The sequence below is a fragment of the Phoenix dactylifera genome, chromosome 11, assembly GCF_051530095.1.
Source record: "Phoenix dactylifera cultivar Ajwa chromosome 11, Ajwa_hap1_PhDact_Kaust_v1.1, whole genome shotgun sequence".
NCBI lineage: Eukaryota > Viridiplantae > Streptophyta > Magnoliopsida > Arecales > Arecaceae > Phoenix > Phoenix dactylifera.
In genome coordinates, this window is record NC_143200.1 from 24122266 (window position 1) to 24232500 (window position 110235).

A 110235-nucleotide genomic window follows, 5' to 3' on the forward strand; every position below is an offset into this window, starting at 1 on the left:
GTTCGTGGTGGTGATTAGATATTTGCACATAGTGACAGAATGATCTTGCAAAATAGGAACACATTCATTTTGACTTATCCTATTTCAACAAACTGGGTGCCATCAAACTGAAGATGGAAACTGCTTGCATTTCTGCTGTTGTGAAGCATCTGCTTTTGATTTGATCATGCCTGATTAGGTTTATAAGAAGGTTGATTTCAAAAATATTACTCTACATTAGGCAGTCCAATTAACTGCTTGGTGGGCTTCAGAAGCCATGGGAGAGATCGTTTGCAATAATTTGGCAGGCTAAGATTTAAAGCCGTATTTTTCTTATCCTCTTTTAAGTAGATTGAAATGAACTCACCCTGAATTTATGCCACATTTTTCTTATCATCTTTCAAGTAGTTATAGACTTGAACTTGCAAGTTATTAAATTTGTTCCTTTGTACGTTCAGTCATGTTGTGGAATGAATCTTGTTTCACTGTTGGAAAACGAATGGATGCTCAAAGTTTGTTAATGTTGTGGAAAAGCCTTGTGCCAGGGCATGTAGCTATGCAAAGAGAATACTTGCTTTAAAATCCTATAAACACTTGCATATAATTTCTTTTATCTATGGCTTGGGTGATAGGATGATTTGGGTTAGTATTCCCAGTGTCGTTGAGGTTGCCCGAATTTCCATCACCTTCACATTGCCTGTGCAACCTGTAAAAGTAAATTTAAAATCCAATCAAGAATGTTTGCATGAAAAACAAAGCCATATTGCAAAAAAAAATAAAATATTCATGACCTTAAAAGGTTTTCTTTTGTGGGAAATCTCTGAAATCAAGCTTTACAATTGTTTACACTATGTTGGAATTTAAGATAATAGATGACTAATAAGGTTTGTATTCGGAAAGAAGTGCATGTAATTTTGCATGAAATTGTTGGATGAGATTCAACGGGAGAACTGAATGTTACATTCGGTTTTTATCCTTTTAAATTTCTTGGAAAATTTTTAAAAAGGTTAATATTTTTTATGAAAGCAATAAGTTTTTATGCAAAGCTTAAAACATTTCTGTTTTTTTTTTTCTTTCAATTTTAGTGATTAAAGTAGCACACTTAGCCCTTAGATGAGAAGGCACGGGAGCATTGCTGACAGGTGGTTTAAGAACTTGAGTTTTAGCAAGGGCAGAAAGCCCATAAACATACAATTTAACAACTCATTCTTTTACCTACCGGATTGCCCCAAGCAGTTATATAATACAGCAGTTAATAAAAATATCATAGTGAGGAAAAATTTCAGCTTGAGTTCCATAAATGATAATTCCTTCAATTCATTTTATGATTGAAATATAATTAGATAGCTATTGTTACTTCAATCATGATCGTCATAATTATATGATTATAAAAAGGTAACATGCAAACTTCTTGGTGTTTTGCCGATAGCATACGATATTTACCGTTCCAGTAAGCCTTTTCATGAAGCTTGTACTTCAAATTGACATTGGAAGCAAAGCCAACTAGTTTGGGTTGGTGCAATTGCTAAATATGAATTTCCATCTCCATTGGCTTCCCAGTGTAGAGGGTAACATGAAGAACTGCATGGTGTAAGGCTGAAGAATTATTGCTAAATTACATAGCAGTTCCATAATAGCCACATCCCCAATAAGAAGCATAACAAATTGAACGTAAAAGACCAAATATGGTTCTCAAGTTTTCTATAGGATGTATAGCTTTCGGGCCATGCTATTTCTATCATTTCTGTCATTTCCCATTTTCATTCCGATTCTTAGTCTCCCAAATATTCAAATCCAGTTCCGGTCGTGTCGGAGGATATAGCTATTCCAATTTTTATTTTAATTTATTCTGATTTCAGTCGCAAGCCAAACGCATTAAGTAAATCCATAAGGGCCATCACACGAGTATTTGGGAAAAAAAAAAAGGACAGAAAGGTAAACATAGGTTCAAGGAAAGTGGGCACAAAAAAAAATATATTCAGAGTAGAGTAGAAATATAGCATATCTCAATAGAAACACAAAGGAAGATGACCTAGTTTGCCTGGTTGACGTCAGAGCAGCAGAACACATGGAAGCCCATCTTGCAACGGTTCACCCATCCCTCTGGTGATACTCAGAAACGGTAGTAGGAGAAGAGTCAAAAATAGAAAAAGAAGGAAGGAGAACAAATTAGACAATTTGAAACGAATGGGCTTTACACACACCTGATATTTGAACCCACTATATAACCGGCGTGAAGAAATTTTTTATCTAATCTTGTGATGGGACAACAGGGAAACTATTGCTCATCAGATTATCTGATCGTCTCGTGCAGCACATGCCACCTCATGCATCAACATGTGTGAGATGTGCATTCACATTTGTGCTCATGTGATGGTAGCCATACACACAAACACACACACACACACACATATGGGTAAACGTAATGGTAGTCATGTATCTCAGGCAAGTTACAGTGAAATTTGTGGCCAGTCTCATTGGACGATGAAATAGCCCGACGACTATTTGTGCCATCACCTACGAGACACGAGAGCCCCAAGCATTTGGGTCATTTCAAGCACGAGTGTCGCCTACGAGACGTGCCGGCTTATACTACAGGAACTCATGCCCACTTTTCAAAGACACAACGCACCGTCCCTAAGAAAAACTACTAAAATTAAAATCTCACATCTCTTAAGAAAAGGACCTCTCGTATTTACACTTCAATGGTTTAAATCATCCATTTTATCAAAAAAAAAAAAGATCTTTCGAACTTGCTCGTTCCAACTAAATTCAAAAACCATTCTGAAATCAATATCCACTAAAAGATTTTTTAAAAAATATGCCTTCGAGTTCGTGATGACCGCAACTTGAAGAACTTTCTATGCATCTATCATGTTTGTTGCCCATGTTGCTTAATTGACATTGCCTTGTCTGCTCTTATACGACATTAAGTTCAAGAAAATTTTCTTCAAAAAAAAAGTTCAAAGAAATTGACACTTGGGTGCAAAGATATATACAAGCAAAATGAGATGCTCCAAGAGCGAAGTTGATGATAGATCGTGCCGCACAATAGAAACTTTATCCATATCTACCACAAACTTTGAAGTGATGTGCTACAATCATTTGGTGGTAAGCATTGCATGCCGAATAAAGAGCTTTTTTTATGATTTGAGATAGCAATTGGGTGGACAAACTCAAGACAATTAAGATATCGAAAGGCTGTTGACTAATCCATGTGTAAACAGTCAATGGCTTATCCATGGATGCTTTTGTGTATATTTAACATATAAATTGGTTGCTCTCATATCCATATGTAAATAGTCATAGTGCTCCATATGTAAATATTTCAATATTTAACGTTTTCGTTTAATGTATTTTTTGTACCAAGTTCTTTCAATTCTTTTGGTACTTCTTACGATTTCTACTTTCCCTAACAAATTCAAACTTGCAGCTATGAGTCACCACAAATTGAATCTTCATTACTAAGGATTCGAATTTTGTCACATTTAATGGTACTAGTTATAGTATATCTGCAGATGCAAATGACTGTTATGAGTTTTATATATAGGATAACTTAAATAAAATTTTAATTTTAAAAGCTAAAATAATCCATTAATATTTTTTTTTCTTCTAATGCATCTTATCACAAGTTCGATTCTTGGTCTAGAAAGATCCCTCTTGGTTCCTTTGAAAGTTCTTAGAGATCAAATACATTAAGAATTTCTAGAAGTTTTCGAATTCCTTCTTTCTTCTAGATTGAAGTTTATGTCGAATTCTATCGATGTTAGAATCCTTTTTCTTCCACAAAAATCTACCATATTTTAAACCATTTAAAAGAGAAATCTAACTAGAGTGCCATAGAAACGTTTTAAATCCTCAGCAGAGTAATCTGATTAGAGTTATTTTCCAAGTCAGACACGTAATATATCCCGTATCCAAGTCAGACAATATTAGCTTCACAAAAACGGAACATGCTTCCAAATCCATCCATACGGGTAAAAAATAATGATGTAGATGCTTTGCCTCATGACCCTGTCAAAAAGATAAAACCATGGGCGCAGAGATCCATCCTCTTTTTTTTTTTTTTTGGTCAAAACGGCAAATTATATAGCTCTAAAGTGAGTACATCCTGCCAGATCACGATAAAGTAAAGAGTACAGATCTGAAGAAATATCTCCTATAGATGTCCAAAGAAACTCCCCAGAGTGCCGTGCGACGAAAGAGGCGACCCAGTCTGCTGCCCTGTTCGCCTCCCGAAATACGTACAGAGATCCATCCTTTCTTGTCGCGTTGGAATCAGAAAAAAAGCTAATGGGGACCATGAGAAAGGTCGTATGTTAGAATGGTGGTACGTGGTCCAGTCCCCATCCTTGAATTGGAGAAACATGGGGCTGCAAACAGGCATGAGCAAAGCTTGGAAGAAAACAGACACAAGCAAAAAGTAAACGCAATGTCATTGATATTATAATTATCATGATTAACATTCTATTTCAGTGTATATCGAGAACAGAGGGTTCTGAAATTTCTTAGAGGATGAGGATGATAACCAATTTTCTTAGTTCTTTGCACTATTAAAATAAGGCAAAGCTCGAAACCTCTCAATAATGTTGGGTCAAATAAATTTTGAGGGTCTGATTACATACTGGGCTAAATTTATATCGATAAATATCCATTAGTAGCTTTGGAGTACATCACTTTATTGTAGAAAAAAACAAGCATACAAAACTTTCAATCTATGATGAATGGGATGCATCGGCGTTATAATTATAGGTGGTGCATCTATTTAATTATAAAAGATCACACTGCAGGATTTTTAAAGGAGTCGTATACTATATAATGCAACAAATAAAACTTTTGCCTTTTTGTCATCCATGATCTGTGTGGTAACCCCAAATAAACTTTGTATCCTATATAAACTTTTTGCAATAAATAAATATTTTGAATTAAGAAACGAGAAGAAGCTAATTATAGGAGGAGAGGAGATCGAAGATGACAAATATGGGGAGAAAGAGAAAGTTACTAATTGGAGGACTAGGGAGGAAGTATGAGTATTTAGTTTTCTAATAAAAAATTGCAAGCATGAGATGAGAAATTAAACTGATAGTGACGAAGGAAATTATATAAAAAAAATATTATAGCTAGAATTAGTGAAATTTTGTCGTTTCTATTTTCTAAGCAAAAAGAAGTCCAACTCTCTACATGAACCACATCCTTCCAAATGGCTTTTCCTCAAGTTCCATCTTATCTTTGTTTTGAACTTTTGATTTAATTATTTAAATAGCTATTTAAATAAGGGTTCTATTTGCTTTATTTTTGTAGTTGTCGGTCTATAGAAGCTTGAATTTGTCTTTCCTAAGATTGCTTTTTTTTTTTTTGTTAATGAGATGTCTGAACCAAAATTATCAATCAATACATTCTGCTTAAAATTTATATCTCATTCTTATTTCTGAGAAACTACTTATTCTTCTATTACATAAATTCACTACTGGAAAGACAGGTTTTCTCTAAAGCTTGCGCAGATTGCACATGGAGATTTTGCTGGAGTCTTTTGAAGAAAATTGGATGACTGTAGTGATAAGTTTGGGGGAAGATGGGAAAGAGAGGTGGAGTGGGCGGTTTCAAAGCAATATGTAAAAGAAAACGAGGAAATGCACGTAGAGAAATGTATAGTAAATCAACGTATGATCTAGAGAAAATCAAAGCTTTTTCTTTATTTTATTTTATTTTTTTGATGCAAGTGGAGGAAGGAAAACCATCCCCCAGCTTTCATTAAGGGATGGAAAAGAAGATCATGTTACAAGAGAGATACAGAGGATAAATAGAGGATGATGCAGAAAACAGAGACAATCTCAAAGATTGAGCGGCGTGTCAATGTTCCTCTCTATGATTTGGCGTCCTACTTTTCCCTTCTCAGAACAGAGTTTCATTGGAACTTCCATAGTTTATTGGGGATTTCTTCTCGAAGAACAGCATAGAGTTTCTTTCCAACTAAATTTGCCAACAAAATGCAAGTACGATTTGATCCCATGCTCTACAACAAGAGGAGTGGATCCTCTTACGTTTCCAAGTTGTCCGCAATGTCTCCTTTAGAATAGGAGGTTAACTATGAGGACCCGTGCGGGCTTGTGTTTAGTCCCACATCGATTATTCGCTGGATAGATCTTGGATACTTATACAGGATTAAGGAATCCAAATAATACCTTCCGGCTAGCCATTTTGGGTGAGGTCCCGGGTTGTTACAAATGGTATCAGAGCGGACCCGGCCCATTACCTATGTGGACTAGGGACACTGCAGCACGGATCCATTGGGGCTGATCACGAGTCAATCGTGGTGTTTGTGATTTGATTTGAATAGATATGAACCCTTAGCCTGACGAGGACGTCATGACTTGAACGGGGGAGTATGTGAGGATCCGTGCGGGCGTGTGTTTAGTCCCACTTCGTTGGATAGATTTTGGGTACTTATACAGAATCAAGCAATCCAAATAATACCTTCCGGCTAGCCAATCTTAGATGGTGTCGATAACTACTATTCCGTGAAGCCTCCCACCCCTTTTGTGTGCTAGGATTATAGCAGAGGTTGCAAACTTTGCCATCTCATGCAAAGACAGCACCTTAGTTATTGGAAAAGTTACATCGCTAGAGAAAAAATAATTTCACCAAATTTCAAATATTTAACTCCCTACCCATTTCTGCAAATCATTATTATTAAACATATCTATATCTATATATCTATATCTATATATATATTTTAAAAAAAGTTAGATAAATATAACATTTTCTAAAAATTATTGATAAATATAATATTTTACTACCGGTCTGTATTCAGCCATATCTAAAAGCTAAGTGGTGAATCGTCATACCCAGACTCAGGATCAGTGCATCATTATCTTCCTTCAAAGGTTTCCTTTTCAAGTTTTCTTGATTCTTTTTTGCCACCTTTTTCTTTCTTTTTTTTGCCTCCTTTTTCTTTCTTTCTTTCTTCGTCTTCGGCTCCACTGTTAATGAAAACATCTAGAAATATGCTATGCTCTCTCACTGTTTTCTAACTTATCTTTCGGATGTACATACGTTCATGTTTTTTTGGGTTTCTTAAGATAGCAGTTTCTAATATAAATTGCAAGTGTCAGCGCTCATTATTGTGATGCAAACTCTTAGGACCATTTGATTGGTGGTAATCTGGCATGTAGAAAAATAAATTCAGTGCCAGATTACTACGTTTGATATGAAAGACATATAAAAGAGATGATAAAATAAATGACAGATTCTATGCCTATTATTCTAAGAAAGAAGGTAAAATAAATATCATCAGGAGGGGTGCTATTTGTCTTTCCATGCCAGATTACCGAACAGGTGTAATCTAAAGATATCATTTTTGACGAAAATATCCTCACTTATATTATATTAATTAAATTCTATCATTAATATTAGTTATATTAATATCATATATATATACATATTAATATATTGATTAATAATTTATGTAAAATATTATACTTTACATATTAATATATTTATTTATAAATATTAGTTATTAATATATATTAGTTATTAATAACTTCTACTGCATGAAAGCTTCAGGTCATGTGTAAATTCTTGAGTCAACCGTCACATTATCATATATACACCGGCCACCGGCAAATGCTTGCTATTTGATGCTGATCAATCCGAGAAAAACGACTTTATCCTCTCCCCCATAATTTTAGTAATAATTTTATACATAGTGGTTCCATGGCCTCCTACTTTTTGGGAATTAAAGCAATGAACATCTTCTTCCGCTTTTCATCCATGACTACAGTGCTAAAAAACTATTAGATAGCTGCAACCACCTTCTTTCGAATAATCATCCAATATCTTCTAAAACATAGAGGAGAAAAATCTGCATGGGCCGGGACCTTTGTCTTCTACCATCTGACTTTTAATCGCTCTGATTTCATTTTTAGTCACCTGGCTTAGCAGAGAGGTATTTTCTGCTCCAGAAACTTTGCTACCAGGCTCCGGAAAGGATGACAATAAGACTCTGGTTGCATCCGCCATCTAGCTTATCTCGAAAAAAAGAAAAATTTTCTTTCTAATGCTATCCATACTATCTGTAATCTACCAATTACTATACTTTAGCCGCCGAATACAATTCCTGTGCCTTCAGATTAACGCGGATTGATAAAAAAGTTTTTATGTTTTGAGCCCCTTTTGTGACCTAGACTGCCTTGGACTTGTCTCCAAAATATTTCTTGTTGCCACAGAAAAAAAATAATGGATGAAAAGATATGGATGAAGAGCAAACAATTCCTCTGGTGATAACTCTATATTTTGAATTTTTTTCCTGCAAATTTGCAATTGATGCCTCTACACCTCCAACCTTCTAAAAATGTTATCATCTCCAAAATATTTCTTGTTACTACAGTAAAAAAATAATGGATGGAAAGATAAGGATGAAGAGCAAACAATTTCTCTGGTGATAACTCTTTGTTTTGAATTTTTTTCTGCAAATTTGTAATGACACCGCTGCCACCTCCAACCTTCTAAAAATGTTACTGTCTCCAAAGTATTTCTTGTTACCATGGCAAAAAAATAATGGATGGAAAGATAAGGATGAAGAGCAAACAATTCCTCTCGTGATAACTCTCTATTTTGAAATTTTTTCTGCAAATTTACAATTGATGCCTCTACCACCTCCAACCTTCTAAAAATATTACTGTCTCTAAAATATTTCTTGTTAGCACAATAAAAAAATAATGGATGGAAAGATAAGAATGGAGAGCAAACAATTCCTCCAGTGAAAACTCTCTATTTTGATTTTTTTTTCTGCAAATTTACAATTGACACCTCTACCACCTCCAACCTTCTAAAAATGTTGCCCGTGCATTCATGGTTCCATCCGCGCAATGTCCTCTTTCTAAGTTCTAAGTTTTTGTGTTACACAGTGCATTGCATCACCCCTAATAGGAATCCTCCAAGCTTCTCCTACTATATTCAAAGATTGAGGATAAGATATCCATATTTTTTCAAAACAAAACGAAGTAATCCAGGGAGCAGCAGCATCTATATAAATTAATAAGGGGCAATGATTAGAAGGAATTCTAAAAAGGTGATAAACCTAGTAAGCAGGGAATCTCTGGATTCAATTAAGATTTGCCACGATTCTATCAATCCGCTTCTGAATTCTCGTCTGAACTAGTAAAATGCGGCTAAACGAAATTATGGTCATATTGAAAAATGTCATCAGCAAATGACCTTGTCCATGGATTTATTAACGGTCTTGCCCTTATCTCCCCCGCCTCTATAAATACCAGCCCTGCCACCGGATCGGAGCGCAGAGGTAAAAAAATAATCACAGAGTTCGTTTTCCTCACAGATTCACTACTGAGCGGAGGGCAGAGACCTGAGCAATTAAGACCATGGCGATGGCACGAAGGCTTACGTCCTCTCTCCTCTCCCGCTCCTTCTCCACTTCTCCTCGCTCTCTCATCTCAATTTTTCATGGAGGTGATCCCCTGTTCTATCCTGATCCTTTTCGATTCGTGTTGTTTCCATCGCTTTCCTCATTTTTCTTCTCCACCTTTTCCGTTGCTTTCTTTGATCATGCGCAGCCAAAATTTGCTCTTTGGGATGTCGCTACTTGCACCTGCCGACTTGTCTCACCTGTTTTCAAGTTATTTGGAGAAAGACCTATAGTTAACGACTGGCTTTTTGACATGATTTCGACTTTTGTTTCTGGATTGTGAATTTTCGGATCGATTAATTACGGTATGTAGAAAAAAAATTAGTCTTTTAGTGTCAATCTGTCACTTTGTGAGGGGAGATAGATACGTTCCTCTGTTTTAGCTTTTAAGGAAGGTTGCCTTTTTGTTTTCAATTCCAGCGATCCTGGAAAGTTACAAAATTTAATACGTGCTAGTAGTTCCGTGCAAGCCAATGCTGATTGGATGGCAAAATTCGTGGCCTGTTATTGCCATTCCATATCCCCTGCATCCGGCATGGTTCTGTTTGAATGACTGTAATGGGAAATTGGAACATCGGCATGATTCGATGTTTGATCGTCGCATTTTCTATCTAGATCCGAACCGTCTCATTTCAATAGATGCTTCAATCAAATGGATTTTGTTTTACAAGATTTTCTTCATGCCAGCAGATGCAAATTGGAAGGCAAAATCAGTTGTTATTGCCACTTATCCTCTGCATCTAGTTTGGCTCTGTTTTTGATTGACCTTGAGTGGATTTTAAACATATGGATCATTCCATGTTTGTTCATGATTATTCCTATTTGGAGATAAGCCATATCAGTTTTTAAGATGGCAAGTTTCATTCTTTTGCTTGTTTTTCATTGCTTGCCCTGTTTAGATGGATATACTCTTTTAATAAAAAGAATAAAAGGAAAATCCCTTTCTAATCTATTCTCAGAAAAAAAAAAAAGAGAAAACGCCTTTCTAATCAACAATTCTTCCATTTATCCTATCTGTGATGCGCATTCTGAGAACCAGCTAAAATTTCTTTGTTCTTTTGGTCTACTGCTTGCCCCACTCGAGGATGCTCTGTTTTATTTCAGAATACATCATAAGTACTTTCCTGTTTCCCGACTGAATCTGATTGCATTTTGCGAAACTCAACTTCAGACCAATCGCGTGCCCCTGCATCGGAGGTTCTTCGAAGGTTTAGCACTGCCGTTGCAGTTGAAGAACCGATCGCGCCGCCAGTTCAAGTCCAGTGCACACAGCTTCTGATCAACGGGCAATTTGTGGATGCAGCATCAGGTTCATCGCCCTGTTATGATACAAACTGCTGCTTTTTTTTTTTTGTCAAACTAAATGAAGGACCTTCTGGTCATTGGCATATTCCAATCTCCTGCGATCGCTTTGTTCCTCGGTACGTTGCATGACAAGCTAATTTTCGGGAATTCCATTGCTCCCAGGTAAGACATTTCCAACATTAGATCCTAGGACCGGGGAGGTGATTGCCCATGTCGCTGAAGGAGACGCCGAAGACGTCAACCGTGCCGTCGCTGCTGCTCGCGAGGCATTCGATGAAGGACCGTGGCCCAAGATGACTGCTTATGTAATGCTCTGAAACTTTTGTCTCCTTTTTTAAGCACTTTAAGGCTTCACCAATCTCATACAACCTCGTCAAAGATACGTTCGATAAGATGAGTCAAATTGTCGTGTTCCGTTAAAATTCTCTGGTTCAGGAAAGGTCGCGCATACTTCTGCGGTTCGCGGATTTGATTGAAAAGCATAACGATGAGATCGCGGCACTTGAGACTTGGGACAATGGGAAGCCTTATGAACAAGCTGCCAATTTAGAAGTTCCAATGCTGACCCGTCTGATGCGATATTATGGGGGTAAGGAATAAAAAACCTGACGGTAAAATAGGAACAAAAGCTGTCTGCTTGATGTAGCCGAAACTTTTAAGGTTTAGAGAGCTTCTGCAACCCACTGTGTTGAAATCTCCACTTATCTCAAAAGCTTAAGTTTATAGGACGAGATAGATTTATTTATATATTTTTATATTTTCTTACACTCTTCCGGCCGGACTTTTCTTGAATGGGTGAGCCCAACATGTCAAATTTTTAATAATAAGATTAAAAATTGCGATGACAAGGTTTGAACTTAGGACCTCTGCTCTGATACCAAGTTGAAATCATCACTTCTCCCAAAAACTTTAATTTATAGGATGAGATAGATTTATTTATATATTTTTATATTTTCTTATATTGAAACTACCACTTGTCCCAAAAGTTTAAGCTTATAGGATAAGATAGATTTATTTATATATTTTTATATTTTCTTACACACAGTAACCCCTTGTTCTTTCTCTCTTTTTGTACGATCTTCTTCAATTATATATTCTTCTTCTGAATAATTTTAGGTGACAATTGCTTCCTTCTACCTTCAACAACAACAAAAAAAAAGGGAGAATGATTTGTTGTGTCTAACCTCGTTAGTTTTCCCAATCATGCAACTTGCCAATTGTCTTTGATATCCTGCAGGTTGGGCAGACAAGATACATGGACTCGTTGTGCCAGCTGATGGTCCACATCATGTGCAAGTTCTGCATGAGCCAATTGGTGTTGCAGGTCAGATTATCCCTTGGAATTTTCCACTCCTAATGTTTGGTTGGAAGATTGGCCCGGCATTAGCATGCGGGAACACCGTCGTATTGAAGACTGCAGAGCAAACTCCTCTATCTGCTCTTTATGTGTCTAAACTATTGCATGAGGTTGGTGCAGTAACTGCATCTTACTTTCATTGGATAGATAGAATTGGGTATTTTTGATATCTTCTTTTTGATATTTAGCTCTCTTCTTCAAAAATTTGCTGATTATAGTTTTAGGATGGCCGATTCCTTATCTTCTTGAGGTCATAAATTCAGCCTCTAACATATGGACGTAGATATGAGAATATTTTGCTATAACTAGGAGTCTTGATGTTGGACTATGGCATATAGGTCTACAGTCAAAAAGTTGGCGAGATGGAGGCATCTTTTGGTGGATCTGTTTTGCTGATCAGTGATGCATCTTGTCCCTATATCTGCAAAGTATTCAAATGAAGGGCATCCGTAGTAATTCTTAGAGAGAGGAAGTAAGAAAATTCCTTAGTTAAGAGCATGTATGAGGAATCCAATGCTAACCCTTCTTATGCAGTCGTATTATGTGTATGGATTAGTGATGGACTTTTTCATAGTGTTGAAAAGATGTTGTGCTGGAAATGCTTGCGATGTTATACGGAAAATGATGCAGTCCTGCCGAGCTCGAAAAGCTTTTCTCATGATGTCGCTGAATTTATCATGAGAACTAATTCCAACCTCTGATGTATACTGTCTGTGACTTGTGTACATGGTGTTGTTGCCTGCCAGTTGACAGCTATCCAGTATAGCTATCTGATTCCATTTTGCATTTCTCATGCTTGCCTTCTTCTTCCCTCACAACTTTGTTGTCTATCGATGTCTTATACGTTTGACATTAGTTGCAGAAACAAAAAAGGAAACAGGAACTTGGTGTTGTTCTTTGAGAGCACAGAATCAATAAATCCTTCTTCTTTTCAAATTTTTCACTTCCTTGGGATTTTAATGAATTTGTCTGTAAATGTTTTAGGCTGGGCTTCCTGAGGGTGTTCTAAATATAGTGTCTGGATTTGGTCAAACTGCTGGTGCAGCTCTTGCTAGTCACATGGAAGTTGACAAGGTATTTCAAAAACTTATTCTTCTTACCATCATCTAGAATTTGTCAGCAATGTGAAATTATAGTATAGTATTTATTCATAGTGATTTTTTTCATCTTTTGTATGCCACATGTTGCTAATTTCCCCATGATGTTTGGTGTGAGATGTATAGCCTCTTATGTCATGCTCCACTCCTTAATAGCTATTACAATTTTTTCCTTCCACTTCTAATCAAAATACTCTGCATATTGTTGCATATGCTCCACTCCTGCATACTATAAAACTTGTATGCTCTCAAGCTCCTTATAATAAAATACTACTTTATCCATGATAAGTCTCGCAGGCATTTGCTTATAGATTAGATCTAAAATTGAAAGTTAGAAATTGGAAAATGCTAATCAGGCATCGACTTTCTAATAATAGTGCGCTATTCATGCCATATTCAAGAGTATGGTATATTTCTTCTAACTATTATAATTTATATAGAATTTGGCTTATGGCAAACAATTGACTCTGTCGGTGCCCTAAGGTGACCCCAATGGCTTCTTACAGGTTTCCAGGTATTTCCACCAGAAATGCATGAGGATAATCCTTTTCTTTCTTTTAGGGAAATTCGAAACCAACCATTTCGAGTGACTTGTAGCTGAAAATTTTCTTAAATGAGGCCAAGTTACCTCAAATGCCCATATGAGCCAGTTAGCACCTTTCTATAGAAATAATATAGGGACTATCTAAATTTTCCAATCGAGCTAAGAATTGGTTAAGAGGGACTTTACAAATAAATGATGCAATAACACATGGTGATTTGTAGAATTTTATGGATTTTAGTTTTTCTGAAATTTGATCGTAAACACTCAGAAAAGTTGGAACGAAAGAAGAAAGACATGATTCTTGGTAGCTGGAGGTTGATGGGCTGATTAAATGCTTATCATCTAGTGTTCATTCCCATTACAGCAAATAGCATGCAGTAGCCTATATAGTAAATGCATCAGTTTTTGATGATTCCAGTTGACGTGACAAAACTTGGTCCTTTTTCTAATCCACCTTATATCTTCTAATTTGATATTTTTCTTTTCTTTTATTTTCAGATTGCTTTTACTGGATCAACTGCTACTGGCAAGACTATTCTTGAATTGGCTGCAAAAAGCAACCTCAAGTCAGTGGCATTAGAGCTTGGAGGCAAGTCCCCCATGATCATAATGGATGATGCCGATGTGGATCAGGCTGTAGAGCTTGCACATTTTGCTTTGTTCTTTAATCAGGTCTGTTCAATCAATTGTATTTGATTATTGCACCTAAAAAGCACAGAAACATTATTGGAGAATGATGTTATTAAAGTACAATTGGATGCTATTGTACAGGGACAGTGCTGCTGTTCTGGGTCTCGTACATTTGTGCATGAAAGGGTGTATGATGAGTTTGTTGAGAAAGCAAAGGCTCGTGCTTTGAAGCGTATTGTTGGTGATCCTTTCAAACATGGTGTTGAACAAGGTCCTCAGGTGTGTATATAAATCTCTCTCCTTTTCCGGCGTTAGGATTTGCTTTTTATTATCTGCAAACATTTAAGAAATTTTCTTCTCATTCTATCGGCTATAACTCGAATCCTTTGAGGAGCTTATAGTGATCGTAAATTTCAAAAAAAGTTTTATCATCAAAGGATTAATAACTAGCAATTAGCATCATGCTAGAGTTGAAGTAGACTGAACCAAATATTCTGCTTCTTTTGGTTATTGAAGTCTGCAGAAAGGACAAGAATTTATGTCAGAAAAATTTGGTCTGCCTTGCTAAACAAAATTATTAATGATATGTTATATTTTAGCTTGAAGAAAACCATATGGACCGAAGTTTAAACACTATACGTAGAACCCCATCAGAGGAACAGTAGACAACTTGATGTTTACAGAAATCCATATGGACCGAAGTTTAGACACTATACGTAGAACGCCTTCAGAAGAACAGTAGACCATATGGACCGAAGTTTAGACACTACAGTAGAACGCCTTGCTTTTGATCAAGCTTAACTGCTTCAAAGAAACAAATGTTCATCTAGGGAAGCCTGTTCTTTAGAAAGGTGATAGTGATGTTATTTCGTGATCTTTTAAACATCACAGATTGATGAGAAGCAATTTGACAAGATCTTGGGCTACATCAAATCTGGCATCGACAGTGGTGCCACCCTTATAGCAGGGGGTGACAGATTCGGTAGCAAAGGTTACTTCATTCAACCTACCGTCTTTGCAGATGTGAAGGTATATATATATGGTTCGTTTGTCGCACTAGAACTTCCAGGATAATGTACATTCATGCCTCACCTAATCCATTGTACGATGATTTTCTAGGATGGAATGAAGATAGCTCAGAATGAGATATTTGGGCCAGTTCAATCAATCTTAAAATTCAGGTAACAGTTCTCCAAACATGCCTTCAACTTGTGATTTCAGAGTTTTTTTTTTCCTTTTTCTTTTTTTCTTGTCTTTTTTTTTTCTTCTGATGACTGTTTGCTTCAATTATGAACACTGCATTTTTAGTGGATGAGTGTAAGTAAGTTGAATCTATTGTCCTGTGCTTCCTTTTCTGCATAATAAATACCTTATTTTTTTTTTGCTCTATACTGGATAGACAGGCCCTAAGGTAAAAGGGCTCAGAACATCTCAGAATAACCATTTATATATTTTAGTAATGAGGAAATGAATTTTAAGTAGTCATGGAGCAGGCCTGCTGCTTTATTGCCCTTTCGTGGGTACTGAATACTGATCATATTTCATGTTTGATGACAGCGATATTAACGAGGTCATACGTAGGGCAAATGCCACTCCCTACGGGCTGGCTGCTGGAGTTTTCAGCAACAACATGGACGCTGTCAGCACATTGATGCGTGCACTGAGAGTTGGATCAGTATTTGTCAATTGCTTTAATGTCTTAGATGCTGCAATTCCTTTCGGTGGCTACAAGATGAGCGGGCACGGAAGAGACAAGGGCGTCCATAGCCTCCAGAACTACTTACAGACCAAGGCAGTCGTGACCGCATTGAAGAACCCTGCATGGCTGTAATCTTCTAACGTTACGGTCTTGCTATTTGTTTTCCGAGTGTACAAAAATATAAAATACATAAATAAATCTATCTCATCCTATCAATTTAAGTTTTTGGGATAAGTGATGATTTTAACATAGCATGAGAGCAGAGGTCCTGAGTTCTAACCTTGTCTCCGGCCCACATGTGACGAAAAGTATAAAAAAATATAAAATATATTAATATATCTACCTCATCCTATCAGCTTATGCTTTTAGAAAAATAGTGATTTCAACACTGAGACACCATCCAGGAAGATGTTGTTTGAACTCCAATATTAAGCTTTACTGTAATCCGAGTGTTTACGGCTTTGGCCATTTGTCATAGAAATCTCAAACTAGTTTCTGATATGAGGTGCTGAAGTCTGCCTGCTAATGGAGTAGAGGGACTTCTCATTTGACCCAGTGACTGGTATGGCGAGCTTAATTATTATTTTATGGTTTCACTTAATCGTGACATCAATAAATCCTGTACAACTCTTCTTTTAAAGAAGATGGGGGCAACACAGAATATGTCTGAAATTCCAGCCAGTCATCATTCTAAAGTAATCAACATTTGGTTATCCTCTCATTCTGGTGGTACCTTTGAGGACCGTGCGGGCATGTGTTTAGTTCCATTATTCGCCGAAAAGATTTTGAGTACTTATATAAACTAAGAAACCTCAAAAATATCTTTTTCTAGCAATTTTGGGTGAGATCCTGGGTCCACATCTTCTGCTGCTTTGACACCTTTATGAGCTCCATTTTAGTGTGGTTTGATGAACAACCTTCCATTTTAGGATGCAATCTAGCACGATCCATAACCAAGCTAGGATTCTTTTGGCTTCATGGTTTAGATCTAAACCCAACCCATTTACTAATAGTTCACAATATGACTGACGTTCCATCCGGACCCAACATCTAGCCAGCCACCAGATTCATGTTTGCGACCAAAACATGAACCACAGGTCTACTTTTGTCCTGCTCTAATCGAATTGGGTCTGATGACGTTATGCAATAACTCAACTTTTATGAACAACCCTCACGAACAACCCTGGAAAAAAAAAATTCAGAGCTTAAGACTCCTACGCTTCTGCCTCCAGCGGATTCACCACCTGGCACGTTATCCTTCATTCTTAGATGGTATTAATTACGTGTTAGGCTAATTAGTCAGGGTTGCAAGTGAGAGTACGTAATTCAAAAATAACAAAACAACAAAGAAATCTCATACAAATATGTTATATCTCTGACTAGCCTGGGTTGTATAGCTTTCCCTTTTTTTAATCTCACAAACAACTCGTATTAATTTTCTGCTGTTGGAAGTCTTAATCCAAACTTGGATACTGTCGAGAAGTCATAATCCAAACTTAGTTAGGGTGAGTTAGTATAAAAGTTGGAATTTTCTATATTTAGGATTAAGTAAAAGAGAGAACGCAACATTTATTTCTAAGTTCGTTGGATAGTGTTGGTATTTTAACTCGAGTGGGAACCTATAATGCCTGGATATGGACTTGCGCGGCATGTAGTATGTAGATAGGGGTTGCATCTTTGGCTTCAAAGAAGGATTCACCTTTCTTTGCATGAATCCACAGTTTGACGACACCTATACAGATCTTAAAGCACTCTGAATTGTGCCTCTCATCTATTTGCACGGATCTCTAGATGGTGATCCAATGGTGAATCCATGCAAAATATACAACCTCAGCCCAAGGTATCTAGTCTATGATCTTAACGTAAGCCCCTACAAATCCATGTGAGGTTATATATATAGATGGGTTCATGCACTCTAATATGTCAGAGAGAAAATTATTGAAAAAAGTTGTGTTACTTGTCCCCCTTCTCTGATATGTTTTCCCACCATGCTATCCATGTTGTCTTGGACCCAAGAGGTCGTCCAATGAAACCATTTCATATCAATTGCATAATATGTATGTGGGAGATTTTTTTGTTTACCCTAGCATTTCTCAGGCTTATCCACTTCTTCGGCACTTACCTTATCAACTTGGAGTGTACATTGTATCTCAGCAATTAGATCCTGTCATTTATTTTCATTTAATTATATTTAAAATTTCATATTTTGTTGTTTCATATGATAAACTTTTATTTACAATACCCTCAAGTTTATCAATATACTTTGTAAGCTTAAGAATGATCAATTATTTTCGTAAAATTAAAAACTTTTGAATGAAAATTTACATCTAGTTGTCTCTTTTTCGATTTATTTATTTTTTAAAAAATATGTATTTTAATTATAAAAAAATGATTAAATAGTTGACTCAAACTGAAAATCCAATCTGATCCAACCCGACCAAGTAACTGGCGTCGTCGCGGTGCACCCCATCGTGATCTGGAGCATCCCCACCAACTCCTCGATCCCCTTGCATTGCGTTAGCCCCAGGTCAACCAAGAGTCGGCGGTCGATGTTGGGGCTGAAATCGTCATCAAGGCTGCCGAATTGGGCGGTGTTGAAAAAGTGGTGTGCGGCGGCGGCAGTGGAAGGACGGGTGAGGGAGAAGAAAAGCTTCTCCACGGATGGAGCCTGATTCTCAACAGGGAAGGGCATTTCAAGGCGTGCAATGCTATCAACTGACAACCATATATTCAAGGATCTTGATGGAGATAGAAGATCGTGCCAAATTACATCTAAAAAATTATGTTTTTTTTGGATCTAATTGAAAAAATTAAAAATTTTAGTAGCGCATACGGATGCATGTTGAGTACAGATAGTATCTATTTGGAAGGTGACTCCGCCATGGTTATCAATTGGTTTCAGGACGGCACATCAATGGCGATCAGCATCCGCTGCTTCGAAACATATATAGAATTTCGGAAATCTTGATGCTTTCCATATTACTCATGTCGTTCGGAAAGCGAATAGCGTCGTCGACTAATTGCTTCATTTGCTGCCCATCACTCAGAAGAGCTCCTTCTAAAGAGCTTTTTGAGGCTGTTCCTCTCATTCTTCATGAACTTCTTTTGTCGGTATACAAAAAAATAAAAAAATATTGCTGTATTTTTTCTTATTTTTTTTATTATAATATTATTTTTAATATTAAAAAAATGAAATTTTGGAGCTGTACACTATGGACTCGTTTGGTTCGCAGGAAAAGGAGGGGGGAAAGTGTGGTCAACGGGAAAGTAATGAAATGCCTCTTGTTTGGTTGGAGTTTTCAAAGGAGAGAGATGGGAAAGTTGTATTCCCATGGGAATATGATTCCCACATTTCATGGGAAAGTCTTTCCCATGAAAAACATGGGAAAGTTACTTTCCCATGAGGTGGGAATTACTCCTTTTTTATTTTTTCCCAAAAAGACCCTTCAGCATTAAAGAAGCATTAAAGAGGCATTAAAGACCTAATTTTTATTAAGGGCATAATAGGAATTATACTTAACTTTTCTAGGAAAGTGGATGGTCAACCAAACATAAGCACTTTGGAAATTTGTCACTTTCCCATGGTTAACCAAACATGCCAAAAGTACTTTCCTAGGTATCCTCTTCCTAGGAATCTGATTCCCAGAAATCATATTCCTTGGAGGGAAAATACTTCCCACGAACCAAACGAGCCCGGTAAATAAATAACGGCCGTTACGCTCGTTGGAAGGGTTTCAGTAGTTCGATTATTGAAACCTTGCTGGCAAATATTACCCTCCCTAAAAAATGACAAGCCAGAATTAATCATAAGCTCCAAACGTACGGCTCTTTCGACTTATTAAGTACTTGGGTTGCCAACTGACAGTCTGCATGGTAAGGTAGCCTTACTTGAGCAAGAGCAGAGAATTACAGATATTCTTTTCCTTCTCCGCGCTGAAGTTGTTCTGCAGATCAAGGCCATGGCGATGGCAAGAAGACTTGCGTCTTCTCTCCTTTCCCACTCCTTTTACGCAGCTCGTTGCTCTTCCTCTCTGTTTCGAGGAGGTGATTTTGCTTTTTCCCCTCCATTTTTGTTCACTTTGTACTTCTCAGTTCTTATTTTTGCGCAGGCGCTTCCAATCTTTCTCCTCGGAGAGATCACTTCTTGGAACAGTCGTTTTTTGCTTTTGGTTTCTACTATTTTTTTGATTTATTTTTTACATTTTTTGTTAGAATTTGCTAATGTTTTTGAAAGAAGATCGTATGATTTCTCAAAAAGATTTTGATCGATGGAGTAGTCTGTGCTTTTAGACTTCGTTTTTACATTTTTTATTGCTACATTAATGTTTTTGAAAGAAGATTGTATGATTTCTGTAAAAGATTTTGATCGATCGAGCAGTCTGCTTGAAAAAAAAAAAAAACAGATGGATTAAACAAGTACCGCATATCTGATCTGAGTTTTTTTCTAGTATGATTAATTAAAAGTTGGGGAAATTTTTTAGCTTTTGTAGCTTATACAAGTTTTGCTCGCTGCTAGCCATTGAAAAATGGAAGCATGGCAAAATCTTTCGGCAATCATCACCAACTTCCCTGCATCTGGATTAACTCTGACACTAAATACTATTTAGAACATCAGGATCATTCTTTTCTCCCTTTTTTTTTTTGATGAAAAGGGGGCTAAAAGGAGCTTCTGATCAAAAAGAAAAAGAAAAAAGGAGGAGCCACCCTGCTTTTGTTGAATAAGACAAAATAATTACAAGTTAGATGAGAGAAAATGTTCAGTCACAAGGAAAACAGCAACGAGAATCATCCACTGAGAAGGATAGAATGGAGATTGGGGTTCACGTGCCTCTTCCAGGATGACTCCATTTCCAAAGGCTGCTGACAAAATTCTAGCCGTTCCAAAAGAAGCCAAGTCCAATATGAATTGAAACTCTGTTTCTCGTCATATCTGGATGATTCAATTATTGGTCACCACCTCATTGTAAAAATAGCGTACAACCATTATTTTCCCTTCACTTTATCAAATTCGGGAATTAACAAAGTGAAATAAAAATGATAATGTTAGCATAATTTTAGGGCCACGTAACAACCTCTATCAGTTCACATTATTTTTCTTTGCTAGCATGATCCTGCATCGGTCGGTATTATTTTTCTTTGTAGCATGATCTTGTGTCAGTTTGTATTATTTTTCTTTATTAGCATGATTTTGTTAGAGTAATTTTAGAGATCACATAATAACTTGTATTAACGAGTATTATTTTTTTTTATTAGCATGATCTTATATTAGCTTATATTATTTTTTTTGTATGGAATCAGTACATGAGTATATATAATTTCTGAGATGTATCGAATATGATGGATCAGAGATATAAAGTTTTTTTTTCTTTTGTCTTTTTCTTCTTTTGCAAATATTTTAACTGATAATTCACTGTATTTCTTTTGGGTTTTAAGCTTTTTCTTCCCATCGATAATAAAAACCATAACCTCAGTTCCATCAGCATATGGTTCCCCTACTTGAGAATATTTCATTTAAAGATGCATTCCAACTTGGTTCTAACCCTTTTTTTTCTTGTTTTCTTCTTTGATTGCTTCTGCTTCTAATCAATGAATTTTGTTTTCAGCTAGAACACATGACCGTGCATTAGGTGTTCTTCGAATGTTTAGCATTGCTGCTGAACCTATCACACCACCAGTTCAGGTACACCATACGCAGCTTCTAATCGATGGAAAATTTGTGGACTCAGCATCAGGTATCTAACGTTTTAACTGCTGCTTTGTTTTGAAAAAAAAAGTATGTCATGGTTTCTTCTGGTGATAAACTGACGTTTGGAAATTACCTTCGTCCCAGGTAGGACATTTCCAACCTTAGATCCTAGGACTGGGGAAGTGATTGCCCATGTTGCCGAAGGGGATCTTGAAGATATCAACCGTGCTGTCTCTGCTGCTCGCAAGGCATTTGATGAAGGACCATGGCCAAAGATGAGCGGCTATGTAATGCTCTGAAAGTTTTATTTTTGAGGCATAGTTTCCGTTCATCATCTCCAGAGTTCTGCTGCTGTGATAGTATGGGCACATTGTCATGCTCTTTGTGATTTTTTTTTTTTCAGGAAAGATCACACATACTTTATCGGTTCGCGGATTTGATTGAGAAACACAATGATGAGATTGCAGCACTTGAAACTTGGGATGGTGGGAAACCTTATGAACATACTGCACAAAAAGAAATTCCAATGGTGACACGCCTGATGCGATATTATGCTGGTAACGCTGAAAGCTGATATTGACCCAAGCCCTTTTTTTGCAACTATGTCATGTATTCTATACACCACCATAAATAGTTAAGTGACACAGGACAAACATATGGCATGTAACAGGGTCGTGCGGCATTCAATTTAGAAACTTAAAGATATAAAAAAAACATTTATATCATAGAAAATGAAAAGAGCTGTAATTTATAGATTGATCTGTTCAGCTATTTGGTAGTCTTGTATGAATTGGTTTGGGCAAAAAATTTGACACATACATGTATTTCATACAATATTATAAATGCAGACACATACAACAATCGTGTATGTAAATGTAAACACTAGTACCTGTCGATGTTTACATGTACACGTGCATGTTTACCAAATTATGTATTTTTAATATATGTACTTAAACATGCATGCATCGATGTGTCTCCCTATCTATGTATGTATATGCAAGTACTTGACATGCATCTCTATAATATGTAAGTCATCTATAATTTGGAAAGTTGATATCATATTAGTTTGTGTGTATGTCTGTAAGCATGTATATATATGCACTATCTTTGAAAGCAAACATTTTTATGTAAACATATTTTTTTTTGTAAAATCCACACTTGCCACTTTTTGATATTAGAAGTACTTTCTTTTTGAAAGTATCTTTGAATTATTAAGTATGTATATTTGGAAATATAAAATTATTCATACATAAATATACACTCATGTATATATCTAGATACATATAAAAATATCTGTATGTGAAATGGGAATTCCTATTTTTTTGAAATATTTTTTGATGATAGGATAACCTGCGTATAATCTTTCTTATAATCATGAAAGATTATAAAATATGACTTTTTGTTTGTTTAAATTTTGTATCGCTTGTGAATTGTTAGATCATCTCTTTGAATTTCTGCAGGTTGGGCAGACAAGATACACGGACTCGTCGTGCCAGCTGATGGTCCACATCATGTGCAAGTTCTGCATGAGCCAATTGGTGTTGCAGGTCAGATTATCCCTTGGAATTTTCCACTCCTAATGTTTGGTTGGAAGATTGGCCCGGCATTAGCATGCGGGAACACCGTCGTATTGAAGACTGCAGAGCAAACTCCTCTATCTGCTCTTTATGTATCTAAACTGTTGCATGAGGTTTGTCCGGCAATTGTATCTTTTACTTTCTTAGATAGCTAGAGTCTTGTATACTAGTATTATCTTCTTGATATTTCTTTTCCATGTTCAGAAATCTGCTGGTTATACAGCCTATAAAATAACCAATGCCAAATAAGTAGCAGGATATTTATCATTAGGATTCTAGCATTCGAATTTTGCATAAGGTTCTAGCATTGTTGCTTTGCATTATGGATACATATTGAGTCATGAGTGAATCTTAATGGTCCAATTAAACATAAACAAGAATAGAAGTAAACACTAAACTGAATACATTGCTTTCGTATTGGCAAGATATTCAAATGAAATGGCTCTTATTAATTCTTAGAAGAGAATAACAAAGAAATGTCTTTGAAGAGAGTCATCTATGAGATCTCCAACATTAACTTTTATCATATACTTCCAACAGACACTCGTTAGGTAATGACATGATACCAGCATGAATTTGGAGATAAGCCTATGACGACATGAGACCTCCTACATTAATTCTAGTATATAAAATGCAAGTATATGGATGAGCCTATTAGGAGCTTGTTATGGTCATGATACTATGAAATATCTACATCTGTGTTGACGTGTATAATAGCATACAATTTTTCTTTGGTGGGTACATATGAGCAAAATAGAGATACTAGAACTGAAAATTTGCATATAGTATTGGGCCTTAATATATGAAAATATGAGACAGAGATGGATGTACAGGCAAATAGCTGCCCTATTTGGAGTTTTTCAGCAATGTTGATTCAAGTATTTGATGCAAACCATTTTCCTTGTATTTTGTATAGAAAATGACTTAATATTGCCTTGCGGGGTGTAGCAGGATACAAGTCTACAGGAGCAGTTTTGTCTCCAATTTTTGAAGTATATGGGCTGCCAGCCTACCAATAGAGATATCTTTCCGATATTTCTATCCATTTACCTTTATGCTAATTTTTTGTTTTCTTTTACACTTTTCTATTTCTTTGAAATTTCAATATTTTTCATCTATTGCCATCAACAATGATTTATATAGTTGTATAAGTTTGCTTGTAGATCACATAAGTAAATATAGTCGATCTGCTATTGTTCCCCATCTTTTTTTGGAGAGAAATTTGGCATTGTTCCTAAAAAACAGAGAGCCTACCAATTTTCTTTCCTGTTTCTTGGGATTTATTAGATTTACATACAATTTTTTCAGGCTGGGCTTCCTGCTGGTGTTCTAAATGTGGTCTCTGGATTTGGTCCAACTGCTGGTGCAGCTATTGCTAGTCACATGGATGTTGACAAGGTATTTCAAAATTTCATTCTTGTGACTAATGTGGAATTATCATACGACATGAAATTGCGATCATATGTATGTCGATCTACATGCATAATTGAAATGTTCTTCTAGATGGCAGTGCCATTTTTTTCTTTTATAATCCTTTTTTATGCATACTAATTCCAAAAATTTACTTTCTTCTAGCTTGTTTTTACTGGATCAACTGATACTGGCAAGATTGTGCTTGAGTTGGCTGCAAGAAGCAACCTTAAGCGAGTGACCTTAGAGCTAGGAGGCAAGTCTCCTATGATTATAATGGATGATGCTGATGTTGATCAGGCTGTAGAGCTTGCACATTCTGCATTGTTCTTCAATCAGGTTCGTTCAATCAAGTTTATCAGAGAAGTGTTAGCTGAAAAAAAGAAAAGAATGTTTATGCGAGAGGCATGCCATGTCTCTTGGAGGATGATGTGTTGCAATGCACAATCTGATGCTGTCTTACAGGGACAATGCTGCTGTGCTGGATCACGTACATTTGTACATGAACGTGTTTATGATGAGTTTGTAGAGAAATCAAAGGCACGTGCTTTGAAACGTGTTGTCGGCGACCCTTTCAAGAATGGTGTCGAACAAGGTCCTCAGGTATGTGGATCTTGTGAACTTGCTGTCATTGTGTACGATAAGTACTTTTGTAAATCATCACAATGTCAGACGATGGATAGAAATTAGTGTCTACCAAAGTGGAGTATATATAAGACTGAATCAGAATCAATTCTGCTTCAGCTGAAACCGAGCATGTAAGAATGGAAAACGTTTTGGCAAATCTACTTTCTAAATTATCCCTAGAAGCTATGGTTCAGCCTGAAGATAACCAAATTGATAAGCAAGTTGAGACACTATACAGATAATGCAGAAAAGATGATAGAATTCAAAAATGAAGAAAAGAAAATATCATCCTAGTATAGAATTTTCTGAACCTTAGTAAAAAAAGCTGGTTCCCTCTCCATCTTTCATCAGCATGGCTGCTTCCAAGGATTAGATGTAGTTGATGGATAATCTATCCCTCAGAAAGCTTTGGTGATCATATTCTGTGGTTGTTCCAAATATACCAGGTTGACGAGAAGCAGTTCAAAAAGATCATGCACTACATCAAGTCTGGCATTGACAGCGGCGCCACCCTTGTAGCAGGAGGTGATAGAATAGGTGATAAGGGTTTCTACGTTCAGCCTACCGTATTCTCAGATGTGAAGGTATGGCTTTCCTGAGCCACCAACAGCTACAGGAAAGTCTACATTTATGCTTGCTTTATTTCCACCATAACATCATTGTTTTCTAGGATGAAATGGCGATTGCACGAGAGGATATCTTTGGGCCAGTTCAATCAATCTTGAAGTTTAAGTGAGTGACACTCTGCCAAAGAGGATGTCTTCTTCTTTTTTCAATATCCTCCCTGTCTATAGAAAATATTCATTGGGCAGTCTGGGTAATAATCATGTCTCATGTTGATGATGATAGGGACCTTCATGAGGTCATACAAAGAGCGAATGCTACTGAATACGGGCTGGCTGCAGGGGTTTTCACGAACGACATGAACACCGCCAATACCTTGATGCGTGCACTAAGAGTCGGAACCGTATGGTTCAACTGCTTCCATGTATTTGATGCTACAATTCCTTTTGGCGGCTACAAGATGAGCGGGCAAGGAAGAGAAAAGGGCATCGATAGCCTTAAGAACTACCTACAGGTAAAGGCAGTTGTGACTTCACTGAAGAACCCAGCATGGTTGTGATCACCTAGCAACCCTTCATTAAGGTCCAGCCATTTGTTTTCTGAAGCACCAGCTAGTTGATGTTTGACCACTGCAATCAGCTATACTGCATTGCGAATATTTGTCATAAATAATCAGCTATCCTTCAAAAAGAATGTTCAGTGTTTCTTCTAAAGAAAATAATATTTCAACTGCTTTGAGCCATTTCTCAGAAATGATCTCACGCTTCGGACAGGGTCATTTTTTTAGAAGCCCTTAATGTGCCATCATGGTAACAAAACAGGATGCATCACTTGATCTAGTGAATGAGAACTTCGAATCTGTTTGTAGTTAAGAGTGCATACTAGTTGCTCCGATAGCTTTGCGAATTCTTGCTCCTCAACTGGATCAAGGCTCGGACGACCATTCTGACCGTTATTGTAGTATCGAGGAGCCATGTTGGTTTGATTCCAAGTGTACCTTCCATTTCAAGATCTTTGAATGATGCAACAAAGGGTGCAAACTTGTAGTTAAACTGGTTTCTTTCTTCCATGCCCATTGCGATCCATCCCATATTGTAGCATAGACTGACATGGGCTTCCAGGGATACCCTAGTTTCACTCTCGTCTGCTTTTGATAAAACTCATTACATAAACTCATTACTTAACGCCACTGCATGCTCAAATCCAACAGCATCCCTTATATTATGATCAGGTTCTATTGCCGTGACAGGAATTTGTTAGTTAATATTTACCTTCCAAAATTAGATTCTACTACCCCATTCTCTTGCTAAAGAAATTAAAGTTGCAAAATTGAGTTTCTTTTTTTTTAGAGGAGGTGAAGGGTGGGATGGAAAATGTAATGTGAGCCTGGAATAACTGTCACGCCCCGAACCCGGGGCCCGGGGCGCGAGTAGACGCCGCGCACCTACAGGGCGGACCCCGCAGGCACGCAAGGCAGATAAATCAGATCAACTATTAATAACTAATTAAAAATAAATTCCAGTTTTCAGATCAAATGTCCATATATACATAAGTCAAAAGAGAAAGTCTATATCCACTAGCTAACTACATCATGATCACTCCGTCCCGTAATCCCCATAATCATATATCATCACCTGCAAAAATGTAAATAGTAGGAGTGAGCTAACAGCTCAGTAGGCGACATCATGCAATAAAGTCGTCATATAACATGTCATAATGCATATAAAAGCAGCTAAACACATAAATCCAAAAATCCACACAATAATCTGTAAACCCAATCCGAGACTCAAAATAACTCAACCGCATGACTACGGCCACATCACCCAGTGGCATGGTTACACCGAAGTGCCAATACAACTCTCCGAAGAGCCGCTCCACTGAGCCAACGCACCACTATGCCGCACCCCCTGGTGCCAAACTCACGCTCCACCGAGCCGCTCCGAAGAGCAAAACGCACCCCTGTGCCGCCACTATTCTATCACCGGTGGTCGCGGTGTCGGAACTAATTCCTCAGTACAAGTCGACAGGGCCAACGTATCATCCCATTGGCGGGGTCTAGACTATAGTCACGCGGATTTTGAAAATCAATAAATCAACTTTCTATATCAAAATCATAATCATACTCCCCACAGTAAAGCGCATAACAATTTATGAAATTAAATATTTAATTTTAAATCTAACACATAATGCCAATAATAAAACATAACATCAACATATGCAAGATACATGTTAAAATTCTACTTTAAAGCAATAGGTCACCTACCTGGGTTCGCTTAAGAATCCCTGTCACATATATCACGAACCCCTGTTTAAAACATAAACATTAATTATTTAATTAACTAAGAAACATAATTTTAAACTATTTCCAATTCCTTAAACTCCTAAGTTCATAGATCCAAGAATGGGCCCCTAAGATCAAACATAGACCCTAAAATCAGAACCCTTTAAACCCAAGTCAATTGTGGCCCAACATAGATTAGGCCCAATTGAACCAAACCAGATAACAGGTTCAGATCAGATTTCGGGCCCAACCCAAACCAGCCCACAGATCCAATCAGGCCCAACTCAGCCCAAGAACAGTTCCCTAGCCCAAACCAGATCTGATCAGACCAGATCAGATCAAATCTTAATGAACCAGATTATCCTCACATCAGGCTAACCCAAATTCCTGACTCAGATTTAGACCCTAATCAAAACCCATTCACTCAAACCCAGATCAAACCCAATTCACGGAGTAGGTGGAACCGGTTCACAGTTTAAACCCGGTTCAAGGTCTGGTTCACAAGTGAGGCACGGATCTCAAAGCAAGGAAAAACCCAGGCCGAATAAAGAAGAAGAAGAAGAAGAAAGAGAAGAAGAAGAAGGAAGAGAAGAAGAAGAAGAAGAAGAAGAAGAGGAAAGGAAGAAGGGAGGGGGGGGGGGGGTGGCTGGTGGTTTCGGTCGGCCCTCGGCGGCCGACCGTGGCCCTCGGCGGCGGCGCTCGGCCAGCCGCCGCCGGCTACCCCACCTTCACAGGCGGCGCCAGACGGGAAGAAGAAGAGAAGAAGGAGAAGAAGAAAAGGAAGAAAGAGAGGGAGGTCGGGGCTGGGAAGCCCAACCCCCGTTCGCCACCTCCGGCCGAACTCATCTCGGCCGGATTGACCCCGGCCGGCCGCCGTCGGCCGGCCGAATCTCACAAAGAAAATTCCCCAAAACAGGGGAAGTAAAACCCACTGATTTCCCATCGTTTCTCTCCTTTAAATTCATAAAAAAAATAGATCTATGTTGTCTTGCTCACCTCCGGTCTTCGACGAGTGGGTTCTCCGGCGGCGATGGCGGCTCCGGCGACGACAGTGGCTCCGGCGGAAGAGGAAAAAGCTTAAATTTTTAGAGGGGTGGGGAGGGATGGGGCTCCTCTGAGGGTTTCTCAACCCTTTTCACGAAGAGAGAGAGGAAGAGAGGGGGTTTGCGGGAGATTCGCGGGCCGTTCGGCCGGCGTGGTCGTCGTGGGGATGACCACGATGAACCAACTGAAGTCGGCACTCCTTGCCGACTTCAGTCGGATCTTCACACTCTAACCAACTAAAAAGAAATTTCGTCCTCGAAATTAAAACATACCTCAATCCGAGAACAAGGCAGGAAACTTCTCTCTCATCTCCTCTTCCAGCTCCCAGGTAGCTTCTCTCTCACTATGATTGCTCCATTGTACTTTTACATAAGGAATCGTGCGCCTCCTCAAAACTTGGTCCTTCCTATCCACTATACGGATAGGCTGCTCAACATAAGAAAGATCTGCACGGAGCTGTAAAGGTGCTACTTCAATCACATGACTTGGATCAGCAATATACCTTCTCAACATAGAGACATGGAAAACAGAATGGACCCCCGATAAAGCAGGTGGAAGTGCCAGCTTATAAGCAACAGCTCCAACTCTCTCGAGAACCTCGAATGGTCCCACATATCTCGGGCTGAGCTTACCCCGAACTCCAAATCGCATTACCCCTTTAGAAGGGGACACTCTGAGAAAAACATGATCTCCGATTTGGAATTCCAGATCCCGCCTCCTGATATCAGCATAACTCTTCTGTCTGCTCTGAGCTGCCCGAAGTCGTTCTCTGATCAGCTGAACCTTCTCCACTGTCTGCTGAATAATCTCTGGACCCAGAATTTTTCTCTCCCCCACATCATCCCAACAGATAGGTGATCTACACTTCCTACCATACAACGCCTCATAAGGAGCCATCTGAATACTTGCCTGGTAGCTATTGTTATAAGCAAACTCTACCAACGGCAGATGATGATCCCAAGAACCCCTCATGTCAATAGAACAGGCTCTCAGCATATCCTCCAGAATCTGAATGGTCCTCTCGGACTGCCCATCTGTCTGTGGATGAAAAGCTGTACTGAAGCTAAGAGTGGTCCCCAAAGCTTTGTGCAAACTGCCCCAGAAATGAGCCACAAATCGGGAGTCTCTGTCAGACACTATAGATACTGGAACTCCATGCAGCCGCACGATCTGCTCAATGTACAACTCTGCAAATCTCTCTAGTGTCATCCCAGTCTTAAATGCTAGGAAATGTGCTGATTTGGTCAATCTGTCTACAATCACCCAGACTGAATCATTACCTCTGAGGGTACGAGGTAACCCTGACACAAAATCCATAGTAATATGCTCCCACTTCCACTCTGGGATCGGCAGGGGCTGAAGCATACCAGCTGGTCTCTGATGCTCAATCTTAACTTGCTGACAAGTTAAGCATTGAGATACAAATTGGGCAATCTCTCTCTTCATATTGTTCCACCAGAACACAACTTTCAGATCCCTATACATTTTTGTACTACCAGGATGCACTGTATATCCCGTACTGTGAGCCTCCTCCATAATTTCCTTCTTCAGACTAGGATCATCTGGAACACAAACTCTGCCAATGAACCTCAATGAGCCATCCTCATGTATATGAAAATCAGGCTGAGATCCAGACTCAACATCTTTCTTGATCTTCTGGAGCCGAGAGTCATCCACTTGCGCTGCCTTAATTCTGTCAATGAGTGTAGGCTGGACTCGCAAGTTTGCCAACTTCAAGGTAACATCCTGCAGATATACCTCTATTTCTGCCCTTCTCAGATCCTCCAGGATATTTCTCTGAGTAGTAATCAAGGCTGCAACATTTCCTGAAGATTTTCTACTTAGAGCATCTGCTACCACATTTGCCTTCCCAGGGTGATAATGTATAGATAAATCATAATCCTTCAGTAATTCCAGCCACCTTCTCTGTCTCATGTTCAGCTCCTTCTGAGTGAAAAGATACTTCAAACTTTTATGATCAGTGAATACCTGGCATGTCTCTCCATACAGATAATGTCTCCAGATCTTTAAGGCAAAAACCACAGCTGCAAGCTCAAGATCATGAGTGGGATAATTCTCTTCATAGGGCTTAAGCTGTCGGGAGGCATAAGCAATAACCTTTCCATTTTGCATTAACACACAACCCAAACCCTTCTTGGAAGCATCACTGTAAATGGTAAAATCAGTACCGGTAACTGGTAGGGTCAGAATAGGTGCTGATACTAGACGGTGTTTCAATTCCTTGAAACTTTTCTCACACTGATCCGACCATTCAAACTTTACTCCTTTGCGAGTGAGTCGAGTCAGGGGTCCAGCAATACTAGAGAAGCCCTCCACAAACCTTCTGTAATAACCGGCTAGTCCAAGGAAGCTGCGAATCTCAGACACATTACTCGGTCTGCTCCAGTCAACCACAGCTTCAATCTTCTTTGGGTCAACCATAATTCCATCCTTAGAGATAACATGCCTCAAAAACATCACCCTGTCCAACCAAAATTCACATTTCTTTAATTTACCATACAACTGATTCTGCCTCAGAGTCTCCAAAACAATCTTCAAGTGATGCTCATGCTCTGCCTGACTCCTTGAATATATCAGAATATCATCAATAAATATTATGACAAATTTATCCAGAAAAGGCTTAAATACTCTGTTCATCAGGTCCATAAACGCTGCTGGTGCATTAGTCAAACCAAAAGGCATCACAAGGAACTCATAGTGTCCATACCTGGTACGGAAGGCAGTCTTGGCTATGTCAGACTCTTTTATCCTCAGCTGATGATATCCAGATCGAAGATCAATGTTGGAAAATACCTGAGCACCCTGAAGCTGGTCAAATAAATCATCAATCCGGGGTAGAGGGTACCTATTCTTAATAGTCACTTTATTAATTTTCCGGTAATCAATACACAGTCTCATGCTACCATCTTTCTTTCTGACAAATAATACTGGAGCACCCCAAGGAGAGACACTAGGTCGAATGAAACCTAGATCCAATAGCTCCTGTAATTGGTCCTTCAGCTCCTTTAGTTCAGCAGGGGCCATTCTATAAGGAGCTTTAGACAAAGGTGCAGTACCAGGAATTATATCAATAGCAAACTCGACATCTCTATCAGGAGGTAAGCCAGGCAGATCATCAGGAAAGACATCAGGGTACTCACTGACTACTGGTATATCCTCAATTCTCTGTTCAGACTGCTCAGAATCTGCAATTGCGGCCATAAAGATGGGAAACTCCTTTCTAAGAGATCTTATGCCCTGCATAGCAGACACTACCTGAGAAGAGACACCCCAGTCATCACCCATAAAACTGAACTCATCAGTACCCGGGATCCGGAAAGTCACCCTCTTCAGAAAACAGTCTATGGTAGCGTGGTATGCAGCCAACCAATCCATACCCAGGATTACATCAAAGTCACGTAAATTCATAACAATCAAATTAGCTCTCAAATCTCTATCCTCAACTAGTACTGGACAGGAAATGCAGATCTGACTAACTGTCATCGTAACCCCAGCTGGAGTACTAATACATAATTCCCTCTCTAAGGAAGAGTAGTGTAAATCGCACTTATGCACATATGAAGATGAGATAAAAGAATGCGTAGCACCAGAATCAAATAACACATAAGCATAAGTGGAAGATACTAACAGTGTACCTGTCACTACAGTGTTGGATGCCTGAGCATCCTGCTGGGTCAGTGCATAAACTCGTCCCTGGGTACGAGATCCTCCTCCCCTTTGCTGCCTGGGGACAGCTGACTGGGTAGCCTGTACTGGAGTGAAGGAAGTCTGTCGTTGAGGAGCTATAGAAGTCGGTGGCCTCTGCGCGGATCTGGTACGAGGACAACTGGAAATCCTGTGACCTGGCTGACCACACCCGAAACAAACTCCAGAAAAAGTCTGAGTCTGAGGGCACTCAGCTATCCGGTGGCCCTGCTGACCACACCTGAAACATGCTCCAATACCAGGTCGTGTCTGACGACACTCAACAGCTCTATGTCCAGTCTGGCCACACCTGAAGCACACTCCTGATATCCCCCTGCGATCCGGTGCAGTCCTCCCATATGGAACTCGCTGCCCTGCTCCTGGACGGAACTGCATAGGTCGGCGCAGATGCCGCTCACCGTCAGAATCAAAGTCCCTGGTCCTCTTCGACTTTCCTTTCTGAGCATCCTGTGTCTCCTTCCAGATGATCTCCATATTTTTAGCTCTGTCAACTAGGTCATCATAATCAGTCGAGTGAACAGCAGCTAAACCCTGACGCAGGCGAGGCCTCAGTCCTTCCTCAAATCTACTCATCCTAGATTTAGGGTCTTGGACAAGAGATGGTGCAAAACGGGACAACCGATCAAACTCAGCCTCATAGTCCTCCACAGTCATACTCCCCTGAGAGAGGCTCAGAAACTCCCTCTCCAGCTCCCTGATACGACTGGAAGGGAAATACTTGGAGTAGAAGGCCATGCGGAATCCCGGCCAGGTCACAGATCCTGCATCCTGCATCATGGTCCTCTCTACAGACTCCCACCAATGATGAGCCCGGTCTTGAAGCATATAGGTGGCAAATCTGATCTTCTCCTCCTCAGTACAACCCATGGCCCTGAAGGCCTTCTCCATCTCATCTATCCACCATTCGGCCTCTTGGGGATCGGTAGTTCCCTTGAAGGCCGGAGGAGCTAACTTCCTGAACTCTGCTATACTCCTCCCCTGATCTGAAGAACTAGCAGAGGGAAATAGCTGCTGTGGTCCCCTCTGCTGTCGGACTAACCCAACGACCTCTCTGATCAGCTCCATCACCTGGGTCGGACCTCCCATCCTGCTCTCCTGGCCATGATCTGGTCCATCCAGTACTGTCTGATCAGCCTCATCCTCCTGGACTCTCTCAGTCGGATGAGAAGTGGCTGGATCACTCCCGATAGTCTCGATCAGGCGGCGAGGTGCCCCACGTGCACGGCGGGGCGGCATGCTGATACATACACAAATAACACAACATCAGGGTTAGATCCATCCACTGTAAAATTTTCTACTCCACTATCATTTCTTCACATGTGTCCCTATATTCCCTTTTTTTTTCTTCTTTTTTTTTTTTTAATAACACATCATTAGTGTTGGATCCATCCACCCATAAGATTTTCTACCCCACTCTCATTTCTTTACATGTGTCCCTATATTCCTAAGTTTTTTTTTTTTTTTTTTTTTCCGAATACACATCATTAGTGTTAGATTCACCGACCCATAAGATTTTCTACCCCACTCTCATTTCTTCACATGTGTCCCTATATTCCTAAGTTTTTTTTTAATTATTATTATTTATTATTATATTTATTATGATTTTGTTTTAATGTCCCTAGTGATCTTTAACCTATGCTCTGATACCAATAAATCTATCACGCCCCGAACCCGGGGCCCGGGGCGCGAGTAGACGCCGCGCACCTACAGGGCGGACCCCGCAGGCACGCAAGGCAGATAATCAGATCAACTATTAATAACTAATTAAAAATAAATTCCAGTTTTCAGATCAAATGTCCATATATACATAAGTCAAAAGAGAAAGTCTATATCCACTAGCTAACTACATCATGATCACTCCGTCCCGTAATCCCCATAATCATATATCATCACCTGCAAAAATGTAAATGGTAGGAGTGAGCTAACAGCTCAGTAGGCGACATCATGCAATAAAGTCGTCATATAACATGTCATAATGCATATAAAAGCAGCTAAACACATAAATCCAAAAATCCACACAATAATCTGTAAACCCAATCCGAGACTCAAAATAACTCAACCGCATGACTACGGCCACATCACCCAGTGGCATGGTTACACCGAAGTGCCAATACAACTCTCCGAAGAGCCGCTCCACTGAGCCAACGCACCACTGTGCCGCACCCCCTGGTGCCAAACTCACGCTCCACCGAGCCGCTCCGAAGAGCAAAACGCACCCCTGTGCCGCCACTATTCTATCACCGGTGGTCGCGGTGTCGGAACTAGTTCCTCAGTACAAGTCGACAGGGCCAACGTATCATCCCATTGGCGGGGTCTAGACTATAGTCACGCGGATTTTGAAAATCAATAAATCAACTTTCTATATCAAAATCATAATCATACTCCCCACAGTAAAGCGCATAACAATTTATGAAATTAAATATTTAATTTTAAATCTAACACATAATGCCAATAATAAAACATAACATCAACATATGCAAGATACATGTTAAAATTCTACTTTAAAGCAATAGGTCACCTACCTGGGTTCGCTTAAGAATCCCTGTCACATATATCACGAACCCCTGTTTAAAACATAAACATTAATTATTTAATTAACTAAGAAACATAATTTTAAACTATTTCCAATTTCTTAAACTCCTAAGTTCATAGATCCAAGAATGGGCCCCTAAGATCAAACATAGACCCTAAAATCAGAACCCTTTAAACCCAAGTCAATTGTGGCCCAACACAGATTAGGCCCAATTGAACCAAACCAGATAACAGGTTCAGATCAGATTTCGGGCCCAACCCAAACCAGCCCACAGATCCAATCAGGCCCAACTCAGCCCAAGAACAGTTCCCTAGCCCAAACCAGATCTGATCAGACCAGATCAGATCAAATCTTAATGAACCAGATTATCCTCACATCAGGCTAACCCAAATTCCTGACTCAGATTTAGACCCTAATCAAAACCCATTCACTCAAACCCAGATCAAACCCAATTCACGGAGTAGGTGGAACCGGTTCACAGTTTAAACCCGGTTCAAGGTCTGGTTCACAAGTGAGGCACGGATCTCAAAGCAAGGAAAAACCCAGGCCGAATAAAGAAGAAGAAGAAGAAGAAAGAGAAGAAGAAGAAGGAAGAGAAGAAGAAGAAGAAGAAGAAGAAGAGGAAAGGAAGAAGGGAGGGGGGGGGGGGGTGGCTGGTGGTTTCGGTCGGCCCTCGGCGGCCGACCGTGGCCCTCGGCGGCGGCGCTCGGCCAGCCGCCGCCGGCTACCCCACCTTCACAGGCGGCGCCAGACGGGAAGAAGAAGAGAAGAAGGAGAAGAAGAAAAGGAAGAAAGAGAGGGAGGTCGGGGCTGGGAAGCCCAACCCCCGTTCGCCACCTCCGGCCGAACTCATCTCGGCCGGATTGACCCCGGCCGGCCGCCGTCGGCCGGCCGAATCTCACAAAGAAAATTCCCCAAAACAGGGGAAGTAAAACCCACTGATTTCCCATCGTTTCTCTCCTTTAAATTCATAAAAAAAATAGATCTATGTTGTCTTGCTCACCTCCGGTCTTCGACGAGTGGGTTCTCCGGCGGCGATGGCGGCTCCGGCGACGACAGTGGCTCCGGCGGAAGAGGAAAAAGCTTAAATTTTTAGAGGGGTGGGGAGGGATGGGGCTCGTCTGAGGGTTTCTCAACCCTTTTCACGAAGAGAGAGAGGAAGAGAGGGGGTTTGCGGGAGATTCGCGGGCCGTTCGGCCGGCGTGGTCGTCGTGGGGATGACCACGATGAACCAACTGAAGTCGGCACTCCTTGCCGACTTCAGTCGGATCTTCACAATAACATGATGTAGTATTTGCGAGTTGCACTTGTAATTAGAAAGTTGCCATCTAGCCTGCTGCTAAGTGACTCCACAATAATCTTCCTTGGATCTTAATCTAGCCAACCAGCTAGCTAGGCCTCCCACGTAAAGTATCCAGGCAGATATGCAGTCCAGTGCTTAGTTGGAAAATAGGCATTAGCTAGAATTGGTGTAATTCCAGTCTAGAGTTGAATCAATATTCATTCATGCTAAGACAACTTAATCCAACAGCTGAAAATAGCCGGGCTTAGTTTATCAATCCCATACCAATGGTTACACCTATCCATGGTAGGACCTCTCTTCTTGGCAAGCTTTCATGCCTTCTTTCTCTTTTCTCTGGTGTAGAAGCATCCTTGTGATCATCTAGTTTTGCACTTCTTGCTTTTCTAGCAGGGCCTCTTCCTTGGCCATCTCCTAGATATAGTTTAGTGTTGAGACCCCTCTAAGTCGACTGTTTTGCTAGCACCTATTTGGACCGACCTCAAAATGGAATCATGTAAGCAAAATTTCTAGCTATCTATCATCACTTCCTGCTAACGGTACCAAAAAAGGATCAGGTAAGCAAAATCTCTGGCTAAAAAGGAATCAGGTGAGCAAAATATCTAGCTATCCATCACCACTTCCTACTAATAGAATCATATTAAATTAGTTCAATAACAATACCGAAATTGATTATTATAATAGAATAGTAATGATGATAATCATATTATATTATGTATATATATTATTTGTACCATCAAAATTTTTATAAAGTGATATTAACTTATAAATTAATTTTTGAAAAAGTTCATTACGAGGACTTATACATGGGTCTCTCAAGAAAAAAAAAAACTTCTTACTACATCTCAAATAGAGCTTTTACCCAAAAGCTATAAATTAGAGCTTTTTCTCATCTTTAGTCTTCAAAAGAGTCGGAAAACTATTTTAAATTTTTGATCAAACATCTTAAAATCATTCGAAAGAGCTTCTACCCTCCAAGAAATGCTTGTTGGCCATCAAAAATAATGCCAAATAAGGTTGTAATGACTCGAGAAAAGGCTGAGGTGACTACAAGGCATGTATGGTGCAGGTCCGATCGAGTTCGATATTTTGTACAAAAAAACTTTCTTTTGCGCATGCATGTCTACGTAAAAACTGTTAGATGGAAAATGCAACGTTACTCAAACTCGAACTATAGTTTGAATTTAGCGATTAGTCTTGGACTTCATCTTCCTTCCGTCCTCACCACCCCTCTCCTCATCTTTTTCACAATCCCCGTCTTTGGTTATGCTCGCTGCACTCCTCCTTTATATTACTTGCCATGCATCGCTCTCTCCTATAAAATCTAGCCTATTCATTTTGATGCACAATACAAATTGTTACGGGGGGTTCCCCGAATTTAGTCCCACATCGGCTAATCAGCGGGAAGGTCTGTGCCATATAATGGGGGGCTCAATCACCCTTCCCTCAGGAGGCGCCTTTTGTGGGGCAAAACCGTGAGGCGCCGTGAGGAGGGCTCCGGGTACGCTCGACCCCCAAATCGGACCCAAAGCGGACAATACCTTCTGAGGGACACTCTCTCTTCCCCTGCTCGGCTGGTGTGTGGGCTCTGCTGGTGACGGGGTGCAAATCCCGCATCAGATGGCGCTAGAAGGAGGGCCTCGGCCCTCCGCCTATCCAGTAAGGAGCCGACCCGGGCACAGGACCTCCCCGCTGGGGGGGCTGTGTTACGGGGGGTTCCCCGAATTTAGTCCCACATCGGCTAATCAGCGGGAAGGTCTGTGCCATATAATGGGGGGCTCAATCACCCTTCCCTCAGGAGGCGCCTTTTGTGGGGCAAAACCGTGAGGCGCCGTGAGGAGGGCTCCGGGTACGCTCGACCCCCAAATCGGACCCAAAGCGGACAATACCTTCTGAGGGACACTCTCTCTTCCCCTGCTCAGCTGGTGTGTGGGCTCTGCTGGTGACGGGGTGCAAATCCCGCATCACAAATTAATAACGTCCGGCCCCATCCTAATTTTTGATAAGCTTTTAATGTGCTATTGGAATTTTATAAGACTCTTTCTTCCACCAATAGTGAGCTATGTCTCATTAAGACAACAACTTCGCGAGTTACTAGAGTACCAACCATTAGCTACAGTCAGGTTTCGATGAACAGTGTATAGAAATTCAAACTAGAAGAAATATTTCAAGTCACAACAAACAAATCTTTCCTACTTTCTTAAAGTAATTGAGCTTGCATTACCATTCATAGATCTGATGATACAAACTTCCAATGACCTATTACTAAACGAAATCGATAGGAATGTCAGAGATCAAGAGTGAATATATTCCACTTGGTTATAACAATGCTAATGATGAACCCAACAAGATCACCTACGACAACTCACCGGTGCTGATGCTGACAAGGAAGGCTACGAATTCCGGGAATCAAGACAACCCCAAAACTTTGCGCCAGTCTCAAGGAGCGTACCTTGTGGAATTTATTGGAAGCCTAGGACATCAAAGCCTCGTAGGCACCACCACAGGACCGATACCTGGAATCGGTGATGCAGAGGATAGCATTGCAAGCAATCTCTTTAGTTAGTTCAGCTTCCTTCATTTTTGTCCATGTGTATGCTATGATTAACAACATTTTTGGTGTAAATGTTGGTGTTTTGATCCTTCAGTTTCCTTTTGCGTTTTTTTTAAACAAATATTTTTTAAAATTTATGTTGTGATGAGAGTAGAGTACTTGATCGGTGGTGGCAGGCGGGTTGGACAGCGAGGAGAGCGGCAGCACAACTGAGCTCTGAAGAAGACGAGGATGGTAGCCGAGGGGATGGACGGGACGTCGTTGGAGAACAAGAAGTCCTCTCTCTCTCTTTCTCTCTCTCTCTCTCTCCTCTCGTTTGAAAGTGATGCACTCCAAAACTCCTCACTAACTTCAGATAAATTATAGTGTAAGTTTTTCGTCTTTCGCATCCACAGTTCTGACGTAAATCTCCATCTTCTGGAAGCAATCCAACGATGGCATGGGCAAGAAAGATGGCGATGGAGTTACGCACGAAAAACGTAATCCAGACCCATAGACAACGGTGCATGCTCCTCCACTTGGAGGGGCTGTCCTATCCTCCTCAAGTGGACGCGTCTCAAAGAGGGTGGCATTAAACAATCCTGAGTACGAGCAAACTTGGGCAGCTATTGAATTCTCCAACTGCCCAAGCACCTTCCCCTTCCCCTCATCCAACGACATCAAGTACAATGCTTTTGGTCGGCGAGATTTTTTTTTTTTCACCCTTACAGGTAGGAAATTAACCAGTCCAACGTAACGTGAAGTGCGAATCAAGCGTCGTGAGCTTGGAATAAGAGGCTAGTTTCAGCAGAGCTCTTGGGATGCTCCCTTCAGGTGGAATCAAGTCATTTTTAAACTGAAAGTGCTCATGTTTGTATTACCATGGAGCCAGACAAACTCACCGAATTCATCAGTCTCTCTCTCTCTCTCTCTCTCAGCCATTTTTTAGGTGGGTGGTGGTGTAGCACACTCTTGTGCCCAATGAATTCAAAGACAAGATTATTTTTTTTTGGATGAAAATATACCGACCGTGGTTAATTGGTTCCATGGATTTGCAGTAGTCTGCTAATTTTTTGGATTTTTTTTTTTCAAGTCATTCAGCTACTCAGAACAAGAAGCGAATAAAGAGTGCAATTCACATGCAGCCTTGCTAAATTTCTTTTCATAAAAAGTACTCGTCAACCGTTTCCCTGTCCATCTGGTGAGTTTTCTTCTTTTTAATGTAATTATCGACCTGGTAGTTGGGACACACTTGCATGCTTTATAAATGAGAAACGAGATTTTTTTTTTTTCTGAGGGAAGTGATTAAGAAAAGAGATTGATCCTTTGGGCTCTAGGGGACAAGTGTTCGATTATAAAATGATTGAGAAAAGAGAAAAGAGATTGATAGCACTCCTTTGGATTCTACAGGAGACATCTTTGATGACATAAATGACAGAGGTAGCAATATATGGCCTCGTTCACACCTAAGCTCAACATTGTATGAGAAAACTATTGCTGAAAGTGTTTTGTTTTACACCTTTACAAATTACAACATTCAACAAATTAAAATATTGCGAGGATAAGCATGATCACTTGGACAAGACTCATCTCATAAAAAAAATCAAAATTTTCTAGAATTGCGGAGAAAATAAATTAATATTTTTAAATTTCAAAATAAGTATTGAAGTAAGAAATCAAGGAATAACTAGAAATTCACTCGAACTATAATTAGAAGCAAAAAAATTAAAATGATAACACTAAAGTAAGATCAAAGTTAGGCAACTAGTTGGAGTCTCATCAATTGAATGTCTTGATCCAGCCAGAGTCACATGAATCTTCGCTTGAGCTTCTCATGTCTGCACGGACATCACACTAGCTTTGTGCAGGACCTTCTAAAGTTATACGTACAAGAAGAGGAATGAAATTCCAGTGATAAAACAAGTTGCCATAGTGTCACAGCACACAGAGAGAGAGAGAGAGAGAGAGAGAGAGAGAGAGAGAGAGAGAGAGAGAGAGAGAGAGAGAGAGAGAGAGAGTCACATCATCAACCACCCTCGTAAAGAGAACTTCAAACCTTCAACTTCAATCTACTATGATGCAAAGGAGGGGTTATAATTAGAGGGTGCAGTATTCTATCTCTTACAATAACTAGAACTCGTGGATACTCCTATAATTCAACCAAAACTTAAAGAATGACTCAATTAAGACTCTTAGAAACAAATCCTATATTGTAAGACACTTCTGGATACGAAAAATCATTCGTCAGTGACTTATATGTTACCCAATATGATCAGATAACATATTAATTGCCATCCAAAAACTCCAAGGTTGACTTGGACTCAAAAACCCAACCAACTGCATGTAGAGTTTTACCATCCAGACCATTACAATGACATATTTCTTACCATCAATATGATTCAATGATCAGATTATTATTTCATAATCTTGGAACATGCTAATATAGCTTTCATATTTTGTCCGAACTTTCTTGTCCAACCTCCAATTGACATGATTCAAGTTGCATTAGAAAGTTTACTTGATGAAGGACTCGATGAAGGTTGCAATGCAAAGTTGGTTGCTCCATGTTTTTTTTTTTTTTTGCTTTCCTTCTTATTTAAACTACAGTACCACCTTGCTTGCTGATTAACAAGGAAAGAAATATCTTATTTGAATAGCTTTTATCGCAAGATTTTAAACTTCCGTATCACCTCCAATTGTATAATGCGTAATAATTAGTAAAAAAGGCAAAGGACAAAACAAATTAACAACAGATCATTCTCTATGTCAGTTTTAAGTATAGTCAATCAATGATTATATTCTTTGAAGAATAAATAGATGATTCTTTTATATATATATATATATATATATATATATATATATATATATATATATATGGGGATTGATAACCTATTCTCTGTTATGGTAGGTTATCAATCTATCCTTTTTTCGTAGACAAAAAATACTCTTATTTTTTATATTTTTTTACAATTTCACATTAACTCACCCTCTCAACCTCCAATTAATATTTTTTCTCTCTCCTCGGTATGTATACATATATATATATATATATGTATATGTACATATATGTATATGTATGTATATGTACATATATGTATATGTACACACACACACATATATATATATATATATATATATATATCAATATACATTTTCAAAAGTGTTACACTCATCAATCAACATGAACTATTATTGCAAAATACTATGCATGTCCACCTTTGGCTGCCGAACTTTCTCCCAAACTCTTCTATTTTTGGAACTGAATGCGAAATCCCCAACAAGATATTTCTTTTTTTTTATTCTTATAAAATATGCTCAACTGGAGGTGCGAGGCTCTAGTCTGAAAAGCTAATCAACATAAAGTATTTTCTCCTAATGGTTTCAAATTCTGACGCCATAAGCCATAACCACGTCACAAACTACGAAAGAGAGATGCATGAAGCGAGAAATAAGACCAAAGGATTCAGAATATTTTACATATAGTGAACTGGCGCCGCACAGGCTGATAGCACGCATCATTGCGGGAGGCCACGATAAGCCTCACACGTATCCGCTGGCCCACACGCAATGCGACTGCGTGGCCTCGCGTGTAAGCCTGACCTTCCTCCTATGGAATTTATTAACAAGAAACAGCTAGCCTTGCAAACAGCAGTCTAAATCACCGTTCCAGCTTCTGCCACGTGCACGTAGATGAGCAGCAAATCAAAGGATAAGCGCACAATCATGCAAGCCGTGTAGACCCCACCGCCAAGTCCCTCCGCAGCTCCTGTCACGTGTCCCTTCTTATTGTACGAGCTTAATAGCTTAATTATTTAATAGCCCCTGTAATTTTCGCTTAAAGGCGACCTCGTCCGTAATTTTCGAAGGAAACAAACAAAGCCCAATTTGCCTCGTTCATTAAATGCGCTCCACGAACAGACGGCAGCTTCTCTAAAGTTTCACTCTCGGGACACGTTTCGTATTGCTTCCGTTGCGTAATCTAGTTCGCCGAAAAGCTGTCTGCTGTCTGGAGAGAAACAGCTTAGCGACTCAATGTCGGCCGCGCGGACCCCGCTGGCCCGGAGAAGTAGTCTTCCCCTTGACCCGAGACACTCACGAGCCATCAAGCAACAGCCCACCCTGTCGTCCTTATCGGACGACACGTGGCAAGGACGGTCAGTGGGCCCCACGTTGTCCTCCTCTTCCTCGTGGCACCGGTGCCGCTCAATCCTTCGATCTAATCCTATCCGGAAGCGCCCACCACCCTCGAAGCCTCCCTCCTCCCGATCTCAAATCGCTCCACGTGTCGTTGCTACACGTGTCGTTGCTTCCCTTTGTACTGCTTCAGCCTCCGGGGTTCTAAAGCTGACACGCGTCGTGTATCGAAGGACCCTACCCTCCGTTGCCTCTTATAAATATCCCCCGTAATTCCTCCCAACCGCCAACTCCCGGTAGAAGGCAAAATTTCGTTAGAATCTCTCCTCAATCCAAGCGCAACTCCCTCCTCTCTTCCTCCCTTCTTCTTCTACTCAATGTCTCATACACCCAGACGCCGGATTCTGACTCTTCCGGCAATCCCACCCTGCGAGGCCGTCTCCCCCGCCGCCCTCCTCCACGCCCTCATCGCTCTATGCCGCGATATCGCCGCCCATCGCTCCGACGCCTTCCCGATCCACCGGCGAAGCGCCCGCGAAACCATCCGGCAGGTCGGCGCCATCCTCGAATTCCTGGAGGATGTCCGTGACCGCGGAAACACCCTTTCTGGCTCCGTGGTCGTGAGCTTCTCCGAGCTCCATGTCACTCTCCAGAAGATCCGGCACCTCCTCCATGACTGCGCCCGGCGGGGCGCCCGCCTCTGGGTCCTAATGCGGTCCGAGCGGGTGTCATGCGAATTCCGGATCCTCATCCGGTCAATCGCCACCGTCCTTGACGTCCTCCCGCTGGAGTCGATCGATGCGGCGCCGGAAGTCAAGGAGTTGATCCGGCTTGTCAGGAGGCAAGCGTGGAAGGCGGCAATCAAAACCGACCCTGCCGACCACCGCGCGGTGCGGAGCGTGTGGTCGATGCTGACCCAATTCAAGAATGGTGTGGCTCCGGCTCGAAGCGATCTTAGGCGTCTATTGGATCGCTTGCACATTCGTACCTGGTCGGACTGCAACGAAGAGATCGCATTCTTGGAAGAGGAGATCTTTGCAAGCCCGGATGGTGACGGTGATGAAGTGGCCCTCCTCGGTAGCTTGATGGGATTGACGGTCTATTGCCGCGTGGTTCTGTTTGATGCCATGGACGGCAGAAGGAGCGATCACAAGGAATGCAAACTCCAGGAAGAAGCCATCGAACACCTGTACCTAGAAGATCTGCGGTGCCCAATCTCTCTCGAGCTCATGGCAGACCCTGTAACACTGGCTACAGGGCAGACCTACGACCGCGCATCGATAGCGAGATGGCTCAAAGCCGGGTATCTCACATGCCCGGTGACCGGCGAGAAGCTGGCCAGCACAGAATTAGTCCCCAACGTGACAATCCGGAAGCTTGTTCAGCAATTCCGCCACAGCAACATCGTACCAATCACCGAGCCAAGCATCAACCAGAAACGAGATCTCGCCAAGACCGTCTCACCCTTCAGCCGAGCAGCAGCAGCAGGAGCCATAAGAATGGCTGCTGCTTTCCTAGTCGACAAGCTCTCGAACGGAGCAAACCTGCTAGAGAAGTACAAAACAACTTATGAAATCCGAAAGCTTTCCAAATCCAACCTCTTCAACAGAGCTTGCTTGGTGGAAGCTGGTTCAATTCCATGTCTTCTCCATCTACTCTCCTCCACAGATCCTTCAATTCAGGAAAATGCAGTGGCTTGCCTCTTAAACCTTTCCAAGCATCCTGAAGGTCGGAAGGCTATCTGCGGAACTGGCGGCCTAAGTCTAATAGTTCATGCTATCAAAACGGGTTCAAGGATTGAGGCCAAGCAGAATGCAGCAGCAGTCCTCTTCTACCTCTCATCAGTTGCAGAGTACCGAGTAGCGATCGGAGAAATCCCGGAGGCAATTCCAACACTCACAGAGCTGTTAAGAGACGGCACATACCGAGGAAAGAAGAATGCCTTGGTTACTTTCTTTGGGCTGCTTCTGTATCATGGCAACCACCCAAAAGTATTGGCAGCGCGGGCAGTCCCAGCTCTCGCCGATCTTCTGCAATCCGAAAGGGAGGACCTTGTTACCGATTCCGCTGCAGTTCTTGCGAAAATAGCGGAAAGGCAGGAGGGGACAGATGCAATTTTGAGGTCTGCTGTCATTCCTCGTGTGGTGGAAGTTCTCCGGTCCACCCCATCCCGGTCTGGGAGGGAGTCCTGCGTCTCTATCTTGCTGTCCCTATGCAACAACGGTGGCTCAAAAGTGATCAGTCTACTAGAGAAAATGCCTTCGCTTATGCCATCACTATATTCCCTTGTCACAGAAGGCTCTCCTCATGCTGGTAAAAAGGCCAGGTCGCTGCTCAATCACATCCACAGCTTCCAAGAGCAAGGCTACCATGCCATTCTGACACGGCCAATCCGAAATGACATTGTTCGTGCACAATGATATAGTTCTCAATCCCTTATCGAGCACTCTTCGTTCATTCTCATCTGAGGTCTTTGAGCTACTTCCCAGTATATATACACCAGAGTCTCGATTTTTTTTTTTCTTTTTCCCACTTCTGAATTTTATCATGCTTTGATCTCAGCTCGGTTTTTAGAAGAGCTGAGATCATGATCAGTTTTTTAGAGCATTGATATCCTTTTTTTTTTTTTTTGCAATAATATGCCTTGGACCAGAAAATACCACTGTTCTCTTATTTCACGTTTATACCTTAATGAATGTAGAATGTGCTACAAAATTTGTTACTGTCATATGACGCTTGATTTATTTTATCTCACACATCAGAGTTATCATCTGGACTAAACGGTGTATGGGATCATGTAGTACTGACATGATAGGCCTCACTATCTCGAGTTGAAATTTCCAGTGCTTTCTCTAACCTTGTGACAACGTTCTCCATTGATGGTCGCTTCTGTTTATGGCCGGTGCATGACAAAGCTAGCTTGCGGACAATTTCGAAGGCCTCCGCTGAGTATTCCCCATTTAATCTTGGATCGGCGAATTCTGAAATATTTCCGTCCTTGGTGAGAAGTTTGGCCTGGCGAGTGTGAGTCCTTATCAGCATGGTGAGATCGGCTATGGAGAATAAATTCTATATAAATTATGGCTTACCATTTTATCCAGTGGCAATGGCTTTCTCACATTCAAATTGATAACTCGTTTTCCTGAAAGGATTTGTAGCAGTACTATTCCGAAGCTGTATACATCTCCAGCAGCATTCACACGGTGATTCTGTCGGTATTCTGGATCGACATAGCCGAAGGTTCCCCGCACTTCAGAGCTCATGTATGAAACACCTAGGTCCATAACTTTAGATAAACCAAAGTCTGATAGTCTGGCTTCAAAATCTTCATCAAGAAGAATGTTGGCTGGCTGAAAGAGATCCAAATATCCATGTTAAAAATATATTTAACTACAAAGGTACGAACAGGTAAATTTGATATTGCTGTTATAGAGATTTTAACTGTTCCAAGGTTTGAATTCTAACAAGTTAGATGCATAATTTAAGATTACCTCTCTCATATAGCTCAGCACATGAAAAGCTCGATATCTCATAGGATTCAAAAGGACAACAAAACTAAAATTCAAGAAAAGATGCTATCTCTCATCCCTCCTCCATATTATGTCATGTCCTTGCTTCTTACACCTCTCACCATTCTGTGAAATCAAAACGGGCATTCTTTTGGACTTCATGCGAAAAGCAAAAGGAACATCAAAAGCAATTAGCTTCCCTTAGAGTTCACCGTAGGCATTCCTGATTGCAATTAGTATCATCCGGAAACATCAGTTTCAGACAGCCTACCGTATATAATCTAATTGTCCAGTCATGCTATAGGTTTGTTTCAGGGTGTAATTGAGCTTAGTAACAATTCAAGGTGGCAATGCACTCCCTGAATTCTTTGATGGCATTCTAAAGTCCCAAGGACCCCTCAACAACACCATATTAATTAAAACTACAATGAGGGCATTTATCCAGACAAATCATCGGCCAAGCATAAACCACAGACACACAACAGAAGAGCTCCCAGCTGCAATATTCAAAGCAGGATTAGGCCTGGCTGGGTACTGATCAGATTACAAGGGCCACCATTTGGAAGATATAGCAAGAATCTTCAATTCCATACATCCAGTCCTCTTAACATATCTCGCTATATAAACCTTATGCTACAGGAATGCAAAGTAGCAACTTAAATTCGATTCATAATATTCTCAGAGGAAGATCCTTGCCACTACCTTTTCTTTGTCTAGAATATGCTAAACCACAAAAATCAGAATTCTCAGAACCCAGTGATCCATGACAAACATTACTAGCATATATCTCTGCTAACTTACAGGTTTAACGCGTGCTCGTTTTCAGAACCTGTATAAAAGCTACTTGAATGAATTCAGAGGATTGAATTGGCTGATCATGAAACTGGGGCTACCAGTCTTAAACGGTACTCTATTTTTTGTTTATGTGAACGAAATATATTTAGAATTTAACGAAATAAATCATGAATTAATATGTTTGACCAGGTTCGACAAAAATTGGTTGGGGGAAAGTAATTTATAATGATTCCCTGGCTAATCAATAGATAGATTAAAGTCTCTGAGACTTATAAGCAAAGGTTAGAATGATCATAATCTCAGAACTAAATAAAGCCCAAAATTATTTTCTTTTTCTCTTTCTTGACCAAGATTCAGCAAGCATCCTCAAGCTCTAATGATCGATAAAGTTGCTGCAACAGTTTTTGATAATTAACACCTGCACACTCAATCCTGTGTTGTTTATGGCTGAATATGAATAAACACAGAGTCTACTTTAGTCATCCATAAAATTATATTATCAAATATGAAAGCAAAACCATTCTTTGTGTATTTCAATAAAATCTTATTTAGCATCTCATAATATCAACCACTATTTGGTATGTTAGGTTTGCTTTGATATAAAACCAGATGAGAACAAGATGGAAAATACAATTTGAAATCAGCTTACAGACAAATAATGCATGGATGTTCGTATTCAGGATGGCCAAATCTCTGCGATGCCTGAGCATTTCATAATATCATGGCTAACTCATCCTAAAGGACCAATTAAACATGTCTGCAAGCAGCTGTAAGGTGATGCATTAAATGTGTGCAATTAGTATAATGTTGCTACCAACCTTAATATCACGATGAACAATGCAGCCTCCTGGATATGTATGAAGAAACCAAAGGCCACGGGCACTACCAATAGCAATCTTAAGTCTCTGAATCCATGAAAGTATTTTGTCCTTCCCTGTCATATGAAATTAAGCTTAGTATCTCATTAGAAATGACTCAAGACCTAAGCTTAATGGAGACCATACCGAATAGCCATTCTGATAGATTGCCTCTGGAGCACAGCTCGTATACAAGAAAACATTCATCTTCTTCTTCACAATAACCTCGCAAAGCCACAAGGTTTGGGTGCCTAACATGTGATAAGCTAGTAACTTCCCTCACAAATGTCTCTGCATATCCATCCTTGATAATATGCTTAACTGCAACATTCGAACCATTTGAAAGCACACCTTTGTACACTTTTCCTGATAACCAGATAAGATGAAGTCAGGTGAGAAATATAGAAAAATGATCAACTTCAGCTAGTATGTTTTACATTTCTTTAAAATTTTGCAAACATTAAGTTGCCCTAAGAATTCATCCATAGATAATGGCTATTACTTTTTCTTGTATATAACCTAGTAGATGCATATTTTAGAACGAGTTAGACAAGAATTACAAAAGCTTATTACCATGTGACTGCATACTTTTTGGGTACACATTATCAATTACAAGCTTACACTTGCTGATATTGCAGAATAACTGCTGTGTGATTGCTGTAACTGTCAATTATATATTTTATTTGACAAATATTAAGGAATTCCATGCAAATTTATCTAAGTATGCATCTGAATAGTGGATTGGCCAATAGCCCAGATGGTGCACCCCTACTCCACAGAGGAAAGATTCTAGGTTCAAATCAGGCTGGTGTTGTTTCCCATGTATTTGACCTAGGTAAATTCTAGTAGGTGATGCTCCTGCTAATTTTCTTCTTGTATTTCTTTTTTTTTCAAAAGAAAGTATATATCTGAATAGGAGGATGTAAACAATGAGAAAATGGCACATCAATTCTTTTCGATATTGCTATGCCTATTCTGTGACATGTATAAGTCCATTTACATGCATTTGTGAAACATCTATCTGTGAAAAAAAAAAGTTGTACATTTGAAACATTTATCTGTAGAAAAACATGAAGAATCTTTTTGCCACTCTAAATGTCACATTCATTAGTGCAGCATGTCCCAGTTTTTCTTGAAGCAAGTTCAAATAAATGCTCACCAGCAATGCCCTGGCCAATAAAGTTGAGATCATTCAAACTATTTGTGGCAGCATAGATCTCTTTAAGTGGAATTTTCTTACAAAGAGGCTCCTCAAATACCAACTCTTTGGAAGCTGCAAGGATCATACAGTAAGCATATTATGTAAAGGATCGACATCAGAAGTACAAATACTGAAGGCCATGTAGGTACTCAATACCAGAAAATGTAATAGTACAATCATCTTCTTGAGAGGAATTCAATATATATATTCTTTTCAACACATGCCATAATATGATGAGTATTATGACTGAAACTCCAACGAGGGACCCAATTAGCACCAATATGCCTGTATCCATATGAGAAGTTCTGAAAGACAAGAAGACAAATTTGAAGCATGGGTCAGAACCTGAACATGTTGAAGGAATAAAACTGTTGATAATTACATGATATTTCTACGACCGTTACCTTGTTCTCCCTCTGCAAATAACGAGAGACAAAAAGAGACTTGTAATTCCTAAATGGACAAATAACTTAGAATAGTAATTAAATTGAAGAATGTGAACTGTCAGAAGAATAAAATATTTACAAAGTGACAAGAGAATGATTTTTGTTGATTAAAATGAAGCATATAATATTTTACTTTCTGAGCAATGAGTAATTGCTAAAGCACTGTAAGGTCCAGAAATTTGGATCTCCAACAGATATCCAGGGCTTAAATATCCAAGGCATAAAGTACTCACTTGCCAAATGGTTGTCCTGTTTAAGTTAATCTCATTCCGAGTACGGTTGAGGTAGGCTTAAATTGGTTATTCTCATTTACATGAATTCAGTGGCTCTTTATTCTTAAAGATCATCTCATCTGGCTCACACATATATCAGTGAGAGCAACATAAAAAGCTGTAGCATTAAGACAAGGAATCCAATAAAATTATTTGGTTTTGTAGTTCTATCAAGAAAATCCATCAATTGCTCTTGTGGAGCCCTCAATTTATCACCCTAGAGAAAATATGGAAAAAAACATGCTACAATTGACTCAATCCATCTTATAGCTCTTCTTACAAGAGAAGAGTTCTGTATCAAATTTTACATATTAATGAATAGGTTTTTATTGTTTTAAATATTTCTAGGTCCTCGATTCTCTCAAATTGTACCTTAACATAGTTTGCTCCAAAAATAAAATCCCTTGCAAGAGAATATTGAGCATATTTTCCTGAAGTATGTCTAGTAATATGATTTTCCATGTTCTACACCAGACAGGTACAGATATACATATACACTTTCATATTTTTGAGTCTTATGTCCTCATCTGCATGGTGACCAATTCATAAAGCTTTTCTACATCTTTGGAGTAAGACATCACTCGCTTGACGTAGTCCATAGAAATTTACACAAAGATAAATGCTCTCAACTTGCAACTTCCATGTTCCGACAGATAAGCTACCAGATCATGTATAAGTCCCTTGTTGCTGGTCCCACTAAATTTGCACCATTCCCATTAAGTTACTCGAGAATGTATCAAATCTTATATTTTGTTAATTTATACCATTCAAAAATCAAGTTGTCTCGCATCTTGATATGAATCCAAAGACGCCCCAGATGCACTTTTCAATAGTGATCCATAACATATAGATTAACCCTTTTTATTCCATCATTAATAACTGCAGGTTTACTTAGGTCTTTAATGCTAGTAAGGAAACAAAATCCACCCAAATTATATTTCCCTGGATATGAAAGTTTATTTCTATAAGGGAAAATGGGAACTGATTTTTATGGAATAGAATGTGAAGGAAATTCGAGTTCTACCAAGATCTCAATGAGGGTTCCACCTCCACAAAAGAAGCAAGTTAAGATCATTAAGCAGTGATGGAGCATACGCATGCAAATATATAACCAAATGACTTGTGCCATATAAAAGATCTTTGCATTTAGCTCTACATTCCAAGCATCATCTAATGTATTTTCAGAATCCATAAGTCCCTTTCTTTGAATTTTCAATCATGCTTACCAGTAAATGCTCATTATCACTCAATGAACCTACGACGAAGCTGGCATTGCTAATAGCCTAATGAATTAAGTCATTCTGATACCAAATAATGCAAAATGATTCCCTAAAGATTGAAAACAGAGATGGAGGTAAGGAAAGGTGCGCGGCAACATTACTATCAAGGAAGTAAAACTATTATTCACAAAAGGTTTTAAAGGTTGTAATATTTCAATTATCTAAGCATACCCGCTATGACCTTCCCACGCTCCTCAAAATTAAGAAAGAAAGAATCTGTACATCAGATCAGATCTAGACCATAAGATACAGAAGATAACTCTACAATCAAAATAACTTAAACAACTCTAGCAATTCCTGAGAGAATTATGAAAGATTTTTTCCAGCTCAAAGAATAGATCAAAAGTCTAGTTTGCAACTCGAACCCAAGATCCTTATACAGAATTTGACATCTCTTTTAATTGACATCAGGTATAAAGATTTTTTTCAGCACTATCACTCTATCAGCTAGAGACATCACTCCTCATGCAGCTTCAAGTTAGCTAGTTATTGTTGTTTCAGGGAGATCTTTCAAATAGCAGACATTATAGGAGCAGTTCTAGGGCTCAAGTTCATTCTATGCCTTTAATTATGCCATAGTATTGATGTAGCTGCAAACCAAGCTTAGCCATAGACCACTCAATCTGTTTCAATTTAAATTGCCATTGTTCGTTCTTACAAATATTGTCTGCTCAAAGCGATGCCAAGTTGCAGCACCTTCCCATGCTTCTCCAACTAAAAGTTTGCTTTCAGAAGTACTTTCATGAACACTCTGACCTTGAAGTTGAATTTTGCAAAGATTCTCTGAAACTCTGGAATGGTTTATTGACATTCTTTACTTGACATTTTTCACGAAAGTAACGAATCTCCAGCTGGGAAGTCATATTACAAAGGCCCAGGAGAAACAATATAGAGAAGTTTTTCTCTGTTTTAAACATTTATATAATCAAGACAAGAACTTGGTTCCAGAAAAGTTAGCTTAGAAATTTGCCCATGTCCTCTATCTGCACCAACAGAATCAAGGATTCAAGATCATGCTCCACCAGGTTAAATGTCCCTTTTTTTTTATATGACTAAACTCAAGAGCAAAGAGCACCTTACTCCCTCATATTCATCTTACTGTATAAACTATAAAGTCATCATATTTTGAAAAGCCCATGCCCCATGACAGAGATTTCTAATAAGAATTCAACAGACCCTTATATATTGACTCCAAAAGCCATCATTGTATCTTGCTAGTTTTGGAACAGAATTTGTGTCATGATGAAAACATTGCACAAGTTAAAAGGGTCCCGGAACTAACCACCAAATAGAGGCGAGTAAATTAAAAATAAGAAAGGAAAATACTGGGGGGTGGGACGGGACTAAGCATGCAAATGGTCAAAATCTAAAACAGAACCAGAGCGTATGACAACAGTACCACTGCAGCCCATTCCAAATAATAAGAACAAACTAAAAGATGCCATTGCTGTATTATTACTACAATTGATACTAAAACCACATACTGGTCGCTATATTGGTTAAAGAACATAAACATGTATTAACTTCAAGCCCAAGGAGAAGTGTGAATCATCGAATTGAGCTCTGCACACCACCAAATTCATCTTCCCACTTCTCTGGGAAGAAAAATCAGTGCTTTTGATGATTGAAGAATATTCTACACGACGGTTTCTATCGAGAAGTAACTTGTCGAGAAGACAAGTACTAAACAAAAGTTTATGGAAAAGTTTATAAGGCTAACGAGAAGCTATTGACCGTTACCTTAAAAGTTGCCAACCTTGTGCTTATTTCTGCAGAGTAGAAGATCCAAAACTCAATGAGAGAGATATAAGATTGAAAGAGAAATAGATATTTGGTCCTCCTCTTCTATCTTCTCTCTCTATCTTTCTTGTAATTTCTTTTCTGTGGGCGGGTGAAGGAGAGCAGTGATTGGCGAGGGAAGTTTTGGAGGCATCCTCTGAGGGTGTTGGAATAAAAGAAGAGGTTGCCGGCCCGAGCGGGGACGCATTTGCTGTGCGGGCTTCTCTGCTTTGTTTTGGTCGAAGCATTTGGACTCTGTTCGGCCAAGCGGTTGGCGTCCGAGAGCCAGAGAAAGACAACTGTAGGACGATAGGTCTATCTTATTTATAAAACTCTTTGTATCTGTCGTCGGATTATTATAATACTTTTCTCCCCTTTAGTAATTACAAACAGATATTTATTATTGCTAAATAATGAAGCTAATCAAGTATCATAACGCTTGAGCTGCGATATCTTGAGGACCAAGGTGGGCGAGGCTTGAACTTAAGATCTGGGCCGCCTCTGCCACCCAAATTCTCTCCTTTGGCTATGTATGTTATTTTAGTTTCGTCGTTTTCAGCTATTCTTTTTTTTAACAGATTTGCCTAGCTGTTTTGGTTCATAGTTCGGTACTTGGTTTGTGCATGAAGTTTGAGGCTTGTGAATTCTATTCATTTGTTGCTCATGGGGTTATTTGATTTCAGATCATAGTTATCAAAGTTCAGATTTATCTAAAATTAAGATTTAGAACTAGAGAAATGCCGCCATTCAAAAGAATTGGCAGGCTTTCATTCTTTCGGGGAAAGGTCTTCAGTTGATATAGCTACTACTTGAGAACCGGAAACTAATCAAATAATTACTTTATTATATATAACTCAATTCAATTCGGCCTAAATAAACTTTAATCCTAAATAAGTTAGGGTCAGCTGCACGAATCTTCTTTCTCCATTTTACTTGGTTTAGAAAAAAAAATCGCAGTAATGATTTTTTTTTTTTTTTGATGAAAGTTCGGCAGTAATGAATTGATTACATTTTTTGCATCCATGCATCAGCTTGTCTTTTGCCATCGGTATCTCAATTTTGCGAAACAAAGTTGTTTCATTAAATCATATTGGTGAGATCACCATAATCACTTCTTCATTTCCTTCTTTCTATGTCAAATCTATCACAGCTCCCATGTTGGATGTCCAGAGAAGACTAGACGGGGAAATAATTTTTGGTGATAGGGAAAAAATTCTTTGGTGATAGGGAAAAAAACAGCCAGAACGATACATCTTATTCTTTAAACTAATAAATTAAGCATAGCTTCCGGACATTCTTCCATCACATGAAGCTCAACTCTCGAGCACCTCCCATGCGCTAGAATCGTGGAACAAAAGAGGGCAGATATTAAGCTAGACTCGTTGCCAATTCGGGCGTTGTCATCATCTGCTCGAGTGTGCGCCATGAGGAACAACCCTCCTCCATCGCCATCCTCGCCGCATGGGCCTAATCCTCTGCCTTCTTCGCCGCCTACTTCCTCTTTTCCCCTGCAGGTCACATTCCGACCCTTCGACAAGCCTAGCTGAGATGTAGCTTATGTTGCCTGTTCCGATAACATCATTCAGAGGATGGAAAGCTTGCACCACCAGTCTATTATTAAGACTCTCTCTCTCTCTCTCTCTCTCTCTCAAATTTTTAAATCTTATCAACCTTGCTATAGGTTGGTGATTGGTAGAAAGAATTTCTATGCAGATAAGGCTCACGAAACTGGTATATAGAAGCTGATCATATGAATTGGCTGGAGCTGCAGCTGGTCAAGGGGTTGGATTTATGACATGAAAAATTTTATTACAAAATGGCTGCCATTCTGTCGATCATTGTTTAGGTTGCTTCATAATCGAGTTCGATTGACCCAGATCCAAAACTGACCCTCTCTTAACCTGCCTATTATCATTGCATCGCTGGAGGAATGGAGAACTTACAACAACCTATTCAGAATTATTGACGTGTTATCAATCTAGACAATAATGGTGGACAGACACGGCAGTAGGTGAAACGGATAGGTAAGGAGTTGGTGAAGTCTCTAATTCAGAGCTGCACTCGTACGTTGTCCGGTTCTTTCCCTCTTCAATCATCGACATCCATAACAACCGGCTAAATCCACTTTGTCGCCTTGTTAGTTTTTGACTGCTAAACAGAGATGGTGAGATTTTGAATGCAGAAGAAACTAAGGATGAGAATGACAAGGTCTAGTCTGAAAGCACCAAAGATGAAGGATTCATGAAACTAGCATCAAGCAAGACGACGGCAGAGAGTAAGGCCATCGGCAATGGAGAGGTGACAAATCTCGACACGAGGATCGGCCGCAAGATGCTTGTTGAGCTCTAGAATGTGGCCTCTTAGGCGTCGAACATGGTCGGGGAGGGGAGCGTCCGGCGGAGCCGCAACTGATCCATTCCACAGGGTGTTGTCGTAGCCGATCACACCCCCTACCCTCACCAGCTCCAGCACTCGCCTGTGGTAGCTCAGATAGTTCTCCTTGTCTGCATCCACGAACACGAAGTCGAGCGATCCCTTGTGCTTTTCCTGCCACGCCAAAGAAACACAGAATAACAGACGAGCATATATGAAACTTTAGTTTAGTACGTAGAAGGGCATGCTCTCTCTTACGTCGTGCACCATTTGGTCCAGGACGGGCAAAGCGGGTCCCTCGCGGAAGTCGATCTTATGGGCCACTCCAGCCTTCTTGAACACGGGGAGTCCGAGCTCGTAGTTCTCCCGGTTGATGTCAAACGCCAGTATCTGCATTCAGTAGCTTGCATGACGACGTTTATATCTCTAGCATTTTCTGTTTTTCCTTGAGAAGGGCAACTCTGAATCAATGTTTTCTTCTTGTTTTGCTCATGGTGAAAGAGATGCGAAAAGAAATACCTTGCCATCATCAGGGAGGGCGAGGGCAGCGGCAAGGAGGGAGTAACCGGTGTATACGCCGATTTCCATGGTGTTCTTGGCGTTGAGCATCTTCAGCAGCATGCCCAGAAATTGCACCTCGTCGGCCGCCGCCGCCATTCCATTCCTGTCGAGCTCGTGATTTTGATGATGCCAATTGTAGCAATGTGACAGCCTTTATAATTTTAATCCTTTAATTATATACGGCAGTCATATCATATTCTACCATTATGGGGCTGGAAGCCTGGAATACTGCAAGTGCCTATTTTTTTAACATTATTTGATGCTGCGTTTAATAGTATTTTGTAGTGGAAAAAAATAATTCATAGCATCCTAATAACAAAACAATGGCATTGTTTATCTGCATGCATGCATGTTCAAGGAATAAAATGTAATATCAAGATCTTTATTCTAGAGAAAAAAAAATTCAAATCTGCATTTGAATTTAAAATAAAATATTTTTCAAAATTGATAGAAAAAACATAAAGCAGCATATCTATAAAAAAAAATCATAGCACACTAATAGCAAAACAATGGCATTGTTTGATCATGTCACCGTTCGTTGTTCAATGAATAAAATGTAATCTTGTCAGAGTATCTAAATCTTTATTCTAGAGAGGAAAATTTAGAACCTAGATTTGAATTCAAAACTAAATATTTTTCAGAAATTAGAGTGGTCCATTAACCGAGACTTTGTGTCTTTTCCTATACAAGGTGCATGTCTCATGCAATCACAACAGCAACACCTCACCTCTTTAGCTCAGCCCCAAATGGAAGATGATTCAAACTTATCTCTTGCAAAACATGTAACAAAAATAAAAAAAATCCCTCCGATCATAAATTGCCTGCCCTTCTCCTAATAAACTTATGTTCAAAGAATGTCATACGAAACCAACCAAAACATTCTGAATTGATGCAAATATATGCTCACCAGGGGTGGTTGGCCGTAATGAGCCGGAGCTCTTTCATGCACTCGGGCTCGCGAGGGTACACGGAAGTCTCCAGTATGTACTGCAGCAAGAGAAGAAATTAATAGATATGGCACGAGAAACCGAGAGAGGATCCCGTGCGAGGTTGAGAGTATAATAGTATCATGCCTGATAAAGGGCGTCGCTTTTTAGGAGGCTTTTGTGAGCGTGGTCCGGGTGGTTCCCCTCCTCCCTCCTCTTGTCTTCAGGGACGTTCGCCATTGCTCTCTTCTTGTTTTCCTCCGGAGAAGCCAAGAATTTATTTCATTGGAAACGGAAGACCATCTCCTTCAGATCGAGCACGAGTCCTTCGCACCCCGCTTGGAAACTCCGATCATTTAGCCGTCTCTCTCTCTCACGCACATATAATTATAGTAACCAATCTTTCACTCAAAAAATTCCTCAAAGACATAATATTATTATCAAGATAAATAATAAATATTTTCTTCATTACGAAGATAAGATCTTGATAGATTCAATATACTACTTTAAGAATTCGACCAAATTTTGGTAACATAATAAATATTTTCGTGGCTACTAATTAATTTACTTTGTTGGATATATACACGTAATGTAGACCGCTAGGCACCCTATTTTATATGCGGGAATTAAAATCCTTTTTATTTTTTCGAGATTGGAGAATCGGATTCGTCATCATACTTTTTAAGTGCGATATAAATTAGGAATCCGATTCTCCTACCACCCGGTATGTATTGATGTGTCCGTTGATGTCTCTATTGGTCACAAAATCCAGTCAACTCTGTGATGCTGTGCTGCCCCGTCTTGAGAATTAGGATGGTGTCACCGAGTTTTGTGGCCAATGAGAAGATGAAACAAGCGTCAAGGTTTCAAAACATTGATTTCCTTTAATAATTATCCAGCTAATCCCCTTCAAAATCATATCATTAGGGTGCTGAGGACGACTACCATTTGCCTACTTTAGCCTTGATTGTTACTCGTTGTACAATGAATAAGTGAATAACAAAGATAAAAAATAAAAGCGATAACAATGTGGCACAGGGCAACTTGAAAACTATTATTTGTTCAGCTGGAGCCGGCTTTTTTCTATCTCCTTCCATCAGAATTGCAAGTGTATGTCAAGGGAGGTGACGGCGCAGGATTTGAGCTAAGAATATGCAAAATTTTCAATGGCCCTGGTTTACAATATAATTCAAACAACTTTTTAATATCCTTCGGTCTGGAGAAATTATTGGATGGATCAGGTTTGCTGTGGACCTAGAGTGAAAATCATTATTGGTGGATTCATTAAACCCTAGAATGAAATTATTAGGTCAACTTATTTCACTTTAGATTCATGGTGAATCTGTTCTACCTAATAATTTTACCACGGTATAGTTTTGAGCAACTACTTTTGCATCAAAAGGTCCAAATGCACGATATAATACCACCCAAAATCTTGTACGCATGAACAATCGAATTACATCGAAAAAGGGGCGAAAGGGTAGTTTTTGATCAATCCACGAAGCCGGTCAAATCTCCTACCTCAAATTAGGATACCATACTCCCCTAAGGTTGATACCGACCCCAAGCAAGTTGGACGTATTCCTTCTGGATTTCTTTTTTTTTTTGGGTAAAAAATAAGAGGGGAGAAGGAGGGGCAGAATCTCACCCGCATAACAGTCCCTACTGGGCCCCACTCCTACTAGAAAATGTTCGATGCGGATTACAAGTTTCTGCGTGCCCCTTCCAATCTGTGGAAAACCCCACTGGGCCATCCATGTGGGAGTACGTCACCCCAACGCCACCTCAGTACTGATGGAAGGAAAGCATATCCACACAGAGCCATCCGGGCTTGGGACATGCGGTCTTCTAATTTAATCGACGCTCGCGCGTCTTGAATCCGGACAACTCGGATGGAGTCCAAGTCCCCTTACCACTACCACTGGGCTACCACATTGGATTCCTTCTGGATTTCTTTATAATACTTTCTTTTCATAATCCTCCCCACTCGCTGTTGACATCCCAAGGAGAAAGAATTTGTATTGTTTTGAACCTCCCTACATGCATTACTCTCCCTTCTCTTCTCGTGCTCAACCATTCCGCTGGAAGACTCTGTACTCGCGCCACCATAACTCTTCCGACCCCGAAGCTATTCGGCCTTCGCTTTCTCTGCAACCGGCTGGCGAAATAGCGGAGCCCAAAGCTCCGCTGGAGGAGGAAGATACAAAGAGAGAAAAAGTTGGCCAATCAAATATCACATAGGACCACTACCACCATATTTCTCCCAATAATAAATTCTAGGAGATAGGCTTCCTATATTTGTATTCATAAATCTTTATTTTTATTTTTATTGGTAGGTCACCAGCCATAGTCGAATGGCACAAGTTGCTCGAGCTGATTTTTTTCGCTGTTTTTTTTTGGAAAGGAGAGAGTATTGTACTACCGTAGAGTTTTAGGGTTCTCTCTTATACGACTTCTACATCATAGAATATTGTACTACTATAGATAACCACCACATCATCTACCTTCATGACATGCAGTGTATCATGCTGACGGTATCTGGTTATATTCTTAGGATGAATGAGAACCAATTTAAAGATATTAGAATTCATATGGATTCTCTAGTATATTCCACAAGTTTCAATCTCAAAAAAAAAATTGTCTACAATTTAGGGTGATGTATTTTTGATAAATTAATTGAAATACAGATTTCTTATACGTCACTGATTATTGTATTCTTCCTTGTGAAGAGACACATGCTCTATTACATTTTCGATTTCATAGTTGGTCCATTCTTATCCTAGGCAAAGCTTCTTCCATGCAAGTTATTCAATATTCATCTAGCTACCACCCAACTAATGCATTCAATTGCCTTGGCTTGCCATTTTAAACAACACAAAGAATGATGCAGTATATTGAGCCATATTAAATAGCACAAGAAGCATAATAAGCAATAACTGCCATGTACGTTTATGGCTTTGTAGTAGAATGATTCTTCCTTTTAAAGAATGATGTATAATAAATCCATTGATGCGGCTACAATTTTACACTCTTTTGTTCCATGAATGCTTTGTGAGGTTCAGCAACCCTATGAAGTCCCGTATTTCACTGATACTATGTTGCAGTTTTTTTTTTTGGTTAGTTTCCATAGGGTTCAATTCTCACTTTGTTTCTTCATTTTACGATTGATGTCTTCAATCGAACTAAAGTTACAAAGTCATGACTAATAACACTAAGACCATATCACCGAAAAATTGGGATGCTAACACATAATACATTTCATATATTTGCAGCAAGATAAAATGATAGAGATATCGGCAGTATAAAAAAAAAAGTTTCACAAGAATAAGCAGTGAATGTGGGAAAAAAACAGTGTTCTTGCCTATGAGTCCAAAATTCAGGTTGATTTGTCCAAGGAATCTTAAGCAGGCTGCAACATTTCTTTACCACTTGCATATTTTTCCGCATATCCAAGCCTCTAATATTCAAGGTAAGGGCTGTATGTCGTAACATCATGATTCAACTCTTTCCTCTGCTTTTTAGAAGTGGAGTAGAATAAATGCAGTATTTCAACTTGACCATGAGAACATGATTCTAACTTCCTCATTTTTTATTTATTTCGAGAAGACACCTCACCTTCTATATCTCCCAAATCTCCACCATCTAAGTCATAACCTAACCTGAGTAAGATCACTTTTCATAGCACATTACTACCTTCCAAGATTGTTTAGTCAATTTGTTCTGGCTCAAAAAACCCAATCTTCTCTTAGAAATTTTTGATGAGTTTATCACACTTGAAGAAGCTCGTTGCTCAGATATTCTCCATACTGGAGTAAGCTGGCAAAGAACCCTAATTAATTCCTGACTTGCTGAATAGCACAAAGTCTGCAATTCATGGGTACAATTCTTAAGCCTCACATTACCCCTCGAGCCCTTTGCCTATCCACAAAAGCACATTAGATAGCCAATAGCATTTCTTGCATGAGGACAGGCACAGTTCTCACAATTAATGCAGTTACAGCTATGAGGATAAGCCTCTAATATTCTAGGTAAGGGTCCGTATGCGAACCATTGAAACAACCTCTTTCCTCTGCTTTCTAGAACTTGAGTAGAATAAATGCTGCACTTGAACTTGATCATGGGACATGGGGATGTAATTCTAACTTCCTCAATCCTTTGACATCTCGCCTTCTCTATCTTCCAAGTCTCCACCATCTAGCTTGTAACCTAACCCAAAGTAAAAGCACCTTGCATTGCATATTATCACATTCCAAGCTTGTTCATAGATTGTCTAATCAATTTGCAATGCCTAGCCTCAAGATGACACCAGAGAAATTGACCTACCAATTTTCAGGTCCAATTAATCCAATCTGCACTTTGAAATTTTTAATGTTTATCACACTGGAAGACATTAGGGAGCCAATAGCATTTCCTGCATGAGGATGCATAGTTCTCTCTCTCTCTCTCTCTGTCTCTGAGGAAATGAGGATGAGCACAGTTTTCACAATTCATGCAGTTACAGCTATGCAATATAATAACTCTGAAAATAAGAACATCATGATAGGAAGAGAAAATCAGAAGGAATTGTTCAATTGTCTGGAATTGTAAATTTACATATTAATCATCATAAAAGATTGTATCTGTAGTATATTAAAAAAATGCTAAAATGAGATCCCTAGGATTTGGATGCTTAGATTCTTGTATTCCAAAGAAATGATTCACGAATGCTCCAGCATATAGAGGAATCAAATATCTATTTATTATATCTTACGGAATTAATGTTTCATATGTACAATGAATCACCTGCGTTCCCACATATGAATTTACATCTAAGAACATTAGCAGCTCGACAAGATTAAAAAAAGGATGGGAACTAGCATAAAGTGATATGAAAAAAATTTAGGACATGAGAAATGGCCCATTTGTAAGTTCAAATAGATAACATTGCAATCTGCAGACAATCAACTGAGATATGAGGCCGGGGTGTTAAAACATACATCAATTTCTGTTAAAACTTAAACTGATAAGATTTCTCTGAGGAAAAAAAAAAGAAAAAGGAAAAAATTGCTAAGAGAACAGAATAGCCATTCAAACAACAGTTGCCTACAGTGACAGAAAGATGCATACTTCCCCAATTTTGTGCAGAAAAAATTCAACGGATCTATACCAAAAAGATCAGGAATCTTTAAAGGGCGTGTCTTCAAAAATTTTGTCAACATCTTGCTGAACATTTATCTTAGGTTACAAGGAACAAGCAATTAACAGTATGGTGATTCCCTTTTTTCCAAAAAAAAAAGAGAGAAGATAATAATATGTATGTACTTAAGCTTCCTACCATGTATAAAGTGGAATTAATGCAGCCTTCCAAGCAATTCTATGAGAACAGCATAATCCTAGAATAAATTCTCAATCTATTGGACCATTTTAATGGAAATAGAGACTCTACACCCTCCTTCAATATTAGATGATAACGAATACATGAGTTAGGAGAAGAAAACATCGATAGGAAACCAACCAATAAAATTTCCAGCAATCAGGATAAAAAAGACCTTAGAATTCGATAAAGGATTTCTCATAATCACATGATCATATTAGACAATTATCGAAAACTAACGGGTAATTAACATGCTTTCAGAAATCAAACGTTCTACTAATCAAGTATAAAAACCAAAAGGTATCGATCTTTATCATCCATCAACCTCTCAAACATCTATTCCGAAGTCGAGGCATGGACAGGCAATGGAATCCTCACCATTACCACTCCGCTCTCGCTCGAAGCCTCACAGCCCTTCCGGTGATCGGCGCTGGCCCGGCAAATCGGGCAGACCGGGGACCTCAACAGCCAAGTATCCACGCACCGGGCATGAAAGCTATGCTTACAAGCAGGCAACAGCCTGCACCGATCCCCCATCTTAAAGCTCTCCAAGCACACGGCGCAATCAATCGGGCCGCTTCCCTTGTCCCCGGCCTTGAAATCATAGCAAGGGAGCTTCTCCAAGTCGTCCGCGGACAGGCCACTGCTCACCTCGTTGCTCCCGTCGGCTCTCGCGGCAGCGCCGTGGCCTCCTCGGAACGCCCTCCCGAGGACGCAGACGTGGATCAGCACCAGAATTCCGATGCCCACGAAGAGCAGCACGACGGAGACCACGATTGCCATCAACGTGATCTGCGCCGCGATGCCGAGAAGCCTGTTCGTCATTCCAGCGGCCTTTCTTCTATCCACTCCTGTTAGGCTTCTGCAGCTTCCTGGATGGTATTGGTGCAATCAGAAACCCGGCAACGCATGTTTCCCATCTCCTCCCACATGCATCCAAATTTCCACCGGATTTCTTCTCGGCATGCAGATATAAGACGAAGACTTCGAGCCAGGTGAATGATTTCGGATAAGATAAAAGCCAAATTCAGATAAGATTCTTGGCTGAGGAAAACAGGAGGGAGGAGTTCTTTCGGACGGTCTCTGCGGATTGGCGGAGGAGCGCTGAGTCGACGAATGGATTGGCGAAGAGGAGTGGGTGATGAATGATGATGGGGGAGGAATTGGTGAAGAGGAGTGGGTGATGAATGATGATGGGGGGAGGAAGTAGCGAGTAGGAAGATGGCGGAGAGATCGAGAAGGGGATGGGATGGCAGGCCGTTCGTCATCTTGATCCGTAATTTCCTTAAGTCAGTATTTTGTCTCGTTCTGATTAATCTCTTACACTCTTTTATTTAATGCGAAGGAGTCTCGGATATGGACATCACGGGAAAGCGAAGATGGATTTGTTTTCTTCTTCTTCTTCTTCTTTTTGATAGGAGGAGAAGAAAGATGGACCGGTTTGCAAAGTAATTAAAATGGATAAAGAAAATATTTGTCTTTCAATCGAAAAATAATCAATCATATTGTTGTCAATTGTACGTGGAATTATGTAATTAAGACTGGGTCAAGAATACTTATTCCAACACAAATTAAGACTTATTCAACTTTATCTTACAAGATTCCTTTTGTTATTGCGACTAGAAAAAGTTATAGAATTCTCAATTTTATTTTCAAAAGTAGGCCTAAAAAACTCAACCGAAGAGATGTCTGCTTGCCCTTAACTTTTTTTTTTTTTTTTATGTGCTTTGCATGTTTTTATTTCTCATTAGTATGTGATAAAGAATGTTGCTGTAGCTATTTTTACTTTTTAATGAAAGCAGTGGCATGAGTATTATTAGAAGGAGGGCTAAATATTATCAATTTTAATTTCAGTTTCTCATTTTTTTTTATTGCTCTAACATAATATTGTCAATTTTCACCTTTTACATCATTTCAGAAAAGAAACAATCTAAAGTCAAGATACTGATAAGTGTGAGGAATACTTGATCAAAAATCTACTCTCTTCAAAGACAATGTCTTGCATACTTGACCAGATGCAAACCACCCAGTGGATAAGCCTGCTAATCATGGCGCTAACAGCCATGGATCTACTCCCGGATATCAAACTTTCCATGCGATCTCATTTCATCCGACTCCTTAGACTGTTCATACACTGAAGTGAAATAAATGGCAGCTTGGCCTCTCGTCCCAAGCTCCCTCTGTATGCGTTGACACCTTTCGCCAGAGCATAGCATAAGAGCACCCAAGGAAGAACGTTCATGGGAGCGATCTTTTAATATTGAATCTTCTCGGGATCAAATGTTAATCTTCAATTCACCAGTAGAGTATTTTCAAATTAAATTAGGCGATACAAATATTATCAAACCACCATCTTCCTATGCTCATTAGCTATTAGCTTATAAATCAGCAGGAACTTTATATATATTTATTATCTTACAACACATAATTCAAGATTATATCGCAAATTGTATTTTTATTTGTTTCTATCTTCTTGGTTGATTTTCGAACATATGTTTCTTTGCAAAATGTCATGAATTGTAAATAACTATGTTATGCATTTTGGACTTTGGAAGTTGGGATTTTTTTCTTTTTTGAATTTTTTTTTCGGCTAAAGGAGGGACGAGAACCACCTAATTTATTAATTCAATAATTTCTATTAAAATATTATAGAAACAGGGATCAAAGTCTATGAAGTCTCTTTTGTTGAACAGTGAGCCAGTTACAGCATCTGCTCTCTATTAAAAATTTAAAAGAAATTAGGTTTAGCATTTATAAAGAAGACAGCATGGAGAAGAGTTTCAGCATCTGTTAGAACCAGGAAAAGAGTTTCATCAGTCTGAACAAAGTCTCTTTTGTTGCAAACAGAGATTAGTTCCATCAAGGGCACAGAAAGATGAATGAATGAAAATAGTACTGAACTGAGCTATAGAAGCATAGTTATATCTTCATGATTTATCCACGATCCTTGGTCATCCTTTAGTATTGATAGCAAATCCTTACTTTTCATCCAACGCTTCATGAAGCCCGAAAAGTCTGACTGGTTGCAAAGAAGAGACCAGTCATTAACAAGACTGTATCTGATGCAGGGGGTGGCAAATGCCAAAGATTAAGGGAGAAGAGTGCCCAAAAGTATGGTCCTGAGGCTCAACAAAGTTCATTGCAAAATATACATCCATCTAAATGTGTCTCTATCTTTCATTGAATGTTATCCCTTGTGTTAAATTTGTTTATCAATGTGAGCCCTAAAAAGCATTTAATTTTGATTAGGACCTTTAACTTTCGCAGTGAACAGGGATGCTTCCATGTTATTCCTGTAATGCATAGAAAATTGTAGAGGGATGAGGTAGTGAAATATTGTGGAGATCATACTAACTCCATAATTTAGACAAATAAATTTTATATCAAAGTTGCAAAAGCTTTCAATATCGTTTGCCCAAACTTTTAAAATATTTGTACAAAATTTTCAAATGCTAGCAGAAAAGCAAATGGCATTCCCATTCGATATATCAAAAACAGGAAATGGACCCCTCCAACAGAGACGGAATCTAAGATAACGCAGCCAAAATGTCCGAAAACTGGAGGGACCAGCACCTTTGAAAGCAATCTTAGCGTGCTAAATAAAAGAAGGCACAAGTTCTCCACCACATATTAGGTCTTCACGATGGGTTCGCGTAATTAGTAAAAAGACAACGTTACGGCATGCCAATGTGGTCCCTTGGTGTCCCCTTACAGTAATAATCCTCTAGCAATTTGTCCTGAAGCGTTCAATAACAGCAATACTTTGATTAGTCTATAAAATATTCCTAGAGACCAGAAAAATTTCCTGCCAGCATTTTCCCTCTAATTAGAGACCCAACAACCGTTTGTCAGTTTGTAGCTACCGTTGATCTGCCGCTCTCACAATATCTTTGCTATTTTCTAAAAATCCATTCGATTAAGATATCAAAAGATTTTCCACTGGACACTTTCTAGTAAGAAAACTTTTTCGACTTTTGCTATTTTAAGTCGGATCTGGCGTCGAAGCAAAGATCCGAGCATAATCTCCTCTTCCCAGTATCACTTTGGGAGCGACCAGAGTTGGAGCCATCGTCACCTGAGTATAACGACCACCATCTTGCCACCTTAGAGGCACATTGCAACCTTCAGTTGACCTCTACGATATAAACAACCAATAGTCCGAGCCCTCCAGCAGCTCAACCAACTCGACATCTTGGTCAGACTAATTCCTAACGGCAACAGTAGCCAAATGCTTTGAACTCACAACCCAATAAATTAAACATTTTGAGAGAAGAATTAGTTCAAGCAAACAAATCCATGCAGCATTTCTTTTATTAGTCAACATGAGACTATGATAATTTTTCCATCCAATCTCGTGCTCGTCACCATTGTCTCCTCCTAGAGGGAAGGGGGTTGATCCTACCGGATCTTCCTTGACCCTATTATCTCTCATCCAAAGGGTTGCATGGCTAGTAAAAATTGTGATGCACAATAGGTCTAACTCTCGTACCCGACTTAGAACTCCAAAGTATAAGCTTCTGTGAGGAGTGATCTAGACTAATAAACTCATATGGCATTCACCCCCGGAATGGACGCATGGCAACTGGGTACATTGATGGACAGTAATATGGCAGGCTCGATCGGATGCGAGCCAGAACTAGGGGTGGCAATCGGGTCGGGTCAGGCATAAACAGGTCGGGTCAAATACAGGTCGGGTCAGAAAACTATAAATCTGAACCCGACCTGTTTATTAAACGGGTCAGGAATTGCAAACCTGAACCTGACCTGTTTATTAAACAGGTAACCCGACCCGACCCGTTTAACCTGTTTAATAAACAGGTAACCTGTTTACCCAACCCGACCCGACCTGTTTAACCTGTTTGCCCAACCTGACCCGTTTAACCTGTTTAGACCTGTTTAATCTGTCCAACCCAACCTGTTTAACCTGCCCAACCCGACCTGTTTAGACCTGTTTAGACCCGTTTAACCTGTTTAGACCTGTTTAACCTGTTTAACCCGTTTAATCTGTTTAACCCGTTTAACCTGTTTAGACCTGTTTAACCTGCCCAACAGTTAAACGGGTTAAACGATTTAAACGGGTCAGACATCTAAAACCCGTATCCGACCCAATTAATAAACAGGTTAAACGGGTCGACCTGTTTACGACCCGAATCTGTTTAGGCCAAACCCAAATCTGTTTATGGCGGGTCGAACATGAATCGGGTTGGCGGGTCGGGTCATATTTTGCCACCCCTAGCCAGAACCAGGCACCTACGAAGAGCAAAAGTGGGCCTTTTACCAAACTCAACCCTCTGGTTCTGAAAGACCCTGCCCTCAACAACGCCGTATCAGGGTTCGCGGACTGGATGCTTTCGTCAGGATGGTGTTATTTGGGGCCCGGCTCGTGCCATGATACCAGCTACAGCTAGGGTCGTTGATGGTCCGAACCCTGGTTAAGATTGACGCTTCTTTTTAGGTTGATAGGGATGCAGATGGGCTACGGACATTGCAAAATATTCACTTTCGTTGGCTCAAGGCCCAAGCTCGCCCAATATATATAAAAAAGTTTTCGTAAAAGTTTAAATTTTTTTTAGATCAAATGGTTTTCGACCGGCTCGGGTTTGCAAGAAGCATCGATCAACTTAAATTTTTGAAATCAATTGGTTAATTCATAGAGTAATATTGGGAGTGTTGAGCTTCATATATATGTGATTCCTTTCCTGTCAACAAGTTTTTAAAATTGATTGATTAGTTGACAAGATAATGTTGGAGGTTCTAAACCTGATACATGTTGTTAACGATATCCCTATCAACTTTAGCTTTTGAAATCAATTGGTTAGTTCACAGGAAAAATGTTGAATTCTCTCATGTAAGAATTAAGTTTAAATTTAAATTTAGATACTGAATCAATGCTTGGTATCTTTATCTAGTGTTTTGAATATGAGAAGTGCTTGTGTAGCACAAAGAAATTGTTTTCTTAAAGAAACATTAGACTTGTGTGATCACTTTCATTGAGAAACTGAAGTAACAGAAAAGTTACATGATTAATGCATAACTCTCATTACTTCTTTTTCGACAAAAATTTTACAATGCGAGATTGCGAAGTGAGAAAAGTTATATATCAATTTTTTTTTGTTGTTGAAGATGTATATACTAGTAAAGTATTTCTTAAGCTGATTGCTTTGAGACATGAAAATAAGCTTTATTTCTCACCATGAACAAATAAAAGAATTCATACATGTAAATTATAAAAGTTTTGGGCTTTATACAAGCTAATTTCTTGAAATCAGTCACTGATTAGTTTGCATACTCCAGAGTCCAATTAATTTGGAAGCATAACATTTAGTAATTAATTATGAATCATACGAAGAATACATGGTACCTAACTGATAACTAGAAAATTCTCGAAGAAACTTCTCTCAACACATGAAAGAAAATGACATATAATTAGCAGTCCCTCAAGACCATAAGAGTGGATGGAAATATCAACATGCAACGATCTGCGTGGCAGTGTGTCACAATTCAAACTGACACGAGACCAATCATAACCCAATTAAGAAAACAGCATCATCCCTAAACGAAACAAACAAGCATGCACTGCACGTACGGCAGTGTGGCAGGACATCTAAGGAAATGATTTAAGTAGGAAACTAAGAATATCAGCTATCTAATTCGTCCTCCTTTTTTGTTATGCTATCGATCATATCTACAAAAGAAAAAGAAGCCACATATCCAACACCCCAGGAGACAAAGTCACAACCGGATCAACGATCCCATCATTTCACAAACAAAGATCAAAATACACAGTTCGTGCCTTAACAATACAATCATCAGAACACCGATAATATTGTGCATACAAAGAGTTTTTTTCCTCTAAGCACTTTATTTTGCAATTATTCCAAGCATCACAGATGAGATATATAGCAATACCATCATACATGGACAACAATTTCACATCCAGCGGCACTACTTAACTCACATGGATCGCGCTTAATAATCGCCGTGGTGGTGGTGGTGATGATAGCAGTGAGATGAGGGCCGGAGAGGGGAAAAAGGAGGAGAAGAAGAAGAAGAAAGCAAGCCGGGCCATCTCCCACACGTATTATGCTCGTTCAGCTAGCTCCAAACCCACCAGCTGAGCTGGGCAGCCTCCTCGTCGGGGTGGTGGTGCTCCGCGAACATGCCGTCAGGATAGTAGCTGCAGCCCTCGTCGCTGCCGTCGTCCTCCTCCGACTGGACTCCACCGTGGACGGGCCCCAGGCAATGGTAGCTCTCCGGGAAGTAGGACTCGCCGCTGCTGTCCACCAGGTGCGGCGGGCCGTCCCTGTCCACCACCGCGCTCCCCCCGCTCCCCGTGCTCAGCCGGTCCTCCGCCTTCAGCTGAGGGGCGTTCAGGGCCGCGTGATCCGCGCTGGACGCCGCCTGATCGTCCGGCTTCAGCCCCGAAGCTGGCCCCGCGGCCTCCAGATCCTTCGCCTGGAGCTTCTCGGTGAGCGAGATCACCTGCACGGTTAATTGGTCGGTAAAATCGTTATCACCGGGGGTGATGGGATCTGGGAGAGTGACTCTCTTTTAACGATCGCTTTCTTTCTTACTGGTGCGGAAAGAACAAATGCCTATAAATTTTCCGAAAGCAGCAAAGCATCTCCAATCCCAATTCCCCTCCCATCACTTTCCATACATAGTAATCAAGGGAGAAGCCGGCGAGGTGGTCGGAGATCGGAAGAATGCCGGCGACGAGAGGGAGAAGGGGGAACGGGAGGGTTTTGGGCGTTGGCGAGGTGCTTTGGGCGGAACAGTTCAAAGAGAGACGGAGGGGGTTTGGCCGCCGGCGAGGTGCTTGAGGCGAGGTTTTTTGGGCGGAAGGGAGAAGCCGGCGGGTGTTTTGGAGGGGAAGAGCGGGGTGGAGGGGGGTTTGGGGGGTGTAGAGAGCAATTTAGGTGAGGGGGTGGGGAGGGTGGGGGGTAATTTAGGAATTTTTAATTTTTTAGGGGTGTCCTTAGCAAATGGAGGGGGTGTAGAGAGTATTTAATTTTTTTTTAATTTTTGGGGGGTGTCCTGAGCAATAGGGGGGTGTATATAGAACCACCCGCGGTTGATGGAGATGTTGGATGGGTACAGCACCAAAGTACCATCAAAGTTCAAATGAATCACGGAAATACTCCTCGAGGAGTGGTGGACCTGGTGCCGTCCCGTGATGCTTGGTGGTGGTGGGTCATATTTCGTCAATCTCAATACATAGATCAATCAAACGTAGCGTCACTTTATTATTAAAAGAATTTTAATATATTGAAAGGAAACCGATAGGAAGAGTCGATGGTGGAGGCGGTGATCGTAAGTGAGAAAGGTGGAGTTACCGCCTAGAGAGAGTCGATAAGAAGAGACGCGGATACCTGGGAACGGAGGCGGTCGTTGTCTTTGAGGAGGGAGTCGTGGTCGGCGAGGAGGGAGTCGTAGGAGGCCTTGAGGCAGTCGTAGTCGCGCTCGAGCTGCTTGGTCTTCCAGCGGGCGCGGCGGTTCTGGAACCACACCGCCACCTGCCGGGGCTGAAGCCCCAGCTTCCGCGCCAGCTCGCTCTTCCGCTCCGGTTCCAGCTTGTTCTCCGCCTCGAAGCTCCTCTCCAGCAGATGCACCTTTTGTTTTTATTATTATCCCCCCACCAAAAAAAAATTATTATTATCATAATCACCTATTAATCACGCAAACAATATTTAAATGAAAAATTAGACCACCTATTCATTATCTTATAAATTATCGTTATTTTAAAAGTCTGCACCACCGACTCAATAATAATAATAATAATAATAAATATTAATATCAATAATTTTCCAGCAGCATCGCCGCCCACGCGGCTCTAGTTCATGCGCTAATGCCTGCAACTGCAAGATGTGATCCACGATTCCACGCCATCCAAGCAAATGCTATGGTTAGCGGCACCGAGGCAGGATGCTTCAAAAACAACCGTACGATAGTTCCTAGGCGGGCAGTGGGCACCCGATCTGCTGTCAGTCTTGTCCATCAGATAACATCCCAAGCGCTGATGGTTCGCATTGCATATATAATTTTATGCGGCGGTACATCTCTTAAATCAACAGAGGTATGTGTCAAGCCGAGATGTCATTTGTTAACGGGCGTGACAACATACGAGATCGGACGGATGACCTTCCAAGCGCGGAAGCTTGGAGGGCAGATCCAGTGCCTGCCAGCTCCGTACGCCTTAACTGAAAGCAGCAGTGAGGTCGTTCAAGTGGTTCATGTCAACATATTTACTTTTTCAGAGACGAACGGGATTAGACTAAAACCGTGCATTGAGCACTTCACAGATCTTCAGAATAGTTTTGTGGTTTAGTTTTCTCTCCTCAGCGATATGAGATCGAGCACCCAAGAGTTTGGTGGCCGGGGTTCACCGGATAGACGGTGGGGATGGAAGGATTACCTGTTCGGAGGTGAGGCGGCGTTTCTTCTCCGGCAGCTGCTCATCGTAGTACTCTTCTTCCAGAAGCTCGTCGGAGGAGGTGAAGAAGGGCCGCCGCTTCTCGGCCCCTCCATCCCCAGCACTGATGTCGCCCCTTCATCACCAACACCCCCCCCCCCCCCCCCCCCCACCCCCAACCAAAACCCAAATCATAAGCCCCATCGATAACATATAATTACTTAAACTCTAATCGAAACTAAATCAAGTAGATATGTAGGTAATTTAGATCGGGAGAGAAACTGGTACCTCGGAAGATCGGACTGCCACCACCCAGAAGAAGCATGCGACCATGATGAAAAGAGGAGGAATCAAAGATCAGACGGCCGGAATCCATGTCTGGTACGCAGATCCGAACGATCCCCGGCGAGATCTCCCTCTTCTCCTTCTCTACTATACACTGATTTATCTTCTTATAGTATATATAGAGCTATGTAAACTCTTCTCTACGATCGATCGGGCTGTTTAGAAGAAGACGACGGTCTTGTGGCGAAAGAAGCTGGTACTCCACAGGAGGCGTGTCGAGGTCTTCATCGGGAACAGAGAAAACCCCATCATGCACCAAGAGTGGGGGGGAGAGAAGCCAATCCTACGAGTGCTCACTTCCGGCGAGGAGGCGTGCTAGTGGTCGCCTCAGAAGCCGGAGAAGGCGGAGATACGACGACAGAAGATAAAGGAAGGAAAGCTCCGGGAGGAGAAAACGGGAGGGGAGTTGTGGTAGGAATCGGAGAGATCCCGGCGGCCGGAGCTTTAGAGAGATCGCTCTCTCTGTCTCTCTGTTCTTTATTATTTTTTTCTTATGCTGTGGTGGGCTTCGCGGCTAAAATTGTGAGACCTGGAGAGGGCGGGATTTTATAGGGGTGACTTTGGCGGAGTGACGAAAGTGCCCTCGGGCGACGCTGTTGATCTCAGGCGTTGGTTCTCCGGGTATCTGCCGTTAAGACAAACAATCCTGATTTTCCAACGCAATTGAATCAATGGGACAAGGGTTTTCACTTGGGAGGGTAGAATGACCGTGATAGCCGTACGATGATCAGCGGCTTGTACTCATCAGGGGCTCATCCACTAGTTTAAGTTTTTGGATTAAATTTTAACATGGTATTAAAGCTAAGGTATCACCCTATCCATCCTTTCGAGCTCTACATGTGACTGTGAGGTGGGGTTGTGGAAGAATAATGTAGAATATCTATTTAAAAATTTGTGAGTAGCTTAAACTATAATTCTCCACCAATTAGTGTAAATTGTAATGAATCTTTAGATAAGGATGTAACGATTACAAAAAAACTCCTTATTTTTCCTCATATCCATGCTCATGCTAGATTGCTCGCCTACTTGTAAAAAGAGAGATGCAAGAGGAACGGATTTGGAAAATTTAAAACAGTATCTAGAAGTTCATTAACATATTTATTCAGAACGACTCTACAAACCTATAACCAACATACTAAATGCAAGTTTTGGGGTTCAGAATCAAAGTTAAGGATAGAAATTCAGTTAAGCTTTTGCTTTCGGCTTTTACTGTACCAGTTTTTATAGAGTCCATAGTCATAAGTTAATGCATAATTAGTCAATTTGCAATTTGAAAGCCTCAATTTCCACATCTTATACATCACCAATAAATTTGTTCGAAGGCAGATAGTACTGCCTTTCTTCCTTCTATTCTCATCATCAACTAACTTGCCTGGAGTGTATTGATAATTATGTCATAGAGGATAAAACTTATCCATCACGGAGGAACACGTATGACACATTCTTAAGGAGCATATGTGGTGCATTTTCTTAGATAATGATTACAATGATAAAAATTGGAAGAAAATAGTTGTAATAAAAAATCCCAATGTATTGTCAACCTTATCAAGAAATTGCATAACTCAATCAAATCAATCAAAGTGGTGGCCTATTACGTGAGGGCTATTTTCTTACAAGCAGGATAACACATTATAAAATCTCATCTCCTCCGAAATATAGGCTCTAAGGTTAATTTGTCCATGATAGAAACATCTGCAAGATGTCCATGGGATATGTGAAAGTGACTTTCCATCTGCAACTTACATGTCCAGGAAACAAGTAAAGGGATAAAAAATTCTACTATCTTTGGAAATGGCCAAACATTAAGATATGTCAGCCAATCTATTGAGCTCTCAACTATCATATGTCAACTGATGCGGTAAAAATCGGGTCTATTTAATAATGCTTCAGCCTTTGCAGCACCTGCATGCATGTGCTGCAAACTTATGTCCAGGTACACCGAATACTTGTCAAGTTAGACCAAGGTAGTGCCCACGTGAAGGTTAGATTCTCCTCCTGAGAGAACTGGGAAAGAAAGAAAGAAAGAAGAAGAAGAAGAAAAACTAGGGCGGCGAAGAGGACGACGCCCGCCGGATGTCGGCCGAGCATCCTTCTCCGGGGATCTCTCGATAAATCCGCTTTATCGTCTTTCCGGATGGAAGACTCGTCCGAACTACCCCGGCCCTCGTGATCATCTCGAACATCCGTCTCCCGGCCTCCGCCAGCCGCTGCAAGCAAGCCAGTCGAGGGTCGCGTAGGAGCGGATGAGGGAGGTCGGAGGTAGGCGTCGCGGTGGCGGGTGACGAGGAGGCCGGCCGGAGCGGACACGGGTGAGGGGTATTTGGGTCATTGAGCAGCTGCCCTCCTAGGCTCCCACGTGAGGGTACAAAGTTGACCGGCGAGAAGCGCGCCACCAAACCGGCATCAACCGTCCATGGCGCGACAGCTATCCTGGGGGGGCACAGGACCAGCTGATGTACTTTCTTTTGGAGGAGCACATGGTGGGGCCTTGTGATTCCACCTTCCACCCTACCTCCATGCCCGTTCGATTACGATCCGTGGGTGGAAATAGTACCTGGAGGTAAAGCTACTGATAAATAATGGGAGTGGTGGGGGAGATCAGATCCCCCAATGGGTGGCATTGAAGATAGAGGGCAGGCAACGGCTTCCCCAAACCATAATATGATCTGCGTCCATCTTCACCGTTTCTCCTGACGTTGAAAAATGCAGTCAAAGATCAGGTAAATAGCTCATCTCAAGGGTAAATTGAGACGGAGGGCTACATTACCAATTTAGGTGCACCCAGCGTTGATAGGAGAAAATTTCTTTTGATGAAATGGATGAGTTAATTAATTAAGATGAGTATTTATACATTCATGAAAAATAAAATATTTAAAAATTGATGCAGAAGATGGGTTGAAGAATCTCATAATGTAGATCCAATGTGAGAGTGCCATCGTGAAGTCAAACTATATATTTTTAACTTAGAAGAGGACGTCTACTGATGAAACCTTGGCTTATCAGGCATTGTGCAAATCTATTTTCCAATTAGTTATTTTTTATGCGGTTGGAGAATTCAATAAGAACTCGTTATTATTACGAGTGCCCATTTCAACATGCTACCTTAAGTGCATTCACTATTTGTGTGCAAGATATTTGTAAATTTTATAACTAGATGGCTAAAACCATAGCATATAGTAAAGATTATAGTGAGTAAACTCCGGACGATGTCTCTTGCATATTCTCTATGATCCGATCTAGGAACTCCGCTTCAACCCACTTAATGAAGTAGTCTATCGCCATGATTAGAAATTTTTTGTCTGATGGGCAAGGGAAGGAATCCAGAATGTTCATGCACCATTGAGCAAAAGGCCATATGTTGTTGATGGGCGTCTAATGAACCTCTAGCTCGACTGTTTGAACGAGTTGATCAAACATAACTGAAGGCTGGAATACCACGCTTGAGTGGTCTTCTTCAATGTGGTTGCTCAGCACATGATAACATTAGAAGCTCCATGTAGCAGCATGAGTGCTTTGCAAGATTCCATATGGTCAATGGGGTTCCTCGTGCCATCGTACGACTTTATCTTGAGCATCTTGAACCTCGGAGAAAGAGGTTCCGTTATGATTTACTCAATAAAGGTCGGCACGTTGTTAAGGAGAGGCTTGCACCAAATGTCGACCCTCTTTTCTTTCACCTCCTCCATGACCCGAGTCAGATGCTCGTTTATTTTATGAGCTAGCGGGTTAGATCGGTCCCCAACTCCTCCTGGGACTATCCACCCTTTCCATGAGTGAGTGAATGAGTCTCGCTCAGCATTAGAACTTTCCTCCGACTCCCATGATTTGTTCTTGGAGTAAGAGCTTTCTATGTTGTTTTATGAGGACCGATGGTGGTGAGATCGGTCAATTCTCCAGCTAGACCCTGGTCGCTAAACCGACCAAGCTCGAGGTTTTTCTCCCAGTTGGTCCTTCCTCTCCGAGACCAAGCTTCTAACTAGATCAGTCAGGGCCTAGAATTGTTGGAACCAATTGAAGTGCTTTGTGGTCACCGGCACTCTAGAAGATTGCTACAGTGGCGGAGTCAACAGTCGTGACTGAGGAAGATGGGATTCCCTCACAATTTTCTCTCTTGGATAATCTTAAGATCTGACAGGAGATATGTCGGGGAGGTTTCTCTTTCTTGGCAGTATGGCTTGTTATCTGTTTCTCACAGACGATGCCAATCTATTGCTGTTGATCCAAACATCACTAACATGGATCGTTTTTGTGGATATGCAAGACAACAACAAAAGTCAGAGAACTCGTCAAAGGTTTACTCCATTTGGGCCCCCCAATACTTAAGTTAGAGAGAGATTTTTTTTTATGTAGGAATGAAGGAGGAATCCAAGAGGTAGAGTATTGTTCTAGTTGTAATTTGGTGATTATCTTTTACAGAGGGTCTCTAGGTTCATTTATAGCCGAGGAATGGATACGACATTCTGGAAGACTATGCTTAACTATCTAAAGTCATGTCATAATCGTCTGAGATTCTGCTGTAACCGCATGAGATCTAGCTTTAGCCACCTACGATCACATTGTAATGGCCTAGGATCGTGCAACAACTATGGCGGAATGTATTCTAACTGTTCCAATGGGTAGGTTCCAGCTTTAACTCCAAAAATAATAAGAGAAGCACGTCTCTAACTGTTGTTCAAGGTGAGATGGCCCTAGTCAGCTTAGTGCTGAACTGAGCGATTTCTTGGCTGAGCCGAAAGACCCGACCTTGGAGGTCGATTGCTTCTATCTGCTTGGTTCGACCATCTGGTCGACAGGAATGCTGCCATATTGGTTGTGAGCTAGATGAAATTGCTTGTACCATTAGATACCATGCTCAAAGTTTGACCTAGGCCTTCCACATGCTACCATGTTCATATTCATGTCTGGTCTTCATCTCACTGATTTTGTTGTGGATGCTACATAAACAGACCCAGAAAATCTTAGATTAAGGAACTAATTTTCAGTGTCCCAGATGCGGGAATTTGCTGGATAAAAGAAAGAGAATATAGGAATACCACGGCAAAACTTGCCTGGAAAAGGAAGATCCTCGGTGGGAAATGGAACCGTGCAATTAACAAAGTTTTAGGATAGAATTGGTCTGACCATTATTGAATCCAATCACCCATCATACTGACTGGTCTAAATTTGTCGTGGCTACGAACAAGCACAGATTAATCTCCAACATAATCGCAGCTATCCGTTTTTCCTTCTGACAAAAGAAACAAAAATAAAGAGAAAAGACGAGCACAGAACTGAACGACATTTTTGTCCGCCGCGGCCGCTCCGCGTATACTTGGAAAAGGTGGTGGGGGAGGGCCTCTCAACGAGTTCCACTGAATATAATCTCCCTCTATATATCAGAAAAAAAGAAAGTTAAAAAAAAGAGTTCCCCTTTCGCAGGGGACTTGTACTTCAAATTTAAACTAGAAAAAAATAATCAAAAAATATTGAATTCTGTAAATAGGGTCAATATATTCAAAAAAATATATATTTTAGGGTGCGCGCTATAGAAGAATTTATCAAATCTATTGTATGAGCGATTTTGTTGGATAGCCCTACTAATTTTTTTAATATTTTATTTACTATATTTATTTCAAATTAATTTAATAAATCCTATTTACTTGAAAAAAATGTTAGGACTTAAAAAAAATACCTAAGTTCGTCATAACTCGTACATGCAGCTATCTATAGTTTGTTCTCGTGTTACAATGAGCTCTTTCTTGACTGAGAAGAAGCAGGAGAAGAAAAGTCGATCGAACTCGATTCATTCATTTGTGAAAAATAGATAAAGTATAGTAATCAAAAAACTCGAACTACTCTCTCCGCTCTCTTGTGTAGAATTTTTTTTTGTTGGCAGATCACATAAAAAGTTATCAAACCCACAATTGCCGATTTATCAATTTCATAATTAACTGAGACATACACGGCAACAAAGTTGATAAGCTGTAACAATCCTGGTGAACCGTTATAGTTTATTTAATTTTTTCATTGATTGCACCTTGAATTTAGTGAAGAGAGAAAACAATGCCCCCTCTGTTTCCAGTTGTCTGACAAATGCCATTGGACAGTTAGAGGATAACGGATTAAAAATAGTAGAGTATCCCCATATTTTATATAGATAAAGAGGTTTATGGGTCTCCTCTCCTCCCAACGAAATAACAAAGTTTCAGGTCACAACAAGTCTTATCATCCCTACCTGGAATCTAGGAAGATAAAGAGCTACCCTGTTCTTATTTTCATCTAATCTAACTTTTAAATGCACATCTTAAACTATGAAACAATGCCTAAATCTTTTTGGCTGGCTGGTGGCCTGATTAGCGCAACAAAGCCTTTATAAGAGAAGTGCTTCCCACCCACTGCCCCAGTTAGTAACGTCGCATCATTTTGCTTCTCTCCTATGCTTGTAATGGGATGACTCATTGCACAAACTTGTAGGGGTTCAGCATAGAAAACAGACGCCTTTTTAAACAAAGTCAACCGAACTCAGTATTTCCCTGGCAGCCAAGTGCTGATGTGCCCTCCATTTCCTACAGTACCAACCACTGCGAAATTGGAGCAGTGCAGGCTCCCTACGACTCATCTGGCATCCACTTCTAGTTGAAAGCTGGAACTCCGGAGGGCTGAATTTGAGTTTAGGAAGTCACTTTGGTTGCAGTTAAGACATGATTATTGTAAAGAGAGGCTGGGATCGGAAACAACACCTTCGAGCCCTTCAATTATGGGGGCTCGGATTGTATTTCTTGGCGAAAGAATGATTGATCTTATTTCGCGACGTCGACCACTGTTGGATTTAATTCTATATAGATCTCAAAGCACTCCGAATGCCTTCTACCTACACAGATTTTGAAGAGGCTACTGTGTGATCCAATAGTGGAGTTGTGCAAAGGATGGTGAATTCTTCGTTTCGCCCTAAAGATACAACCGGTCCCAATCATGCAATTCTTTTTGTAATTATCAGATAAGTGGTATTTTAATATAAAACATATCTATAACAAATAGTCAATATCCTATAATATTTTGCAAAAGATAATTCGTTCTCTTTTTTTTTTCTTTTTTTTTTTTTTGAGAGAGAGAGAGCTAAAATAGGAGGCAAGATATTAATTGAGACGGGCCGAACCGACACCGCTAGCATCCAACAAGTGGACAACTCTTTTTCTTCTAAAGTTTTATAATGACACAAACATAACATCTTGACATGATAATATACTATTTGCATAACTCATCTGCATTTTACTTAGAAATGTACATGGCGTTCATTTGACGTGAGGCCTCAATTTTCTCGAAGGTGACTTTGATGTGCTCAGGCCGGCAGCAGAACCAGGAAATAGATGGCATGGAATTTGAACACAACTTTCCTCACATGACGAAGTGGAAAGCTTTCATGTTTCCTATTTTCTCCTGCATCAAAACATTGCATGCTACGTGGCTTATGCACCAGATCTTATAGAAGATACCTGTGAGAAAACACAGCCAGATAGTGCATTGGGACCAACCTACAGAGGCCATGAAAACAAAATCTTTCAGGCACCTTTGTCATCAAAGTCTGACTTTGGTGTTCCTCCATTTTTTTCCCTTCTTCGATCTAAATTTATCGGCTGGTCCAGTATAGTGTGAATGTGTGTAATTCACATCAAATAACTCCTCTGTATATATGATGGAATGCATCATCACCAATATAGTTGATAGGCATCACGAGGCATGATGCACAGGATAATGTGCCAAACTGATTTGGCTTAACCTGTGAGGTGGCATTTGATGTTAATTTGGAGGCTAATGCATGCACGGCTGAGTCAGCACCTCAGACTATTCTCAAGGCCACTTTGCTAATTAAATCTAAAAAATTAACATCGAAAAGATGTTGACATCACTCTCTCTCTCTCCACACACTCGCGCACAACAAGAGAAAAAAGAGAGAGATTCAAGCGTATCGCCTAAAGCATGAATAACGGAGAAAGGAGAACATTAAACCATAGCCATTATTTTTTCCTTTAAATTTCTTAACAGCGAAGGGATAGTGGCATCTTTTGGTGTCGAAGCGGATTGGTGTCCTTTACTTTTGAGAGCAGAAGGAAGTGGGTGGAAGGGTGTTGTGAACTTAAAAAGTTTGATACGGGTTGATGGGATGAGCCAAAGCAAGCATATAAGTAGGATACGCTTTTGAGATATTGGAGGATGATAAAAGTGGGAGCAGGAGCAAGTCCTCGTCTCTCTTTTCCCCAATGCCGTGACCTCGTCAAAGGTACAAGTTCCTTGCCAAGGTTAAAAGGCTCTCTCTCTCTCCCTCACTCACACACACACACACATACTCATAGGATGGCAACTTGCAAGTTGGATTGGTAGAACCGCACTGGTTCATATTTCCAAAACAAATCATTTTTTCAGATAGATATTCCCTCTTAAATTGTCATGCAGACATTCCTGTCCCCTTTTGAATAATCAAATTATGGATTATGTGTCGAAGTGCAGTGTCAACACAAGAGCCATAGAAGCTTGTCCACCGGATATATAATATCTCTTTTTTTTTGAAAAAAAAGGCAGAATATCTTTCCATGCAGAACATACCACAGGGAGTACTTTCTATGGTAGGAACCATTCAACTCTCGGCTTCTCCATGGGCTGATTCAAAGTTGAAAGAGTGAGGGCTTTTCGTTCAGCTTTTTTTTTTTCTTTTACTTATCCATTACAGTGCAAAAGACGGAAAGACTGGAAAGAGTTGGACTCTATTGGTCCGCAGAAAAAAAAAAGAAGAAAAGTGTGGTCAACCAAAAAATAGAAAAAGATCTTATATTTAGTAGGAGTTTTCAAAAGAAGGTAGATGAAAAAGTAGTGTTCACATGAGAATGGAATTTCTATATTTCATGAAAAAAAAACATGCACATGGGATATGAAAACGTTTAATTCCTACCAGTTGAAAATTGAGGTACTTTTTTTTCCAAAATATGCTATTAAGCTTCTACATAGAATGGATTAAGATCTTTTTCTTTATTAAGAGCATATATAACAGATATTTTACACAACTTTTTCAAAAAGTACATACTTAACTAAATGTAAATCACTCTAAAATGTGCTACTTTTTTATGGTCAATTAAACATACAAAAATGACTTTTTTAAGCATCATATGCTTGGGCATCAGCTCCCCAGTAAAAATATTACAGTGAGAAAAAAATTATCCCATGAACCAAAACAAGTCCTAAATACATATACATGCAGCCCTATGACAAGGTGATACCTATGACACAGGTGCCTATCAGGTCTGAACCAATAGAGATGCAACATAGAATTTAAAGAGGGTTTTCGCATGACCTCTGATGTTCAATTATCATTACTCATTAATTTAACACCTCCAATTATCGCATAGATTATGCATATAAGGTTTCACTATTAAGAGGGTAGCAGTATTTTGAAAGGGCGCAGGGCAAGCATTTTACAGCCATTTTCAGAATTCTGCAAATTGGAATGTGTTACCTTCTCTTTATATATATATATAAATGTGCCAGCTTTAGGCACATTGTATTGTTAGCACATTGATATTAAAACACCTGAGTGCAAGAAATCTGATCATGACTATGCTTGTTGGATGGCTTTATAGCTATAAGTAGACTGCCAAACTCGTCCATTGAGCAAAAAGCTTACAGTAGTCATGCACGCGGATTTATTAGAATTGAATCACTAAAATTCTTGAATCACAACTGATTAGTAATGAGCAGCAGAGATCGAAGCACTTGGCTTTGCACTTGGAACGTTACAGAGGGGGCATTGATGTGTTACTGTTACTATTCCTGCACTCAGAAAATGTGAAATCTCCCCGGCGCTAATACTCATGATATGTCCTGGCTTATGATACTCTGACTATTGCTTGGTATGGTCCAGTCAAGTCTTCTCGCTTGAAATTTTTGAACACTGTTTTATACCATTCTAACCCCTGAATTTATGAAAAGTGACTATTCATAAAATCTGAATTTTGACAAAAAAAAAGTTCCCAAAGAATCAAGGAAACCCATGCATTCTCATTAAAATTATTCTTTAAGTGTTTTTTCTTTTATAGAACTAGCCAGGAAACAAATCTAACCTTGGGTTTTTTTTCAAAGTTTTACAAACTAGGTCTTTCTTTGAAACAGATACATGTGAAGTATTAAAACTATCCCACTTGTTTTAACTCGCCACCATACAGCGACAGTGGCATAGCTCCATTTAACAAGAAAGCAGCGGCAGGTAGCCATGAACATATGAATACTAAAGGTACCTGTCCTATGTCATTACATTATTCATAATTATTTCAATTAATTTTTATGGTTTATGCTTCAGAATGTCGCAAGGGGTCCACTTCACCTTTTTAGGCTAAGCCGCCTCATTTTCATTTTTAGCCTTCCAAAACATAGCTAGAGATCACAAATTAAATGTTTCAAAAGATTTTCTGCTTATATATGGCCATAAAATGGATAATTTCTAACAACACAATAAAATGTTCAACAATTTAGATGCATCTAGATAAGCTGAATTTTATTTGCAGGTTTTATAAGACATAGATCCCAAGATTTATGCGGCTTCCAATGTATTTTAGCATGTTATTGTTTGTCCATTTGTTGTCACTGGACGTATATCGAAAACTTCCATAAAAAACACAATTTTGTTTTAGATATTTAATGAATAGCATTGTTAACCGGAGTCTGAAGCAATCAATTATTACATTACAGTACAAAGCTTGAAAAGCTATCAGCCGCTCAACTTGCCCACCTTCTTTATTTACTTGTATTTCTCCATTTTCTTAATTTCAAAATTATGCATGGTTTGATATTAGCACTTCAATGTATGTGTTCTGTTTTCTTCCTTCACTAATAATCAAATCAAAAGGAAGGAAAAATCCAAGTATGAGCAATTAGGATGCCTGATACAGCACCATCAAAAAAAGAAGGCATAGACCAGCAAGGAAAGCATAGCAAACTCAAATAGCACTAACCTAAATGCTTTCAAAACATTCAGAAAATGCAAGGGCTGTCCATTCATGGGATCCCAGTGAACTTATAAAAATTGGATGCAGACCTTCGTGAGGTAAATCCTTGAGTATAAGCGAAATGGATTAGCACAGCTCTTTGCAAAGAAATCAGTTCCTATTCATTAATAATCTCAAGAACTCTATCGGAGAAAACGCCCATATACAGTTTCCCCATTGTTAAAATCACCACTTCCTATCCAGTAATAATCTCAAGAACTCTATCAGGGAAAACGCCCATATACAGTTTCCACATTGTTAAAATCACCACTTCCTATCCAGTAATAATCTCAAGAACTCTATCAGAGACCCATTGTGGTGATTTCAATCTGGTATCAGAGCAGAGGCCCTGAGTTCGAACCCTATCTTCGCACTCTTTAATCCCATTATTAAAAAATTAAACATATTGGGCTCACCCATTAAACAAAAGTCCGGCCCACATGTGAAGAAAAGTGTAAGAAAATATCAAATATATAAATAAATCTACCTCATCCTATAAGCTTAATTTTTGAGGACAAGTGGTGATTTTAATATGATATCAGAGCAAAGGTCTTGAGTTCTAATCATGTCTCCGCACTCTTTAACTCCATTATTAAAAATTTCACATATTGGGATCAACCATTAAAAAAAAAATATAAAATATATAAATAAATCTACCTGATTCTATCAGCTTAGGCTTTTGGGATATGTGGTGATTTTAACACCCATTAACAAGTGCATGTTCAATTTTTGCATACACTCCAGGTCATTAACAACTTCCTTTGGTGGAGCAGGTCTAAGAGGCTTCGAAAGAAGTAGATGAAGATCAAACAGGTAAGGCATATCCTCCGATAGACAAGTGCGTAAGCAGTACCTGTTCGACCTCCATGAGCTGCTCAGCCCGCTCTATGAACAAAAATTTTAGGCTTTGGAGGTCTCAATTTACCACATTATCAAGCAAGGGAACATCTTGGCCTCTTGCAACAACATCTCTCACAATTAGCAACATGATCTTCGTTGCTCTGAACTTTGAAAGATGAATTTTTTGAGCATCCTGATCGATATCCCCATAAGAAATGGAAGGCTCGATACTCTCTTCTGTGAAAAGAAACTTTAGAAACTTCCCGTGATGTTTATTTGAAATAAATATCAAAGTCTGCTGATCAGAACTTCTCTATTCTCTAACTAAATATAACAAAGCAGCGAGCTTCTCTTCATGGTGTAATGTGAAGAAGATCAGCTTAAGATCTGGGATAATTTTAGTCTCCAACTCTAGCAGCACTAGCTGTAGATCACACAGACCAGCCGTGGCAAACTCAGCAAGGGTATTTGTCAAGGTAGCACTGAAAGGCAAGGTTTAGCGTCTCATTTATCTGTTAAAGAATTTGTGCAACTGTTCAGAAGCCCACGCCAAACAGGCAGCCGGCTTCATCAAACACTGCATATTCTACAGTGAATAGAAACATGCCCTCAATCTCTGACAAATGATGCATGAGCCAGGAGTTGCAATTATAATATCAAGGCTTTGTGCTAATTCTTCAAATTGACTATCCGTGCTATCTCTACCTACCAATCGGCTGGTGGGAAGGTTTATAGAGATTTCATAGGTCAAAAAATTAAATAAAATATATACAATATCTGAATAGGTGGTCTCCAAATGTAACTACAACCAGAAGAATAAAACCTTATAAGTTCTCCAGTTGCTGCCACTAGAAGTAGAAACCATATAGTGGAGTGCCAAGTAGAAATAAAGATTTGGTAAAACAAAGTAATGGCACACTGACTTATTCTGCATTCTACTTCATGGCCTCAAGCCATCAGATCAGCAAGGGCTATGTAACTTTCAAACTAAAAAGAGTTGCATTATTTCATCAATTGTTCAAAGTTTTTTTTTCTTTTTGTGTGTGTGTGTGTGTGTTGGGGGGGGGGGGGGGGGGGGGGATGGGGGTTGACAGAAATCAGTTGAATGAAATTTTGTTTTTTATATTTTCTTGTAGTTCTAATGCTATTTTTAGGAGACCATACACGTGTTGGGTCATACTATATTTAGCTGTCATATTACATTTTAAGTTGTCAGTGAAATTATCTTGATGTCAGAAAGAAATTTAAGTTTGCAAATGAACCGGCCGAAACCAACCATTTACGTTATAATATCATCGTAGTGCTAAGGCATTAAAAACAGAGTAGAGATAAACCTGACCAGAGATGAAAAAGGAAAAATATATATAATATTGTCTCTTGATTGATACTCTAATAATTTCGGAGGAATGACTTCGTTAGGATTGGAGAATTGCTGCGATTCTTCCTGAATAGACTCCACCAGAAATACTAACTATTGGTGCAGAGAATAAACAGAAATTGACACGAGACAAGTGAAATAACATCTTTACACTGAGTAATAATATTTCAACATGAGCTACATTCCTTTTCAGCTTTCAATATCTCTTTTCTTTTATATTTTGGGTTTAATGGAGGTACAATCAAAAGGGCTTTCACAGGTCAGGACAGAGCAAAATAATCTAAGAATATCCAATAACATCTAGGTTCACGCTACACGCCTGTTTATCTGAAATTAAAGGTCTACAAAAACTTTTCAGACGCTTGTATAAGATGGGGAATGTAGTTTCATGTGATCTGCAATCTAGTTAATTAATCAGTTGAATGCACTATTGAGGAGCAGAAACCAAAACCATGAAAGAATGAAGAAGAATGAGTCTTAACCCATATATCGAGATTTGAAAAAAGAGGAAAAAGAGAAGGGAAGGAAAAATTCCTGATGATCAAAGAACAATAAACCATAACGCCCGCAAGGCACAACTCCCAGACTGACTCTTTTGCACTGCCACAACTACTGAAGCCATCATCACAACTCACGTCAAAGGTGTCTAAAAAAGACATCTTTTTCAATACCCACGAGCACCCGGTTTCCAGAATTAACAAAAAGATCAGATGTTTCTCATATCATGTAATGACTGAGGCTTTGTTTAGCAGGAAACATTCAGCTTTTTTAATGTTTCAGATCCGATTTAAATTTCAGAGAGCAAGCTTTACATCATATTCTATACCATAACCAAGAGAACTAAACGGATAGAAGTAATTGTCAAGAAAATGCGAGAGAAATGAATTCCAAGAGAACTAAAAGAAGAACAGCGGCAACATGAGATTCTGCTTCATCTTCAGTGGCAATAGTGAGCAAACCAGCAGCCTCTCACCCATCCCACAACTCCCTCCTCATCTTCATCCCTGCTGTGAATCCACCACAGCAAATTCGAGAGCGAGTTACCATCATCAAACCCATTCAGAGCCCTCACCTTCTCCAATGCTGACTCCTTGTCATAGACCCCTTCCATGGCATAAACAAATCCCTTCCACGCTTCTGTAACCCCTTCCCTTGCCAAAGCTGGCAAGGCCCAATTAACCAACTCCTTCACAAACCTAACATCACGGAATAAAGCCTCGGTTATAGGCAACAACGGCAAGACCTGAATCCCGAGCCTGCATTCCCTCCACTGGGGAGGAGCAAACCACAGCCCGCTATCCCTCTTGTTAGCCCACAACACTCCAACGACTCTATTCTCCCTACTGAAATCATCTTCATACAATCCTTCTCCCTCCCTCACATGCCACCAAGTCTCTGCAGCTCGGATCTCGAACGCTGCGAGCGTCGACCCGATGGCCACAAGATGACTGTCTCCATAGCTCAAACCCATCAAAGCAGCCGCATAGTAAGCATTCACCGCCTCGCTTGTGCTCTCCTGGTTCCGTCCATCAGCGAATTCAGTCAGCCCCCCAGCCCAAGAATGCAGCAACCATAGATCGAAGCACCTCAATCGAGCATAATTGGCTTCTGGCTTCCGAGACAAGGTCATGAAGTCCGCCATCAAGGCATAAGCCTGTCGCCTGTACTTCCTCCCCCAAGCAGGGTCGATCTTTGCCAACACGGCTATCGCATAGAGGAAGTAACCCAGGTGGTAATGGTGATCATTGAAAACTCCAAATCCAAAATCCGCACCGGAGTCCACCGACCCCTGATTGGTGACGAGGCCACCCCATTTAGGGTCATAGAGGAAACCATTCCCGTTGAAGCTCCCATCCAACCACGGCGCGATGGAGTTCCCCAAGAAGGACTGCACTGCCGGAATGACATCCGGAAAGCAGGCCTCTTCTGCAATCAGAGCCAGACGGGCAGCCCGGGCGACGGCCTTCCCGTAAAAGTATGACGAAGAAGTAGCGATCGAGCTCAGAGCGCTGACATCCTTGGACAGGGCGGAGATGATCTCCGGATAACTGTCCTCGGTCACGCCCTTGATCGAATGCCAGGTGAGCGAGACAGGGTCGGTTTTCAAGATCCACGAGCCTCCGACCACTCCGACAAGGTCCCCGTCGATGCTTCGGTACTTGAAATCCCCCAACACGGTGACGCACGAATCATCAGTCGAGAGGAGGCGGAGATGGAGGGGGTGGGCGAGGAGGAGGAGATCGCCCCATCCCTTCGTCTCCCACCTGTACTCCAAACAGAAGGGTCGAGAAAAGGAGGCGTCGCCGGATACCGGGTAGCAGGCGGAGAACCGATCGAGAACCGACTCATAGCTGGGGTCCGGGAGGAACGCGATCCGGATGACGCCGGAGAAATTCTGGGCGGTGAGCAGGGAGACGTTGGACTGGGTGAGGTAGAGCGGCGACGAGGAGTAGCAGACGAAGGTCTGGTCGCTGTTGAGGCGGAAGGTGTGCTTGGTGGAGGAAGGGTTGGAGGTGACGGAGAGGATAGCGTGGATGGTGGAGATGGAGATCGGGGCGGGGGCGGCGAGGGTGGAGCATGTGACGAAGGGGCTGCCGCGGACGAGGAAGAAGCGGAGGGAGGGAGGGAGGTCGAGGGTCACGCTGAGATCGTTGAAAGAAGAGATGATGTGGTTTCTGGAGGAATTGGAGGAGGAGATGGTGAGATCCGCGTTGAAGGTTTGGTAGATGAAAGAAGGCGTGGCGAAGCGAGAAGGGAAGGAGATGGAGAGGGAGGAGTTGGAGGATTTGATGAGATAAGGGTGGATGTATTCGGGCTGGTCTCCGTTCTTGAGCACGAAGTTTTGGAAGAAGGAGTTGGTGGGGAGAGGGGAGGAGAGGAGGTGGGGGGAAAAGAAGGCGGAGGGGTCAGGGAGGACGGTGGATTGGGCTTTTGGGAAGAGGAAAGGGCGAGACATCTTGGGAGGGGGAGGAGGAGGAGGAGGAGGAGGAGGAGACGGAGACGGAGACGGGGAAGGGAGCGGAACTGGGCTTGGGGAAGCGGGCCTGGGGCGTCGCTTCCTTTTCTTGAGGGTTTGGGAGATTAAATGGCTTGTGAGCCTACCAACTCTCCTCCCAAGTTTCTTCAACATTCCCGGTTCCTTCGCCTTAAAATAAGCTTAAATGAACAATGCGGTGGAAGCTGTTGTCAGCGGTAGGTTTTGCTTCGAGAAAGCATGAGAGCTCGCGCCGTCGGCATTGGTTAGTATTTTGGCCAACCAGAGCCTTGTCTGTCCTGGTCTCGGGCTTTTTCCCAGTTTTTTATAGAAGTTTTGGTTGAGGCATGAGGGAGCGATGTGATGCATGAGAGAATTGTTTGCATGAAGAAATGTGACCTTCTAGTAGCTAGAGCCGGATTTGGTAAGGGGTTGATGGAGGCATGGAAGGCACGGAGTGGGTATGAATAAATCTGAAATGCGGCTGTGGAAGGAACTTCAATGCTTGACCTTGCTTGTTCTGCTTTCCTTTTGCTTAGTATCCAAGGAAAAGAAAGGAATTGCCTTGCCTTGCAAAATTAGATGAAGATTGGAAAGCTTCGTGACATGGATATTCTTCTTCTGGCTTTATTTTTGTCAGCTAAAATTTTTATGTTCATATAACAACCACAACATAAAGCTGTTATACATGTAACTTCTTGGAGAAAAGCTGTTCATCTAATTTTTAAAATAAAGAGGCTACACGAATTGGGCCTACCTCATCTGACGCGACTCTGATTAATAAATTACGTCACTATAATTGTACCTGAATGTATAGTATTTTGGATCACTATTTGCCGGGTAAGAGTGTAAACATTACAGCAGTTCTTATTACAGTATAAGTTATTAGAACATGGAATAATCACCAAGATAAAACATGTATTTCCTTTCACATTATGTATATGATTTAATTGGGCATACATTATGCATATATTTAATAGTTCTTCTTTTTGTACAAATTTGATCTTCCAAAAATTCCATTGTGGAAATCTATAAGACTAATGTTGGCAATCTGCCAAGGCTTCAATCGAGAATAAAAAAATTTCCTTTCTTCATTGGTACAAACTATTATAAATTTTAGTTACCATAACTAGTGTTTGGTACATGCCATGCATGTAAAAAATATAGTATTTGTGTAGAGCTTGGAACCCATAAGTGGAATTGATATTCTAGATTTTCCCTTGATATCTCTCTCTGACATAGTGACCTGATAGATTTCCCATTAAGGTCCATGATCATGGATTTTATTGAAGTGTAATTAACTGGAGGCTTATCAAAAGTTGGGCCTTAGATGGTCGAACTCCCTACATTCTAATTACAGTATGTATAGTCATACAACAGGCAAATAGAACAAAAAGCATATGGGGCGGGCACTATAAAATATTTTATAGAACAGAACTCTTGTTTTGCCACATTTTTTTGAACGCTCATCTTAAAAAAGAAACCCAAAAGTCAAATCAGAATAAGACTCCTGCTACTAACCGAGTCTGTCAATCTCGTAACTTTAAAAAAAATAAATGAGAGATGATTAATAGCCAGATATGTATCATCCGGCCATTTGGTGTATACTGATAAAAAAACATATTCTAAAAATTATTTATCGATTTATCTGAAAGTGTATATTGGATAAGCTTGCAGTATGCATTAGAAGGTCAACAAATGTATATCACCAGCAATCTAGTATGTATTGGTGAATATGATATTCGAAAAACTGTATATTAACTTACTCGGAAGTGTGTATTGGGTTATTAGATGATTAATTTTCTAAGTGTGTATCTTCTGATCATGTACTGTGCATTGATAAACTCCATATTTTAGAAATTGTGTATCCATTTATCTAAATGTGTATATTACTTTCTAAATAACTAATTTGCTTAGTGTATATTACTTAACCCTGTAGTATGTACTGTAATTTTTTTTTTTGATTTTTTTTTAAGTCACAAAACTGATGACTTCGTTAGGAGAAGGACCTATGACTTTTGGGGTTTTTTTTAAGATGCGCAATTAAAGAAACGTGGTAAAATAGGAAGTTCTTCCCATATTTTTCTCTTGTAATAACCCCATATGATTTCTGTTCAGAGGCAAGTGGTGGTGAACTTTTCCAAAGGACGTAGTTTAACAGATTGCTAGGATTAAAACAAGCCACTAAATACTTCCTCTCCTACAGAACTAATGATGGCGGTCCGCATAACTTCTCCCCCTTGTATCAATCCAGTGTATCGCACATAAAAGTTGCCATTTTATTCCCTTGGTATAGAAGTCAGGCATCAGGTAGCAGCTAGAGGACGCACGCAAGTATCAATGCAAAGACTTCACTTGGGAAAAGCATCTTCTAAGAACTTGCTTGGACGATGCGAACAAAAACCCTCTCATACATGCGCTAGGGAATATCGCATGGGATGCATGTTCTATTTTGTGACATCTTCTCTAGCCTCTATCTTAAAAAAAAAACTCAAAAGTCAATTGAAATGTGGCTCCTACTACCAGCGGTGTCCGTGAGTCCCATAATTTTTTAAAAAAAAAGAAAAAAAAAAGAAAGAAAATAGGGCGCATAAAGAGAGGTTATCCATCCACATACTCTCTTCTTCCTCATGAAACCTCTCTCTATCTATCCTCTTTCTCGTCAAACTATTTCTCTAGTCTGTAAGGCCTTCCTTCTCCTCCTCGAGTTCTTTTTTTCTTTTCCAATTTTTTTCTTTTTCAAGATTAAAGAAATTTATGATGCATATTACCTAACCATGGACTGTGTATTAGTGAATACTATGTTCTGAAAACTACATATCAATTTACGTAAAAATATGTGTTGGAATATTTAATGACTATTGTGCTAGATATGTATCACCTCGCCTTGTAGTGTATACTGATAAACACCATATTCTGAAAACTATATATCACTTTATCTGAAGGTACGTGTTAGGATGCTGGATGACTATTTTGCTAGATATGTATTACCTAACCATATAGCATTAGGAGTGCAAATGGGTTGGGTCAAGTCGGATTGGGTCAAAGTGACTCTGACCCAACCCGGTTTCTTGTTCGGATCCTAATTTTAGACCCAAACCCGACTCTATCGGGTCGGATCGGGTCCACTGCTATATTTTTTGACTCAACGGGTCATTTAAGTCAGGTCGGGTCCATTCCATGTATAACCCGAACCCAACTCAAAAAATTCGGGTTCAGTTCAAGTTGGGTCCGATTTAGATCAATTCATCCATGGATTCAGAATTCGTGTTTGTACCCTAGCGGGCTACAGTCCACGTGCCCTAATAATTTTACAGATTTGGGTCAGGTCGGATCGGATTGTAAAATTGAAAATCTAAAATTATCCAAATTTTAAATGGGTCGGATCGGGTCGGGTTGGATCTAAGTGGGTCGGATTGACTCGGATCACGGGTTAACCTACATTTGCAGCCTTATATAACATGTACTAGTAAACGCCATATTCTAAAATATATATATCAATTTATCTAGAGTTATATATTGGACTGTTGCTAGGTGTATATCAAAGAAACTTACGGTATACATTCCATAAGAGCCACTGCTAATCTTATTCCAGTTAATGAATCAAAATGCTAGAACAACGTGTATAAAAACATTGCAAAGCTTCCTCTAAAGCCTAAACAAGCTACAAGCCCATGAATCAATTTGATCATCCACAAGGTCAATCTTAAGGTGTGATATCAACAGCTCATGTATCATGAAAAGTAGAACAATATGTTAACGATAAATTCTATTAAATGATTTGAAAAGAAGATTAAATAATTCGTATCCATTAATTTTGGGCATTACCAACTCGTTTACACCCTCATAATAATAGAAAACTCAGAACGAGATGCATGACCTAGCGATGGGACCACGTCCATCTATTAAAATTTTCCCCTTTGATTCAACATGCAGATCACATCATGAGCCTGCTGGTTAAGATCAATTTTTATGTTGATTGGTAAGCTGTTGCAGCACGGATTACCTACATTATTTTGGAGTCCCCGTTAAAGAGAACATGGAGGACCATGGGTATCTAGATGGAAGTACTCAAATCTCAAGCCATCCTTCTCTTCAAAAATCTCATGCTGCTTCAAGAATGAATTCCTTGGATTTTATGTTTTTTTTAAAAAAAATGACAACCTTCGATGACAAGCGGCAACCAGTCACTAGGCTTAAATGAGTTTTCTAACTCCACGCTCACAAATCATTACAGCAGCTAGTGACGAAAGATGAATCATATTAAGCTTCAGGCATCAACTGATATTCAAAATTACGAAATCCGTTCCTCCCACTCAACATGAGCTATATAAATCAAAGTTTTTTGTTTTTTTACCCCGTTGGGGGGCGGGGAGAGCATTCAATCGGCATGGCTAAATTACAATGTGACCCCCTTGATGTCAGCTAAAAATAACCAAAACCATCAATATAATTTGACATTTAGCCATCGGTCAATCGATTTCCATTTGCCCCAAGTCAGACCTGAATGAATTTAGGCAGCTTGAAGGAATCCAAGGTGAAGCAGTCTCCAAACCTGGAACATTGCACCATATATAATTCATCATAGAAGTAGAACAAAATACATGGACAGAGATGCGACAGAAAAGGTGTAAGCGCACAAAAAGTGCAAAACCATCTTTCACATAATCGGAAGTTTTTTTTTGAGTAAGTCATCGAAACAACCTTATGGTATCGAACACCGCATCACTGCAAATTGTACAAGTGAAGAGAACGACGGAACCAAAGACCTCCAAGTATGGATTCGTTCAAAAAATGGAAGCAGCCAATCAAACTTTTTTTTTTTTTTTTTTTTTTTGGTAAAAACGGCTACTCATATCATATAGATCGGACGTGAGTACAGCCCTCTAAATCACGAGAAAGCAAAAAATACAACTGTGAAGGGACGTCTGCATCAGACGTCCACAAAAAGACACCTGAGTGCCGAGCGACAAAGGAGGCGACCCAGTCTGCTGCCCGGTTCGCCTCCCTAAACACATGTGCTGCATGGAAGTCAACCATCATTTGAGCCACCCTACGGGACTCTCGGATGAGGGGATGGCCATCCCCAAACCGATCCACACCCCGAATCAAATCAATCACCACCGCTGAATCACCCTCGAGGTACACCCGCTCGGCCCCGGATATCTGCCTCGCATAGGAAATACCCTCCCAAGCCGCCTGCAACTCTGCACCCACCACTGTAAATCCAGGCGTGCGCCGTCCACCTGCTGCGATCAGCCTACCACGATGGTCCCTGATGACAAATCCAACCCCTCCATACAAACCATCTGCCGACCTGCTACCATCAAAATTCACCTTGAGATAGCCAGGGAGTGGGGGTGCCCAAGAAACAAAGGCAAACCATGGCGCTGAAACAGCGTGATGAGCACCCCAGATGTCCCTGACCTGCCCAGAGGTGACTACCGAAGTCGCCCCAATAACCTCCCTCGCAAGCGCCATCGCCCGATCTACCACCATCCTCGGAGGCGCCCTCCTACCCTCAAATATACCGGTATTCCTGTCCAACCATATCTAGTAGGACAGGTACGCCACAAAAATTCCTGCCTCAAGAGATCTGGGCCGCCGCACGGAATCTCTCAGCAGATGGATCAGATCCTGCGCCAGCACCACCGAGGCCGGTAACAGTACCGATGAACTCCTCCATATGTCTCGAGCCCTAGGGCACTGCAGCAGAACATGCTCCATAGTCTCCTCGATATCTGCACATATCTCACAATACTGAGAAATCCTCATACCACGCCGCACTAACACACTCCTAGTCGGAAGGCAGCCCCGCGCCACCTTCCATATGAATAGTGCCACACGCGGGTGAATCCGCATCCTCCATATCCACCGCCCCTCCATCTGTCGCACTGGCTCTCTACTGAACACTGCATGAAGATCCCTAGCTCGCACCCGAGATCGTCCCGTCGGTATCCATACTAGCCTATCCGCCTCCCCCCCCCGGGGTCGCTCGGGCTAGGACCAACTCTGCCAACTGCTCCCCAAAGACCTCCCGAACCAACTCCTCTCTCCAACACCCTCCCTCAGCATCCAATAAGTCACTGACTCTCCACCCTGCTAATCTCGTCGAGTCCACCATGGTCGGCATACTGCATAGCGGCTCCGCAAACAACCACCTATCCTCCATCACATCGATAGACTGACCATCGCCAATAGCCCATCCAATCTCCGGAAGCACCATCGTGGCTCTGGCACACATCTCCCTCCACATCGGGGAATGACGCCGTCCCACACGCACACCCGATACCAAGGCGCCATACTTAGCCCTCATCAACGAGGACCATAGACACTCGGGCTCAAGCACAAATCTAGCCGCATGTCTGGCTGCTAGAACCTCACGCCTCGCTGCCAAGGCTGGAACCCCCAAACCACCACAGCTGGTAGGCTGGCATACCACCTCCCACGACATCAAGTGAACACCACCTCGGCCGCTACTCCTCCCCCATATAAAGTCCCTGAACAACCGCTCCAGGGATCGCAGGAATCTCATCGGGACAATGGCATTGGTAAGCAGATAGATGGGGACTGATGAAAGAACCGAACGCACCAAGGTGATCCTCCCTGCCATAGATAGAGTGTGCATCCGCCATCCCGCTAATCTGCGTCTAATACCAAGCTCACAAGGCATACAATCCCCGCTCCGCAACCGCCGAACAGACAATGGAATACCCAAATACGTCATCAAGCCCACCTGCTCACCGACCCCCAAAGTCTCCAATATCACATGCTTCATAGCCAGTCTGATCTTCGGGCTGAAAATGATAGCTGACTTGGTCAAATTGACCCTCTGTCCTGATGCTGCACAGTAGACCTGAAGAATCTGACCTATAACCCGTGCCGTCTGACGCGTCGACCTGGCAAGAAGCAAACAATCATCGGCGAATAGCAAGTGAGATATCGCAGGGGCCCCAATCGCCGGCCTATAAGCCTCCAACTCCTGAGAATCCACTGCCTGGCGTAGGGATCTAGACAAGGCATCTGCACAGATAATAAACAATAGCGGGGAAAGGGGGCATCCCTGGCGCAACCCTCCAGATGACACAAAGTACCGGGACGGCGTACCATTCACCAGAATGGCAAAAGAAGGGATCCGAATGCATCCCATAACCCATCTAATCCACCTCTCATGAAAGCCAAACCCCTGCAAAGACTGCTCCAGGAAATCCCATCTCATCCTATCATATGCCCGCTCCATATCAAGTTTGATCCCCATCAAACTTCCCCTCACCGGGGCCCTACCGAGATCAAACATAAACTCCTGGGCAATAAGCACATTATCAGATATGCTCCGCCCCTCCAGGAAAGCCCCCTGCTCCGGACCAATGAGTCTAGGAAGAACAACTCTCAACTTGGCGGCAATGATCTTAGCCGTAGCTTTGTACAAAGTCGTACAAAGACTAATCGGCCGGTAATGACTCGGCTCCGTAGCGTCCTGCCGCTTCGGAATCAAGGTAATAAAAGTCTGCTGCCAATCTGCCGCCATCACTGCCGTGTCGAAAAACTGCTGAATGGCCGCCGTCACATCTCGTCCTACAATCATCCAATATCTCTGGAAGAACAGCGGCGGGAACCCATCCGGCCCCGGGGCCTTGTCCCCCTCAAGGGACCACATCGTCTCTCTGATCTCCCTCTCCGACACCGGTCTGATCAATGCACCAGTCTCATCCTCAGATACCCCTGTCGACGGCGGTGGTATGCCCACAGTACTCCCTCCTGTAGTCTGCTCGGTCCATCTGGCCCTGAAGAAACTGACCATGATCCTCTGAATCATATCCGGATCCTCTGTCAACTGCCCATCCTCACCCCTGATAGCTCTGACCCTGTTCTGATGCCTTCTAATAACTGTCGCCTGGTGGAAAAATCTGGTATTTCTAAGTGACAGAAGCGACCTCAGCTCTACCATCTCCCCCTCCATAAGGCCCCCCCTGAGCCTCCTGCACCTGTAATCTGGCAATAGCCTCCTCTGACTCCTCGATCCTCCTAAAGATATCTCCAACCTCCTCGCGATTCCATCTCCTCAACCGCCTCCTCGTCAACTCCAATCTCCGGGACACCCGATACATCGCGTCCCCCCTGACTGGTGTCCTCCAGGCCTCCCTCACCATCCCCCACGACCGCGGATAGCATAGCCACATCTTCTCAAATCTGAATGGGGGTCGAACTGGAATGTGTACATCTGTGCTAATCAGAAGAGGACAATGATCAGACGCTATCCTCGGTAAATGACTCACCCGGTGATCCGGGTAGCACTGAACCCATCCAGCGGTCCCATAAGCTCTATCGAGTCGCTCCCACACTCTAGCCCGACCCTGCTGATTATTGCACCAAGTATACCTAGGGCCCACGAATCCCAGGTCTATCAAACCAGTCGATGTCAGAAAATCCTGAAACTCCGTAATCTTCCTCTCAAAAGTAAACTGTCTACCCCCCATCTTCTCAGAAGGATCTGTAATACAGTTAAAATCACCTGCAACTAACATGGGGTAGCCCACCCTGATCAGCTGAGAAATCTCCTCCCACAGTATACGTCGCACCCTGAAATCAGTACTAGCATACACCGCGGCAAATACCCACGGCCTCATACAACCCTCCGAAATCACCATAATCACCTCCTGGGAACAGACATGGAAAATATCCACCTTACATGGCCCCTGCGCCCATGTAACAATAATACCACCTGATAGCCCTTGAGACTCCACTGAGTAGAATCCCCATGACCTCGGAACCGCTCTCCTAGCTTTCTGTAAGCTCTGTCCCGACAACCGGGTCTCCAAAATTACACAAATGTCCGGATTGTGCTGCTGCACAACCCTCCGAAATGCCGGGGCAAAAGAAGGCTTCCCCGCGCCACGGCAATTCCATAGAAGAACCTTCATAAATCACCCATGGGTTTATCACAACCCCCTCCCCCGGGGTTGCAATCATGGAAAACCACCTCCTCCAAGGTCCCTCCACTAGCCGGGTCCACTGGACTTACCTGCATAACCGCTGCCTTTAATTGGAATAGAATGTGGTTGTGATCCCCTCCATCAACGGATCGTGCCACAGTACCCGATTGCTGTGCCGTGCCACCAGCAACATTGCATCCCGCCACAGTACCCATAACCCCCTCCGTCCCCCCACACGGCAACACACTGGTCCCCCCAGCTCTTCCACCGCCATTAAGGTCCTCACTAGAGCATGGATCCCTCGCCTCCTGTCTCCCAAGAGCACACTCCCCACGGCTTGACATGGGTGCCGTGCCGTGGCCCAAAGAACCGGGCGAAAGGGAAACAGATAACGAGTCAAGCACAGGAGCCTTACCTCGCCTGACATTGTCCGAAGCCGTCCCACGCCGATCCAGCCCGTCCTTACGTCCCACCTCCTCGATCGCACAAAACGGAGGTCGCCGTCCGGCTGCCGAGAGGCCCGCCGCTGCCGAGCTTGCCCTCTTCACTTTCCTTCCAGAGGCCGCCATCATCCCCCGCCGTGATGTGTCGCCGGCCCCCCTGCCATCGCGCTCCGCCCGCGGGGGGCGGTTGCTCGTCGCCGAAAGCGGTGGAGGAGAACTCCAGCTCCTCCGATGGCCCCCAGCGTCCGGCCGACCATTAGCATAGCTCCCCATCGCACTAAGCCCTTTTGACCCAAACCCACGACAGGGGCTTCTGGACCTCTTCCTCGGACTCGGCCCAATCCCACCACAGCCCGGATCAGCATCCGACCCATCCAGTGTATCAGACACCCGGCCCGGTCCAACAGACAGCCCGCACTCACCTGGGCCAGTTCCCCGACCCACAGCCGCACCGAGTCGACCCCGCCCCGACCCGGCACCTGGCTCGGTATCTGCTTCGGGTTGACTCAGCTCACCCGTGGCCGTCCCCGCACCAGCCATCGTGACGTCCTTCTCCGGCGTCTTCCTCCGCGCCACCTTGGAAGGCTTCTGCCACCCTTCAAGGTCGACCGGTGAGGATACCCCAGAAGAAATCTCACTGGAGCGGGAGGGAGTGGTCACCGGATCCGGCCGAGAGCCCTCCTCAGCTGCCTCCTTCCTCGGCACCGGCTTCTTGGCCACCGACTTATGCCAGGTACGGCTCGTCACCATCCATGGCCCATACACCGCCGGCTCCTCCACAGCATCCGCCACCCCAAGCTCCGGTTCAGCAGCCCCCTGGTCATCCACTCCAGTACCCGTCATCTTCCTCCCCCCTGTCTCCATCGTCTCCCCCAGACCTACCACCGGAGGGAAACGCCCGCACTCCGGCGCCGCGTGCCCGATCCGACCGCACTTGGAGCACGGCGCCGGCAAATTCTCATAGACGAAGCTTTGCCAAAAAGCCTCATCGACACCGCCGGATCTTCCCCTCACCAGCGTTCCGGGTTTAAGGGGGCCAGAACAGTCGAGCTCAATTTTGATTCTTGCGAACCCAAACCTCCGCCCCTGCTCCGTGAATCCATCCAGTGCCAACGGATTCCCAGCTCTAGCAGCGATCTTGTAAATGGTTCCCTTCCTCCAATAGTCGACTGGAAGCCGTGGCAGCCGGAGCCAGACGACCACCCTGCCTACCCCCGTGGCACCGGGCACGAAGTTCGGTCGCCACCTCTCCATCGCCAACAACTGCCCGGCCACCATCCAGGGGCCGTTCATCACCGCAGCCTCGCGATCATTCTCCTTGGAAAACCGGAGAACTGTGACCCCATCCATCAGCGGGAAGACCTCCACGGTATAATCCAACTGGCAAACCCTCTTAATCTCCCTCGCGATCCACTCACCTGGCACTGACCTCCCCAAACTTCTTACAATGATCGCCGTGCTCCTCCATTCCGCACGAGCGACCTCCAACTCCTCCTCCGAGATGTCAACCACCTCGGCGGAAAACCTCGCCTGCAAAACCTCCAGCTCACGGGGAGAAGGCTGCTGGCAGGACCACGCCGGCTGCCGAGCAGATCCCCTTGCAACATCCGCCCATGAGCGCTCCTTCATCACACCCCCCCCCCACCCTGCGCAGCAGATCCCCCAGCTTCCCCGGCCACCGGTCGAGCCGAAGCCCCCTTCCGAGGATCCATCCACCCCTCTCCCAACACTGTTCAGCCCCACACCAGGTGTTTGGGAGAAAGCCCCACCCACCGCACGGGAATTGGCGCACCTAGGTACGCATCCCGAGTCACTCTCTCTCTCTCCTCTCTCTCTCTCTCCTCTCTCTCCCGTCGTTAAGGTTCTTTAATTAAAGTTTTTTGCCAATCAAACTTTCAGCTACCCAATTTAAACCGTATTTCATATAAACTAATAGAAAAACACACATTCGGGTTTGAGAATTGATTCAAAAGGAACTCAAATAATTCCGCATGGCATGAAATTGTTGCACATCAAATATGACCTATCCGTTAGCTAAAAAAAAATAATATGACCCATCTGCTTAATTGTTTACGTACTTGTAAGTCCAGAACCCAACGAACCCAATTTCAAGGTTCATTTGCTTTGATAAATTTGAATCGGCACAACACTGATCAGCATGATTACTGGAAAGCACTACCCCCAAGCTCAGATCAGAAATTGGCGGGGGAACCACATAAGAAATTGGGGGGCCGTGGTGGTGGGAGGGACCCAAAAAGTAGCATTGTAAGTAAGTAAACTGCTGTTTCCATAGAAAAGGGGAAAACATTCCTATGGAGTGCAACTACTAGGCCATGAGACATCCAGATACAAATTGACAGACAAGCCGATAATCAGGTCTACAAAGGCCCTTACGAGCCCCATGGTAGTATAGCTAGTTCATCAATAAAAATAGCGAATTCAGTAAAAAAAAACTTAAATAAGAAACAGAGAAGCATGTGAAAAGATATAACGGGAAGTCAAGAGAACTTCATCCATATCATTTTCTTTACTAGGCAGGAGACGTAGGGCAACATTGAACACAATTATAAAATATGATATCCTGCATAAACGTTTATGCTAGTTTCTGGTTCCAAGACATTTGTATGCAATAATTTCTGAAGCAATGTTAAACACCGACAAGAAGGAATATTGAAGAGTACCGGAACTGCATGCACAATTAGCCAAGGACCGGATGTATTCAAAAGGCGCCGAAGCAGCAGAATATTCATCTCTATGGTGCAATCCAAAATTAGCTGTAAGTATCCTTGTACATCTTCATATTTGTCTTTCCATGCCAACAAAAGATAATTTGCATATGACCAATTAATGATCATTGCGAGCAATGCATGATACTTGAAAACTAAGGTCTTGATGATCAAACATTTCTCATATTCAGGTCCACCTTTCAGAGCAATTGGATTATGTGACTCAAAATATCAATCCTTTTTTTCTGTGAATTGTCGCTCATATACCACAATCACAAAAAAGATATGAAATAGGGGGAACTCAAGGGAGTGACCTGACTTGGCTTACAACAATTGGTGATATCATTATAATCAAACGAAGCAAAGAGGGTGAAAAATCATTTACGACTTCGACTGCTGTATATGTTTTTTCTATGACCATTTATTTTGCCTCAAGTAATGGATGAAATGGTTGAAGTTCCTACCACTTGCAAACATTCATGCACTAACTGATGAACTAGCAGGTGCTCTATCTGCAATTATGAAGATATACATAGAATGTTACATCAGAGTTGATTAGCAAGTTCTCAATGTGCAAGAAATGTCCAAATAACACTGTGATCACTTCTGAGAAAAACATTAAATTACAAATAATTCTGGTTTCATTTATAAAACAGTTCAGAAGCATTATGATCCATGCCTAAATATGGGCACCTGTAAAGTCTGTACTATTATCTTTGTGGCTGCGATCAAGGCTTCTCACAAGTCACACCACACACTAGATATACAAATTCTGGTCAACATGTGCCTAAACAAACCTATCGGATCTGGACTTCCACTGGTTTACCATCTGCATGGCAAGCTTGAATATATAAAAGGCCTGGATAACATATACCATCAAGCTGCATGATGAAGCTACCAAGCACATAATATATTACAATAATTAAATGAAGCAAGCAAAGTAAAGCAAGCCCTTACACGTATAAGGTACTTGCAATTGATACAATACCTACCGGTTAAGACTTGTCCTCTCACAAGAGAGCGCTCTTCTTTTTTCATGGAAGCACTGCAAAATTTGAACCTCAAATGTACTAAGGCCCTTCATGATCATCTCTGAGACAATATTGAGAATGGCAGGTAGAAACAAATAGAGAGCAAATACGGATCCTTCACCAATCAGCCATAAATCCTGGTATGTGATTGCTAGAGATTGATGATCACATAAACAAGCATTCAGTGGAAATGACTATTTATAATTTCTGTTCTCTACAATACTATAACAATAACTTTGACAAAGAAAAACAATGCAAGAAAAAGATAATTAAGACAATGAAAGGAAATGCAACCTGGCAGTTAGACACTTGGTTTCACCTGTAGACCGGTCTCAACTCTCTTGATTTCAAAAATTAACATCCTCCACATCTTCAGGAGAAACATTTCTGCCTCATCATCCAAGATAGATGAAAGCTGTCCTAGCAATTTCGATGCGTGCATGTGATCTTTGATACAGGACACAATGTAGTCAACCAGTGTTGCTTCCTCCTCTCCAAGAAATTCAGTTATTTTCTTTGAAATCCACGGTCTCATTCTCTCATGCAACTCATGCTGTTAAAATTAAGGCATCAGAAAACATGACAAACATATATAAGCAACAGCTGAAACAAAATGTATAAATTGTATGATCAGGAATTTCCAGCTTAGTTATTTGACATATTATTTTTCAGGAAGTTACCATTCAGAACCTCTCGTTTTTTAAGAAAACTGTAGATGGAACCTACCAAATACCAACAATAGAAAACTCTGCATTAACAAATTAGCATTATTAACTAACAATAATGCATGAAGGTACCTCAAACACGTAAGATCTACAAATAGGTGCACTAACTATTTATTCTGATTTCATATGCAGCATATGATAAAGGAAAACGACAATAATTGCAGCAAAACAAAGGAAAAGTTTCCACACCTTGTCATATATATCCCAATTAATTTTGTAAACAAATAGTTCTTCTTTAGTCTTTGGGATCATATCAATCAACTGTTTTGCATCCAAAAGCTTCTTGTTTTCTGTTTTCAACTTATCTTCTCGTACCCTTTCCTGATCATGCATCTTCTCCTTCCTCTCATCCTTGCCACGGGTACTCTCATCATTGTTTCTATCTCGCTCTCTCCGACTCCATCTGTAATTAGACCTTCTACTTCTTTCCTTTTCCATTTCAGCTTTCTTTTCTTTAGGGTTAGTGTTAGAGATGCTCTTGGCAAATTCAGCAGCAGCTGCCCGATTTGCGGGTGCCCCGGAAGCATTAGTCTGGACAGCCTGCGCTTCCTCAGCAGAATAATCGATGGGCACAAGAGGTCTCATCTTTTTCTCATCTACATCTTCATCATCCTCTTCATGAAAAACAGATAGTACAGTTGTTCGTTTCCCTGAACCTATAAGACCAAACCCCAGCTTTCTAGTTGGAGCATTGTTACTCTGCTTCATGTCCATTGCTGCAGTCAATTCGTCACTGCTGCTGTTTCTGTAGATTCCATCACCTGTAACAATGAAGATCCATATGACATCAGAAAATAAGCCAGTGAAGAGCAATCCATGCCATAACAAATGTCCAATAAATTTACCAGGGGTATCACCATTACCAGAAATGCTTTCATAAGCCTGGTCTGGAGCAATTTGTGTGCCTTCAGCAGTTTTTCCTTCTTGCATCACAGGTTTTTCATTCTCAGTAATCATATCAGAAGGAGGCTTTGTGTCATCTTTAGACGGCTGCTCTGCAATTGCCCTCCTCTTTGCTTCGGCAATTTCTTCCTCCTCTTTTAAGCTATCAACCAAGTCATCCTCCTCCTCCCTCCGTCTCTTTCTCCTCTTCCCCTCACGCGTGCTGCTCCTACACCTTCTTTTGCTTGAATCATCATCATCACCGTCATCTTCCTTCTTCAGGATCTCTCTGCGGCGTTCCCGTTCTCTTTCCTTCTCTCGTTCCTTCTCGTACTGCTGCTGGTACTCTTTCTTTCTTTCTCTAGCTTCCCACTCCTTAAGACGTTCTTTATACAATCGCTCAGCCTCTCTCAACTTCAGCTCTCTTTCCTTCTCCCTCCTAACTCTCTCCCGCTCTCGTCCCCTCTCATTTCTCTCCAGTTCCCTTTCCTTCTCCCGTTTCAAATCATGGTCCCTATCTCGATATTTGATCTTACCATCATGCTTCCTGCTCTTATCAGGTGAACCAGTCTCAGGCTTGTAATAATCAGTTGCTGGCTTATTTTCACTTGTTGTTTCATCATCATTCTTATCTCCAGCAGCATCTGCAACAATAAGAATACAATATGTTACAACAGCGCAACAATGCAATGAAAGTAGTGTACCAAATTATTCTTTAAAAAAACTAATAGAAATTGACTTACCGCTTTTCATAATACCCATGTCTGAGTCCCCATCCCTCGATTTTGAAAGACCTTCAGAATTTGACTTAGCAGAACCATCAGCAGGGGTCTGTGCTGGTGGGGGGGGAGGAGGCAGAGGTTTAGTCTTTAATCTTTCCTCTATCATATTTGTTAGTTTCTCAAGAGCATCTCTATCGGCCTGACTATCTTCATCTGCAACAATACCAAATTTCTGGATGTTCTCTTGATTTTCTTTAGTTCTGGAATCTTCTGAATCGTTTCCCTTTTGACCTACAACTGGCTTTGGAGGCTCTTGCTTTTCAACACCTGCTGCATTTTCACTCTCTTTATCAGCAGCACAAGCTTCAGTTTCTTTGAGCTTTTCTCGTTCAGTTTCCTTTTCAACATAGAGCTCAAGATATTTCCTGGTTGCTTGGTCAACTTTTAGCTGAAAAGACATCAAATTTTATCCCATGATCAAAACATGATCAATGACAAACAGTATGAGATGAATAATAAACATAGAGAACAAGTTCAATCCAAATTTGGGGAGCATATGATGCACAAAAATTGCAAACTACATAGGAATTAGCACATCCAAATGTAACAAACCAGGGATATAAATTCCTAGCCTTAAATTTTCATCCTGCATGACAAGTAATGCATTAAACAGTCAACAGTGCTTTCTTGTGAGAAATAAAGCACTGTTCGAAACACTGCAACAACCCAATGAAATCATTTACAAAAAAATTATACTAAAAGTCTCATCATGTCTCATCTTATTGTCATCTGCATATTAGATGAGAAAATCCATGTTTGAAAAACGACAAGGGCAATCATGATAAATCCATGGACCAAACAAAATAACAATAACAAAAGCACAGTCATTTAATTGATTTTAGCCCAATTACAATTACAAGGATCAATTTTTTCCCTGGAAAAATTGCTTGGGGGAGGGAAAGGGAGAGAGTGAGAGAGAGAGAGAGAGAGAGAGAGAGAACTGGCATGCCTTCTAAATTAGATCGTGTACCAAGAATAGATCCGTGAATCTGTACTGCATGTAGAGCTTAAAAGAACCAATAAAATGAATTCATATGACAAATTTGATTCTTGGTAGATCAAGTGAGCTTTTTCTTGAAAATAGTTTTTCACACACCTCATCAGCATTCAATAATTGAAAAAAAACGATGGTATTCACATGGTAATGTCTGAAAGTAAAGTAGGAGGACAACCATACCACCATCTCTTGTCCATCGATGTTCAAATTACTCAACAAGCGCAATGCCCGAAGAACTCCTTCAGCAGACTCAAATTCACAAAACCCAAAGCCCTTAGGAGTTCCGTTAGAGGGATCTTGAGCACGTTTCCAACACTTCACCGGCCCACAAATCTTGAAAAAAAAAAGGAAATAAAAATTACACATCAAAACAACTTCAAAATTATATGACACAATTATTTCTGCAACATATAAGATATAAACTCACCCGAAGAAAAGACAGCAGAAACTCATCATCTACTGTGAGTGCAATCTTGCCAACATAAACTGTGGTCTGTGGCTTTTCTGTTGGTGGAACAATAGGGACAACTGGCCTGACCACAGGGGTAACAATAGGAGGAACGCCACGAATCCTCGGAACAGGAGGTTGTGGAAGTTGGGGTATCACACCAATTGGTGGAATTGCGCGTGGAGGAAAACCAGGATGAGTCATAGTTAGGTATGGTGCAGGATAACGGGGCACCCCTGCAGAAACACAAAAACATATATGCAAACGTCTCAGACAGAATCTATAGACTTACCAAGCAATGAGTAAAAACATTCTTAGCAAGCATGTTACTTTACAAAGGGAAAATTAAAATAGTAGACAAGAACAATTTAAACATTGTTACCACACAACATAAAGCATACAAGAGATGCGCAGCACAAGTGTGGCAACTATCACCAGTTGAACAGCTAACCTGGGGGGGCATGCCCAAAAAATAGCATCTATTTCATAAAACTAAAGTATGTAAAATTGCACTTACCTTGTCTACATTCTTGAACACAATCTTCAGAAGTTATCCCAGGTAAGAGTGAGTTTGAGCATTTGTGAGACTTGTCAAGCTCACATCATGGCAATACACTATTCAATTGTGACAACACTATGAAGGCGTCACTATTTCTAAGCTTCTTATAAAATCAAAATAGTACAAAGTTACAAACAGGAAGAGCGATTGGGTAAAGGAAGATAAAGAGTTGTACATAATATGTAATCAAAGAAGATTATTGTACCTCGAGACATTATTGCAACCAGCAGTCAGTGCTAACATGATCCACTGTTGAAAAAAAAAATTATGCATCCATGAAAGCCGTGAGGGGAAAAAATGTTCTTTGGTCTCATAAACTGGTACCATACTGTATTTGTAGAAGTAGCAATGAAAGTCACTTTTTCATGCAAAAAGCTAACTAAAAGTTTGCAGGGCACAAATCATATTCAAAATACAGCTAGATGCTATATATTCATTGTAGCCAGGAGAATTTAAGCATACCAAACACACAGTGGAAGTGATCTTTTACGAACCGCAAGAGGAAGCCTGCCGATCTTTCTCACCAGGAACCATAGGACGATGCTGTAAGAGAAAATATCGAGCCATCGATATCAAAAGCATCCCTTATCTAGCCAACCGATAGGTTTTCTTCTCTTTCCCATGCTTCTCCTTACCCCGTCACCCATCCCCACTAAATCCAACAACCAACTCTCAATAGCACAATGAATCCTAATGTATCTAACATTCTCTACCACATTACCACCATTGTCATCTCCTATTGTTCATGCGAACCAAAAAAAGAAAAAAAACAAGAAGAAAAACAAGAGATTTAATTATACACGACGAAAGCTAGTTATAATCATAGGTTATAAAAAACTAAAGCCAGATCGGATATAATAAACCGTCATCTACTTAAAAGCAAGCAACAATGATATTTAATTTAAAGAGAAGCCTCACGCCAAAACATCGGCAAGGCAAATTCAAGAAAACCCACAAGGTGGAGGTATCGCAGCCGGAGCCTGCGGTGAAGGCGCGGGAAATCCCATATATCCATTGGGAACCTGCCCGTAGGGCACCGGGGCGGAGTGGGGGGGCTGACCGGGGGGGAACTGGTATGCGCCAACGGGCGGCATGGGTGAAACGGAGGCCGTCACGGCTCCGGCGCCGCTCGCCGCCCCGTGAAGCATGATCGGGACAGGGGCCAAGATCCCTGGCGGCTGGTAGCTGGGGTTTTGAGCCATCGGACCCAGGAAGCTGGGATTCGGGATGGAATACTGGGGGACAGGAGGGGCGCCTAGGGGCCGCCACGACGGGGCGAAGGCTGGAACTGATGGAGGCAGCGAGGTCACGACGGCTGGGTTCGGATTGAGGTTAGGGTTGGAGTTAGAAATTGGAGGGGGGTTGGGGTTAGGGTTTTCGGCGGCCGCGGCAGAGGCGCGAGGAGGAATGGAGGAGGGAAGAGGGAGGGAGGAAGGATCCTGGGGGCCGGATTGGGAGTTCTCCTGCTCGGATTTGTCCGGTTTTGGTTCTTGGGTTTCGAGGGAAGAAGGGGGGACGACCGCCATGATAAGAGCTTGAAAGAAATAACCAGGGGGATCGGGGTTTTATCCTGAGGGACGGTCTTCCTGGTCGACGATCGTCTCGTTATGAACTCCTGAGCTTCGCCGAGGCCGAGGGAACACGGGTCTTAATAACACGCGATCTGATCTGGCTTAAATACAGCCCAACCGGCACCCAGACGCCAACTCGATTTGGGACTGTTATGAAGGCAATATGGGGGATGTTGGGTACGGAGTGATGACCAAGAATCAAAAGTGATGAGAGGATGAAATCGTCCTATTTAGTTATATTGTGGTGATCCTATAGGGCGGTAAATTATGGTGGATACTTTTTCCTTTGAGATGCTGGACGAAGCTGGCCAGCTACGGTGGATTCTGAGGCAGCAAAGTGGCTCCGGATGTGCGACCTCCTAGCATCAGGGAGGGCAGAGTGGGACGAGGCCAAACTACATCAGTTGTTCGGGGTACATCTTGCTGAAAGGATCCGATCCCTTCCAGTACCAGAATGTGAGGGGCCAGACGTCAGGATTTGGGGCACCTCATGCAGGACCAGTATCAGACTGGATGATCTATCCCCAGTTATCCAGCAGGAGCATGAGCGGGGACCGGACTGCGCCTGAATCTGGAGGTCGGGGCTCCACTCGAGGGCAGCACTTTTCTTATGGAAGGTGACGTGGGCCGCCTTCCAACGAGAGCAGTGCTGAGTAGGCGTAGTTTGGGAATCCCTGCGGAGTGCGGGGCTTGCGGTGCAGAGGAGTATGTAGACCATGTGCTATTTCAGTGCACTTCGGCGAGGTCGACATGGCAGTAGACAGGGATCCTAGAGGAGGCGTGGCGTGAGAGGCGACTTTTCCTACAGATGATATGACAGTGGTTGAACAGTCCCGGAACATGTCAGGAGGCCATCAGAGCAACTTGCACAGCCCATTAGATTTGGCTAGCAAGGAACGCTCGCACCTTCGGCGAGCGCAGGATGTCGCCGAGGTTTGTTGTGGAGTCTGCTCGAGCACTGGGGATGGAGTCCAGACTCACCATCCCTTCAGATACACCCTTGATCGCTCGGGACACCTGGGGTTCCTTCTCTGCTCAGGCAGCTCCTCGGACAGTGTTTTTTACCTGAAAGCCCCCACCTCCGAGCTTCCTCAAGGTCAACTTTGACGAGTCGGTGTTGGATGGAGGTACGCAAGGCGAGGCAGGCTTTGTTATACGAGACCCTCATTCCAGGGTAGTAGCAGCGGGCAGTTGCCGGTTGTTCGATATATCAGTTCCAGGGGCGGAGTTGCGAGCTGCCTGGGCAGATCTTCGCCATGCACAGCAGGAGCTGCGGGCCAACTCGATCATCTTGGAGGGCGATTCGGCTACGGTTATTGGGTGGATTCGGCGGAGTGGTGAGAGCACAGACCACCCTCTAATCCGGGACAGTGGGATGATGGTGAGAGATGGTGTGGCCTTTGAGGCCAAGCATGTATTCAGAGAGGCCAATGGGACGGCTAACTGGGTGGCTGTATACGCGGCCCACCACTCACGATACGTCCTGTGGGCAGGAGAGAGGGAGATGCCACTGATACTCTATGAGATTGTGTATTTTAATTTTCTTGGATGTATTCGTACATGCGTTGTATGAAGAATCCGTTAAAGCAAAAAAAAAAAAAAAAGAGCGGTAAACTTGGATCGCCCCTATACCATATTTGGGGTGATCATCCTCAATCACTATAATTTTTAGTTGAATCAAATCCACTGGGTTGATAGACAAATTCAACTACAAAGCAGCATCCATAGGAGCACATATATTGTGCTCTTTTTTGTTTTATCTGTTTCTCTACATTTTGCTCCGTAGTTGGATTGATCCTAAGCCGCCGACCTGATCCAACAAATAATCACTTCTAAAACAATATAAATTTTAGTTGGATCATGTCCTGAGCTGGTGGACCGATCCAACTACAAAACGATATGCAACAGTAGTATGTATTGCACTTTTTTCTAAATTTTTATTTTTGCGCGTTTCTCCACAATTCATGTGGTCCATCAAGAGCTTTGGTCCAACCACCAGTCCAGTTTTTAAATGTGTAAAGAAGTAGTTGCCGATTCAGAAAATTAGAAGCCGTATTTTCGCGGACACCTCAAGCAGATATAAGTAGTGATAAGCATTCGAATCCACGTTTTTGTTTTTGTTTGCAATATTCAACACATTAATATCAAACATTTATTGGCTTCCGCTTCAAAAAAAAGGGAAAAAAAAAGACGTCCATCCCACGGCATCTGCTGACAATATCAAAATCCCATATAAATATGTATCGCAAATATAACCAAAAGTAAAAAAAAAAAAAAAAAAAACGTCCATCCCAGATTTCTGAAGCGAAGCTGAGAGCTGCCTAAATGGATCTTCGACACGCTCAGCGTGTGCTCTCAGCTAGTTCAGTCATTTTGGA

At 41.3% G+C, this 110235-nt stretch overlaps 8 protein-coding genes, 2 long non-coding RNA genes and 2 pseudogenes across 28 annotated transcripts; 3 read left to right on the forward strand and 9 right to left on the reverse strand.

Moving 5' to 3' along the window:
- Window positions 1–9140: 9140 nt before the first annotated feature.
- Window positions 9141–16251, forward strand: LOC103710071 (aldehyde dehydrogenase family 2 member B7, mitochondrial-like). Its single transcript, XM_008795661.5, has 11 exons — window positions 9141–9447; window positions 10575–10712; window positions 10871–11013; window positions 11144–11297; window positions 11946–12175; window positions 13050–13139; window positions 14205–14378; window positions 14478–14615; window positions 15228–15365; window positions 15456–15517; window positions 15894–16251. The coding sequence occupies exons 1-11, from the start codon at window positions 9360–9362 to the stop codon at window positions 16165–16167; spliced, it is 1629 nt and encodes a 542-aa protein (XP_008793883.4). The 5' UTR covers window positions 9141–9359; the 3' UTR covers window positions 16168–16251.
- Window positions 16252–19872: 3621 nt separating this feature from the next.
- On the forward strand, window positions 19873–26641 carry LOC103710055 (aldehyde dehydrogenase family 2 member B7, mitochondrial-like). Its single transcript, XM_008795644.6, has 11 exons — window positions 19873–20079; window positions 21639–21767; window positions 21866–22008; window positions 22125–22278; window positions 23182–23411; window positions 24607–24696; window positions 24874–25047; window positions 25174–25311; window positions 25782–25919; window positions 26006–26067; window positions 26185–26641. Exons 1-11 carry the CDS (start codon window positions 19995–19997, stop codon window positions 26456–26458), a joined length of 1617 nt encoding a protein of 538 aa, XP_008793866.4. The 5' UTR covers window positions 19873–19994; the 3' UTR covers window positions 26459–26641.
- A 763-nt stretch (window positions 26642–27404) lies between these two features.
- LOC149751658 (uncharacterized) lies at window positions 27405–28203 on the reverse strand. Its single transcript, XR_016397813.1, has 2 exons — window positions 28163–28203; window positions 27405–27533 (listed from the first exon to the last, which is right to left on the reverse strand). It is a non-coding gene; the product is annotated as an uncharacterized LOC149751658 (long non-coding RNA).
- A 6511-nt stretch (window positions 28204–34714) lies between these two features.
- On the reverse strand, window positions 34715–35961 carry LOC148699948 (uncharacterized). Its single transcript, XR_016397925.1, has 2 exons — window positions 35473–35961; window positions 34715–34843 (listed from the first exon to the last, which is right to left on the reverse strand). It is a non-coding gene; the product is annotated as an uncharacterized LOC148699948 (long non-coding RNA).
- Window positions 35962–43827: 7866 nt separating this feature from the next.
- On the forward strand, window positions 43828–46178 carry LOC103710056 (U-box domain-containing protein 19). The gene has a single exon (XM_008795646.6). It carries the CDS (start codon window positions 43828–43830, stop codon window positions 45868–45870), a length of 2043 nt encoding a protein of 680 aa, XP_008793868.5. The 3' UTR covers window positions 45871–46178.
- On the reverse strand, window positions 46121–53886 carry LOC103710072 (nodulation receptor kinase-like). Of its 2 annotated transcripts, XM_026805795.4 has the most exons (7): window positions 53551–53886; window positions 49969–50117; window positions 49771–49884; window positions 48759–48977; window positions 48573–48688; window positions 46540–46800; window positions 46121–46465 (listed from the first exon to the last, which is right to left on the reverse strand). In XM_026805795.4, exons 2-7 carry the CDS (start codon window positions 50105–50107, stop codon window positions 46244–46246), a joined length of 1071 nt encoding a protein of 356 aa, XP_026661596.3. In that variant the 5' UTR covers window positions 50108–50117; window positions 53551–53886; the 3' UTR covers window positions 46121–46243. The 2 variants fall into 2 exon arrangements, with proteins under 2 accessions (XP_026661596.3, XP_088563477.1); XM_088707351.2 differs by lacking the exon at window positions 53551–53886 and having other exon boundaries at window positions 49969–51453.
- A 913-nt stretch (window positions 53887–54799) lies between these two features.
- On the reverse strand, window positions 54800–56626 carry LOC103710057 (caffeoyl-CoA O-methyltransferase-like; annotated as a pseudogene). The gene is made up of 2 exons (XR_015971385.2): window positions 56221–56626; window positions 54800–56136 (listed from the first exon to the last, which is right to left on the reverse strand). The product of XR_015971385.2 is annotated as a caffeoyl-CoA O-methyltransferase-like (transcript).
- A 6512-nt stretch (window positions 56627–63138) lies between these two features.
- Window positions 63139–63627, reverse strand: LOC103710058 (RING-H2 finger protein ATL74-like). The gene has a single exon (XM_008795648.6). The coding sequence runs from the start codon at window positions 63625–63627 to the stop codon at window positions 63139–63141; it is 489 nt and encodes a 162-aa protein (XP_008793870.4).
- A 5904-nt stretch (window positions 63628–69531) lies between these two features.
- LOC103710059 (homeobox-leucine zipper protein HOX16-like) lies at window positions 69532–73094 on the reverse strand. The gene is made up of 4 exons (XM_089926258.1): window positions 72454–73094; window positions 72218–72338; window positions 71175–71414; window positions 69532–70284 (listed from the first exon to the last, which is right to left on the reverse strand). The coding sequence occupies exons 1-4, from the start codon at window positions 72588–72590 to the stop codon at window positions 69898–69900; spliced, it is 885 nt and encodes a 294-aa protein (XP_089782384.1). The 5' UTR covers window positions 72591–73094; the 3' UTR covers window positions 69532–69897.
- Window positions 73095–83010: 9916 nt separating this feature from the next.
- Window positions 83011–86445, reverse strand: LOC120111394 (DEAD-box ATP-dependent RNA helicase 29 pseudogene; annotated as a pseudogene).
- An 81-nt stretch (window positions 86446–86526) lies between these two features.
- Window positions 86527–89411, reverse strand: LOC103710073 (glycosyl hydrolase family 81 protein). Its single transcript, XM_008795663.4, has one exon. It carries the CDS (start codon window positions 88914–88916, stop codon window positions 86724–86726), a length of 2193 nt encoding a protein of 730 aa, XP_008793885.3. The 5' UTR covers window positions 88917–89411; the 3' UTR covers window positions 86527–86723.
- Window positions 89412–101186: 11775 nt separating this feature from the next.
- LOC103710060 (RNA-binding motif protein 25-like) lies at window positions 101187–108057 on the reverse strand. 17 transcript variants are annotated; one of them, XM_088707362.2, is made up of 10 exons: window positions 106492–107926; window positions 106245–106342; window positions 105707–105963; window positions 105460–105612; window positions 104244–104670; window positions 103482–104144; window positions 102808–103379; window positions 102213–102446; window positions 101855–102030; window positions 101467–101721 (listed from the first exon to the last, which is right to left on the reverse strand). In XM_088707362.2, the coding sequence occupies exons 3-10, from the start codon at window positions 105929–105931 to the stop codon at window positions 101685–101687; spliced, it is 2487 nt and encodes an 828-aa protein (XP_088563488.1). In that variant the 5' UTR covers window positions 105932–105963; window positions 106245–106342; window positions 106492–107926; the 3' UTR covers window positions 101467–101684. The 17 variants fall into 17 exon arrangements, 13 of the variants coding, with proteins under 13 accessions (XP_088563482.1, XP_088563484.1, XP_088563488.1 ...); XM_088707365.1 differs by having other exon boundaries at window positions 105707–106342; window positions 106492–106614; window positions 106749–107231; XM_088707364.1 differs by having other exon boundaries at window positions 105707–106389; window positions 106492–106614; window positions 106749–107231.
- Between the last annotated feature and the right edge of the window lie 2178 nt (window positions 108058–110235).

Coding starts and splice junctions, on each gene's coding strand:
- LOC103710071 (XM_008795661.5), top strand. CDS start 9,360: ATGGCGATGGCACGAAGGCTTACGTCCTCTCTCCTCTCCCGCTCCTTC. Junction 13,140..14,204: donor GTCACATGGAAGTTGACAAG/GTATTTCAAAAA, acceptor TTTTATTTTCAG/ATTGCTTTTACTGGATCAAC. Junction 15,366..15,455: donor CCGTCTTTGCAGATGTGAAG/GTATATATATAT, acceptor ATGATTTTCTAG/GATGGAATGAAGATAGCTCA.
- LOC103710055 (XM_008795644.6), top strand. CDS start 19,995: ATGGCGATGGCAAGAAGACTTGCGTCTTCTCTCCTTTCCCACTCCTTT. Junction 20,080..21,638: donor TTCCTCTCTGTTTCGAGGAG/GTGATTTTGCTT, acceptor TTTTGTTTTCAG/CTAGAACACATGACCGTGCA. Junction 22,009..22,124: donor GGCCAAAGATGAGCGGCTAT/GTAATGCTCTGA, acceptor TTTTTTTTTCAG/GAAAGATCACACATACTTTA.
- LOC103710056 (XM_008795646.6), top strand. CDS start 43,828: ATGTCTCATACACCCAGACGCCGGATTCTGACTCTTCCGGCAATCCCA.
- LOC103710072 (XM_026805795.4), bottom strand. CDS start 50,107: ATGGATACAGGCATATTGGTGCTAATTGGGTCCCTCGTTGGAGTTTCA. Junction 49,885..49,968: donor TTGTACTATTACATTTTCTG/GTATTGAGTACC, acceptor TGATCCTTGCAG/CTTCCAAAGAGTTGGTATTT. Junction 48,689..48,758: donor TCTATCAGAATGGCTATTCG/GTATGGTCTCCA, acceptor TTCATATGACAG/GGAAGGACAAAATACTTTCA.
- LOC103710058 (XM_008795648.6), bottom strand. CDS start 63,627: ATGACGAACAGGCTTCTCGGCATCGCGGCGCAGATCACGTTGATGGCA.
- LOC103710059 (XM_089926258.1), bottom strand. CDS start 72,590: ATGGATTCCGGCCGTCTGATCTTTGATTCCTCCTCTTTTCATCATGGT. Junction 71,415..72,217: donor GCCGCCTCACCTCCGAACAG/GTAATCCTTCCA, acceptor TAAAAACAAAAG/GTGCATCTGCTGGAGAGGAG. Junction 70,285..71,174: donor ACGACCGCCTCCGTTCCCAG/GTATCCGCGTCT, acceptor TTAACCGTGCAG/GTGATCTCGCTCACCGAGAA.
- LOC103710073 (XM_008795663.4), bottom strand. CDS start 88,916: ATGTTGAAGAAACTTGGGAGGAGAGTTGGTAGGCTCACAAGCCATTTA.
- LOC103710060 (XM_088707353.2), bottom strand. CDS start 107,812: ATGGCGGTCGTCCCCCCTTCTTCCCTCGAAACCCAAGAACCAAAACCG. Junction 105,613..105,706: donor TTCTGCTGTCTTTTCTTCGG/GTGAGTTTATAT, acceptor TTTTTTTTCAAG/ATTTGTGGGCCGGTGAAGTG. Junction 102,447..102,807: donor ATTGGGATATATATGACAAG/GTGTGGAAACTT, acceptor TAATTTTAACAG/CATGAGTTGCATGAGAGAAT.